This window comes from Vipera ursinii, assembly GCF_947247035.1.
Source record: "Vipera ursinii genome assembly, chromosome: 2".
In the NCBI taxonomy this organism is placed as follows: domain Eukaryota; kingdom Metazoa; phylum Chordata; class Lepidosauria; order Squamata; family Viperidae; genus Vipera; species Vipera ursinii.
The window spans coordinates 80,879,128-81,023,306 of record NC_139513.1 but is presented as its reverse complement, the minus strand read 5'-3'; the positions used below and the strand labels follow the sequence as shown (position 1 = coordinate 81,023,306).

Here is a 144,179-nt window from a genome sequence, read left to right as displayed (position 1 = left end):
CCCCTTTTTTTGAGTCAATGATAGAGGAAATGGTTAAGTGAACTGCAAGATGTAGACTGAAATTGCAAGAACAGAAACTTCACAAACTGCCTAAGTCAAAATGATTAAAACAGGAAGCGGGCACTTGAAATGTTATTTTCAAGAGCAGACACCTGCCTTGTCAATATAAGAATTTAGGCGATGGAGACTTTTTTTTAACTATTTGTGTGGGACAAATGATTAAATAATCAGTCAGCTATCATGACTAGAGGGCTTTCAGATGAGAAGAAACATCATAAATTACATCCATAGCTTGTCCTTGGTGCATTTCAATGTCGTTTCCATTGTTGGGAGTGCAATTTTATTGACCCATACACCAGACAAGCTGACTGCCTATCTCAGGGGGATTTTTACCAGTGTGGGGAAAACATGTCAATGGACGTATTATGTGAAAAGTTATAGGAGAGTATTTTTTTTCCAGATTCTAATTTGAAGCACAGCATTCCTTGGAATTATAGAGAAGTTCTACCATGTACTGTACCAAATACATGGTCCTTGATTTACAACCACAGTGGAGCCCAAAATTTCATTTGCTAAGCAAGACAGTTGTTAAGTGAATTGTTCCTCATTTTATGACCTTTTTGCCACAGTTGTTAAGCAAATCATTGCAGTTGTTGAGTGAATCAGGTTTGCATAATGCGGTCATTATGTAAACCTGGCTTCCCCTGTTGACTTTGCTTGTCGGAAAACGGCTGGGTTACAAATAGTGATCACATGATGCCCGGACAGTGCAACTGTCGTGAATACACGCCAGTTGCCAAATGACCACATTTTGATCACATGACCATGAGGGTGCCACAAAAGTGTGAAAACCAGTCATTTCCCCTCCCCCAGTGCCATTGTAACTTCAAATGGTCAGTAAACGAAAGGTTATGTGTGGTCCTATGATCTCTGTGAAGATGACTTTCCCAACTTTCTGTGCATAGTATCAATGTCTGCAGCCAATTTATGACAAGGGCTGGTGGCCGCAAGAAGTCAACCTTGGCTGATCTTGGGGGAAAAAAACTTGGACAAGATCAGACCGGTGGTATACCTAGAAGTGACCATCACGAAACCTAGGACTGCAGGCGTGACATGGAAGCATATCCTGGAGGAGGCAAAGGCAAATCAATTCCATCAAAATACACCACCACCCTCTTTCCCCCTCCCCCCCCCTCCCTGGGCATGGCTGTCTCTGTGCAATCATCAGAGTCAGGCTTTATCTATTACCATACTGAAGAGCAGATTGTAAAGTTAACCCCTTAGCTAAAGTTCCAGATAATTATGCTGATTACAATTTTGCATCCAGCCAACCTATCCATCTGGTCACACCTAAGCTAGGAATCCCTTCTCATAGAATAGTGTTTTTCAACCTTGGCAGTTCTAAGAGGTGTGGGCCTCAATTCCCACAATTCTTAAACTTGCCAAGGTTGAGCAATCCTGCGATAATAGAAGGTGTATTTCTCTCCCTTCTCTTGGTAACATCCGAAGAGGAATTACATTTTTCTCCTTCAGTCAGACCGTGTTTTTGTTTGCTTTTGCACCTTGGGTACGGGTAGTCCTTGACTTACAATCACAACTGAGCCCAGAATATCGGTTGCTAAGCAAGACGGTTGTTAAGTGAGTTTTTAACGACTTTTCTTGCCCCAGTTGTTATGGGAATCACTGCAGTTCTTACGTTAGTAACACAGTTGTCAAGTGAATCTGGCTTCCCCACTGATTGTGTGGGTCAGAAGGTCACAAAAGGTGATCACATGACCCTGGGACACTGCAACTGTCATAAGTATGAACCAGTCGCCAAGCCCCTGAAATTTGATCACGTGACCACAGGAATTCTGTTAACGGTCGTATGAAAAATAGTTATGTCACTTTTTTCAGTGTCGCTGTACCTTCAAACGGTCATTAAACAGAAGGTTGTACGCTGAGGTCCTGAACAGCATTTCTATGTGCATTTTAATTGTATTTCAACTATTTGCTTTTGTTTGTTCTTATTTTTAACACCACCTTGTTTCGATGGAAAGATGAGCTACAATATACTGCACTTGTTTACTTGCACCCTTGGTATGAGAATGCAAAATAATACTTCTTGATGTGAGGATTTCAAATAGTTAATGCATGTTATAATCCCTGCGAATATGAAAACATATTCCTATTAATTGATTCGCTGAATTGATTTCAGACATGGGCCTCTCTCTACATGCATTATTAAACATTGCAAGCAGTTCCCGTGCTGGGTGGACATCCTCATTCTCCTGATGAAATACGCAGCCTGTTTTTCTGCTTATGCAGATACCGAAGGGAAGTTAGCATAATTAAGCAAAATGCAAATTATAAAACATGTAAATAAACTCAGTATAACTAAAGTTAACTAAACAATTAGGTCTTTGCCACTTTTTTCAGCATGGGGCAAGTGACGGTCAAAAGTACCTTTTGGGGAGAAGGTTCCATAGCTTGCGACTTTACACAAATTCCTCTTCAACATACTGGATGGAGATCTTTGTGGCCGTGGGGACATTTTCCTAAGGGCTTCTCCTGCTGATTTAAGCAACTTGGACAGGTTCACATAGCAAGAGAGCTTCTCCCCAGATGCTCCTGCCTTTAGCCGTTTAAAAGTCAGCACTCAGACTTTAGATTTTATCTGGTGATCAGTTGGCAGCCAGTGTCGGATCTTCCTGTTCAGACATCATTTGATTTCTCTACTTTGCACAAGCTAACTGCTGCATTTTGTTCCAGATGCTTTTCGAGGAGAGTCGCACCTAGGACTTGCAGTAATCAAGATGGGAGATTTATGTCATATTACATTATGGTATTTATTTATTTAAAAACTGCCTCAGGCCCGGGAGAAAGCAAGGCATGGAGAAGTTGCCAGGTCCAGTGATTTCAGGAAGAGTTACATTTAACCTACTAGACATAGAACTACAAGGAGCTGGCATGAGGGTGAAATTATGCTTCTCTCTGTGGTTTCCACCCGCTAATCCATTGAGCCCTGAAAATCAAGGGACACTCCCAAACTGAATGAATTTTTCAGGGAAAGTGCAGCGTTATCCAAAACAGGCTTTGCCTCAGTCCTGGAATGCAGTTTTTATCTCACCTGCCTATAAACTCATCTCCCACAGAATTCACAGGACTCTTTGTCCCACCTGCCTTTAAGGTAAAAAAAAAAATAAATAAAAATTCTATATTAAATATGGGAAGCTAGCATGCTGCAACACAAAATGCCAACCTCCAACAAATCCTGTAGGCATTCTTTATTTTTACTGATTTTTTTAAAAATTTCAAAAGATATTACATATAAAATAAATCACTACAAATTACAATAAAGAAGAAAAACAAAAATTACTGACAAGGCAAGAAGAAGAAAAAAATAAATAATAAAGAAATGTACTCAGCAATCCTGCAGGCATTCTTAAAAAACAGAAATATTATGTGGCGTCAGCTCAGTGCTTATTTATTTATTAGATTTATATAGCTCCCATCTTACATTGTGACTCTTTACTATCCTTGGCCTGAAACATTACTCATCAACCCTGGAAAAAAGAGCAATTATAAAGGGTGGGGGGAATCCTACAGGACAGAGGATAGAAGAGACGACAAGCAATTTATTTTTTTAACTGGATATAACTCCTCTAAAGCTATTTGGGGAATAGGTAACCCCTTAGCAACCACGTTCTAAGAGTGTCTAGAACTAAATATTCCAAATGTACTCACCAATAACAAAAGTTAGGGATTTACATCCTTAAGCCATAAAGTTTGATTATGTGAACTTAGCTATTGTGGTTTGCATTGTGCATTTTGCAGTCACAACGGGGAGGTGACTTTTCCAATAAACTATTGTGGGAAGTAAGCCCCCAGAGAAGGAAATATTAAAAGGACAGAAAAATATATTTCCTCAAAGGATCTTAAAGAGGCAGAAAAGCATGCCCAGTTTTTCTTAATAGCCCCAAATCTCCCTCCCCCAAGCAGAAACCAGCTCTGTAGAAATGCAGATGTAAACCGTTCAGAAAAGTTGAAGCTAGAAGATTAAGAAGACAAAGACACCTAAAACCTACATACCTCACCCAGACTCTAAGACAGAACATAATAGGATTAACCCACAGATGCCAAAGGGACACAGGTCAAAACACCTGACACAGGAAATACGAAGCCTCAAACAGGAACAGGAAACAACTTCAAGAGCCCCAGAGGGTATAAAAACCCACTCCCTACATGTGGTCACTCTCTTTTTTCCAGAGCCATCTTTCTGTCTGGCTCTCCTCTTCAATAAACTGCAACCTTCTTTCTAAAGCAGTCGCCATGTTGTTTATCCCTGGCTTGGACTGAACCATGATGAAGACTTTTCCTTCAACACTATGATGAAACAAGCCATAGGTTGTTTAAGTCTGACCAAGAGCTGTATCAACCCAGCCAGCAAAGACGTGGTATGGCAAGCAGTTGTGGAATGCATGAGCAAATGCAGTGGCTGAATATTCTTGAGTTGTTTAATTGTCTGTTCTGATAACTCTAATAACAAGATTTGGCTGGCCAGCCTAGCCTATGCAAGACAAGCATACATGCACGTAGACACACACACACACACACACACACACACACACACACACACACACACACTTCTCAGAGCTAACAGGGAGCAGGAAATTAAGCATGCTAGATGATTTACACTATCCCTCCTATTGCTACCAACTCAGCAGGAGCAGATCATAGATAACTGGAAGGGAAAGTCATGTTGGAGTGTTACTATTTATTACTATCCTTAATCCTTTGCAAAGGATAATAAAAGCAGTTGTCAGTGCTTGCCTGGTGTGAAACAGTAATATGTTCCATGAACAAATCTTTTGTCACAATCCCCTCCAAACTCTTGCACACACAGTGATATACACACTTGGCCTCTCCTTACGGTGGATTGCTAAATAAGGATATTGCAAATGCAGGCCTGCTAAAAATAGGCAAGAGCGCTGGGGCTCTTTTTGACCTACTGGGCACATTTCTCTTGTGCAGCCAATGGATGCAGTTCTAAGCAGCAAGGAAGTTGAACTCTGGTTAATACTTTGATTCCCAAACAGAGGCACATTTTCTTCTTTCTAATCTTGTTGGTTTTGTAATTGTAAGCTTTACTGTTCTATCTTATAGGAATAATGAGCCATGAGAAACTAGCATTAACTCTTTTGATGCTAGATGTACGGTATTGCAAAGAGTAGCCAAGAGCCTCTTCATTATCAAATGGACTTGAGACTCGATATTAACTTTGTTAGATAGGAGAACTAATTCGGTCTAGTAGCTAAGGCACCAGGCTTGAAACCAGGAGACAGTGAGTTCTAGTCCCACCTTAGACTTGAAAGCCCACTTTATTCTAAGGACAACTCACTTCACAGGGCTGCTGCTGTGGACAAAATAAGAGGAGGAAAGTATATTGTATGTGTTGATGCTTCACCCAAAGGTGCTTTTTCACAAGGCAGCTGGACTTTCTTGTTTTTCTTTGAAGACGTTTCGCTTCTTGGATGAGAAGCGAAACATCTTCAAAGGAAAAAAGCCCAATTTCCTTGTGAAAAAGCACCTTTGGGATAAGTAACTGTGAGCTGGATGACTGAGAAACTCCATAGACATGTTTATGCTTGAATTATTTATAAAAATAATAAAGGAAGGATTTTAAAAAGTCCAAATAAATAAATTGTCAAGTACTTTGTTGTGTGGCTTTTCTTTTATGGGAAAGATTAATCTTAGAGACACTGTGTTCTACGGTAAGATAAATCTGCAAGCTTGCAGTCTATAAAACATCCTCCGAGTACTGTGGGGCCATGTCAGACGGCCCTTTTGGCTTCACAGTCCCAGGGCAAGCTGTAATTCCCATCCCCAGATTTATCAAATCAGTGGTGGCTTCTCCTAAATGGACTGGTTCATCTTGAGGGGTCACAAGGTATATTCTAATCAAAACCAATCATATAATAATAACAACAACAATAATAATAGTTGGAAGGGACCTTGGAGGTCATCTAGACCAACCCCCTGCTCAGCAGGAAACCCTTTCAGACAAATGGCTGTCCAGTCTCCTCTTAAAAGCTTCCAGTGTTGGAGCATTCCACAGCTTCTGGAGGCAGTTTGTTCCACTGATTAATTGTTCTAACTGTCAGGAAATTTCTCCTTAGTTCTAGGTTGCTTCTCTCTTTGGTTAATTTCTATCCATTGTTTCTTGTCTTGCCTTCCGGTACTTTGGAGAATAGCTTGACTCCCTCTTCTTTGTGGCAGCCCCTGAGATATTGGAACACTGCTATCATGTCACCCCTCGCCCTTATCTTCATTAAACTAGATCAGGGGTAGGCAACCTTGGCTCTTTTACGACTTGTGGACTTCAACTCCCAGAATTCCTGAGCCAGCAATGCTGAGGAGAAATGGAGAGCTTTCCATACTGAGACATGCTGGCTCAGGAATTCTGGGAGTTGAAGTCCACAAATCATAACAGAGCCAAGGTTGCCTACCCCTGAGCTGTTGTTGCTGTTAGTTGCAAAGTCATGTCCGACCCATCATGACCCTATGGACAACGTTCCTCCAGGCCTTCCTGTCCTCTACCATCTTCTGAAGTCCATTTAGGGTCATGCCTATTGCTTCAGTGACTCCATCCAGCCACCTCATTCTCTGTCTTCCCCTTCTTCTCTTGCCCTCAACCTTTCCCAGCATGAGGCTCTTCTCCAGTGAGTCCTTCCTTCTCATTAGGTGGCCAAAGTATTTGAGTTTCAACTTCAGGATCTGGCCTTCTAAAGAGCAGTCAGGATTGATCTCCTCTAGGACTGACCGGTTTGATTGCTTTGCAGTTCAAGGGACTCGCAGGAGTCTTCTCCAGCACCATTGTTCAAAGGTGTCAATTCTTTGGCGCTCAGCCTTTCTTACCCCATGGAAAGTACCCCTGAACTACACATTCCCAATTCCAGCAACTGTGCATTATATGTTTCATCCTCCAGTCCCCTAATCATCTTTGCAGTATTCCAAGTGTGGCCTTAACAAGGTACTGTAAAGTGGTATTAACACTTCGTGTGATCTTGATTCTATCCCTGTGTTAATGCAGCCTAGCACTGTGCTCGGGGTTTTTTTTTGGCAGCTGCAGCACACTGCTGACTCATATTTAAGAGATTGTCCACTTAAATATGAGCCAGCAGTGTGCTGCAGCTGCCAAATAAGTTTCTATACCTCTTTCTATTCAAATACATCCCAAAGTGATTTATATATTAAAAAAACATAGCTAACACGTTATTGTTTTAAACTTGGTAGAAAATTTAGAGAGGCTTAGAAACAGGAAAAAGTTCATACAGGCAACAGTAATTTTTCTAAACACTGGAACTTTGGTGAAGTTTGAAGAAAAGCCTCTTACAAGCTATTCCTTCTTTTTCAGAAGCGAGTGACAGATTTTGTAAGATGGTTTTTGCAATAGATGTAAATGTATTTTATTCTTACAAAAGGATTTTGTACCTCTCTTTTATAATGCAAATATGTACAGTTCAAACCCAATGCTCTTAGATGAGAATATACCAGCACACATGGTTTTTGTTCCCCTGCTGTCTATGTTTAACAGCTGGGCTAATTCATTTTTGACTCAGCTAACTGGGGATAAAAAAGTCATCACAATGAAGGCTTGCCAAGCTTATGAGCAACCTGTTTTCCTGTTGATAGTATCTCCTGCTTGCTCCCTTGTTAAGGCCAGTTAACATTTTGATCTCAGGACGTTAAGTAGGAAAAGTGGTTTGCCAGATTCCTCCTTATTGGTAGCAGCTCAGACATTTTCGCATACAATTAGTCAAAGGGACACCACCCTGCTAATAATACTTTGGAGTACCATCTGAGATTACTTTGAGCCATTTTGCATTTTAAAAATCTGTGCTGGTATTCCACAAATAAAGTAAGTAACTCAGACAAAAGGAACTGGAGAGAAATTGAAAAGAAAAACAGAAAAATCTGTTCTTCCCAGTAGGGGTCTAATCCAAAGGAAAGCCTCTGTTGTGTGGGTTTTTCCCTCCAAGCAATTTACTCCTGGATACAAAGTTCTAGCAACATATTCCCCCACCTTTTGACATGGAACAGAAGTGAAAAGATTGTGATAGAATTAAATTCTCTCATACAACCCTGGGCAACCTTCAGTGAGTTGTTTTTAGGTTCTGCATGTAGGCATTTTTAAAACCGCGATGGCAAACCTTTTAGGCTTGGCATGTCAAAAATTCAGAAAATGTCTAACTTGACTCTGCTGATATGTTACTCACACACCTCTGAACAAAAGAGAAACAATTCTCTATCTCCCCTCCCCGCCAGTCTAGACTGCCCCTGAACAGCAGTATTTGATGATAGTGCCTTGGCTTGGTATGAAGCAGAGACTATCCCTCTACTCAAAAGCCCCTCAAATTAGCTACCACTTCACTTCATCATGAGCCCTGATCTTTGCCGATCTCTCACATCATACCAGATTGATCCTGATTCTGAGATACAGCTACCCATGTGCACTGCCACAGGTCATGCTCTTTGGCAGGGGTCCCCAACCCCTGGGCCATGGACCAGTAACGGGCCTTGGCATGCCAGCAACCAGTCGGCACAAACAAGCAAAGCCCCATCCGTGGGATGCAGGCAGCACACGAAACTACGCACTCTCTGGTCCATGGAAAAACCTCTCTCCACGGAACCGGTCTCTGGTGCCCAAAAGGTTGGGGACCTCTGCTCCGGCAAAATAGGTGCAACTGTCATTTGCAGATGCTAATATTCATAGGATATATCTTCAAATGTACATAGTTTTTAAATAAATCCTTATTTTTCCATCTCCATACACATACATACATACATACATACATACATACATACATACATACATACCAGTGGTGGGATTCAAATATGTGAACAACCGGTTGTCTGTGTGGATGCTGCTTCCAGAAGTCCATTCTAGGCCTGGGCAACAAAAAATTAGTTACCGGTTCTGCCAAAGTGGTGCAAACTGGCTGAATCCCACCACTGATACACACACATACACACACACACACACACACGTGTGTGTTTGTGTGTGTGTTTGTGTGTGTGTGTGTAAGTTTTTTCCAGTCAGACTGGTCTGATTGATGCACCTTAGGTTTTTGAACTGCTATATTGCAGTTCTATTATTATGATTTCTTTTGCCTTGCAGCTGCAACCTAGGAGTGTTAAGCAGGGCTCAAGTCGCTACTGCGATCCATTCTGTATTTGAATTTCTTTTTGCTGACAAAGAGTTAAAGAGTTAAATGGGAGACTAGAATAGCTCAAAAGAGCTAAACACATACACATACACACACACACTCCATTAATTACTGAAAAAGGTGTTGTTGAAAAAAATACTCCAAAGCAATGTTTCTCAACCTTAGTGACTCTCAGACATGTGAACTTCAACTCCCAGAATTCTCTAGCTAGCCTGGTTAGCTGGGGAACTCTGGGAGTTGGAAGTCCACACATCTGAAAGCTATTGAGGTTGAGAAACAGTGCTCTGAAGAAAATTTTGGATGGCTGCAGCCATTTTTACCTTGGATTCAGCCTAGAAGGTCCAACATGACTACCAAAGTATGCAAGATGAAACTGAGCCTAGAAATGGGCATAATACCATAATCATGTTTTGCATCTCAACTGTAGCTAGGAGAACTTTTCCATTCTCATTCTTTTGCCAAGAAAGGTTTACAAAACAGTCCTGGAAAGCAGGAGAATATGGGTTCAGCTATCTGCCACTAATACTCTGACACTTGCCTAGGGAATATGGCTTTAGAAATCTGCCCAAACTTGATCTCCTTTTGTCTGAACATGGTCTGAAAGAGCACTAAATCTGTGCTTCCAAGTACTGTACACCTGCAAAATCCTGCTGATCATGGCCTTTGCGCTTCATGTGAAAGTGGTTGGTTGATTGTGGCCTGATGACTGTCTCTCAGCTCCCACAGGTTCTTAAAGGAGTGGCCTCAAGCTGATTTCTGGATAAGGTGCCTTAAGTTGCTGCAAAAAGGATGGGATGCAAATCTAATAAAAATAATATATGAGTAGGAAAGAGTTGTCTATGTCAGGGCTTTTCAACCTTTTCACCCATTGTACCACTTTTAGGATATGGCAACATCCGAGTACCACCAGTCGCCTAGCAAGGTGTCAAAAACTTGATGATCCAAAAAAAAAGGAAAAAAGTGATGAAGTACAGGTAGTCCTTGACTGGGTGGTTGCAGCAGGTTTTGGTCACTTCACATGACCCTGGGACACTGTGACCATCATAAATATGAATCAGTTGCCAGGCATCGGAATGTAAATCACAAGACCTTGGAGATGCTGCAACATTCCAGCTGATCAGTGCTTCTTCTGGGCTCAGAAGCACCAGGATCAGCATCAAGCTCTAGCTGGAGCCTGGCGCTGATCCTGGCGCTTCCGCTGAGCCCTGACAGCTCTGCAGCTCCAGCCATCTCTCGCTCAGGCTTGTGCAGTGCTGCCACCGGTTCAGCTCACTCCCCTCCCCTGCTACCACTTTTCTAGGATGGTCGCGTACCACCTGCTAGGTGCCAATGTACCACAGGTGGTACCCGTACCACTGGTTGAAAAGCCCTGGTCTATGTGGTCATCATTCAGTACTCAAGTAGATTGTCATCAGACATAGTGGAGCCAATCTGGAGGAATAACACAACCCTGCCAGATCCTTTAAGTAGGTTTTGGCTGCAATATTCAGCCTGGAAGATCCAAGATACTAGCCAATTGGGCTCAGTGGTGGCCCAATCTCTTCCTCAGTTTCAATTCTATATGGAAGACAAGAGAGTTGCAGTGTCTGCAGAGGGGATGAGGCAAATGAAAATAGGTCACCTGTGATTACCCTTGCATCAAATGCCATGGATGTTTGTGACAGACACTGCTGTAGTAGGGTGACAGGAATTGCAGTGGAACAAGTTCCAAAGCCATCAGATATGGAATGCTGAGCTTAGGACTTTTACACAGCTTTAAGATGCAGTTCAGGCTGGTATTTCAGAGGAGTTGCTTTTTAACTGGTCCCAAAGGCATCAAATATGGAATACTGAACCTAGGAGTTTTTCACAGCTAAAAGATGCAGTTCAGATTGTTTTTTTCAGATATTTATACCCTCATAAAACTTTATCAATACATGTTTTATTTAAGTTGCATCCAACTCTGGTGAAATGCAAGAGTCCTGAGGAAAAACGCCGAGTCAGTTCTGGAACTGAGTAAAATAATTCCTGGGCACTGTGCAGTTTGCTCTGATTTGCATGTGTCATCCACAGTATTAATTGTCATCTTAACCTTTACACAGTGGCTAGAAAAATCCAGGAAACAATCCAATCAACTGAGCTGATAAAGAAGGGACAGAATTAGGAGGAGACAAAGTACAGCAACTATTCCAAATGGGATGAAAGTCTAATGGCCTAATCCATAGGGATACAAAGGCATGGGAACCTTGTAATGTTTGTTCACCGGATGAATTTTGACTGGATAGGTAGATATCGTGGCTAGTATAATATGACTTAGAGGGTGAACCCTGCTAGTTGTGATTTATTTAATGGCCCATGATGAAATGAACTGTTATTTAGCTCAGTGCCTGTAAATATAGTTTGTGCAGTCTCGTGTACAAACCATACCTTATAAATAATTCTCGTTTACTGATTGCCTCATTCAGTGACCATTTAAAGTTGCAACCGTGCTAAAAAAAGTCGTTGAATTTGTGGTCATCACAACCTCCACACGATCATGTGCTGGTAACAAGTAAAGGCAATGGGGAAGCCAGCAGGAAGTTGCAACTCATAGTCATATGACATCCTCACTTAAGAACATATGGCAAATTGATTAATAACTGCATAGAAATGACACTGTAAATCTGGCACAGTCATGTGGCATTTCACCTAATGACTATGTTGCTTAGCAATAGATTTGCCAGTCCTAATTGTGGATGTTAGGCAAGATCTACCTATAAACAGTTAGAAATTGTCTGGAGTATTATTTTCTTATTCACACAAGCCAAAGTAGGTGGCCTTGTCTATGCAAGACAAGACACTAAGACACTAAGAAAATGATTGAATGGAGAAGATGTTTTCTGTGGGCTTTATTGTCTCTAAAGTGTAAAAGCAGATTCAGTCTGATTCAGGAGTGTTTACAAGGAATCAAATGGTATTGTTGTCTGCTTGTAATCCTTCTCCCATCTTCACCCACTATGATCTCCATCACTTTACTTCCAAATAAAAAAAAACTGTAAAAGTGGGAAATACAGATTTCTCCCCAAGGAGAAATTGCATTGATGCGGCCTCAGCATCCTTCCACAGAAACGTTGATAATTCAGAGACAATTCTCACCTCAGAAAGTAGAATTCCCGAGGATGGGAATATTTGGCTGACTTTCAAGCTAAGTGCAGAAAAAGAACTGGCTCCCTGACATTTGGACGCAATTTCAAAGCTGTTGGCTTGGCTCAAAAGTCACAGCCTTACTCCAGAAGATAATGGCAAACCATTGCTCCAATACTGCAAGAAAACTACACGGGCCTGTTCACAGAGCCGTTAGGGGTACGCTTATTACCCCTAAACTTATACCTTAAATTCTGAATAAATGAGTGATTTTCAGTGGAGACTCCATATTGGCTCTTACGGGGAACATAATGGTGCTATGCAAATGGTGTAGAAATAAAAGATCTGAGATTAGGAGAATATGAGTTCCCAATGGGTCCCCCAGCCCCTTCCCCTTCAATGAAGCATTTTTTTAAAAAAAGTAGAACTCAATTATTTTGTAAACTACCGCATCTGAATTGCCGGAGTGATGCACCTTCCGTACCAGCAGAGGTCAGAGCGCTTCCCTTGCATCGGACCATGAAGAGAACTCGCTTTCCGGTCTCAGTGCTTGCGAAAGAAGTGACGTTTTCTCCGTCTGGAGATCTGGTGGAGAAAGGAGGCGGGTTCAGAGGTATCTCTGATGCAGGGGGAGAGGACGAGAGGCCAGTAAATAACCCCTGCTACTTTGGTGGACTCTTGGGACTCTTGCTTCCTGCAGCTGGGAAGTGAACCTCGAAGAGCTATAGATCTCTCCCTGCGCTTGTGAGCTGTTTTCCTCCTGATTTGAGCCGAGTTGATCTGAGAAATGCAGGCTTTGGCGCTCTGGCTGACCGTAGGCGCTCTCCAGCTGTTGACAGCTGTCCATGGGGGACCCCAACAACAACGCTTTGTCGCGCGGGACATGACCTGGTCCCTGAGCAAGGTACGTGGCAGCAATGGTAAATGGCTTCGCTTCTGCTACTGGCATGAAGGGTGGAAGAAGGCGAGGAATATATTGTGGCTGATCCCTTGAATGCGAAAGTAAAGGGGGCTCTCTGGGGGGAAATGCGTTTTTATTATTTTGACAAGAGGTAACGATGAGTGGCGATTGATCTGCACCCATGCATGAAGCTATATTGCAGTAACGCGCTAACTGGAGCCTTCCTTCAACCTAATCCCCTTGCTAGAAGTGATGGGAATTGTAGGTATTCCCCTCCCCCCCTTCAAAAATGTTAATTTTAATGCACAAAATCTCTCCTTGTATGCTGCTGCTTTTTGTATTTCCTATTTTATCGTAGCTCTCTTCTTCCTATTTGTGTGAAAACTTAAGCCAGGAATGCTTCAATGTTTTTGAGCTGGGGGTGTGGCAGAATGGCATATGTGACTTCTTATAATTCTATACACTCATTTTGGAAACCTGGGGTAATGCTGAAGGATTTAATATCACAAGGGTAGCTGGTAACATGTTGGCTTGTCAATGTAGTTGGAAAACAAATAACAATAGATTTCAAACAGTAAGGCTATTATCCGGAACCCACATCTGATTACTTTTTGTTGTTAGCAGAAATTTAATGTTACATTTTTTGCAGGCAGTCCGAATGACTATGCATGTGATGTTGTAGTTAATTCTTGCCATCAATGGGATGTAAATTTTAGGTATATTAAAGCCCTGCTCATTGCTGCTACTAATATAAATCTTTAGAAATTAATAGAAATATACTTCAAGCATAATTAGTGGAGCTCCCAAGGTCTCATCTTAATGGAAAGAGAAATGATTTCTGTGTAATTGTGTATTTAGAACCAGGCTAAGGAAACAATGTCTGATAGTATACTTGGTCATATGGATTTGAACAGAGCAAACAGCAGTAGGTTAGTAATTATAATATTAGTCACCCCCTATGATAGTATATAGTATTTTGCTCAAGGCTTTGTACTTGAATGCAAATTTGAATAGCGTTTCTCACACCACTGCAACCATTGCAAAATATTTGGAATTGCGTTAAAGTTCAAAATTCACTAATTCACCTGCTTTTTGAGGAGTGAGTGATTGATCGATCGATCAGTGCATGGGCCTAAATGCCTCAAACTAATTCATACATTGGAATCTGATAAGATTGCTTTCAAAATGATCTTTAATGTTACTTATAAAACTTTACACTCTAAATAAGGGGTTCTTCCTGCTCTCTGAGCTTGGTTGTTTTTTTGCAGACATTTCATTACCCAAACTGGGTAACATCATCAGTGCTAGTAAGGGGTGGGGTTTGCTCTCAGTTTATATTCTAGTGGTTTGCCTTGTCAGCGTCAGGGGTCTTGAAACTGCTAGAATATAAACTGGGAGCAAATCCCACTCTTTACTAGCACGGTTGATGTTACCTAGTTTGGGTAAAAAAAAACATCTGGAAGAAAACAACCAAACTCTATGAGTATCCAGGACCCCTCATTTCAACCCTGAATTACAAATATTCTCCTTTATTGGTACATTATAAATAACTTATTACCAGAGTACTGGAGATTATACTTGACCAAATGAAGCAGAGGTTTGGCAACACTTTGCACAAGAAAGGCGTGTTTGTTAGATAAGCTTAATGATTAAACTTCAATCCTAATTCTCAAGGATGCTTCTCTTTTTTTAAAGATCTGTGTAAATTTAGATTTCCCCAAGAGCACTTGTTGAGCAATGGACACGGTGATCTCCATGAAGGTCTGAGGTGTGTCACTACTGTTATGTACCCAGTCTAACGTGAACAGACCTGAAGTACTACTCTGTGATGAAATTGTTATAGATTGTACTGCTTTGCTTCTGTGTTAAAAGTGGTTTTCAACTGAGATGTTACCAGTTGGAGCTACGGAGAGTCATCCTGTCTAACAGGTCTCTTGAAGGGTTTCTCCAAACAATAGAAAACTCCTACACAGGAAGCACTTCTCATTAAGAGTTAAAAGTACTTGCCAATCCTGAAGGGCTGGGTGGGCCAAGCCCTGCATTTCCATAAGGAAGTATAGGAATTGGATGGCTTCTGTAATGTCCAGTGAGTGGGGCCATTGAAGAAAATTCTCCAGCAGGTAATAGAATAACTGCAATCCCAAGAGCACCACAGGATGATATTGCAAAGCAAAAGGCCACAGAAGCATTCTAGCTCTGCTTTGTCCAATCTAGGGCTGTTCGGAAGTGGTGACCATGCTCCTGGAGAATTGCAGTCTCAATACAGGTAGTCCTCCACTTACAACAGTCCATGGAGTGACCGTTCAAAGTTATAACAACACTGAAAAAAGTGACTTAGGACCGTTTTTCACAGCTACGACCTTTGCAGCATCCCCGTGATCATGTGATCGAAATTCAGATGCTTGGCAACTGGTTCATACTTAGGACTGTTGCTGTGTCCCAAGGCCAGCTTTTGTGACCTTCAGAGAAGCAAAGTCAATGGGGAAGCCAAATTCACTTAGCAACCGGGTTACTAACTTATCAGTTGCAGTGATTGACTTAACAACTGTGACAAGAAAGGTCATAAAATGGGGCAGAACTCACTTAACAAATGTTTCACTTAACAAGAGAAATTTTGGGCTTAATTGTGGTTGTAAGTTGAGGATTACCTGTACATCTGGAGGACACTTTGGATGGGAAGGCTGTTCTAGTTCTCCTGCCTGTCCACAAAGTTTTTGCTCTTTTCAAGTTTTGCTGTAGCCTAGCTTGTACTTTGGTACTCAAAGAAAACAATAAGAACAAAAAAAATCTTTTCTGGCTGTTGTCTTTTGAAGGCCACCTGTGCAAATAAGTTTTATGCAGGACCCAAATGGAACTATAAGAAGTTATAGGTCTTTTTTGTACCTCTTCTGGCTGCAAACAGTGAGTTTCCCATGATCTAATGGTCTTCCATACGAAAAATGCACAGAAAACTACATGTTTGGGAGTAGCTGAGTTTAGATTATCTTAGAAAATAGCATTCTGGGTTTAAAAGTGCAGTGGATCATGGGACTCTTCACAGAAAGTCAGGAAAATGCAGATTTATCACTTTAAGTACAGATCTTGTTAAACAAAAGAAAGGAAATCTGCAATTAGGTCAATTGAAAAGGGATAGTTCAACCACTCCCCTTTTTTCTTAATTAAATTATACATTCCAAGTTCTGTAACCATAATTTATCCTGTTAAGGAAAACATAACATAGTTGTCCTTATGCTGGGGTGTTCCAAATGTATTTGGGCTGCGATGCCAATTTAGCCAGTGTTCCCCAACCAGATTGGGGAAGGTCTTCTTGCCAAACTTAATGCACAATTTTAAATCTGGCCTTTCTTTACACATTTAGGTCCAAAACTTTGCATGGGAAAACTGTGGTCCTCCATCGGAACCTGCAGTAATTAAGAGTCTGTCTGTAAGTCCAGATCCAATTACTGTCCCTGGAGATGTGACAGTTAGCGCATCGGGGGCCAACACTATAAGCCTCTGTGCTCCTCTAAAGGTACGTGAAAAGTGATGGAACCAAACCAAACCAAAATTGTTACTTGCATCTCTGATAGTAGTACATTTGATAAAATAAACATTTTTTATTTGGTATCTTTAACTAAACCAGGCCTGATATAAGATTGCACTGTTTTATTTTTGTGGCAGCTCAACGTGGACATGGGTAGGCCCAGTTTTTTCAGCTCCCCCCCCCCTGTTCTTTCTTTCCTAGATAAAGGCATCTTTGAATAATGTTCAAATCCTGATGATTGAATCCATGTAGTTTTCTTGGAACCTAACAGAATGCTGCCTTCTGGAGTTGGTTTTTTTTTCAACTTTCCAGTCCACTCAGCAGCTTTGTCATTCTCAGCTGATGCTCCATCAAAGCATCAACCATGGCAGACTCTGCTTAGCCTCCAAGCTAACTCACAATCATCCTAGTCCTGCCTCTTGCTAGATCCCTTTTCCCCTTCCTAATTGTTGTCAAAGAAAGACATCTCTTCCAGTAGATCAGGAGTGAATAGTCTGTGGACCCAAGGCTCCTTGCCAGTTTTTAGCAGTGTAATTATTGAAAAGTGGGGCTGCACTTTACAGCCGTGTTAAATCAGAAAACGCAGGAAAGCTGTCTGCCCAAAAATAGGCCTGAAACCATTAAAAATCAAACAAAATAACAAAAAATAAGCCCTCACTTAATGTGGAAAATATTAGCCTTGCATTTTGCATAATTTCCCCATTTAGTATTTTCGGTTCCCTGTGACTAAAAAATTGGCCATCCTCCAAATAGAAGAAGGAAAAGGTGTTTGAAGATGTTTTAGAACAGTGTGTCTCAATTTTTTGGCTACTTTAATAGTATGAACTTCAACTTCCCATGCTGGCTGTGCAATTCTGGGAATTGGAGTCCACTTACCCTAAAGGGGTCCAAGGTTGAGAAACGTCATAGCCTGTAATTTCATTATTATTGGAATAGGTGGGGTTTTGGTCCCACGTACGTTGTATTGTGATACTGCTGGTTTCAGTGTATCACGTGTAGTGTTATTGGCTATTTTGGTTTATATGTTTTTACCCTGTGTAAGCTATTTGGGAGTTAGATAGCCTATTTTTAAAAATCAGCAGAAATTGGATTCCAGCTTATCTTCTCCTATTAAGCAACTAGTTGTGCATGCCATGGTCTAGCCTCAGACATATTTCTAAGGGATAATAATAAAATCAGGAGACATAGAATAATTTCATATCCGGAATGATGTCAGCCTTGAAGAGACTATAAAGGGTGCAGATAACACCCACAGAGTAATATAATGAAATTGTCTTGTGTTTATTGATTGTACTGATACAACCTACCTGGTTTTATGCAAAACATTTGAATCTTGAAAAATTATTTATATATATATATATATGAGCCTTTCAAGCCCCAGGCATGAGAACGTGGATTGTGATTTAGCTCAGATGTTGTATATTGATTTCTTCATATTTTTTCATGTGTTCAGGTTTTTTTTCCTGTCTTACTGGTTTCTTGATCTTTCTGTTACTAGTTCTCATAGCTGTGTTCATTCTAGCATCTTTTTTTTTAGATCTAGTGCTGTTTTTCCTGTTTTAGATTTCAGGCACTGAGATAGAAAGGGCTATCTCAGATGAAATAGAATGAAATTCTGTCAAAAGAAGTAGAATTTTGTGTTCTTGGGTCATCTCCAAGTTGGTTTCTGACCCATCTAGAATTGGAGCGCTTCCGTCTTCCTCACCTGGGCTATGGACTTCAGCTGGAATCAACTGATAGGCCCCTGGCTTTTCTGTTGTAGAGTCACAGGATAGTATGGAATCCTTCCAGCTATAATGCTATGGCTTGTTCACTAGCTTGAATTGAGATTGACTCAAAATGGCAAACTGAGGTTTGCTTCTAACTAGTGTTAACCCGGAATTAGGGGACAGTGTAGGAAATATCAATTGTGAATGTGCAGATGGCCTTACTGTCTTTGGGCTCTTGCAAAGTCCTGGATGCAGGGTCATGAAAGGCCAGCAAGGAAAATACCCAATGTCCTAACCCACCCAAGAACATATGATATCTATAGGGAAACACCCAGAAGGGAACATGTTTGTTACTTCTGCTCTCTTATTTACAGTATGCCAGACCTACTGGGTGAAATCTTTATGCTATGCGTGTCAGCTTTGCTGGATGGCTTGCTTATGTAACCAGAAAGAATAAATACAAGGATTTCTTGTGTTTCGGGGCTGCTCTCATTTAGAGGAGCCCGTCTTTTTGTTCAGCTGAATAAAAAACATAAAGCTCGAAGGCAACTTCTGGTTTCCTGTATTTTTTACCAGCAAAACCTCAGAACCTGCATATCACTAGGAAACTGTGACATGATCTGTATGTTTACATGTTCAAGGTTGTTTTCAAACCCAAATCTTCTGGATTTTGCTCCAAGCTTTTTTTTTTAGGAAAGTAGGGGAAAGACATATTGCTCACATGTGACCAGACAGCACGTTTTGCAACTGCTTGGACAAGGGACAAGCATTTTTCTTGAGCTTAGGCCTAGAGGTTCTCTTAATAATTATTTATTTTGTCCAGGGATGCTGTTTGCTCCCTGGCCATGGCAGCTTTGCAAGTACTGCATGCCAAGATCCATTCAGTCCAATTTCCACATCAGTTTGCACCTTAAGAACACAAAACGATGTGAAAATTCTCATTAAAATTCACAAACATTCCTGTATGTCCTGGGCCAAAATAAATTTTTAATCCTATTTTTTTTTTTGAGAGAGAGAGAGAAATACTATATTGCAAAATTTAGAAAAGTGTAACATGGTAGTCTGGAAAGTATTTATTAGGTTATTAAAAATGTGACTCAGGTATAATCAAGGCCTCATCTCTCCTTTCAGAGAGACATTTCCTTCAGGCATGTGCCTCAAGAGCATTTCATTTCAATTGCCAGATATTCAGAAGTTGCTGGAAGCCAGTTTCATGATGTCTTCAGCTACAGCCACACTCAGAATGCTGGAAAAAGATGAGCCTGTTCATACAGCTAACAGCAGGAAAATCTAAAAACATTCAGCCAATGCCCTGCCTTCCATCTATGTTTTCATTTCAGAGTGAGATGGTTTCCCATCTAGTCCAATTAGATATTGTGGCCAGTGTATCTTGCAAACCCCAAAGTCACTGTCCCTTTGCTATATTTTAAACTTCTGGGAAATAGTAGCATCTTAGCGAACCTCGGTGGCAGCTGATCTCTGTGAGGATGGGGAAGTGTAAGGTCATGGCCAGAGTGACTCAATAATACCACACATACACACCCTGTGAGAAGTGAGTCTACACCAGTTCTTCCCAACTTGCATGTTGCAATTTCCCTTCAGCTGTGATTTTGGAGGTGCTGGTAAGGAGCTAGAGATAAATTGTACCCGCTTATGAATAGAGATGATGGCTGATTTGAGAGCAGTGGGGGGAAAAAAACAAACCCCGTGGAAGTGTTCATATTAGGAGGAGAGGGAATCCCTTGCATAGGAAAAGCAGAGTTTCAGCTGTTCTCAGAAGCATCATGGAAAACAGGACAAGCGTCTGAGACCTTTGATACCACACAAGCTGGCCTGCCTTGTGAACACTTGTCCTGTGAATTCTTATCATGCTGTTGGGGGAGAGGAGGCAATCCAGCCAGAGCCCAGAGGCTTAGTTTCAGGATTCTTTATACGCCTGGCCACCTTGGGTATTTAAACTGAGCTTTTGGTGTCTGCTATTTCCTCTGAAGACCAGCACAGGGCAATGGTATTGAACCTTTATTTTTCCTGCTATGGAGTTGTTGTTCAGTCGCTAAGTCGTGTCCAACTGTTTGTGGGCCCGTGTACTACAGCACACCTGCCTCCCCCCTGTCGTGGAGTTTGCCCAAATTCATGTTCATTGAGCCAATGATACTTATCTAATCATCTCATCTTCGGCCATCCCTTTCTCCTTTTGCCTCCAGTCTTTCCTAACATCAGAAATGGGTTTGCAATGAGTCCTCTCTTCTCATTTTGTGGCCAAAATATTTGAGTTTCAGCTTCAATATCTGTCCTTCCAAAGGACAGTCAGGGTTGATTTCCTTTAGGAGCTTTAGAGAATATTCACAGAGGGAGGAAAAAGGGATGGCAACAAATGGCCGGGAAAGACAACGTCAGCTGATACTCTGCAGATGTGTTAGAGCAGGCATGTCAAACTGCTGGGCCCGCGGGCCGGATGCGTCACGCCGAAACCATGTCCACCCCATTGCCTGCAATGGGAAAAAAGTCATAATACATCACGTGACGTCATGTGACGTCGTGAGTTTGACATGCCTGTGTTAGAGGATAGTGTTTCAGCTGTTAGCTAAGCAAGGTGGGCAGTTTGGCATGTTAATATAAAACCTTTGGAAATCACCAGGTTGGAGAAATCTGCTTTCTATACCAAAAAGGATGTAAATGGGAAGAGTATAAGGGAAACTTGCAGCATTTGTATGGCTCTCTACTGCTCACAGGTGGTGGCTTATGATAGCTGAGAATGTAAGAGCAGCCTTGCTGAATCAAATAAAAGTTGCGTTTGACTGGCATTATTTTCTCAGCTGGTCATTAGGTTTATGTCAAGGGTGCCCAAGTGATTGTAGCTTAGCGTTAGAACGCATGCTTTGCTTATTAATACTCCTTACAAAGTGACAGGGCCATCCTCTCTTTTTAACTTCTGTATGTTGGATTACTTCATGGAGAGCATGTCTGTGAACATGCTCCTTTAATCCAGTGCATTTTAAAATTAAGAAATCTTTTGCAAGCGAAGGCTTTCTCCCACACTTTCTCCCAAGTTGAATAGACAAGGAAAATGGCAACATCCAACATTGCATTTCCCAGTTGAGCTTATTGGGAGTGTGGCATCCTTTGTCCAAAAGGTGATAGCGGTAGGAAAAAAAGGAGCTTTTCTGGGGATGAAGTTTACACCTCTTTCAAGGTGTGTCTCCCTGATATTTATCTTCTTCCAGGTAACGTGGGGTCCCGAATTTAGCTGTCGGACCAGATTCAGTCCCTACTCATTTAAAGATGAGTCAGGGTTATTGTTTTATTCCTTCAAAGCAAGTAGCCTAAACAGTGATGCACATTCAAAAAATTGACTGAGCAATCACTGATTTCTCAAGTTGTTTTAACTAGTCTGCTATCAACAACCTATTGGAAAAGAGAAACACCAGGTTGTATTAATGACAGGAAGAAATTTTCAGACGGAATATTAATGTTCACATCTATTTCCAGGCAGATGTCATACTGGAGAAGAAGTTTGGGGATATCTGGATAAAAGTCCCTTGTGTGGATCAGCTTGGGAGCTGCACCTATGATGATACTTGCGCCATGCTGGACAGTCTCATCCCTCCAGGCGAGCCATGTCCACAACCATTGCAAAGTTACGGCATTCCATGTCATTGCCCATTCAAAGCGGTGAGCCTTCTTCCTCCTTTTGTTTCTTAGTCTGGGAAACACAGCAACAAAATCCTTTGGGCATCAGCAGCTCCTTACACTCCTTTCTCTGTAAAGTTGGTGTACCACCAATAGCTGTGTGCCTCCATTAATGCAGCTCTGTCCAGAAATAGATGATAAACTTGCCAAGATTTTCAGCTGTAGTCAAATCTGCTTTATTTACATAACTTCAGCCTTACAATTACAAAATGAATGCATTCAGGTGGCCCATAATGCAGTGCATCTCTGAGAAAGCTTATCAATTAAAAAATAATGATGCATTAAAATAAAGGAGTTAACTTGCCAATAGAACTGGACACCTTTCAAAGGGGAATCTGGATTTTCTGTGAAAGCATGTAGCTTGCTATGGATAGATCACAGCATGCAGTCCTTGCGTACGTTTTCCCAAACTCTTTATTGTGCCCCATTTCAGCCCAATTCTCTTGGCTCTTCGCTATTTTGCCAGTGTTAATTTCCAAGTTCTTTTTCAAATCTGCTTTTAGCAATCTATCTTGTCATAGTAGATAGCCTTTTTCTCAGAGGACCTAGCCAGCATCTCGGGCTATAGAAGATTTGCCTGTGTTGACTATCCACCAGGCTTCTAGGTACCGAATAATAATATAGAAGCAGACAATGGAATGTTCCATACTGGGTCATGTTCAAATGCACAAATGTGTTTAAGCAATTTGCAGTTATCTTTTAATTGATTACACTGAAGAGCTATTTCAGTAGTTCAATCCTGTAAATGCCTCCTCATTTCTGCTCCTGTTTTAAAGGATATGCTTGGTGTGCTTTATTGGTACTCAAAGTGTACTCTGACAGACAGGGAGAGGCAATGTATCAACTTATGGAGACTGACGGGATGGCTTGTCTTTCTTTCAGGATACCTACACCCTTCCTTCCTCTGAATTCTTCATACCCAACATGGATTTGCCTTCTTTCCTCACCAACGGAAACTACAAGATGAGAGTTGTGCTGAGCAACGGGGACCAAGAGATGTCCTGCACCAAGCTGTCCTTCTCCTTGCAATCAGAGAACATACATGCAAAGCTTTGATGGCTACACTGAGTCTTAGTGTCAAGGGCCACGTTTCTTCCAGCTTTTTCTATCCTATTATGACTAACACGAAGAGTTAATTTGCCACATTTGAAGAGGAAGGGTTATAGTTACTGCTTTTGTGATTGCCTTTAATTACTTGGAGGACCAACTGGAGAATCCAAGGAAAGAATGTTCCTTATTAGAAAATGATGCCTGCCTATCTAAAACTTATTAAGGACCAGGTTGTACAAATTATTGGTTGGAAATGAGGATTTGCATACATTAAGCCTATGCTTAGCTGGCAAATACTCTTGCCATGTGCATTGGGCCCAGCATTGGAGTATTCCACTGGAGGATTCCCTATTAAGATTTCCCTACATTACAGAGTCTTAAATGGTAGATAGAGGCCTCTTCAAGGCATGAGTTAGTGGAAGTGTATATAGGTGTACTGATGACAGGATAATCTAAACCAGGTATTAAAAAGACTGGAGCAGTTGCATTTTCTACTTTGTGGATGCTCCTTCAAACTAGCCAGAGCTACCTCTTTTGACATTTTACAGAACCTGTATGGAGTGGCTCTTTCAGTATAGCAGAAATATTTTTTAAATTTTCATTCTGAGATGAGTATTATCCATTAGTTCCGCATAAAGACATGTATCCTTATCCTGCTGTTCATAAACTGAATGTTTTCTGGGGAGGCGAGTCAAAGCAAGCATGTAAAGAAGCATTTTTTTTAAGTGAGCAGTTTCCACTTTTTACATAAGAATGTACTAATTCTTTTTTTTTAAACGAAGTGTTTACAGAGGTATTGCTGGGCAAAGCAGCTCATATCCCTCTAAATGAGCATTTCTCTCCTTGTTTGAAGACTGACTTTTTTGTTCCTAAGGAACCAACTGGCTCCACTTATTAACAAGTGTCTTAGAACCCAACTTTCTGTTATTTTCTAACATACTGTACCTCCCTACGTGCATTAAGCAAAACTTGATTGTCCAATTGGCGCACAAATTAGTGACCCAGGAGGTAATTAGATAACTCAGACGTCAATTAAATAGTGCCATAATTTGAATGTCACGTATAAATATCCTGCTAACAGAAGGTTCAGCCTCCAAACAAGGATCACCAAGCGATTCTCTGGTGCAAGGAAAGTGTATTATTGCTGCCCTAGCAAAGCATGTTAAAATTAGAAACATTTTCTGATCGCAGCGTTTGAGAAGCACTAACCATGAGCCGTCATAAGCCTCTTTATTAATGGAAGGCAGCATTAGGGTGCTGCTCTTTTATCCTGCTTTGTTGCAGGATCTGCTTCTTTTGCACTGGGCTTACTGCGGTTCTTCAGAGCCAAGCTGACATACCATGAAGTAATGAGGGGTTCTTCTTACTAGCCAGCTTGTTAGGGTTCAGAAGCTGTTTTGGAGCCAGAGGGAATGATTTTGATTGTGCTTCCCTGGCTGGCTTTCACATTTCAGGGAGGATTAGAACATGGTTTTCCCATTCTAGCCTAGCACCTTAGGTGCTACAACATACAAGCTCTCAAAATGTCTTCTAGATATTTTGGACTACGACAAGTAAGCTGGACGTGACTCCTGGTAGTCGGTTAGAGATTTCCATGGAATTGATTCCAGCAATAATGGAAAATTAGTGTGGTCCTTGCAACTTTCTGGGGTTCTGATTTGCTTCCCAGTCTAACCTACAGTTCTAAGATTTCCTTAGACATCTCCCATCTGAGCATATTAGATGTGATACAGCTTAGCTTTTTGCAATTGGCGAGAGCCAACTAGGTTCAATGTAGGTAATCCCTGCCTCCTAACCATGCTAGGTAGAGCTTAGGGGGCATCCATGCAAACAATCCAGAAAAGAATCCTTGTGCCTATAAGCTCTAATGTAAGAATTAGCCTTGGCAGCAGTTATTGCTGGATTTAAAAATCACACAATCTTTCTCCCAACTGTAAGGAGTAACCTTGGATGTATTGTTGTTGTTTTTTTTACTTTGTCCTCTGAGCAATAAGAGGCTTAGCTTCTACACCTGCATTTCTGTGCAGAAATGTATGTTTTGATGCTATTGCTTTTAATGGCATTAATAGAAATATGCCTCTCAAGTTTTAGAATTCATTGAATTTTTGGTACTTCTTGTAATCTGATGGCATTCCACACAGTTTAAATGGATAGGCCAGGGGTAGGCAACCTCGGCTCTTTTATGACTCATGGACTTCAACTCCCAGAATTCCTCTAGTCAGCTGACTCAGGAATTCTGGGAATTGAAGTCCATGAGTCATCAAAGAGCCAAGGTTGCCTACCCCTGGGATAGGCTAAAATGACATTACAGTAGTTTTGTATTCTATTCTCTGGCTCCCCAAATCTTAGTTCTTCCATCTACCCAATATGCTTTTTGATCTTACCTCCACTATATACAATATGTTCCTGGTTTACCTTAATTCTAATAAAAGCTATATCATTTGGTATGAACAGGAAAAATTCAGCGCACCTTATACTGGAGTAACTATCCAAATTATACTTGGAAAGGTTCTGTTGCTTAATCTTGAGTAAATTTGAAGATTTGTTTTAATACACGGAATTTCCAAGTAAAAGTGTCATGGAAAATGACAGGGAGTGGCAAAAGTTTCTTGCATACGGCAACGCAGTCATTTCCTTCTCTTGTCCCTACAATTGTCTCTAAATCACATGTATAAAAAGGATTCTAGACATGACAGTATTGCCTTCAAACCATGCAATTATCCTGTATTTCTGTTTTAATTGTCAGCTATGGCATGGCTACATGACTAGCATTATTCAGTAAACTACTGTTAGAACTTTGTACGGCAAAGGCATTGCAAAAAAAAATGACAAGATAATCATTATGATGTATTTCTGAGAGTTACACTCGCAGGGAAGCAGTTTATGTACTTGTTACGCATCTTGTTCAAAAAGTCCCTTTATCTTTTCCCGTACTACTTTTCATTAAAGATGGGTTTTCTTACTTTCTGCAATTATCATACTTAAATCCCAATGTTGATTTACAGAGACATGTGACATGAGCAATACCTTTTCCTCTAAATGGAACAATGGAAATTCAAAATAAAACTTTTTGTCTTATAATAAAGTAGATACGTAATTAATTCAAACCATTCCTACAAAAATGCAATTCTTATGCTCATAAAGTGAAATGGAAATGATCACATACAGTGAAGTGGGAAGAAAGGCCATCTTTATTCCTTTCAATACATTTATAACACATTTTTTGCTTCTTGCTTCTGAGTTTTGTAAATGTGAAGAGCACACCCTTAAGTTATCATGATCAGTAATATGAGAAATAGATCATACAAAATTTCCCTGTAACTGATCTTTGGTAACATTTTGGTCACAAACATAATTTCTCAGCAACATTTCAAAAACAATTTGCCAAAATTGTCTTCTGCAGAGTTCCCCCCTCCCCAGTCTAACCTATATACCCTTTGTTGATTTGTTGGCAATCTTCCATTTAATGACTTACTGGTCCAACTCTTCTAAGCTTTTGAGATCACCTAAAGTTAACCAGGTATTGCAATCAGCTGTGAACCACAGAGATATTTTTCTACACTACTGGGTAATGTTGCTGATCTTTTGCTACTTCAGTTTAAGCAGATGTATTTTTAATAGACCTGTGATAATCAGGCAACAAATTGAAACAATTTGTTCTTGCATGATGATTCATAGCTAGGAAAACTCGATTATCTGGTTTTTTAAAACATTATTCAGTTACTAAAGCTACTAAAACAAAACCAGATTTTGTTTCCAGTTCTATTTATTGAAAATAGAAAATAAATAAACTTGTGGACTTCAACTCCCAGAATTCCTCAACCAGCGTGCCTGGCGGAGGAATTCTGGGAATTGAAATCCACAAGTCATAAAAGGACCCAGTTTGTTGATTTGTGCTTAGATTGTAAGCCGCCCCGAGTCTTCGGAGAAGGGTGGGATATAAATGGGATTAAAATAAAAAATAAATAAAAATAAAAGGGCCAAGTTTGAAGACCCCTGTTTTAGAGAGTCATTGAGGCAAGGCCATTTGGAGGTTTACCTGTGTCCTCAAGGTCACTCAAGTAATGCAAATGTGTGTGGAGCCTTCTAAGGCTGTAGGATGTTTTCTGTCCAGGGTCCCTTCACTGTTGAATATGGTAAAGGTAAAGGTTCCCCCGCACATGCGTGCTAGTTTTTTCTGACTCTAGGGGCCGGTGCTCATCTCCGTTTCAAAGCCGAAGAGCCAGCGCTTGTCCAAGGACGTCTCCGTGGTCATGTGGCTGGCATGACTAGACGCCAAAGGCGCACGGAACGTTGAATATAGGTGCAGTCAATTTTAAGACGTGTGGATTTCAGCTCCCAGAAGCATCTAACCCAGCCTGGCTGGGGAATTTTGGAAGTTAAAGTCCCCATAGCTTAAAATGGCCAAGTTTGAGAAACACTGACTTAAGTCTTAAGAGCCTTATTAACAGATCAGGTGCTTTGACAAAGAGGCTATGCTTCCTGGACCCACTAGATGGCACTCTTTCACAGAAGGGACCTAGACTAGAGCATTCTGATTTTGTTGGATCTATGCACCAAGCAGAACAAAGTGGAGGCAGGCAGTCGCATAACATGTCCCTGTGCCACAACAGGTTTTTCCTGATAATCATAACCAAGAACTTGGACTGCAGCGTAAGCCAATGCAGTTTGGCAAAGACTTTCAATAATTGCCCAGGCCACAGCATTCTGAACCAGTTACAACTGAAGAGTGAGAGCCCATATAGTGTGCCGTACTGATCCAAACAGGAGGTGAACAAGTCCTGTTTCAACAAACCATGGCTGAAATGAGCCAGGTGTATGCATTTGGTATCTGGCGAAAATAATAATGCATTAAATCAATAGGCCACGCAAGAGCTCCTTCCTTTCCTTTGCCTCCTAGGAAAATAATTTTATCAAAAATCCGAAGCTGCCGCTCTTTGGTGGCAGCTAAAAATCAGTGGCTGGAAACCACTTCTATTGTTGTTTTTTTACCATTTACTTTCTCCACGTCGAAATAGCTCAGGGAACTTAACAACACCAAAAATATTCAAGGCCTCAGAACACATTTTAGCAGGAGAGCAGCCTCCGCGAAAAAGGAGACCACAACGTGCGCACACACACACACACTCGGGATGATTTCCTGATTTCTCATAGGAATAACGACAGCAACGTCGGAGAACTATACTAAGAAAGCTCCTTGACGCTTTGCTACCTACCGAGCTCAATGCTGATGCATAATAATAATAATTCTGATGTTAAAGAAACCAATTTGATGTTGAATTTGATAACAGCAGCACGGTTACTAGTGGGACAATATTGGAAGAAGGATAGTTTGCCCACTATAGAAGAATGGGTGTTTAAAGTTTTGAATCTTGCAGAAATGTCTAAGATTTCTGCTTATTTGAAGGATCATTCACAAGAAAAATATATTTCAGTTTGGAGGAGATGGATAGATTATATTCAGAATAAATATGGGACTAAAAAGTTCCATTTAGCTTACGAGTATATTTTAGAGGGATATTGCTATTAATTTTAGTGTTAGTACTTTGTATGTATCTATGTTAAAGGGGAGTTAAAGCACATCATGAATTTGGTTAATTTTATATTATGGATAATCTTTAGTTAGAATATGATTATTATAACTATAACCCTGTATTTAGCTCTGGGAAGTGGGGGGGAAGGGGGGTGGTTTAGGGTGGGTAGGTTTTGGGGATGTATTGTAAAATCTTTTTTTGTAAAACTGTTTAATAAAAAAAACAAAAGAAGAAGAAGAAGAAGAAGAAGAAGAAGAAGAAGAGGAAGAGGAAGAGGAAGAGGAAGAGGAAGAGGAGGAGGAGGAGGAGGAGGAGGAGGAGGAGAAGGAGAAGGAGAAGGAGAAGGAGAAGGAGAAGGAGAAGGAGAAGGAGAAGGAGAAGGAGAAGGAGAAGGAGAAGGAGAAGGAGAAGGAGAAGGAGAAGAAGAAGAAGAAGAAGAAGAAGAAGAAGAAGAAGAAGAAGAAGAAGAAGAAGAAGAAGAAGAAGAAGAAGAAGAAGAAGAAGAAGAAGAAGAAGAAGAAGAAGAAGAAGAAGAAGAAGAAGAAGAAGAAGAAGAAGAAGAAGAAGCAGCAGCCAGGTCTTGCCTGGCAAAAATCCCAGGCAGCTAAACCGCAGCCGGAGGCGGGCCCGGCTTTGGCCACCGCGTCTCCTGCAGGAAGCGCCGCCGCAGAGCGGGAGAAGGAAGAAGAAAAACCCGCGCCCGAGCTTAGCGCAGGAGCAGCAACAGCGCTGCAACGGACGGCCGTCCCTCTAAGGGGCGCAGCAGTCCAAGCCGCAGTCGGCAGCGTGAAGATTTTAAAAAAAACAAAAAAAAAACACGAAACAAAGGCGCGTTTAGTCCTTTTGGGCGGAAGTTGACTTGCCGAGCCGGGCGGAGAACTCCGCCTTCCCGAAAAGCGTCACACACCACCATCTACACGTCGGCCGCGGACCCGGCGTGGTCACGTGAGGGGAGAAAGCAAGTTCAATCCGATGACCTGTCACAGGAAGGGGCCAAAATGGAAAGCCGGTGAAAAGGCAAAGGCAAAGAGATTAATGGTGGAGGTGGGTCTGGCTTTGGCTCGAAAGGAGGCTGGCAGCTGATAGGGCGCGGGCGGGGACAGGTTAGGAGGATCAGGGGGGCATGAGGACTAGAGGCTTGGCTGCGTGCACGGGGAAAACAAGCGAGGCTGCTTTTCTAAGCTGCTTTCATTTCGCTGATGCGGCCGAGCATTCAGTGGCCCCGAGGCAGAGGAGCGCCCGGCTTTCTCCCAGCTGTGCGGCGGTCCGCAAGGCTGGCAGATCCGGGGGATGGGAGGTGGGCAATTGGAGGCTGGGGAGTGGGTCGTCCGGCAGATAGCAGCTGAGAAAATATTTGCGTGTGAAGTAGGTTTATGTGAAATCTGGGGAAATGAATCACGGGAACAGCGTTTGTTAAAAAAGTGAAAACCAAGCAAGTGAAAGGCATTGGGTTGTTTTTTCCCTACTGAATTTGAATAGTTGTTTACAGAAATGATATATATGTAACCGGTTGGAAACTATGGATCTTCTTGTACTAGGAAAGGGGTAAAAATGAGACAACTACATTAGGATGTCTAAATAAATATCGTGCTTTGAACAATGTTTGATGCATGTTGGAATAATTGCCATTGGAATAGTTGTGAATAAAGGAACAAGGAAAAGAAAAAGGCAGCGTATCAGCACTGTACAAATATTTTTATTGGAGCAGGCTGGGTATAGATAATGACTCTATGTGCATGTGTAGGTAGGTACGTTTGTGTGTAAAATATGTTTCTGCAATGAAGTTCTTCCTGTTTAGGGAAGTGATCTGGAGGCAACTTACAAAATGCTTCAAAGCTAGATCTAATAGTTACTTCTATAATCCCCAAATAGAGAGTTTCAGGAATGCTGCATTAGCCAAAGTAGGATGCAGGAACAATGAAGAAGGGTTGTCAAACTAAGAATCTCAAACAGGTCTCTCCAACCTTTTTTTGCCTGAAATGGTATAAGGTTTCCTGCCTGAGCACGGGGTTGGACTAGATGACCTCCAAGGTCCCTTCCAACTTTTTTATTATTATTATTGTTATTGTTATTGTTATTATTATTAACTGAGGTTCTCCAGACCTGAAGAGGTAGTCCTCACTTAACAACTGGAATTTCCATAGTGACATCACAAAGTGTGACATGTGACCACATCGTTTAGCGAGGGGCAGTTCCGGCGTTTCTAGTTAAGCAAATCTTGCACCATTGTTAAGCGTGAGATCACAAGATCAAACCATTTGCAACTTTCTGCCGGCTTCTTCATTAACTTTGTCAGAAGCTGGTAGCGAAGGTCGCAAATGGGGATTGTGTGACCATAGTGTCATAACTGCAAGCATGTCACTGAGTGCCTGGATTGTAACCACATGACTGTGAGAATTGATCCTAAGTACCACTTTCGTTCAGCGATGTTTTCCATTTGTACTATCAGTGAGAACCAGTCCAGGACTTTCCAGAATTTAAACACATCTGGAGAACAGAGGGGAAGGTTGGAGCCTAAGTGTAATATAATATCCTCTCTGTTTGTGAAAATACATCAGCTTGTGATTCACCTCAGCAAGTTGGTCTTCAGTTACAGCTTCCCATAACAGTGACCATCTTTAGGAGGCAATAACCAAATAAAGTAAACCATAGCATCTGTCTTTTGCACTACTATTGCATTATTATCAATAATATAGGAGCAGGAAACTTTCTAGAATTATAATTTCTAAAGCTGTACTGAGTTTTGAATACTCTATCCATGCCGAAGACAGTTTTCTGTAGTTTAGTTGGTGTTTGAATGCTGTGTTTTGGACTGCGGTCAAAAAAGGACAAGAATATAGGTCACCCTTGATCTCTGAAAGATCCTTTTGCTTTGCTAACATTTCTCTTATCTAAGGTTGTAAATGTTCGTCTGGTATTTTTCCAAGTTCTGCTTTCCTTAGCAGGGTTCTTTTTCTTTATTTTTTTTTCGTAGTTTACTGTTTAGGATAGAATTAGCCTTTTTGTGCTTCCTGCTGTTTTCTAGTCTCTAATCTTAAATAAAAAATAAAAAATCTACTTGTGATAAAGTGCCTCTACTGGCTAATTTTCAAAGTAGGGCTCTTGTGCATTTTTACAGAAATTATAGGGTGACATTAAGTCCTGGTGCGTAGGAGTATAACAAAAATCTTGTGTATGTGTTCTTTTAGTTCACTCCTTATGTTTCTAGTGGGCTAGGAGGATTATTTGATTCAATTGTTACTGAATAACTATCCAAACTCAGATTTGTTGGAGAGCTTTCCTGCCCTGCCTGGCAAAACAAATACTTCTGCCATGTACTAGGAATGATCAATGTTGCTTGCTTATTAAATGTTATAAATTGTTTTGGGGCCATTTCCAATCATTTTTAAAAAAATAATTGACATTGAGAAGATAAATTTCATGATATATTTGAAAATAAAAGAAACTCCCTGTGATTCAGCAATGGGGATGGATTCTGTGACAAACCTGGCTCCCCACGTGCCTATTTTTTAAAAATGTATTTATAAGAAAGTGGGTTTTGGTTAGAGTTTCAGATATTGTTGTATAAAGTTACATAAGACAATGCCTGTGGATGTTATATTTAAATTTCTACAGTAGTGCTTTATCTCTACACAGTGACAAGATATCAGTAGGCCAATTCGAATATTTTACAACCGAGCAAAGAAGATCAGAAGGCTTAATCAAAATTTTAGTACAAACAACTCTTTGTCATATAATCTGAAATTGTAAAGGTCAACATTTCAGCCTAAACAATACTTGTTTGCTGTTTGATCTAAAATGCTTCACGCCTATTAAGCAAATGCTAGCTTATAGATGTGTATGGAGATTCTCAATAATCTAGGTCATGGTTATCCCAAAAGTGCTCTTTCAGAAGGCAACTGAACTTTCTTGTTTTTCTTTGAAGATTTCACTTCTCATTCAAGAAGCTTCTTCAGTTCTGACTTGATCATGGGTCGGCAACCCGCGTTTCTTTCAGTCTTCTCCTGAGGCTCCCAGTCCTCCGTCATTTGCAGAGAGAGAGACAGAAAGAGGCACTTGCACTTCCCTTCTCTCTCTCTCTCTCTCTCTCTGTCTCTGTCTCTCTCTCTCTCTCTGTCTCTCTCTCTCTTCTGTGTGTGTGTGTGTGTAAGTAAAAAAGAGAGTGGCCTGTTCTCCGAGAAGCTGACAAGCTTATTGGGTGGGGCTCTAAAACAGACATGTCAAACACAAGGCCCGGGGGCCAGATCCAGCCCGTGAAGTGGTTTCATGCGGCCCGCAAAGCCACCCTGGAAACAGTGAGGGAACGGCCCCCGCTGCCTTGGCCCTGGCCCAGAGACCCTCCTTCTGCCAGAGACCCTCAGATCTGTCCCACTCCTGCCCAGGCCCCCATAGGCACCCTTGATGCAAACGATGTAGAGCTGGCCACGCCCACCCAGTAGGCCATATGCACTTTAGCCATGCCCACCCAGTAGGCCACACCCACCCAGGCCACACCCACCCGGCCCCCTGAAGGCAACCGCAATGCTGATGCGGCCCTCAATAAAATTGAGTTTGACACCCCTGCTCTAAAAGAATGCAAATGACCAGCTGTTTGCAAGGAATATAATAAGTCCTTCCATTCCCCACTATCCAGTCCAGAGCTGAAGAAGCTTCTTGGATGAGAAGCAAAACCTCTTCAAAGAAAAACAAGGAAGTCCAGTTGCCTCCTGAAAAAGCACCATTGGGGCTCGCTCATAGACCCCTGTGCTTCCCGATGGATTAAATGTTGCCTAAATTTCTTCAGCATTCTTGGCCTGTTAGAAGAAAATTCTGATCTGCTCTGGCCTGGGTAAGTGAGCAGAGGATACCTACTTGAAGTGGAGGTTGAATTTATTTGACAGCAAATAATAACACACCGTTCTGCCTTTGAAGATGGCATGCTTTAAAAGCAAGATTTGGAAATATTTATAGGAAAGTCTAGGCCCTATTAGTGCTGTGGAGATGGTTTGCCTGGAAGGCTTGTGCTGAGTCTGGGATGAAGTGCCACCTTTTCACCTGCAGGGTGAGATAATGCTCATATCTTTTATATGTTTTGGTGTCAGTTTTAGGTGACAGGTCTACATCTGGAGAGTCTTAAGCATGTGCAAAAAATTCCATGTCTTGAGGGGATTTCTTTTGGTTTTTATTTGGGTGTCTGATATTAAGTGTGGGACACACTTAATTTCACCCTGGATGTCAATGGGAGGGAAGGCTTAAGAGGTCTTTTTGTATCTCTCAAATGTTCATTGCCAGGTCAGGATTGGTTGGCATCGGTATATGGTCTGGCTCGTAGGGATGCCATGGATATTTTCACCTTTTATTCAAAATAGCCAAATATGCTTAGCACAGGATGTGATGATTGCTCAAATACATAGTTCATTTGAATATTTCTTTTTCAAAACTATCTGAAGATTCCCAAATTAGAATATTTATTTATTCATATCCTGTCATCATCATCATCACTATTATTATTATTATTATTATTATTATTATTATTATTATTATTATTATCCTTATCATTATCATTATTATTATTATTATTATTACCTCAAGGTGGTGAATATATCCAGTGCACCTTCCTCTTCCTATTTTCCTCACAAGAGCAACCTGTGAGGTGAGTTGGGCTGAGAGTGATGGGCCCAAGGTCATGCAGCTGGCTTTCTTGGGTAAGACAGGATTTGAACTCATGTTCAAATGTCTCTTATTTTCTAGTGGGTGCCTTAACTACTAGACCAAACTGGTGCTATCAGTAACCTACAAGTGTCATCGTTAATTCAGATCTTGGTAAATAAGCGAGTTGAATAGCATTGTATTTTAGTTCCTTTGCTATTCAATCTTAGTTAAACATATTTACAAAGACATTTTCAGATTCAAACTTGCAGCCTCTCAAAATAGCAGAAGTAAATGTGTCATTCTTGCTGTTTATAATAATGCAAAATTTAACTCAGTTAGCCTTAAATGAGCCTATAGTAACTTAGCACAGTTTTGTGAGGAAAACCAGCTAGTAATTAGTTTTCAGCAGATTAAAGTGATAGCTTTTGCAAAAGTATCTAAATTTGAGATGGATAATAGAAGGACAGCAGAGCAAATGTGGAATTTTAATATATTCTAGTAATGTTTCAGAATTTTGAGGTCGTAAAAACATACACGGAGTTTGTCATGTTACAAGCTCAAAGAAACTTCAGTGATTCTAAAATTCTTCTGCCTGAAAGGTGGGCAATGCATTCGTGCAGCTTTGCAACAACTTTTTGTTAGACCCTTAGTGTGATTGCTCTGTAATTCATAGATGGATTTTTATCCAAACTACAAGTTATTGCAGTTACCATAGACTAAGTTCATAAGAACATGACTCACAGCAATATCTACCGTAATTGGGGAGGAGGGGGGGGAGACAGATAAGAGGGAGCAAATGACTAAGGCAGCCTTGCACTGAAATGATGTATTTTTTGTACCTGTATCATGCTCTCACATACATGTGTGAAAGAATCTGGAACTTATGATGACGCTACTGAGGAAAGTGATACATCTTGTGGGTGTTTCTGGTGTTACTAGTGTGAATCCAGTGCAATCCAGAGATTAGAGTCTGCTCAGCTGAAGACTGAAACAAGAGCATGGCTGTGAATAATATATTTGGCCTAAATGCCATTATTTCTCTACAGGACTGATTCCTCTTATGCCATCTGCCAATTTTAGTCTTCATGGTCTCAAATAAATTTGGAGAAACTCTCACTGTGAGACCTCTTTGTAGAGTTTCTTCATCTTTTGGAACTTTCCTTAGATAAGAAAATAATCAGAAAAAAAGCTTATAGGCATTGGATATCAAAGCGAAACTATTCTTATCTCAGAGAACAACAGAGAACAAATAGTACATGATTTTGCCAATCAGCAAACATTATCCTTTAGAGCCACATTTAACATCTTATCTTCAGTAGGTAAACAATATGAAAAATATAGAGCTTGTAGCTTGCTGAACTTGTCCATGTGGTTCCTTGCTGTTGCTGTTCATCCATTCGTGCTACATAGTTTCTGCTTTAATGACTGTTTAATAAGGCTAATGTATTATCCTTTTTATTACATGTTCCAGGTTGGTTTAACACATTTCACATTAACTTCCTTTTGTCAGGAAAAAAAACCTTGTGACACAGAATGTTGCAACATTTTGCATAGCAGCCATCAATATCTTCTGACAAAATGAATCCAGATTCTATTGAGTAATGTGCTCATTTTGGCCTCTTTAAGCAAATTTTATGTTGGTATTTAAATATCATTTTATCTTTGTGGGAGTCAGGATGGAGTGATAGGTTGTTTCTCTTTGTTACTGATCTTTGATCAAACTAAATAAAATTGATGTACATCCTCCCTTTTTGTCTTTATTGTTGGGGTCAGGGACAGACACTGGCTGGCCTTTTTACCTGTTCCCAGATTCAAATGTTACAGTGGATCAAGCTTGGCAGTATAAAAGTATTTTCCCTCAGCCATCTTTTAGTAGAGAGATTGTCACTTTGTTTATTGCCCCAAGATATAATAAGATTAAACTATAGAAAGTCTGTGTAGCTACAGATACTGTCTGTTTTTTATTTGGCACCTTCTCTCCAGAGGTTCCTGAAAACTTTGAAAACCTGACTTTGTTCTTAGGGCTGAGACTGATGTATATTATTCCTTCAGTGCCCTGTTTTGTTTCATTGTTTTGCTCTCCATTAGATTATTATAGTCTGAGCTGTCAATGTGATTCAATGTTTTTAGATTTTTTTAATTTTTCCCTAGTTCCGTAGGCTGCCCAGAATCCACTGGAGTTAGGTGGCCAATAAGTTTAAATAAAGAAAATGTTGTTGCATGAAATATTCAGTATTTATTTATACATGAAAACTATCTTTGCTTGAACTATAGGACAGGTAGTCTTTTTTCCCCAAAGCTAGCCCAATTGATCAGTTTTTCCAAATTTGTTTTAGAAGAGAAAATGGCTAATTCTTTAAGACTAATTTCATCACCTCTTTCCCAAAGCAGAGTAGTAGCAAATTCTTAATAGCTCAAAGATTCATTTCTCTCAAATCATTGTTTTTATCAGTCAGTTGGAGTCTCAGTAATTTAATGATGAACTAAGCAAGATTTCTTGAACTGGCGACTGATTATGTCCATGGTTATCATATTAAAATGTTATAGAAAAATAGTATCAATATATCCTTAGAATGCCCTAAAGGCGTCAACTGTGTTTAATTTGATATAGTAATTAAATGTGAATAGATAATACTGTATGTAACTAAAACTGTTAAATAAAATCCATTTTATAAAGCTATTATTTCTTATTTACTTATAATAACATTGTGGTCATACATTAAAAGGAAAAAATAGACCTGAAAGGGCCTTTAAAAGTCAAGTCTCAAAACATCCTATCTTCTTAGCAAGGCCTCTATTTTCCAGGAACAGATCTTCCAAGTGTGTCCAGTTTTTTCTATTAAGATGTCTTGCAATCCAAAAATAGCATTCGGTCATCAACTCAGATGAATTGATGTTAACATATAGCTCTGAAGGAGTGTCCATGTACCTCTTTTGAATCTGCAAATATAGCAAATTCAAGTTTGGATTCAAGATAGCAATAGCACTTAGACTTATATACCGCTTCACAGTGCTTTACAACCCTCTATAAGTGGTTTGCAGAGTCAGCATATTACCTCTAAACAATATGGGTCCTCATTTTACCAACCTCAGAAGGATGGAAAGCTGGGAAGGAAATAGTTTCCCTTCCAATTTATTCTCAAGTTTACCCTATGAACATAAATTGGAAAAATCAATATAAAATTCTGATTAAATAATTGAGTTCATAGCTACCGTAAACCCATGATTTTGAGGAATTGATGTTCATGGAAGAAAAAACACGTTTAGTGTTCCTAATTTTCTTAATTATTATTTTTGAAGAACAGTTTATATATAATGCTGGGTCAGGATTTTTCAAGTCACAGTTGCTGAACAAGGCACAATGACTTGGTTCATAGAACACTCTGTGCTTAATATTATATCTGAATGAGGGCTAGCTTCCTGATAAGGTCATTGTAAGTATATATAAGTACATCATATTTATATAAGTACAATATTAGTGCTCCTATTTTTCTTAATTATTATTTTTGAAGAACAGTTTATATATAATGCTGGGTCAGGATCTTTCATGTCACAGTTGCTGAACAAGGCACAATGACTTGGTTCATAGAGCGCTCTGTGCTTAACATTATATCTGAAGGAGGGCTAGCTTCCTGCTAAGGTCATTGTAAGTATATATAAGTACATCATATTTATATAAGTACAATATGATCTGTTCAGTAATATAGCACGCAAATTGTTCTAAGTAGAATTTTGCAGTTTACAGCTCCCAAAAGACATACCGTATTTTCTGGCGTATAAGACCACCCGGCGTATAAGACGACCCCTGACTTTTAAGAAGATTTTTAAGGTTTTTCGTCTTATACGCCGGAAAATACTTACATGCCAGTTGTCAAGTGTCCGACACAAGCCCGATTCAGCCCCGTCTGATGCAGATGGTGGAAAGCCAGACTTCCGGCGGGCCGGGGAAGAGCATGCCTGCCAGCCTGTTCCAGGAACTTCCGGGGACTTCCGGCGGGCCTGGCGCCCCTCTCGCCCGCAGACCATGCAGGAAAAGCCCCCCACCCATTTGAGAGCACATTTGCAGACGGAGCAGCCACACGTCTGGAGCCAAGCCCCGCCCAGGAGGCGGTCAGCCAGGTGGGCTCGGAAGACGCGCTGGAGAGGCGGGCTTGGGGCGGCCATGCTGAGGCCGGCTGGCGAGGGCCGCTGCGTGGTCTGCGGGCGAGAGGGGCGCCAGGCCTGCCGGAAGTCCCCGGAAGTTCCTGGAATGGGCTGGCAGGCACACTCTTCCCCGGCCCGCCGGAATTCTCCCAAACTTGGAACTGCCTGGCGGCGGGCGGGCGCTCCCTCCCCGATCCGCCGGGGAGCATCTCCCAAAGCGCAGCGTCTGGTGGCTGGGAGTCTGTCGGCCTGGTCGCTGGCGAGCTGGCCCGCGGCTAGGGCCAGGGCCCAGGAACAGGTAGCCGGGTGCGGGTGGGGGGAAGGAAAGCCGGGCGCGGGCTTCTGTGGCTGGTTGCGAGGCCGGATGCGGGCGTCTGCCGGGAGACATAGCAGGTAGCAGGGCGTGCTCTGCTTATGCTCAGATGCCGCTTGGGTGAGGGGGAGGGGCTTCCTGCCGCTCCCGGGGTCTGGCGTTTGCAAGGGGGAGGGGAAGGGGCTTAGAGGCTCTTGGGGGTGGGAAGGGAGAGTAACGATGGAGGGGGGACTGGACTAAGGAGGCTTGAAGTTGCTTTGCAAGAACGGGGATGCTCGACTGATTTATGTTTTTTTCCGGCGTATAAGACGACCCGGCGTATAAGACGACCCCCCAACTTTTGAGAAGATTTTCATGGGTTCAAAAGTCGTCTTATACGCCGGAAAATACGGTAATCACCAAAGATGATATGACTGCCAAGAAAAGTCATAAAGTTAAAAAATTAAATCTAAGACAAAACGTATTTCATTTCTATCACAGCCAATATAATATTACCCAGCCAGTTCCTGCACTTCGAGTATTTGTGCTTATTAGTTCTATTTCTTTGGATAAACCAAACGTTGATCTGAGTAAAATATCTTCCTTTTGTCCAGATTTTCGTGAGAGAAAGCTTTTTAGCAATAAGGAAATATATTTTTATTCATCATTTGTACACCACCCATCTCACTTCAATGACTCTGGGCAGCTCACAGTAAAAAACAAAACAAAAAAACAGATAATACAAAAGCATAAATAAGAACAATGTTAAAAACATTTAAAAGGTGGGGTTAGAATATTAAAAGTTTAAAAGTTAACAAGGTAAAGAAAACAGTCTCATGAGACCAACCATACCAGGGTTGCGTATCACATTTTTGACTCCCAGGCCATTTGGCAGACAGAGGTCTTAACATTCTTTCTGAAGGCCAGAAGAGGGAGGGGGGCTGCCTCACTTCTGGAGGTTGAGGCTCTCTTCCTGGATCCTACCAGTCAAAATTCTTTAAAAAATGGGATCTGCAGTATACCCTTTCTGTCTGGCAGAGTGAGAATTGGACAATATAACTGACATTAAAAGTTGGACGAAAGAAATGAATGCCGAATCAACTAAAAGTCATTGCAATGTGATCAAAATTAGTTTGATCTCACTCTGTCTTTGTATCTGAGTGAGGGTCTATGAAAGGAGATGAGTAAAAAGTTTTGTCATAATTTTGGTTGGAGAATTCATGTGTTGTTTTTTTAATCCCTAAAATCTGACACCCACTGTTTTTCCTCTAGTTCATTCTTCTTCATTGTGGTCTTCAAGGCGACAGCTTCTTATGAGGCCTCTCGTTTGTGGAGTTCCTCAGGGGTCGGTTCTCTCTCCCCTCCTGTTCAACATCTATATGAAGCCGCTGGGCGAGGTCATTCGTGGTTTCGGGGTGGGGTATCATCAGTACGCTGATACCCAACTTTTTTTCTCCACCCCGAACCAACCCAGTGATGCCCTCACCGTGATGTCTCGTTGCCTGGAGGCGGTCCAGGTCTGGATGGGGAGAAACAGGCTTCGTCTCAATCCCGCCAAGACTGAGTGGCTGTGCATACCGGCATCTCGGACTAACCAGTCCATTCCATCGTTAATGATGGGGGGTGAGGTGTTACCCCCCTTTGATAGGGCTCGCAACTTGGGCGTCCTCCTGGATTCACGGCTCAGTTTTGAAGACCATATAGGAGCTGTGACCAGGGGGGCCTTTGCCCAGGTTCACCTGGTGCGCCAGTTGCAGCCCTACCTGGACCGAGATGCCCTGCGCACAGTCACTCATGCGCTTGTGACCTCCCGATTGGACTACTGCAACGCTCTCTACATGGGGCTGCCCTTGAGGACCACTCGGAGGCTTCAGCTGGTGCAGAATGCAGCCGCGCGGGTTGTGATGGGGGTTTCCTGATACTCCCATGTAACACCTCTACTCCGCGAGCTGCATTGGCTTCCGGTTGCCCTCCGGGTGAGATTCAAGGTGCTGGTGATGACCTATAAAGCCCTAATTGATTTGTGCTTTAAATTGTAAGCCACCCTGAGTCTTCGGAGAAGGGCGGGATATCTGAGGCCTGGGTCCGGGCTATTTGAGGGAACACCTGCTGCCGGCATCAAGCTCCCTTCATCCTGTGCGCTCCCACAGGGAGGGTCTTCTCAGGGTACCGCCGGTAAAAGATTGCCGGCGGACAATACCCAAGGGGAGGGCCTTCTCTGTGGGTGCGCCGGCCCTTTGGAACCAGCTACCTGTAGAGCTGAGGACTTCCCCTGACCTTCGCTCATTCCACCGGGACCTGAAGACCTGGCTCTTCGAGCTTTCTGGCCTGGACTGAGAATATTAAGTGGGGTTTTTAATTGTATTTTAATTGTTATTGGGGTTTTTAGTTTCAAGGTTAGTTTAATCATTATAATTGTTTTAATTTATGTAATTTGTTGGATTGTTTTAAAAACCTTGTGAACCGCCCTGAGTCCTACGGGAGAAGGGCGGTATATAAGTTTAATAAAATAAATAAATAAAATAAATAAATAAAATTGCCTACCAGCCCGGCCAGATTGCATAGGAATTCTGGGATTTAATGTCTAATCACACTTCAAAGAGACATCACCTGAACTAGTTGATAGAAAGCTACCCTTACGATTTTACTTGACCTCTTTTCTGAGTACAAAATGGCTGGGGAGAATTGGATAGAAATGCTGCAGTTTGCAAAGTGCAGAAATCTGTGCTGATATTCTTCAAGGTAGTAGTAGTGGGTGAATGAATTTCAGAGAGGCTATTTCTTGCCCGTGAGGAGAAAGTGTGGGTGTTTTGGACTTTGAAAGTGTTACACTTTGACTTCAGTGGTAATTATAATAAAGTGCTGATCCCAAAGCGTTCCTTTGATCTGGAGTTTTCCTTTTAATATGCTCCTGTTGCAACTCTTTGTGTAGGTCAGAAGGTGTGGCACTCTACATATATAATTATCTGCCAGAATTTATTCCATTCATAGGAGCAGGACACCTGTGCTACAGCCATGGTCCATCTAGAGAAATTTTGTGTAATTGAGGCTACAAAACCCCAGGGGGGAAATGTTGAGTTAGTAAATACTACGGTTACTAATACTGCTTTTCCCAATGCAGTCACAATGTCCACCAAGAGGTTGCGTAATGAAGACTACAATGATTACAGTTCAACAGATGTGACTCCCGATGGCAGTTTCCCAGATGGCTTGAACAATATTTCCAGTCCATCAACCTATCAACGATTTGGAGAAACAAATGGAACAACGTAAGTGGTTTTATTCTTCATTAGAATCAGTCTGCATCTAAATGCATAGGCTAAGCGTGCAGGCATCATGCCAGGGCCTATTCAGATTACAGATAAAAAGCTAAAGCAGTGGTCATTCACAGATACATTTACTAAATTTACTGGGGATACAGCATACAGACTTGTACCCTGATTATGAATTATTTCATTATGAATTATGTAACATTTCAGTTTTTTAAAGTCTATTTTCTTCTGGCCTCTGACTACTTCAGATGACTATGACTTGCCAGCTTCCCCATTTTAAAGATTTGTCCATTATAAGTATTTTCTTGCCAAACATTCTGAACATGGAAATCTGCTCTTTGCTCAAGACGACACACAGAAATCCCCATAAAGTAATGACCCATGTTCTCAGCCTGAGGGTTTTTTTTTAAGTCCCTGATTTGGCATCTCTAATCTATATCAGTTAAGTGCAAGAAAAGCTAAGATTTTGTAATCAAAACCAACTTTGCTTCTTGGACAAACTGTGACATTTTTTAACCTTTACATTGATTTAATTTGTATCTGTGACCTTACTAGTGTGATATTATTTGAAAGCTTGTCTTGACATCTTTTCATGTTATCAATTGAATTACTAGTTCTGCTTAAGCTACAGGGCTACCTTGCCCAAAATGTGGACATAGAGTCAATTCTCTGTTAACAATTGATACGGCAGCTGCTTACTTTCTGTAAAATTGGTGTCTGGTTGCTGTCATGTATGTTGCAATTAATATAACATAGTTATATAGGCCATTCCCACACCTCCAAAGACAGTGCAATCTTTCAGCCTCAGTTTTCGTTTCTTTTGCCCTAATCCAGGGATGAAAAATTTCAGAACCACCAGATGTTGCTGAACTTCAACACCTGAGATCCTCGACTTTATATGTGGTTCCTGGGCTTATAGAATTGTAGTTCTGCAACGTTTGGAACATTGGAGGTTCTACATCCCTCAGGTTGAAGAAATAACCATGGGTTCTTTGGAGGACTTAATCTCTCTGTATTGTTTTTTCCCCCCTTCAGATGGTACCAAACCTTAATACATCTCTTGAAAGGAAACATTGGCACTGGCCTGTTAGGACTTCCGTTAGCAATCAAAAATTCTGGTATTGTGGTAAGAATTTTGCATTTGGTTGGTTTCAGTTGCTGGAGTCACATGGCTATTCTAGTCTATGAGAAAAAGACCTGCCTTGCAAGTTTCATTACATTATTTCTTACTTGTTTAAGCAATAAATTTGTGTTGTTGGCAGTTAAATTTTGTTCTGGGGGAAAAAAAACCACGATCTCTTCTGCTCCTCCTCTGAGCTATCATTTCTAAACTAACTGTCACTGTTGCAAAGTCTGGCAATATAATTTTTAGTAGTTGACAGTTCACAAGCTTAATTTTTGGTAGCCCTGGATCCAGAGAAGAATAATCAAGATGTTAAAGGTGGAGGAAAGTATTACTTCCTTCAGTTACTGGTATTTTTTCCTACTACTGCATCAACTAGGTTTATGGAAATGCTGCGGGATTTGCCACATATCAGTTTTAAAAAGTCCTTGTTGTAACCGGGGAAGAAGAGAGGCAATAAGATAATTAATTAAAGAAAGTTTATTATGATGAGTGGCCCCTTACTGCTTATAAAATAGTTACCGCATCCAGGATACATGCTACAACAGAGAAAACATATCATACGTTTGCTTACATTGAAAAAAGAGGACTTCAGACACATACCTCTGTTCCATTTTCTAGCAATTTGAAAAAATCCATGGCAAACATCTAGGCTAGAGTATTTTTAGTGTCTTCCTCATCTTGTTCTATTGATAACCATCTAACATTTGGGAAGTGCATGTTTGTACATCAGATAATATTCACTCAACTCAGCCTGAGTAATATATTTACTTTCTGTTCTGTGAAATAATTACCTAGGTTATTAAGTATGTAGGTTGTAATATTGAAAAACATATCCTCAAGTATGTGGACATCCTGCACCCTAACATTTTATACATTCTCCATAAACTAAAGATGACTCTAATTTGAGCATTAAAGCTCTCTCAGCAATTCAAAGTTCTTCAGACATCTGCCCTCAAGAGTTTTAAACTAAAGTTAAACTAGGTTATATCAAAATAGTTCTAATGTCATGTATGTGGTATATAAAAGAACTGAACTAGCTACAGACACAATTCTAATTATATTACTTTGACATCCTTAGCACGAGTGAATGTAGGTAACTGAAGAGAGCCAAGGAGATGGTTTTGAAGAAGCAGAGTAGAGACAATGATTGCAAAAGTATGCTTTAAGGCCAAGAAAAAGAGAAAACACGAGAAAGAAGCCAGACCTGATATGGAAGAGGACTTATTAGTTCTCTATTAGTTCTCCTCTTGATCCTTAGACTAATGTATAAGAGGAGAGAGTGGAAACCTCAGTCAGCTTTCAAGATATTGTTATTGTGGCCTATATCAATAAAGTTAAGTTCCAGCCAGACTTGTAGAGACTGTTTCCTGACTTATTCCACCTCAAAGGACTAACATTAATCTTACCTTTCTCATGCTATTTCTGTTTCTAGAGCAAATAATAATAATAATAATAATAATAATAATAATAATAATAATAATAATAATAATAATAATAATAATAATAATAATACAACATCGGGATGGCAATAATGCAAGCAAATCTATTATGAAAAGGAGATGACACACTGACTATTCAAAAAAGTGAATGGCTTGTGTCAGCATGGAAATAAAGATTCAAAGTGAATAACAGGATCAAGAGGAAGTAGAGAGAGAGGGAAAACCACATAATTAACTAATACAGAGAGGTCTGCTTGAAAGAGGAAGAATCAAAACCAGTGAAACATCTCCTCAGTAAACCTCTGGAGGAGTGAGTGGATTATCAACATGATAAATAATAGAAAAATGGTTTAAAACAATTGTTTAAGAACCAGAAAATAAATAAAAATAGAAGCGTGTTGCAGTATAACACAACCTTCTGGCACCAGAAAGACTATGTCTATTTATATGCATGTTTGGGGGTTCCACTATTCTTGAACAGATGCATAAAGAGTTATGGTGAATTATGGACCTTTGTAGTTTTATGTATTTGATGGAGTAAATTATAGTTCATTTAAACTGATGCTGTAACCAACCTCTCTTTAAGGAGCTACAAGTTTCTTCATTATCCATTGGCTTTTGGTGCTTCTGTCATATTTATTAAAGATAGGTTTCAGGAAAAAATAAGCACAAAAAAGAGTTTCAAAGGAACTAACAGTATTAATAAGATTAATATAGTGAGTGTGAATAGAAACTATGCTGAAGAAACAGTAGAAAGATGTTTCATATTTATCTAATTTACATTTTCTAGACTGACACACATTTGTTTTTTGATAGTTTATATTAAGCATTTCCCACAAAAGTATGCATTAATAAAAACTTAACACAAGAATGCTCTATGTTGAAAAAGTTGGTTGTAAAGACATTTATACTAGTAAAAGTGTATAAAAATTTGTAGTAAAAGAAATAATATATTTTCATGCATAGATTTTGTGTAACTTCTTTTAAACGGTTAGAAGTTGGAGAGAGGAAATTGAAAACTGAGAGAAATAAACTTAATTAATTCACCAAACCTTTGCAGGGTATAGAAGTGTTAAATTAAACACATATCCACAAACAAATCAATGCATCCTCATACAGAATTCCTACTTTGTGTTAAGCCAAACAGAGATGGGTTTGTTTCTGGCTTAATATGCTACAAACAGCTGTCTAAATGTAGCTTATTCAGGAAGATACATTTAAGACACATTCATGGCCATATGCTAGGGGTCCCCAACCCCCAGTCCAGCAACCGGTTCACACAAACAAGCAAAGCTCCATCCATGGGATGCAGGCAGCACACAAAACCACGCACTGTCCGGTCCATTGAAAAAAACTTTCTCCATGGAACTGGTTCCTGGTACTCAAAAGGTTGGGGACCTCTACCATATGCAATCCAGGTAATAGTAGCATATTAGAAGTTTCCATCTTTCCTTTTTGAAGCATATTGGAGGGTTCTGTTGCTCATTCTGGTATATAAATATTCACCTATAGTGCTGAAGTTTGATATATATAAGTGTGCCTTCAAATCTAGCAGAGTTGAAATATAAAATAGGTTGACCTGGTTCCCTTTTCCTTGTTCTAATCTTAGAAGAATGTTTTCCACTTTAATTGATCATTAAGTAGCTTCTTCCTGAGATTTAGAAATTTTGGCATGGGTGCAAGTAAACAGATTTGGGGTGAGGAGGTGTTTCTTTCCAGCAATTAGCAATCAATGGAAGGTAGCCCAGACCTTATCAGAAAAGAGATGCTTGGATTTTTAGCTTTTGTTGTTTGCATTTTGAAGAATTCACTTATGGCCACAATAATTAGGAAAAAGAGTGGTTTTCTGTTGAATTTTGAGAGCAAAATTTTGGGAGATTCATGGGGCATAAAATAAACTTGTAAGGATTACAAATTAATGTAAGGTTTGTCAATTAAGCCAAAAAATTTATAAACACTGTAATATGTATATGGTAGATGTACCAAAATTCAAAGTTCAGATTATCCACTTCTGGTTTTTTTCCCCCCTCTCCTCTTCTGAATGGTGACTGTTTCAAGACTGGCTGAAAACTGTTCTGTTTTACTAAAAGCCTGCATTTATCTTTTCAGTGGCAAGAGTACGTTTTTAATTCTACTTTTCTTTCACTGTTTAGCTGGGTCCCATCTGCTTGCTTGTGATTGGAATCATCGCAGTACATTGCATGGACATCCTCGTTAAATGCGCTCACCACCTGTGCCAGAAGTAAGAGGGAATTACGACAACTGCTATCCCTAGAAGAAAATGATGGTGGTTACAAAACAGCTGAAATAACAGTGACAAACTAGTTCTTTCGATAAAGAAAGCAAAATATAGATCAGGGAATAAGAATTAGCTTGTGTTGAAGGCACGGAATCACTTAGTCATGTGGGGGAAGATTACACAATCCTTTTTATCTTTCATTAGCTGCTGGAATGGCTTCAGATTGCACACTGGGTTTTCTCAAATGCTACTAAAATGAATAAACAAAAAATGAAGCCTGAGCCACCCATTTAGATAGAAGATGTACAATTCATCTGTTTTCAGAGCTATCTCCATCCCTGGGCAAGCACAGAGGTTCATTGGTAGTTGGCATGCAGAAATAAAGCAGATTTCTATTAACAAAACCTAGTGAAATTTGGTTTAGAAAGCCAAACTGGGTAATTTTACTTATGGAGATGGGCCCTTAGTCCCTGTCTCCCCACTTTTTGGGGTCGGTTCAGGTCTTTAAATGATAATTGAACTGCCCAAGTGTCATGTTTTTTATGGTGCTCATCTTTTCTCCTGAAGCCTCCTATGGCGCTAGAATTACAATGACTCGTTTTGGAGAACCTGTAATTAATTAAAGCTCAGTTGACCTTGATACTGAAACACTACTAGCACTCTATTGGATTACATTGTGTCTAAATTATGAATCACCTACCTGTAGACCTAATGTCACCTCCAACCTTAACATGTGTTGCTCCAGAACCCTGCCCAGGTTTTCCTGGTGATCATTTGAAACCACCAGAGTGCTGGTTTCCCGCTGCTTTCAATAGCTAGAAAGCAGCGGGTCTCGTCGTTATGAGCTCTTCATCAGATTGATCAGCAGGCTTAAGTAAACATGTGCTTCCAGTTTTTCTGTAAGATAGTTGAAAAATAGACAGGATTGCTAATGGCAACAGTATTCTGAGAAGGAAGGAGGAAATCTTAATTGCTTCTTCCTTCTTCCCAGTGACCCATTTCAGGAGTCTTGATTTCCTGTTGCTGCTGGTATTAGCAGAGTCATCAGGGAAAGGGTAGGCTAAACTTCTAGAGCAGGGGTGTCAAACTGCCAGCCCGCGGGCCGGTTGCATCATGCAGAGGCCGGGCCCACCCCAGCTCCGGCAAATGTGAAAAAAGTCGCAATATATCGCAACATGACACGTGACGCAGCGAGTTTGACACCCGTGATCTAGAGCAATGCAACAATGCCCAAAATAGCTGTTTTGTTAGCCAGAGAAGCTACTACCAGATTCCTGAATTTTTGCCCCCATAGATTAATGCATCTCTCTTCCTACAATGTTTTGCCTTTGCTCTGTTTATGTAGTATTGGAGATTCTAATATGTGCAGAAGTTTCTACTTTTCTATGCGGGTGAAAACTGGCTGTACTTGTTTTCCTCTGTGCGTGAGAGATTTTATTGTCACATGGAAAAGAACAATGGTCCAGCAGAAGAAGCAGGCAACATTTTTGAAGTTTCAAGATACTTCTAAAAATTAAACTCCACACAACATGCATGAGAATAGAATTTAAGCCAGAATTGTTTTTGTTAGGAATATTAGGATCTAATTATGAGAAGGAGAATGAATATTTAATATTGCATGTACTGACAGCAGCGAAAATAGCATTTGCCCAATACTGGAAAAATGAAAACTTACCAACTGAAGAGGTTTTAATTAACAAAATGTTAGAATGTTTGGAAATGGATAGACTCACATTAAAGAGAAAGAAGATTCAGTTTATTATAGAACATGGGATAATTTTTACCAATGGTTAGGAAAACGAACTAGTGAGAAATGAATGTGATATGTGATTTTGAATATAAATTAGTAAGAAGAATGACATGTATTGATTAACTGATACTGTTTTTGATTATCGTTTATTACATTCTCTACAGTTATCTATTACTATATTAACTATTGTTAATTGAATATATGTACCCGGATAATAGCCTGTTTGTTAAAGAATGAAAGTGTTATTGGGGGATAACCCCAATGTTGATCCCAACCCTGTCCTAATCCCAATCCCAATCCTGATCCCAACCCCACCCTAATCCCTAACCCGATCCTATTTTATCTCTAACCCTATTCAATAAAATCCTTTAAAAAAATTACAAAAAGAAAATCTGAATTATAGCCACTGCAGTTAAGCGTGCATAAATATATGAATTTTTTCTCTGGGTTTGCTTTTTTTAACCATCATTTTCTTTTGCTTTGTTGCCTTGTTGTGTTTCTTATATTGTTCTTTGTTTTTTTTAATGTTTTAACAATTGTAAACAACCCAGATTCAGGGTTCACAATTATAGAGCTTATAGGGCAGCATATAAATTTAATATATTATTATTATATATTATTTTTTGTTGGTTCTGCACTACACTGTTTCTTCTTTGTCAAGTATCGACTGGTTCATTGCAGTCCCAGTATTGACAATTGGTAGAAAAATTTCTGATTTCACTGAAATTGGAGATTCTACTTATGGCATACAACTTGAGCTTCGTATCTGCTGATTTTCTTGGGTATAGCGGTTGTTGCTTTATTGTTTCCAAGGTATTCAGTTACAGCTGTATCCATGCTGTACATTAGTTGATTTGTTTCTTACAGTGGGCTGGTGCTTAATATTTGATATTGCAATCTTTCAATTCTTGTGCTGTTTGTTTGGAACAAGCTTCAGCACAGACAATTTTGTTCTGTGGTTTTTGTGCTGTTCTAGATGCTCAGTTATTCTTTGTTTCAATTTTTCTTGTTTTTTTTCTCCTTAATTACAGGGCTTTGTTCTTTCTGAGGAGAAGGCAGAGGAGAGGGTGCCTGGTTTGGGAATAAAAATAATTTGATAACTATGCTGGCTTTCTCTACTCCGGCTCCCTCTGGTTTGCCTATATATATATAGTCTGAGCTACTTCTAACAAGGCTTTGATTTCTTTACCCTGAGTAGACCTTTGCAGTTTTTCCAAAGCTTCTCTGAATGTATTATTTTGTATTATAAGTTGACATTGATCTGCTGGCCTGGTTCGGTTACTTTGGTTTCTGGATACTGTTCTTACATTCTTTTCAAATATTCTTTTCTTGGTGGATTTGGTTGTAAGAACAGATAATGTCTGTCTGTATTTGTTTTGGTAGTCTTGCGGATGCTGGCCCTGGTTGCTCAGGCAACAGTCCTGATTATTGTAGCCTATTTGTTACCAAATATCCATCAAGTCCAGCACCTAGCATGGTCCTTGTGACCTTGTTGATGAACAATCTGGTATGATTTGTCTAAATTATGTCTCACTATATTATTTATTGGAGACACACATTTTGTCTGGCTCATCTGATGACACCTGTCCAGTATGGCTGAATCTCTGTCATAGCTCTCATCTTTCTCACAAGCCCCACAACCATGTCATGATAGTGTCTCACTGAGAGAACTTATTATTATGGTTGGTTGCACAATCAGTCAGATTTTTAGACTGGATTTGTTATTTTTATCCACCTGTCGAGTCCTTCCCTCGGACCTGGGATAGGGAAATGTTGATCGATGGTTTTAAAAGTATTGTTGAAAGAAACAAGTTGTTCCAAGTAAAATTGACGTTTGAAATTGACTGATGGGGATTTTGTTAATGTTGATTGTGTTCAAGTAGCGCTCCAGAAGTTTTGGGATTCCATCAAAGATGCCTATTATTACTGGCACTACCTTTGTTTGCTTTTGCCACAGTTATTCTACTTCTATTTCCAGGTCTTTGTATTTTGTGATTATTAAAATATATATTTTATAATGTGCAATGAAATATATAAAAACAAAAATATAACAGAATTTATATTAATATAAATATATAAATATACAATAAATAATTATTAATAAATAAATACATTTTAATAAAATAGTATGATTTGTCAGCCAGATTTTTAGATTGGATTTGGCATCAGGTCCTTCCAAAGGACCTATAGTTATCAAACTGAGCTGCTGTGATAGAATTAGATAAGTATAAGTAGTTTTTGACTGGTAAATATCCATAATTTTAAGCAAACAGCTTTCATAGATCTATATATTCGTAAATCAGTGCTGCTGTGTTCTTAGATTTCCACTATCAAGATAGATTGCAAAAGTTTGTTTTTCCTAACAGATGCCCTTTCAGAAAGCAGATTAATCGTTTACAATTCTAAATATCTCTGTTGTTTTTCTTTTCTGTTTTTTCAAATAGGCATCAAAAACCATTTCTGGATTATGGAGATGCTGTCATGCATGGGCTAGAGGCCGGTCCCTTTTCATGGCTCAGAACTCATTCTATCTGGGGAAGGTACTTATCTTAATTATATCTGTTTTGTATCATCTATGGTGATCAGTTTAAATTGTCCCTTAAAATGGTGGTAAATTTCTTTTGCTATGCTGGCTGTGAATTTTATGAGTTGCATTTGTGGTGCATAGGAAGTACTCAGATCAGGGAAGATTGATTTGGGTCTTTCAAACCAGACAAGACTTCTTTAGGTCAGGTTACTGCCTCTATTAAGGAGGTTGGGATCACACTCTATTAAATATTATACTTTATTAAACTGAACCAACTATTAAATTCCTTGCCAAATATAACTAATTATGAAGGTCCCAGCTGGGTGAATATACAAGGGTGAATATACAGTTGGCCAAACCATGCTGAGCATCTTCTTTACAGAATTGAGATCTTGCAGATTGAAGATAATAGTGTAGCATCAGACATATTCAAGATCTGACTTGAATTCAAGTAGTAATAAAATAATCACATTTCCATTTAAAATGTTTTATGGAATTTAACTACTGAGAAATTCATTACATCACAATTTTGGCAAGGTTTTTGAGAGCAGGTCTTAGCTACTTAGAAACAACTTCTCAACTTCATTGAGAAAAATAATACTATAGTGGTGAAAAATTTACAATTGTAATTCTCAAATAACAGGAGTTTTATTTTATTTGATTTATTCTGTCTCTGGTTGCATAATAAGATATCATTTTGCCAACGTATTTTTGAATTTTCATTAAAACTGAGCACTACATTTTTAATTGGCCTTGTATTTAGCAATATTGCAGAAGATTGAATTGATACATCAGGAAAGTTAAATATTTACAACTGTTAATCTTGCATACTTACAGTATGTCTTGTTTTTTAGGTACCTAGTGAGTTTTTTCTTAATTCTTACTCAGCTGGGTTTCTGTTGTGTATATTTTGTATTCCTTGCTGACAATTTCAGACAGGTAAGAATCAAACTAAAGAAATGTGTTATAATATCCAGAGCAAGTATACTAAAAATTCAGGATCATAAGCGCTGTTCTAACTTTACTTTTTTATGTAGCTGTTTTCATGCTCTTTCATGTAGCTCTTTCATGTATATGGCAAGAGACTCATAGTTGAGTCTCTGGTTATCATAAATATATGTATCCAGCTACAATTAGAAAGACTCTGAATTAAAATATTTCCCAGAAACAAAACAAACCCTTCTATGCTTGGACCAAGATGAAATGAGAGCATGTATGGTGCAGTATTAGATTAGGACTAGGAAGATTTAAGTTCAAGTGTATTGTCTGGTATAAAAGCATATTTTGTGCTAAGTCACCATCTCTCACATCAACCACGTTGTAAAAATTGTTGTTCTGGGGAAAACAGAACAACATTCTGTGTATGCGACTTCTCTTAGAAGAATGGCAAGATATGCATACAACCAATAAATTAGTTTGCAGAATATTTTCACTAAATTTAGAAAAGATGAGATGCAATTTTCTGAAATTTGCCACGTCATTTCTGATGTGCTTCCTGCATGTCTTGAAAAACCCTAAAGAATATGCTGGATTCAACGGTATTAATCTTTGAGGAAAGCAGAATACAAAAGTGTCATTGTTTTACCCCAGGCTGTGTTTTCTTCTGTGGAATCATTGCTTTTTGAATTTGAGAAAAATATTTTCATTGTTTTTTTGTCTGAGTTGCTGATGTTCTGTGAGCCATTTACATGATGAATCATGAGACATAAGTCAACAACTCAATTTCATAGTTGAATATACTATAATTAGTTGTATAACTTGGCAAGCCCTTCTCATCCTGATCTTGCTATCATAAGTTTAATATTTGCTAAATGGTGCCAGTGTCTCAGCAGATTTAATAATAAGCTTGCGCTAAAGCTAAAGCCAAATGCAGTCGTTTTGTTTGTTTAATTTTATGAAGTACTGACTGCTGTGATACATCCTTTTTTTTGTAGAGAGGGCAGTTGGTGTCCTCTTACATGGCTGTTCAGAACCATCTTTTCCTTTTGAACTAATGTCTGGGTATGAAATCATGAGTGGTATCGTGTGAGAAATGGGAATCAAAGCTCAGTTTTTCTCAGCATCCTTGCATCAGTGTGTGTATTGTGGTGTGCTGCTTGATTAACCACACTTTTAAAGTACTTGGAGTGTGCATGCTTTCCCTTATAAATCCTGCTTAATTCGGGCTGGAATTAGAATTTATTTTATTTGTTTATTAAATTCCTATACCACTCAGCACACTTACGTGATCCTGGGTGGTTTAGAGAGATTTTCTCCACCCTCTGAGCTCAGATGTGTTGGACTAACTATAGTAATCCTGTATCCTGTGTAATGAAGTCCTACACGTCTGAGTAGCACCAGATTGCGGCAGTCTCATGTTAACTTACTGCTGAGTAGAGTTTATTATAATCACTTTACAAATTCTGTGGAAGATAGCTGGTTAATAAACAATTTATTTTTATCATTATATTTATTCAGGTTATATCTGCTGCCAATGGTACCACCAATGACTGCAGTGCCAATGAAACTGCTCTGAGGGCTCCAACGATGAGCTCTCAGTTATATATCCTCTCCTTCTTACCATTTGTGATATTGCTCGTCTTCATCCAGAATCTCAAGATTCTTTCCATTTTCTCCATGGTGGCCAATATTTTGATGTTGAGCAGCCTGATAATGTTATACCAATACATTGTCCGGGTATGTATAAAACTGACTCTTTTCAGAATTTACTTAGCACTTGGTGCTGCCATTTTGTTGGTTTTGCAGATCCAAGGGCAGTAAAATTCAGTGGTGAATGGAATACGCTATATATTTAATAAGGATGTCCGTGGTATTATGTGGAATAAATATTTTCAAAGACAGATATAGTGCCTTTGTGCTTTGTCATTTAAATATCAAGCTAGGTTACAAAGGGGAAGGCATTATCACGGTACATGGCAAGTGTTTTAAGTTTTATTTTAGTTGGACGGGTGAAATATAATAATCATGACAAAAACTTTAGAAGAAAAGTTACCTGGAAGAACAATTTGAAAGGACAGAGGAGGGATCGTCAGGTGGACAGAGTGGTACCTACAAATGAGTGAAGGGCTCTGGGTCGGGAAGGGTCGAAGAAAAAAAAATACTTCTGAGAGGTTATGAATGGCAGAATTGAAGGAGCAAATGTCATATTTTGAAGATCACATAGGAGCCGTGACCAGGGGGGCTTTTGCCCAGGTTCGCCTGGTGCGCCAGTTGCGACCCTACCTGGACCGAGATGTCCTACGCACAGTCACTCATGCGCTCGTGACCTCCCGTTTAGACTACTGCAACGCTTTCTACATGGGGCTGCACTTAAGGACCACCCGGAGGCTTCAGCTGGTGCAGAATGCGGCCGCGCGAGTCATGATGGGGGTCTCCCGATACTCCCATGTAACACCACTACTCCGCAAGCTGCATTGGCTTCTGGTTGCCCTTCGGGTGAGATTCAAGGTGCTGGTGATGACCTATAAAGCCCTAAATGGCGAGGGTTCAGGATATTTGAGGGAACACCTGCTGCCAGCATCAAGCTCCCTTCGTCCAGTGTGCTCCCACAGGGAGGGTCTTCTCAGGGTGCCGCCGGTTAAAGATTGCCGGCGGGTGACACCCAGGGGTAGGGCCTTCTCAGTGGGCGCGCCTGCCCTTTGGAACCAGCTGCCCGCAGAGCTTAGGACTGCCCCCGACCTCCGTTCATTCCGCCGGTACCTGAAGACCTGGCTCTTCGAGCTCTCTGGCCCAGGCTGAGAATTTTTAATTTTAATTTTAACTGGGTTTTTATTTTCTCTCAGGGTTTCATTTAATATTTTTTAATTTGTTTTAACTTTTCTATTGATTTTCTTTTAAATATCCTGTAAACCGCCCTGAGTCCTTCGGGAAAGGGCGGTATATAAATCTAAATAAATAAATAAATAAATAAATAAATAAATAAATAAATAAATAAATAAATAAATAAATAAATAAATAAATAAATAAATATGTGAAGAGATAGAGTGGGCCAAGCCCAGCCCATGAAACAATACTATGCTTGTTTTGTGGATAGAATGAAAAATAACTCCACAAAGAGATTTGATTCTCTCACATACAAGTGACACAAGTGAATTATTTCTTACTGGTAGATTTTTGTATCTGAGGGACAGCATTTCATTTAATGAGGGAAGAGTCGAGTAAGAAAAGTTTTGGTAGCTGGTGGAAGACCACCTGAGCATTGTATTCTGTTGTTTTCAGTGATCTATGAGATTCATAGATAGTAATGTTTTTAAACCGAACACCTTTTTAAGGAGAAGTCAGGGAAAGAATAGAAGTAGTTGAGTTTCTATCACTTCTACATATAGCAGAGGAAAACTGTTGCCTGAGAACTTGTACAGTAGCTACTAATCAGTGTAAAGCTACCCTGTAAGAGACATTCTTTCAATTTTGTCATCATTTTGATTTAACTGCCATCTCTGCAGCGGTTTATTTTATTTATTCTTTATTTATATATTACATTTATATGCTGCTCATTTCTCTGGGCAGTTTATAGTACTTTACCTACATTTTTCCTTAGCAGAGTATGTATTTCTAGTTGTTGTTTTTTTAAAAAAATGTTATAACTGCATAATTGCCCAGAGGGTTTTGAAAATTCGGCAGAATACAGGCACAGTGAAGCAAGAAATTATCAAGTTTGGGTTGCAGTTCCACAAGATGGTAGCCAACAAGGCTTTTATGAGCTCTGGGAATGGTAATTCTAGCAAATAAGGAGGATATTAAGGTTGAAAAGACTGGTGTAGAAAATCTGAGTGGGGAGGATTCTGTTGGTTTGATTCCATATAAGAGAGTTTCCTCGATTGCAACTGCTTCCTGTTGGAACTCCTTCTACAGATCATCTGCTTTTCTTCCTTTTAGGACATTCCAAATCCTAGCCATCTGCCTATGGTAGCTGCCTGGAAGACAATGCCTCTCTTTTTTGGTACAGCCATCTTTGCCTTTGAAGGCATTGGAGTGGTAAGTCTTGCCTAGTTTAAAACAAGGGCTATCCAACGTTGGCAACTTTAAGACCTTTGGACTTCAATTCCCAGAATTCCCCAGCCAGCAATTCTGGGAGCTGAAGTCCAAAGGCCTTAAAGTTGCCAGGGTTGGACACTCATGGCTTGGAATCTTGTTTTGCTAGGAACTGAAAAATAACTTAGTTCTAGTAGATTCTCAGGTGGCACTTAGCACATCTGTCTCTTTGCAGCCAGACATGTTTAGTCTTCAAGACTTTGAACCTATGACAAGACCAAAAATCTGTTACCTATTTTTGTCTATATTTGAATGATTTGTATGGCAGCAGTTTGTACCTGACTTGATAATGGCTCACAGCTGTTCTGGGACCAAACACTGTTTAATGTGGAGTTTTCTAACTTAGAGCTCTTATTTAGAACTCTAATTAAAATGCAACATAATGATGTACATGAGTGATCTTATCTTATATAGCTCTAATCTTTTGAACATTTCTAGTTTGATGTACTAGAATAAACATGGAAATGTTTGATCCATTCTGTTCCTTTTTCCTTCTTTCTGGCCTAGTCATGTTTATCTTTTATCTTTAATTTGTAGATCCAATTTTCCATAGCGGTAATTTTTTTTTCTTGAATGATTGTTGCTATTATGAGACATTTTATTTGATTATGTCATGCATTCAAGAAAGGAAAACAAGAGTAGAGCCCTATCAAATGCTTATTAGGCCTCAGCCTATGCACTGACTTCAATTATTTTGTACTCTTTTGTTTTCTTGCTTTGAGGATCATAAGGATAATTTCTGAGGATTCAAAGCAAGACTGAGAACAAATGCTTGTGAGTGCAAACCTGTCAGATGTGACTGAAGTGGTCTGGAATATCTAATGAAGTATTAGGAACTAAGCCAGTTCAATTTTCCTCAAAATAAAAACTCTGAGAGGTCAATCAGGCTGAGAGCCAGCGATTGACTCAAACTTCCCCAATTAGTTTTCACTGAAATTGAAGTCCTGATACTCACAAGATTCATTAAGAAGACCAAATGCTAAGCATGCCCTGGTCTATTGTGAAGAGGTTAGGTTAATTAGAGGAGTAAAATGATATTCACTGAATATTTGGGGCTTTTTTTTCTTCTCCAAGGTGCTCCCTCTAGAAAACAAAATGAAGAACCCTCAGCACTTTCACATTATTCTGTATGTGGGAATGGCAATTGTCACCACGTTCTACCTCAGCTTGGGAACACTAGGATATTTGCGCTTTGGAGCTAACATCCAGGCCAGCATCACTCTCAATCTCCCCAACTGCTGGTGAGTTGAACTGGGAAGCTTTTGTTACCAGGCAGAGAGAAGGTCGAACTACAGGCTACTCCTGAATGAGCAAGAATGGAATTGCAGAGGTGGATGCCGAGAAGTAAAAACAATTTGCAAAGGTGCTTCCTTTGTAGGAAGGCTCTTAGAGTGTAGTCTCAGTCACTTTCTGTCTCATGTCTTCATTCTTTCTCATGGCCACCATCTCTTATATCAATCCATGTTTCTCTGTGTTCCAAATTTTGCATACTTTGAACTCATTCAAGCATGCTTCAAACAGTGCATTTTGTACTAGGAGAAAGACCAATACTGCCTCAGAAACATTTGAGAATGCAGAGCAGCTGTCCCCTGTAATTGAGTTATCTCTTAGGTTATCACATTCTCATTCATGATCCTAGGAACCAAGAACTACTTACATTAGCTGACTAAACATATTGCCTAGTGGTGGGATTCAAATATGTGAACAACCGGTTCTCTGTGTGGATGCTGCTTCCGGAAGTCCATTCTGGGCCTGGGCAACAAAAAATTAGCTACCGGTTCTGCCAAAGTAGTGCGAATCAACTGAATCTCACCACTGATATTGCCACATGTAGGACATCATCACATTGGCTTAGAATACCTCCTTGGAAAATTTGTCACTGATGATAATAAAGTTGTCTAGTCTTAACTCCCATAACTGATTCTCCCATTTCTAATTCTGATGGAAGCCATGAAAAATTCATTCTCCCTTCTTCTACTCCAATCACACCACCAGGTTCTCCCAATTCATAACTTATTTTTGTATGGAGATGATTGAATCATTTTTTCCCATTTTTATCCATTTCTAATAGAAATTCCTAGTTTAATATGTCATCAAAACTGACAGAACATATTTCCATGTCAAAATTTCAGTAAGGAGGTACGAGTTATAGTGCGACAATATATAGAGGGTATGCAAGAAAAACAATGTTGCAGAACTGTACTTGGGATGAAAAAATGTATTTTAGGTCCCAGTTCTTTCTGTTTATTTTTTGTGATCACTAAAGATAAACAATTAATTCCATAGGAGAGAGAGCCTATATTCATGTGTTGATTTTTTTATTTTTTTTAAATAATATGCTATATTATTTTCAAAACTCAAATTTACAATAATTTTGATAATCCAGGAATGGGCAACTATGTCCTTTATTAAACTCAGTCCCATCAACTCTAGCAATATATCTTCCAACAACATTTAGTTAGCACTGCCCTCTAATTTTATAATAGTGATGCAACAGCGGTATTTGTCTCATGATGGCATATAAGGAGTTTGATTTCGGATGACATCAGAAATTTCTCACTATTTGAAAAAAGAAGGCTTTGAAATAAAACTTGTTGCATCGCTGAGTGAGTGCTCAGTTTTAAACAGGAATCCGTGCCTTTAAAAACTCATGAAGTCATAAGTAATTTTGAACAAGTACTTTAGCAGTTGTCATATCAGGGACAGGCAATTTTTCAAGGGATATTCCTTTGACATGTTGCTTTGCTACAAGGCTATTGGACCTGGCCTTGTGGCTTTCTACAATATCCAAAGCCCTGGTTCAGGAACAACACTTTCTTTCCTCAAGAGAGACTGACTTACTTTTAGTTTGTCTCTTTACTCATGAGCCAGATTTCCCTAGTGGTCTCTGGATTAGGGAGCACAAACATTTTCAAATGGTGTAGTCACTGCACTGACTTCAATTTTTTATTTGGTTTTTCACCAGAAAGCTGAGTGGACTTAATGGTTGCCTCTTGCCTCATTTTTGCAGGTTGTACCAGTCTGTCAAGCTGCTCTACTCCCTCGGAATCTTCTTCACTTATGCTCTGCAGTTCTATGTCCCTGCAGAAATAATAATTCCTGTGGCTGCTTCCAAGGTCCCTGAACGCTGGAGATTATGCTGCAAACTGCTGCTGAGAGTATTCCTGGTCTGCATAACATGTGAGTGGTGAGAGTTTTCTTTTCACTTGGCAGGTAGAGATTTAGCCCAAGGGATGCTTTATTGTGGTAAAGATATTGCTAAGAAAATTACTGGGCTCTACAGAAAATAAAAATGGAGACTGAGTTCAGGCAGTGCTTTTGTTTGGTGAGAAAATACACCCCTTACACCAGAGGTGGAGAACCATGGCCCCTTTATGACTTATGGACTTCAGCTCCCAGAATTCCTGTGTCAGCATGGTTGGCGCAGGAATTCTGGGAGTTGAAGTCCACAAGGCATAAAAGGGCCATCATTCCCCACCCCTGCTCTATACCTACATCAAAAGAATAAAAGTGATCTGCAGGATTGATCTGCAGTGTCTTAGTTGCTTTAAAAAAAGGCAGATATGTGAAAAATTCTCTTAGGTTGTTGTGGTGATGTGACTTGCCCAATATGGTGGCCACCTCATGAATAGAGGGTCACCCCACATGACACTCAGGTCATGGTCTCAGAATTCCAAAAGGCATTCATTGCCTCAAAACATCTGAGGACACCTGACTAGTGCAATAGCTTTGTACAGATATTTGGAATAAATAATATTGTTGCTAGATTCGAGAATTCATTCCGAGCTGTTCACAAATCCCACCTCTGAGCTTGAAGAGTGTCCATACTGATGGCGCATTTTGTCATGATTCAGTGCGTCTGTTAACTTCACGTCCCTTTCTGTTTTGCCAGAAGAGTTTATTACAGACTAAAAACCTACTCTGAAATTAAAATGATGTTTACTTCATTTGAAGTTACAGTAAAGAAAGGCTAACTACCTCAGCTGCTTGCTCTTCAGCAGGCATCTTCCCTGACAAAGCTTTTATTTCTTTTATTCCTTTCCTATCCCTCAGGTGCCCTCGCAATACTGATTCCTCGCTTGGACATTGTCATAGCTCTGGTAGGTTCGGTGAGCAGCAGTGCTCTAGCCCTTATTATCCCGCCCCTCTTGGAGATCTTCACCTATTATTCAGAAGGCCTGCATCCACTCATCCTGGCCAAAGACATTCTCATCAGCCTCTTCGGTATTACTGGCTTTGTGGTGGGGACATATGAATCTCTCTATCAACTGATTGTACCAACTGTGTCCAATGCCACCACTGCTTTACCATGATGCTGTAATCTCTTTCACTTTGAGAAGTTATCTGCAGTTCGGATGGATCTTGAGTTTCTTCATAGCAACTGCAGAAACCTGGGGCTCCTCCTTGCTTTCCAAATCTATTTATTTTATAGATTAAATAGATAAGGCTATGGTTTTAAAAGAAGGGGCTGTTATTTATTTATGCTTCTTTTTTTGTATGGGGTTGATTTAGGAGACGTCATTTTTTTTTAAAAAAGGGTGCTCTGTTATAATTATCCTTACCTGGAAGAAATTGAATGTCTTGCAAGCATCTTGGATTTTACTAGATTTCTCGATCAAGAGCAGTGAATGTGGGGAGAATTAAGAATCCTAATATTCCGCACCAGATCATTTTTATGAAGTCTTTTGAGCGTCATGTTACCAATTCATTTTTATTTTCATTGTTCCTGTTTTAAACTACTTCAGGCTACCAATTTAGAAACTATTATGTCTCATTTATAAAATAAATTCCTCCTTTTGGATAGTTGCATGAAAGGCGAAATATACAGGGAGTGCAGAATTATTAGGCAAGTTGTATTTTTGAGGATTAATTTTATTATTGAACAACAACCATGTTCTCAATGAACCCAAAAAACTCATTAATATCAAAGCTGAATATTTTTGGAAGTAGTTTTTAGTTTGTTTTTAGTTATAGCTATTTTAGGGGGATATCTGTGCAGGTGACTATTACTGTGCATAATTATTAGGCAACTTAACAAAAAACAAATATATACCCATTTCAATTATTTATTTTTACCAGTGAAACCAATATAACATCTCAACATTCACAAATATACATTTCTGACATTCAAAAACATAACAAAAACAAATCAGTGACCAATATAGCCACCTTTCTTTGCAAGGACACTCAAAAGCCTGCCATCCATGGATTCTGTCAGTGTTTTGATCTGTTCACCATCAACATTGCGTGCAGCAGCAACCACAGCCTCCCAGACACTGTTCAGAGAGGTGTACTGTTTTCCCTCCTTGTAAATCTCACATTTGATGATGGACCACAGGTTCTCAATGGGGTTCAGATCAGGTGAACAAGGAGGCCATGTCATTAGATTTCCTTCTTTTATACCCTTTCTTGCCAGCCACGCTGTGGAGTACTTGGACGCGTGTGATGGAGCATTGTCCTGCATGAAAATCATGTTTTTCTTGAAGGATGCAGACTTCTTCCTGTACCACTGCTTGAAGAAGGTGTCTTCCAGAAACTGGCAGTAGGACTGGGAGTTGAGCTTGACTCCATCCTCAACCCGAAAAGGCCCCACAAGCTCATCTTTGATGATACCAGCCCAAACCAGTACTCCACCTCCACCTTGCTGGCGTCTGAGTCGGACTGGAGCTCTCTGCCCTTTACCAATCCAGCCACGGGCCCATCCATCTGGCCCATCAAGACTCACTCTCATTTCATCAGTCCATAAAACCTTAGAAAAATCAGTCTTGAGATATTTCTTGGCCCAGTCTTGACGTTTCAGCTTGTGTGTCTTGTTCAGTGGTGGTCGTCTTTCAGCCTTTCTTACCTTGGCCATGTCTCTGAGTATTGCACACCTTGTGCTTTTGGGCACTCCAGTGATGTTGCAGCTCTGAAATATGGCCAAACTGGTGGCAAGTGGCATCTTGGCAGCTGCACGCTTGACTTTTCTCAGTTCATGGGCAGTTATTTTGCGCCTTGGTTTCTCCACACGCTTCTTGCGACCCTGTTGACTATTTTGAATGAAACGCTTGATTGTTCGATGATCACGCTTCAGAAGCTTTGCAATTTTAAGAGTGCTGCATCCCTCTGCAAGATATCTCACTATTTTTGACTTTTCTGAGCCTGTCAAGTCCTTCTTTTGACCCATTTTGCCAAAGGAAAGGAAGTTGCCTAATAATTATGCACACCTGATACAGGGTGTTGATGTCATTAGACCACACCCCTTCTCATTACAGAGATGCACATCACCTAATATGCTTAATTGGTAGTAGGCTTTCGAGCCTATACAGCTTGGAGTAAGACAACATGCATAAAGAGGATGATGTGGTCAAAATACTCATTTGCCTAATAATTCTGCACTCCCTGTAGCTTGAAAATGATAGCTAACACAGTAGAGGGAGGTGCAAATGAAACTCAGTGTGTAATATTAAAAACAGATGTAGTAAATTAATGCTCCTATCTCATGAAGTTTTCTGTCTGTTGGTAATAACACTGAAAACTAAAAATAGTATCAAGCTGCCTAATGTATAATTCTCAGGCAACACCAATTGGACTGCATATAAAAAAGGGAAATAAGGTTTATACTGCTAAATCCAGTACTGTGCCAATCTGACTCTATAGCAGGGTTCATATCAAAATGCTGTGGGGAAAAAGTTACATGTATGAGCTGGATAGGGGATTGAAAAGTGTTTTTAAAGTTTTTTTTATACTTGTGGAAACAATAGGATATTGTAAACCAATTATCTGTTGTAATCTTTTGCTTTGTTGTAGCTTCAAGGTATATTCACTAAGCATACATTTTGAAAAATTAGAAAAGCTATGCCCTGAATGTCATGATTATAATCCAATTTCATGTAAACAATAATTTCACGAGTATATACACTATAAAAACATAAGGTGAGTCAGATGCATAATAATAATAAGTTGGAAGGGACCTTGGAGGTCATCTAGTCCAACCCCCTGCTCAGGCAGGAAACCCTATACCATTTCAGGCAAATGGCTGGCCAGTCTCTTCTTAAATGTTGGAGCATTCACCACTTCTGGAGGCAGGTTGTTCCACTGGTTAGTTGTTCTAACTGTCAGGAAGTTTCTCCTTAGTTCTAGGTTGCTTCTCTCCTTGACTAGTTTCCATCCGTTGCTTCTTGTCTTACCTTCAGGCGCTTTGGAGAATAGCTTGGCTCCCTCTTCTTTGTGGCAGCCCCTGAGATATTGGAACACTGCTATCATGTCACCCCTCACCCACTTCTGAATTATTTTACTTCTTTATTATGGAAACACTTTGAGAACTACTTAACAGTTGTAGCCAATTAGCATATGTACATAGGTTAAATTCATGGGCCCAACTTTCACGGTTTTCTTATTTCACATATAAGAGACCCTGAAAAGCTAGCCAATCAAAATGGATAAATAGATTGATTGAGCAGGCACATGGAGATTCTTATATTAAAAGTGCAATACACATCCTATTTTCTATTATTTGCCTTTGTTCTCAGGAACTCTGTTTTCAGGAACAGTTTTGAAATTGAATAGTTTACACTAAGGTTATTTTCTTTTTTTTTCTTCCTAAGATTTCAGCTGCTTCATGGCATTATTAAGTATTTGATACTACCATTTTTGTTTTCTAAAACAATCATACATGTGGCTTGAATTGTTGTTTCTTCTGCATTTATCTAATTAGCAAAGGGATCTGAATTTGACTGTAGACTTTAAATTATAATTAAAATGCAATTTACCAGGAAGCAATTTGTGCTCCCTGAATTCAGTAGGGCTTATTTCTTTTGGGTTATGACTTAAAAAAAGGAAGATGGGATGGATATCATTGTTTATCTCTTCCAGTAATCATGATTAGGTTGTATCTTTAACTTTTTTCATGAATAGCCACACAGGATGAAGAAGAGAATGAGGAATTATCACTCTTTAGATATGGCACCTAAATCCTTATTTAACACTTTAAATAGATATTGAAATGTAGAATTTATGAATTATTTTGGAAAGGTTTTGTAGTCTGGTTTTAAATATCATTGTAATGAATTACCTACTTTTTATGCATTGCTATATGGTTGGTGCAATAATTAAATATATTGTGAGTTAGCTTCCTATCCCCTTTCTCATTTTTATGAATCTATAGATGTCTCATTAACTCTGGGATATACCTAGGTTTTATATTTCTCTCCCTATATAGTAAAGCATGTGAGAAAATAGACAAATATTCAATATTCTGCTCTTGGCAACATAATGGTGAAATGTAAATTAAAACTGCTTTAAATTTTGCCTGTGAACCTAGGACATTAAGTCATGAGCAGAACCCTGCAGATTAATGGTATTGCAAGTTTTTACCATGATTAACTAGAACCTTTGCCAGGTAGCCAGAGTAGTCAAGATGAAATAAAATTTAAATGTAGAATAGAATAGAATAACAGAGTTGGAAGGGACCTCTAGTTCCTACTTAGACAGGAAACCTTATACCATTTCAGACAAATGGTTGTCCAGTCTCTTCTTAAAAGCTTGTAGTGTTGGAGCATTCACAACTTCTGGCAGCAAGTTGTTCCACTGATTAATTGTTCTGTCAGGAAATTTCTTCTTAGTTCTAGGTTGCTTCTCTCCTTGAGTAGTAATGACACATTTCTAACTTTAAAAAAAAATAAACTGATATTTTGACTTTGTAATTATTTCAAACAGTAGAGTTGAAAAGGTTATGCCTGTGCACTCTTGCAGTTGTAGCATCTTGAACTGTTATAAGTGATTATGTGAACATTTAGCACATCCATTTTACTGAAACAAAAGCAGAATGGATGCAGAAAGTAGAAAAACAAGGGAACTTAATGAAGTCGCAAAGAAACATTATTGCATCTGATACTGGCTTTTTAACTTTGGGATTACCCCACTTTTCAATAGCAAGTGCCATTAAGACCAATTTGGTAGATGTTACATATAACCTCCATAGAAAATGCAGGATTTTAACATTTACTGATTTGTAGATCTTCCATTATTTGAAAAGTTGATCGTCCCATAATATTGCATTGATAGCATTCTGCTAGTCCCTGCGTGTCCAAGTTTGGCTATTAGTTATATTCATCACAGCCACTGTGTGAAATGAATTTGTTCACTTATATCTCAATAGATGCCTTAATATGTCTGTAATTTATGGTTCTATAAAACTTTGTATTCTGATGGAACACTGTGTGAAGCATTCTTCTCTGTGGGAATATTATTTCTTCTTGACTTCTAGAGAATGAACACTTTTTCCAGGCAGGATTTTAATGAAAAAAATCTACATCAGACATTACTGCTAATTATAACCTATATCCTTGGCATTGTGGCTGATGGCCTTGTCTGCCTTCATATGTTAAAATTGCCTGCGTACAATTATCTTTTACGGTTTCTTTTTCTTCCCCTTTAGAATAAACTGTGGCCTATTTGTATTTTCTTGCACAGCACAGAAAGAGGCGGTTTTGAATTACTCTTGCTTCCAGTAGTCCTCACAGAAGGATAAAGCTACAGCATTTATTTGTTCTGTATAATTACATCTTAAGAGTTTTTTGATCTGTTGTCTAGTTGTGTCTGTAATGTAGTCGTCCTCCATCCTAGTCCTCCTCAGATCTCATACTGAGTCGGTAATTATGGGATTTGAAGTAAACATTTCTGATGTCTGTCTCCATAAGTTATCTTCCGTCATCTGGTCTGGTCTGTCTCTGATAATGGATAAAAGGGCATTTCAGTGTCAATCAGGTCTCCTTACTTTAGTTTTATTTATTTGTAAAAGAAGTGACTGCACTTGTGAAACTAGATATGTGCAAAATCCAAACAGAGCTTTGGTATTCCCCAAATGTTTATGACTATCAAAGTTCCCAAAAACGATTTCCAAAGGGGACCACATGGAAGGCATTGAGATCAATGCATACATCTAAGAAATTGGGACACTACATATTTGGAGACTGGATGAAAGCCCCAACTAATGTTTTTTACAGAGCTTTGAGAACAGTTTCCAATTCCTTAAGGTTACTCTAAATTTACCACTTTGGACTTTTGCCTTCAGTTGGATATACTGTTGCTCCTTTTAGGGTAGCTTGGTGACACATATTTTAAATATGGTGCAGAATTAATCAAAAATATTTTGGGTAACCTAAATTTAGGAAATGCATGCAATTATCCTCAAATGTTTCCACAAGGAGTGACTTTGAAAAGAGAAAACGATGTCTGTTTGTGTGTCTATCGAAGCAGTCAATGTTTATTTATTTGTGCCTACATGTGTGTACAGCAAGCCACTATGTACATTGGGTGTACTCTGTAGGAGACACAGGTGATGTTATGTATGATAATGCTGTAACTGAAGGGTATATTTTAGTGGATGTTTCATTCAATAAATTCAGTTTTTTTACTGTATTATAAGATTCCACACTGACTTTGGGTTTTTTTCCCCATATTGCTTATAATTTATAATACTTAAGATAAATAAAGTAATAACAAACATGCACTGGCTATTCCTCAACATGGTATCTGAACTAAAAGCTACACAAAATCAAGGCAGCTGTTCTGATTAACTGTTCACAATTTAAATAAAGCAACAAACCTGTGACAAGACACACACTGACAGAATTGCAATACAAGGTATTCCTGCTTGGCATATAAGAATATTTCAGGCAAATGTGTGCTCCAGTTCTTTAGACACTGAAAACTCAGGATGGTGTAGTGGTTGCCGGAGCAGGACTGGAGAAACCAAAGTTCAAATCCACATTCAGTCCTGGAAGCTCTGTCCAACCTACACTCAGGGTGGTGTTTTGGAATGAAATAGGTCATAAAAGTATGCTTACGTGTAACTGAGCAAGCATAGAAATTTAGGAGATCTGGTGGCACAGTGGTTAAAGTGCAGTATTGCAGACAAATTCTGCCCACAGCCTGGAGTTCGATCCTGACGGGGCTCAAGGTTGATTCAGCCTTCCATTCTTCCGAGGTCAGTAAAATGAAGAACCAGTTTATTGGGGACAATATATACTACTGACATTTGTAAACCACCCAGCAAATGTTGTAAAGCACTATGGAGCTGTATATAAGTCAGTGTTATTGCTCTTTAGGCAAGTAGCTTTCATGCATCCTCTACTCATAATATCCATTAACAGATGTTTTAGTCAAGAATTAAGGATCTGCAAGGAATGAAAAAAAAATCTTGGAACAAAACTCTCAACTCATCCTCTCATCTGACTCCATCAGAATGCTTTGGATGTTCCATAGTTCATCAAAACAAAACAAAATCAAATTTAAAAGAAATGTTTTTAAAACGGTCTCCTGAGGAATGCAGCTGTGCTCGGTTCCCAAGGACCTGACCTTGAGACTCTACTTCAGGGGTGTCAAACTCAATTTCATTGAGGGCCACATCAGAATTGTGGTTGCCCTCGGGGGGCCAGGTGGGTATGGCCAGGATGGGCGTGGCCTACTGGGTGGGCGCAGCTGGAGTGCGTATGGCCTACTGGGTGGGCATGGCCAGCTCTACATCATTGGCATCAAGGGTGCCTATGGGGGCCTGGGCAGGAGTGGGACAGATCTGGGGGTCTCCGGCAAAAGGAGGGTCTCTGGGCCAGGGCCAAGGCAGCGGGGACCGTTCCCTCACTGTTTCCAGGATGGCTTCGCGGGCCACATGAAACCACTTCGCAGGCCGGATGTGGCCCCCGGGCCTTGTGTTTGACATGTCTGCTCTACTTGGAAAGGACTGGTGAACTTTAATTCCCCAGAAGCATATTTTCCCCCACCTTTATCTGGCCTTCAGAGTTCGTGGTAGCCTGGCACCAAAAGAACTTCTGGAAGCCTAGTTGAGGAGTATTGAGGTAGCATCTAATACATATTTTGAAATGCAAAACATTTATTTAGTTTTCACTTTAGGAAGTGAAATATACTGGGGTTATCTCTAAGATAAAATGTTTTTGTTTAGATCAAAACTCTGCTTTGAGTTTGTGTATGCGCGAATGACTTTCAATTAATGTTCATACAGCTATTTTCAGCATCTTTGCTAATCAAGCCTGCTTTGATCCAGTGTCCCGTGTGCTGTAACATTTTCATGCTGAATAATAAATGGAGGAAATATCATCAAGGCAATTAACACCTGGGCAATTCCAATCATTAGATACAAAACTGGATAAGTGGACTGGACTAGAAAAAAAAACCCTAGATGGGAAGAATAAAGAAAAGTGCTAGTAATGGTGTTCAAAGCCCTCCATGGCATGGGGCCGGAGTACCTCAGGGAACATCTGCTGCCGGCATCAAGCTCCCTGCGCCCTGTGCGTTCCCACAGAGAGGGCCTCCTCAGGGTGCCACCGGTCAGAGAATGCCGTCTGGTGGCCCCCAGGGGGAGATCCTTCTCTGTGGGCGCCCCGGAGCTATGGAACCAGTTACCGGTTGAGCTCCGGACGGCGCCCGATCTGCGCTCCTTTCGCCGCGATCTGAAAACATACTTGTTCGAGCAAGCCGGCCTGGCATGAGGGGGATTGGTGGGTTTTTTTTTTTAATCATTTTTATTGGGGTTTTTACTATGTATTAATTGTATTTTAATCGGGCATGCATTTAATTATCTTTTAATTTTTGTACATTTCTGTGTTTTATTCTTGCCCTGTACACCACCCTGAGTCCTCAGGGAGAAGGGCGGTATAGAAATATTAATAAATTTAATTAAATTAAATTAAAAATAATGACAATGAATCATGCCCTTTATCTAGGCAGCAATGTTGATTGACCCTACTTATAAAACAAACTGGGTGTGCAAGTACTTCAGACAGCTGAAGGATAAAAACATCTGGAGCACCATTTAACACCTTCAGTTCCCCATATTTTTTTAAAATGACAAATTAAAAGCACAGAAATGAGGCCTTTCCCAATCTGCTCCTTATATTTTGAATACTCCTTTTCAGAAAGTAGTATTTTTCAGTTTTAATAACTGAAGATTTGTTAAAAGGTTTCACAATCCATAGGTATTGCCACCCTTTTTAATGCAGTGGAAACTGTCAATATGGACAATCAGAACAGCATTGCTCCTGCTTTTTGAGTAAGACCAAGGCAATGTCAGACACAAGTCTGTTTGTGAGTACAATGGAATTTATAATCTTTCCAAGGCATCCGTTTTCCCATCAAGGAGCATGGGAAGCTGTCTTGAACCGTCCCCAGTTGAAAATTCTGGAGATTGAGTCTGGACAACCACCCTGCAAAGTAAGTTGTCTACCCCGAATGATCCCTTAAACCCTAATTAAGATGAACCATGAAGGGTTGACATTGGTAGCTTTAATCCACACATGCTTGGATAATAGTTTTGCTCTGGGAGCTACTTCCCATATTTCATCCCCATTACACCGACTTACACAACTCCTAGAGTACACTGCAATATAGTAGAATATTATATGACAGAAAGCAAGAAACGGATCCAAACAACACCTTCTGTGCGCCTCACCTTTGACCAAAACTCAGAGGGTGTTTCCAGTCCAAGCATTTATTGTACAATTCCACTGCAAAAGTCCAAACAGTGGCATTTTCCATTCGAAATCTTCCCACGGTTTTCTACAAACTTTTTTTTCCCTTATCACGAATAGTAAAAAGAGAAACATGGTTTAGCTGGGTAATGACTTTTGACTGGCAGCACTAGCAGCCTTCCACCTTGAGACTCCAGAAAGAGTGCAGAGAAGAGCAACAAAGATGATTAGGGGTCTGGAGACTAAAACACATGAAGAACCGTTGTAAGGCACTGGGTATGTCTAATCTAACAAAGAGAAGGGGTGATATGATAGCGGTCTTCCAATATTTAAGAGGCTGCCACAAAGAAGAGGGGGTGTGTGTGTGTCAATCTATTCTCCAAAGAACCTGAAGGCAGGATAAGAAGTAACAGATGGAAACTTATCAAGGAGATATCCAACCTAGAACTAAGGAGGAATTTCCTGACAGTGAGAACTTGAAAATACCCAACTCTCAGCTTCATGAATAAAACTGTTTTATTGTCTTAAAACAACAAACAAACAAACTGATCCATACTTGGCATAGGATCAATCATTGTAACTGTAGAAGTTTGCAAAGTATGTAGAACTATGATTTCTAACTGAAAGTTTCATATAGAAACTGGGCTCTTATTTTAGCTTTTGTCATGTTTGTCTATTATTATATAAAAAATATGCAATGTAACTGGCTGCAGTTAGAGAAAATTAAATGAACTTTCTAGGTTCTTCAGAAATATCACAGGTCCTGAGAAACTCTAGCAGCATCCCACTATATACCAGTAGCACAGGACAGAAGTTAGAACTTGACTTCTGACTGGCTTCACAGTTTGGGATCATTTAATATGAAATTGCATTCAGTACACTCAAAAGAGTTGTGTTTATACCAAGGAAGTATAAATTTCCTTAAAGTTACTAGCATGTTTATATTGTATTACACTTTAACTGTGTGTACCATTCATCTCAACAACACAGACATTTCATCATAAAATGTTTTTATATATCATCATAAAGATGTCCATGGAGATTCTCAGACATCCAGGTCATAGTTGTCAAAATTGAAAATAAAGATGCTTTTTCCCCATAAATGAGTAATTGATTGGCTAAACAACTGCATATCTTTCTAAGAAGGTATTGTAGGTTTTCGTATAACTGGTTTCCATGCTATACAGACAAGGACAGAGGAGAATAAGATAAAATAGTCTTTTCCCAGCACCAGTTTGGTCTAAGTGATGAAAGCACCAGGCTAGAAATCAGGAGACAGTGAGTTCAAGTCCTGCCTCAAGCATGAAAGCCGGCTGAGTGACTTTGGTTGAGTCACTCACTCTCAGCCAAACCCACCACAAAGTGTTGTTGCTGTGGGGAAAATTGGAGGAAGAAAGTGTATTAGGTATATTCACCACTCTGAGTTATTTATAAAAAGAAATAATAAAGGCAGGAAAAAATCTATCTATCTATCTATCTATCTATCTATCTATCTATCTATCTATCTATCTATCTATCTATCTATCTATCTATCTATCTATCTATCTACCTATCATCACCTAGATCAGGGCTTTTCAACCAGTGGTACGGGTACCACCTGTGGTACATTGGCACCTGTCAGGTGGTACGCAACCATCCTAGAAAAGTGGTAGAGGGGGAGGGGGATGAGCTGAACCGGTGGCAGCACTGCACAAGCCTGAGCGAGAGATGGCTGGAGCTGCAGGGCTGTCAGGGCTCACCAGAAGCGCCAGGATCAGCTCCAGGCTCCAGCTGGAGCTCAGCACTGATCCTGGCGCTTCTGCTGAGTCCAGAAGAAGCACCGATCAGCTGGAATCTTGCAGCATCTCCAGGGTCTTGTGATTTACATTCAGATGCTTGGCAACTGATTTATATTTATGATGGTCACAGTGTCCCAGGGTCATGTGAAGTGACCAAAACCTGCTGCAACCACCCAGCAGGGGGGGGATAAAAACCAACCCAGCCCACCCTCGCTGCCAATCCTCAACAGAAATGCTCACAACAATGAAAACCTCAGACAGGAGGAAGAGCACCGCTGGGTGGGTAGGCAGGTGTCTTGCTCGGCTGTGGCTTGGGGGCACTTTTTTCAGTGCCATTGTAACTTCAAACAGTCACTAAGCGAACTGTTGTAAGTCGGGGACTACCTGTACTTTATCACTTTTTTCCCTTTTTTTGGTGATCGAGTTTTTGATACCTTGCTAGGCAACTGGTGGTACTCGGATGTTGCCATATCCTAAAAGTGGTACAATGGGTGAAAAGATTGAAAAGCCCTGATCTAGATTGACTCTTTGGGCCAATTGGAAAAATTACTTCACTGATCTGCTTCTTCAACCAGGTTTATTCCCTCCATGTTTTGCAAAGTATCAGAGGGCAAGACAAAAAAAAAGGATGGAAACTATTCAAGGAGGGAAGCAACCTAGAACTAAGGAGAAATTTCCTAACAGTGAGAACAATTAATCAATGGAACAGTTTGCCTTCAGAAGTTGTGGGTGCCCCATCTCAGGAGGCTTTTAAGAAGAGACTGGACAGACACTTGCCTGGAATGGTATAGGGTCTCCTGCTTGAATTAGAAGACCTCCAAGGTCCCAACTCTGTTATTCTGTTATTCATGTCAGCTTTATATTATTTTTGGAATCCAAGTATCAGTAATAGGGGGGGAATAGAAACAGAAAAAGATGATTATGACCTTAAGAAAGAGGATAATGGAAAGGTGCAATTCTAATATTCTTAGAGGCTTCAGTTAGAATGACAATACATCCATAAAGGAACAAGGAAAGTTTATGCTATAAGAAATATGTTCATTCTTTAAGATACCAGAAAAAATAACGAACAAAGCAAGCTGTACACTGTTGACTAGAAATGTTCTATTGGTACCAATTTTGTTAACAAGCACAGCTGCTGATAGCTCTTCAGAAAGAGAGAGAGAGAGAGAGAGAGAGAGTAATCACAACAGAAGAGATTCATACTGATCTCAGAGAAAGGATTAAAACTTTCACCCAGGGCAATTATTCTATAATGATTTTTGCAATGATTGCATTCTTACAGAAATTCTAATAAGCAAAGCACAAGTAGGAGATCCTACAATGCAGGTCTCCTGCCTCTGTTTCACTTTGTGGAATAACTAAATAGGACTTTCTTCAAAGAGCAGGAGCTGATCCATTTGTCATCTCCTTTCCCAGAGCAAGGAAGATGGGCCACAACGGGTCTTGCCTAGTCAGCAATATCTTCTGTGCATGCAACAGAATGATAAATAAGTCATTCAATCTCAGTTTTGTGCTTCTGCAAAGAATACCATAAACATTTGTGTTATGTATTAGTTTGAATTGATAACGGTTGTTATAATCAGTTGTTGTGATGTTTGAAAAAAAGTCTCCAACTGTTTCCGAGCAAACAGCTAGCCTACAATTTAAGCACGAAATTGTGCTTTAAAATGGTCGCCGCCTAGTGGCGGCAGAGTATAAATAAATGACAAGTGGTTGTCAGAGGCACTTCTGTGTTTCCTTCAATAAAAGAGCAGTTGTTTAACCTTCGGTTTGGTCTATGTCTCATCAAACTCAATACACAATAATTTGTACCCTTGCACATTGTGTTTTTTGGACTGCAGCTCCTATCCCCTGTGCCATCAGGGTATTATGGCAGTTGTGATCTGAAACAAGTGGGAAATTTGTTTCCTCAGATTGTAGCGGTGAGTGGAAGGGACAAGAAACTATCTAGGGCCTAGTCAGGCAGGTGTTGCAGGCTGACTGAGGAATTCTGGGAGTTGAGGTCCATGAGTCATAAAAGAGCCGAGGTTGCCTACCCCTGAACTAGGCATATACATCTCTACAGATGAAGATGTGCAACAAACGTATAGCTAATTGTTATGCCTGGAAAGGTCTTATAGCTGGATCAAGATTACTGCTTTATTGATGATATAAGGACTCCTCCCTTGAACAGGAGGTTGGACTAGATAGAAGACCTCCAAGGTCCCTTCCAGCCCTATGATTCATGGTATAATGAGATTAGACTTTTAAGTAAAAGTAAAAATTCCACAATCCACTTTCCCTAAATAGAGAGCTATGAACACTACTGATTATCTCCAATACCACCCATTCTTTTTCTACTACATGTATATCATTTTAAAATTCTTTATTGCTTTTTATTAACAAACATTCACAATAAACTCTCACAGAGAAATTTAACCAAAGATATACAGTGCATTTAAAGTACGGGCCAGCCTTTTTATTAAATAATCTACTCTACTCTTTTTCTCTGATTCTTTTCTAGGTAAACCCATAAATGGATTCTCTCACGTGTTTTCTCTCATATGCAACTTTGCACAATATATGCATATATACCTTATCCATAACATGAATCGTTCAAGGCAGTGGTTTGAGTCAGCCCTTTTTAATTTCTTATTATTTCCTAGACAGGAATATGAAGCTCCTTGATAACAATTTCTAGGAAATTATGAGAATCAGAAAAAAGGTAATGTCCATCAAACACCATCCATTAGTTCCTTTTCTGGATTAGAATGGCATCCTTGTATATTTCTTAACAGAAAAAACAAATTTCTAGATTAAAGGCAATGCAACACACTCATAAACCTGTTATTTCAGTCAGAAGCTTTCCCTTCTCAATGACCAGTGACACAACTCCAGGATAGCCTGTCCTCAAAATCTCAGTTCTGTTCTGGGAGTTTTTAGACCAATGAAAACCTTGGCTCTTAGGAATAAAAGCACTATTAAAAAATTCTGACTGCTATTCAATAATGTTTTGATTCCAATCTCTCTGAAGTTTACAGCAAGAATCTACCTATCAATGTTGCTACCTTTACAGTTGACAACCGATAAGTGCCTTCTGTTGCATTATTACAATAAATGTAACCATTGTTGGAATGAGATACATGAATAAAACAACCTATGTGAGGCAGAGAGAGAATTGCTGTAGTTGTTTTTCAAGGAATCACTGTGAATGAGAAAAACAGTTGCTACCAGCACTCACTGAAAGTGCTTTCATATGCCCTGCTTTGCAATTCCATCTTTCTGTCCAGATATATTCCAACTCTATAAAACAGCAACACGATCCATTTGGTGTTCCACCCAAGTCAAAAAAATGGGGCTAGACCACGGGCAGAACCCATGAACATATCTTTTAGCACAGTCACCCAGGAGGAAAGATGCTGCTGTTAAAACGGAGAGGTTGCACATTGCAGTAAAGTATACTTGAATTAAATGCCCTCTCCTTCAGGCACATTGCGAAGGCAGATGCACTGTATTTTGTTTTTTAAAACATCACTTCTTCACAGCTTCCATAGTCACTCTCCACCATGTCGGAGCCCTCATAGTTAGAAGGCAAGGTTGGCTGAGTTCTGACATTCGGTATGGGCCTGATTTCACAGTCTGCGTAGGAGGGCTGGGCCACACTAAGTCTCACGCTAACCCTCTTGTACCCATTGTCTGGATGGTAAAGTGGCCCTTCATTTTCTACCAACTGAGAAGGGTAATAGCTGATTGCAGTGTATTCATTCTGACACTGGGAAGAAGCTAGTTCAGCAGAACCAGGGGGTAAGAAGTCTTCCAGATTTTGATTGCTGTAGCGAGGTGGAATAGGGGCCCGCTTGTTGCTTTGGTCAAGTGGGAAAGGGAAGCCACCATAAAGGCCAGCTGGATCTGAGTCTACAGGAGGAGGAGGAGGAGGAGGTCGATGGCATGGGGAAGGTGGAAGGGGAGTTTCAATAACTTCATATTGATGATATTCCTGAGTGTCTGTTGACTGGTATCTTGGTGGCCAGTAGGTTGTTTCTCCTGGATACACTGAAATAAAATCAGAAGCTTGTCAGTATCTCTTAATAAACATAAAGTCTGCACTAGCTATTATTTCACTGCATCTTCATATTAACCACATAATTTTTCATAATTTGGAGAATGACGGTCTGCCAAGGGGAAACTTGTTTTCTTAAATATTATATAATTAAGAATCTGAGCTATGTAAAATTTTAAACTTTGCAAAAAGACTACCAAGCATGAATAAAAATAATCTACTCAGAGAGAACATCTCACCAGGAGCTAAAAGAATGTTTAAGGTCTAGCATGCTACTCCAGTTCTAATTTTGGAACAATACAGTACCTGGTTTGAGGGAATTCTTGACAAAAGATTTTTCACTGCATGGATCAAACTCAGTGATAGACTCAGGGACAGGATAAATGAAATACAGTGATGGATATTTTCAGAAGTGAATTACGTGTTCTCAAACCTATCAGATTTTGTCATCAGCATTACTGTTATTTGTTGTCCTTACTTACTGTTTCTAACAAATGCTGTTCCTAACAGCTACTCATGCTCACTGTATCCTGCAATTCTACTATTTCTGCGATACACAAAACATCTTGAAGTAGAGATAGTTCCAGAAACATTCTGACAGAATTTAGCTGCTTTGTGAGTTATGATCACAAAACAAATTGTGTGTGTTTCAAGACCTTTGTTTTGAGGGGGAAACAACACCTTCTGATTTGTTCCAACCTCAGAACAAAACTCAACTATTTCATTTTCAGTGTTCTGATTGTTCTAAACCCAGCATCTGGATTGTTGTTTATGATTTGAGATTCGGTTTCTTTTCTTCAAAACTTTTCTAATCTACTCAGTAGAAGACCATGGTCCAGTCATATTCTTGCTACTGTTTGTGCAGGCTTTGCATGGAGTAATGTGGGAAAGTAGTATTCAAAGAAAGGCATTTGTTTTACCAGACAAAAAGGAGACTGACCACAGCTGCATATCTGCCAGGTTTTTGTATATTACTGCTGGTGGTTATTTATGCATAGTCTACCACATAGTTTGGACCGGATTTGGTTCTTTTGACTATTGGATCCTTTCCAAGGTTTTAGGATGGCTAAATATACCTTTACAATGTATGTCCTGCTCCAAGTAATGTGACTTTTTGTAATTGATGTCTGGAGTAGATGTCCATTTCTACTCTGTCCAGTTGTTATTGTTATTTGCTGTGGGGGATTTAAGGTTGATATGACCAGTGTTTTGCAATTAAGTGTTTGTATGAGATGATGTCAGTATGATGTACTGTGTATCATTTTGTGCATCACTATTTTAACTGACACTTAATATGATAATACCCCATATATGTTTTTCCTCCTTCATATTAAAAGTTGTAACTCAGTACAAATTAAATTTGTTTCTTATGCATCTGAATGTTCTTTAATTAATATATGAATATGATCTTTGTTTCTAATTCTTTAATCCTTATTACTTTGTGCTTTGCCCAAGTTCATATAAAAATGGTCTATGAAATTTCTTTTTTTGTTATGACTGATTGTACTAATCATGTCTTTCTTTAACATGAGCTGTCTTTGATATTACTTTAACTTTGATATTGAAGAATATTGCTGTTAGAAGACATTAGTCATAACTGGTCCATTTAGCTCATTTGAAAAATAGTTGAGAAACTTCAACAACAAACCCTGGCTACATTTATTTACTTAGAGCTTACTTGCATCACTATGTTGTGTTGTTCTTGATGACTGATGTGACCATACTTTGCTAACTAGCTGATACTGTGTAACTACACTCAATGTGTAGGGCAACAATACACTAACTGGAAAGGGAATTAAAGAAATGCATAATTATGTTTTAAATGTGACAAAACTGACACCACCATAACACAATACTGTTATGAAAAAGAACAGCTAGATAACCCCAAACATAGGAATAACCAGTGTGGCTTTAGAGCATGCCCTAATAAGCAGGCATATACATAGGATGAAGGCTACTGCTAAGCTTGTAAGCCGCCCTGAGTCTTCGGAGAAGGGCGGGATATAAATGGAATTAAAATAAAAAATAAGTAAAAAATGGAAAGAACATTACTTGGAAAGATCCAACGAAAACAGAGGAAAGGAGAAAGAAAAACAAACAAAGGTAAAACAAACCCATTTTATCTCCAGTCCAGGAACTCTTCAATGTAGAGTCATGATCAGAGTTAGATAACGGGGTAGCAGCTGGGAGATTGGGAGCCACACTGCACACAATGGCACCCCGTTGTTTCTGCATATTGTTTGAACTGAAGGTGGTGAATTCTGGCACAACAGAAGGCTTGGCTGGGTCTAGAGCACTGAAATGGTTGGGATGACCATTGTTGAGAATATTGAGTTCAATGGGTGAAAGACCTTGTGTGCCAACTCCAACACTTTTTGAGAATTCACTCTTGGAGAGCAGGTCTGGATCTTCTTTGGCCACTGGCTTGTGAGCTTTGACTTTGTGGCAGTAGCGTTTGTGGATGATTATAACAGCCATCACCAGGATGACTATGCCTAACACCCCAGCAGAAATTTTGGCAATCCCTTCAGGCTTCCAAATCTCACTGGATGGACTAGTGGTTGGAATCCCAATTCTTTGGGTGCAGAACGTTCCCTGGAAGTGATCTGTACAGATGCAGTGAGGAGAACCCTCACTATTCACACAACGTCCCGAGTTCTGACACGGATTTTTCAAACATTTCTCAGCGACTTTTTCACACCTGTGATCAAAAGACCGATATCAGCAAGCAAGTACCAATTACTTTAGTTACAAACCTAGAAGCAGGACCTTCAGAGAAAAAAAAGGAGACATAGGCATACTGCCATTTTCTGCACATTTAAGACTACTATGAATTTAATTCATTTGTCCTTTCTTTACAATAGATGAAGTTGAGGAAAGAATTAGGAAGCAGAAATCTACACTGCCCTCTAAATACATATAAGTTTTTAGTTCCTACAAAGTTATCCCAGGTCCATGGGATTTTTCCAAATTTCCTCCTCTTAAAATGGGTGACAGCTTTGATCTCAGAAGAGAAATATCCCAATGTTAAAAATATTGAGGAAACCCTGAAGGATGATTCCTGGGTCTGAATCATGGAGTGGGCAGAAAACTGAAAGGGTGATCGTATCTGCTCAGCTGGCAGAGATCTGTGGAGCACAACACACAGGATTGCTGTGCCAGTGAATATGCATTTAAGTGGAAACCCAAAAGGTTCATAAAATATAAGTAAATTTCCTGACAATTAGAACACTTAATCAGTGGAACAGCTTGCCTCCAGAAGATGTGAATGTTCCAATACTGGAAGTTTTTAAAAAGAGACTGGAAAACCATTTCTCTGAAATGGTGTAGGGGTTCCTGCCTGAGCAGTGGGCTGGATTAGAAGATCTCCAAAGTCCCTTCCAACTCTGTTATTTTATTCTATTCTAGACCATGCAGATATCAAATATATGACTGTTGATTTGTTCAAAACAGCCTGACCTCACCTAAGCCCTCCATAAGATCCTGACAGTGTAAACTTGGAGCAGAGAAGGCAAACATAAAATATAATATAATTAGAACAGCATTTCTAATAAAACACTCATCTATATAAACAGTGCCTTAAAATCTCAAATTAAAATTGGCATGCCATGTAATAGAAACAAAATCACACAATCACAATACAATTAAAGTCATGTCCTGGATGTTCACAACAAAAACTCATGCAACAAAACAATTAATTCTAAGTATTCATCATATCTCCAATCTTGCTTATTTATACAACAGTTAATTTGTCTACATAGCAATTCTTTCGTTCATTCATTCATTCATTCAAGCAGTCTTTCTATTGAAAGAATAAAAAGATAAGCAAATAGATCTTAATCATAACTGCCTATGATTCCGTAATAATTGAGATAATCTAAGGTGACCAATTTTTTTTAAAAAGTTCCAAAATTTTGAATATTCATACATTCCTAAATAGACATGTGTATTGCACTGTGATATTCTATTGTGTGATGAATATGTGCACTGCAGAATAATTAACATAGGCATGATATCCTTGCTGAAGTTCAAAAGGATGAAGTCAGCACTAAGAGAATATTCTTACCTTCCTCCCCAGTATTTTTCAGGGCAATGGCAAATATAGCCACCATTTTTAGAAAGTTCACACGTCCCTCCATGTAAACAAGTATTTCCTTGACAAAGGCCATCAACCACTTCACAGTGATCTCCAGAAAACTGTGTGGAGCAGGTGCAAAAATAACCTAATGAAAATAGGTCAAATAAAAGCAAAAGAAATTTTATTTTTTAAAAGTGGACAGGGCAGCCACATACAAAATCAGAATATAATTCAGGTGATATTATGTTATAATAATTAGGTGTACAGTTCCTCTTCACAAGGAATAACTTTTTAATGCATTGAAATCTCCACTAAGAGGGATATGATGTCTCTGCTTAAATGGTAACTACAATTATATGCACAACAATTGACACTGCAGGTGGCAACATTGATGTGAAAGGTGTTGTAAATTCACAAGTAAACTTCAGCCACATGCTGGTGATTTGAGTACAAATCTGCATGGACTTGAACTTGCACCCCCTCTCTTGGTGAACCTTGTTCTTCATGAAGGGCAGCTGAAGTAAATGAGGTGCTGAGCAAACAGAATTCTGATCCTGGCAAATGTAACAAAAGCGCACAACTGAATTCTAATTCAAGAAAAGGTGTTTCCAAGAGTATCATGGTAGACACCTTCTATTACCAGACATTAGTATCAAAGTCACTTCCATGTGACCAGGATAAAGGAAGAACCGTTGCAGGCGGGGAAATAATTTACACAAAGATTTAGTGCAACTGAATTTCTTCTTCCTTTATTAAACACATCATTTTCACCCATTACCATAATCATTTTTATTTTAAATTCTATTCACTCTGCTGGAAGCTCACTGCATAGTTTTCCTCACCCATGTCCATAGTAATGCTTTATTTCCACCAGAATCACCCTGTTGTAAGGAAGTTTACAACCGTATTTCATTACAGTTAGTGCCTGCCAGTTTCGTTCCTTCATTAAAAGGAAATCCTGCAGATGGACGTTTAAACATATAGTTCAAAGAAAACATGAGAACATTCAGCCTGCTCACTTTGCCTATTCCAGACATGTCAAACACAAGGCCCGGGGGCCAGATCCGGCCCGCAAAGTGGTTTCATGTGGCCCCCGAAGCCATCCTGGAAACAGTGAGGGAACGGTCCCCACTGCCTTGGCCCTGGCCCAGAGACCCTCCTTCTTCCAGAGACCCCCAGATCTGTCCCACTCCTGCCCATAGGCCCCCATAGGCACCCTTGATGCCAATGATGTAGAGCTGGCCATGCCCACCCAGTAGGCCATACGCACTCCAGCTGTGCCCACCCAGTAGGCCACGCCCACCCTGGCCATACCCATCCGGCACCCCGAGGGCAACCACAATGCTGATGTGGCCCTCAATGAAATTGAGTTTGACACCCCTGGCCTATTCCTTCTCTGTCCCACAGAAATTCATGCCTTTTCAGAGCACACAACTTTGGAATACAGTGGTTAAATAGCTCCCATAGGAAGAGAAGTTTCTTTGATCAATGACCTAGTCCTAGAGACATTTCACAAGTCCTTGTAATTTCCCCAAGATTCCCTAAGGTGAGATGCTCCAAACTACACTTACCTCCGTGTTGTACCTCACTGCAGAGTCCATCATTGAGGCAGGGGTTGCTGCTACAGGCACCAGTGTGTGGACAGCACTGCCTGATGCTTGATTCTTCAACCACTCCTCTGGAGCGTTTTTCTTTGGGCAGAACCACCAGATTTCTTCCATCCACAGTAATAGTATTCAGGCAACCCCTAAACCCACCAATGATTCTCTGAGGCTGATGATGCTGAACGAGTCCTCCAATCAACAGATCTCTGGTGGAGTGGGAAACGCTGCAGCTCTCTGGGAGATGGAGAGAGGCATTCACCACGTCATCAACCAGCAAGTGGATGGAACGGCTTTTTACTTCTAGAAAGACTGAATGCCACACTCTGTCACTCACAAAACGGTGAGATGAAAGGTTCGCACTAAAGCCACTCCGACATCTGTATCCAAGATGAGGTACTCCATTAACAAGCTGCGTGGGATATACAAAACATGTTTAAAATAAGTATTTTGTAGGCTGTAAAAGGCTAAGAATCCAAAACATATTTTAGACCTCTCTCTCTCTCTTTTTTTTTGTATTGGCTGAATAAATGGCAGCTTCATTTTGAAATATCTACAGAAACTTCCACATCTAGCTGTTTTACTTGGGTCACTGAGCAATTATCACTCCAAAACAATAATTCTTTGACATTGGACAGTTTGTACACTCCAAGTTATAAGTTTCCAACTAAATTTCAAATAGCTGCTATAATTTCTGATGAATCGAGTCCTTGCTACTCAAAGTTAATTCTTTCTTCCTGCTCCAATCCTTTGAGCGAAGAACAAGAAAGGTATGGGAAGTAACGCAAGATTTTGTCTTCCCTCTGTTAGGAAATGTAAGGACCAGGATGAATTTTTAGTAACATGACTAATAACACTGCAGTAGTCCCTGACCCTAACCCTAATTTTCAAATTTTAGTTTTATTAATGAAAGCTTCTGGGAATAGCAAATATTGACATTTTCTTCTTCGTGACCATGTTCCCAAAGCTTTTTTTTTCTCATTTAGTGTAACTGTCCAGATTGCCCATAACCCAACAAATTGGGAAAAAGCTGCCAGCAAAAAATCATTGTGAATCCAATGGCATTTTCCAAGAAACTGTTTCCTGGCTTGGTGACAATATAAGAGGCAGCCTTTTGCTTTAACTGTTTGGCTTTGAATCACTAAAGCACGGGAGGAATTCAACATTTTGGGAAGATAAGAGATAGTGCACTTCAGAAGGAAAATGAAACTTTTTGTGTTAAACTAATTGGTGAATGTGATTCATGATATGTAATTAAGGGAGATAGATTATGTAGGATATGATGTGTCAAGGGGAGGAGAATTCAGATTCTGGCATCCATCCATGAGTGCTGATGCTCCGTTCTCATTATTATAGACCTTTTTAGAATAAACAATCATGCAGTGTTCTTTCATGTCTCTCATTAATCGGAACCATGACAGGTAGTGGAAGATATTCAAAGATATTAATGTGATTATATTTCAATCTGGTATCCTGTTTGTAAACTCTCAGTGTTAACCTAAACTGTTCATGAAAAGCTAAATTATGATGTAGCATGACTTTCAAAATTGTGTTAAATTCTGTGAAGTACTTTAAATCATAAACTATGAGAGCTAATGATCATCCATTCATCCCTCTATTAATAGAGGAAATTTTTTACTGTCTATTAATAAATGCATATTTTCCTTCAGGTCAATGTATAACATATGTTCCAGATTTCAATTGACTTAGGTTGCAAACTTGGATGAGTATGTTGATGGCTTAAAGGCTCTTGAATAATTAACTTGAAAGCAGAAAGTCTCATATGTAAGAGTTACAGGAAGCTAGTGAGATTTAGTTTTGTTTAGTACAAATGCTTCGACCCTTTTGACTCTATATTGTAGGCCTTAAGTTTTTCATTTTAGTGAGACTGTATGTGCTGTACCCCTTCATGGATTACTGCCTTGTCATGGCAAAGGGGCTTGTGTAATTCAATTAAGCTATGAGCTATACCGTGCAGGGCCACCCAAGATGGACAAGTCATAGTAAAGAATTCTGACAAAATGTGATCCACTGGAGAAGGAAATGGCAACTCCAGTATCTTTGCCATGAAAACCCCATGGACAGTACCAAAAGGCAAAAAGATATGATGCTGGAAGATGAGCCCCTCAGGTCGGAAGGCGTCCAATATGCTACTGGGGAAGAGCAGAGAGCTAGTACTAGTAGTGCCAGAAAGAATGAAGCGACTGGGCCAAAGCTGAAAGGACGCTCAGCTGTGGATGTATCTGGTGGTGCAAGGAAAGTCCGATGCTGTAGAGATTTTTTCCCATAGGAACCTGCAATGTAAGATCCAGGAATCAAGGCAAGCTGGACGTGGTCAAACAAGAGATGACAAGACTGAACATCGACATCTTAGGAATCAGTGAACTAAAATGGACAGGAATGGGTGAATTTAATTCAGATGACCATCAGCTATACTACTGCGGGCAAGAATCCCTCAGAAGAAATGGAGTAGCCTTCATAGTCAATAAAAGAGTAGGAAAAGCAATACTGGGATACAATCCCCCAAATGACAGAATGATCTCAGTTCAAATCCAAGGCAAACCATTCAATATCACAATAGCCCAAGTCTATGCCCCAACCACCAGTGCTGAAGAAGATGAAATTGACCAGTTCTATGAAGCCCTACAACATCTTATAGAACTAACACCAAAAGATGATGTCCTTATCGTCATGGGGGATTGGAATGCTAAAGTAGGAAGCCAAAAGATAACCGGAATAACAGGCAAGTTTGGCTTGGAGTACAAAATGAAGCAGGGCACAGGCTGATAGAATTTTGTCAAGAGAATACGATGGTCATAGCAAACACTCTTTTCCAACAACCCAAGAGATGGCTCTACACATGGACATCACTAGACAGTCAACACAGAAATCAGATTGACTATGTGCTCTGTAGCCAAAGATGGAGAAGCTCTATACAGTCAGTAAAAACAAGGTCAGGAGCTGACTGTGGCTGAGACCATGAGCTTCTCGTTACAAAATTTAGGCTTAAACTGAAGAAAGTAGGGAAAAGCACTAGGCCACTCAGGTATGAATTAAATCATATCCCTGACGAATATACAGTAGAGGTGACAAATAGATTTAAGGAATTAGATCTGATAGACAGAATGCCTGAAGAACTATGGACAGAGGTTTGCAACATTGTACAAGAGGTAGCAACTAAAACCATCCCAAAGAAAAAGAAATGCAAGAAAGCAAAGTGGCTGTCTGAGGAAGCTTTGCAAATAGCTGAGGAAAGGAGGGAAGCGAAAGGCAAGGGAGAAAAAGAAAGATACGCCCAATTGAATGCAGAATTCCAGAGAATAGCTAGAAGAGATAAGAATGTCTTCTTAAATGAACAGTGCAAAGAAATAGAAGAAAACAATAGAATAGGGAGGACCAGAGATCTCTTCAAGAAAATTGGAGAGATGAAGGGGACGTTTCATAGAAAAATGGGCATGATAAAGGACCAAAATGGCAGGGACCTAACAGAGGCAGAAGAGATTAAGAAGAGGTAACAAAATTACACAGAAGAACTATACAAGAACGAGCTTAATGTCTCTGATAACCACGATGAGGTGGTCACTGACCTCGAGCCAGACATCCTAGATTGTGAAGTGAAGTGGGCCTTAAGAAAGCTGAGCAACAACAAAGCTAGTGGAGATGACAGTATTCCCCGCTGAGCTATTCAAAATCTTAAAAGACGATGCAGTAAAAGTGCTACACTCAATTTGCCAGCAAATTTGGAAAACTCAACAGTGGCCACAGGATTGGAAAAGATCAGTTTACATTCCAATTCCAAAGAAAGGCGGTGCCAAAGAATGTTCAAACTATTGTACCATTGCACTCATTTCACATCCTAGTAAAGTTATGCTTAAAATCCTACAAGCTAGACTCCAGCAGTATGTGGATCGAGAACTACCAGAAGTACAGGCAGGATTTCGAAGAGGCAGTGGAACTAGAGATCAAATTGCCAACATACACTGGATCATGGAGAAAGCTAAGGAGTTCCAGAAAAACATCTACTTCTGCTTCATTGACTATGCTAAACCATTTGCTTGTGTGGATCACAACAAACTGTGGCAAGTTCTTAAAGAGATGGGAATACCAGACCATCTTATTTGTCTCTTGAGAAACCTATATGCGGGTCAAGAAGCAACAGTGAGAACTGGACACGGAACCACTGATTGGTTCAAAATTGGGAAAGGAGTCCGGCAAGGCTGTATACTGTCGCCCTGCCTGTTTAACTTATACGCAGAGCATATCATGAGAAAGGCAGGGCTAGATGAATCAAAAGTTGGAATTAAGATTGCCAGGAGAAATATCAACAACCTAAGATATGCAGTTGATACCACTCTAATGGCAGAAAGTGAAGAGGAACTAAAGAGCCTCTTGTGGCTGGTAAAGAAGAAGAGTGCAAAAGTTGGCTTGCAACTTAACATTAAGAAAACCAAGATCATGGCATCTGGCCCTCTCAATTCCTGGCAAATAGATGGGGAAGAAATGGAGGTAGTGACAGATTTTATTTTCCTGGGCTCCAAGATCACTGCAGACGGGGACTGCAGCCAAGAAATTAAAAGACGCTTGCTCCTGGGGAGGAAAGCCATGGCAAATCTAGACAGCACACTAAAAAGCAGAGACATCACCCTTTCAACAAAAGTGCATATAGTCAAGGCTATGGTCTTCCCAGTTGCAATGTATGGCTGTGAAAGTTGGACCATAAGAAAGGCTGAGAGCCAAAGAATCGAGGCCTTTGAACTATGGTGCTGGAGAAGACTCCTGCGAGTACCTTGGACTGCAAGGTGATCAAACCGGTCAGTCCTAGAGGAGATCAACCCTGACTGCTCTTTAGAAGGCCAGATCCTGAAGTTGAACTCAAATACTTTGGCCACCTAATAAGAAGGAAGGACTCACTAGAGAAGAGCCTAATGCTGGGAAAGGTTGAGGGCAAGAGAAGAAGGGGACGACAGAGAATGAGGTGGCTGGATGGAGTCACTGAAGCAGTAGGCGTGAGCCTAAGTGGACTCCAGAAGATGGTAGAGGACAGGAAGGCCTGGAGGAACGTTGTCCATGGGGTCGCGATGGGTCAGACAAGACTTCGCAACTAACAACATGTGCTGTAACTTTATTAAACTTGTACCCAGTCTTTTGTCATGAAGGCGTCTGGCAATGCATAAAGTAAGATTTATCTCATAATCTAAAAACACACCATGCTACTCTGAATCAAAGAAAAGGTAAAAGATAAAATATCCTGTGACAGAGAATGGAACCTCTGATCAGGAGAGAACCTTCTCATCAGAGATCATCTTTCAAAAGACTCTAACGCTAAATTTCCAATAATGCTCAGCTCTGCTCCGGTTCCTTTATCATCATTGTATGGATATCTGATCAAACTAGGAATTGTACTCTAATAAATAATAGTCCCCACACAAACATTTCTGTTGGAATGAGAAAATGTATCAACAATTAGGAGATAGACAAGGCAAACAAACAGCAACACATAAATTATTTTAGCCCAGACTTAGAATACAAACAACCCAGAAATGCTGAGAAAATTAATAAAATATGCAAAGTAACTGCAAATTGTTGTCAGCCTGCCTGAACGGTGTTAATTATATCACTGGTTTCACTCTTTATTTTTACATAAGTGTACTTAAATACCTACAAAGATTCTTATGACTGCCTTTTCCAGTTACACATCATCACAAAATACTCAGTTTATTTAATTATAGGCTCATTACAGCACTCTTTTCACTGAATGCAGGAAGTATGGCTTTCAAATCAGTACTGTACATAATTTCGTATGGATGAAACATACAGGGAAAAGATGCATCCTACTTGAGTAGCTTTCAGACAGAATTTAGAGATGTTGGGCAATAACCCGTCTGTCTTGGCAAACAGAGATTGATTGATTAAAACAGGTATATCCCATATAGTTAATGCAAGATGATTCAAAGCTGCTTGCAATCAATTAAAAAAAAGGACAAAAATATTGCAATAATAGCCAACAATAGTGCTTGCCAGATCTGGATTGCTTGGGTAAAAAACCTGGATTGACCATCAGATGGTAGAATCAAGTTTGTTTTCAGGATCTTTTTGCTATCATCTAATGGATGTCCAAAGTTCAGTAGCCCAGTTCTAGTAGCCTAGTCAATACTAACCATTTAAATTCAAGGGAGCAGAGACTGGCGCAGCAGATCAAATCAACTATATTGACAATTAGTTTGGGAAATTTCAGTCTGACAAATGAACTGCCTGCCAAATTATGAACAGTAGCAACAAAAAGAGTTAACTGTTACTGTTTCACTGAGCTACTGCTCTCCCCAATATTTGTACATTTAACTTCTTTTTCATTTGCATACTTCTTTTAAATTTCATGTAATTATGACAATATACCCTCCACCTCATCATCCCTCAAGTCATAAATAAAAATACTAAAGGGAACCAAGCAGGCATCAAGCCCTGTGGAATCCTACTTAATATCTCCTTTCAGTTTGATTCAGAAGATATAGTTTGTAAGTCTGATTTTGAAGTCAGCTATGCATCTCCTTAATAGTTGTATCCTTCAACCTACACTTAAACAAGCTTGCTAAACAGTGTCATGAAATTGTGGTTGAGATGAAAATGAAGTTGTTGAGATTAAGTTATCTATGCCCACAGGTTTTATGATGTTCCCACAATCGGCTAATAAAATTTCCATCCCAGTAAATGAGATAGACTTAATTAATCAGGAATTCTTTTGTATTAATCAGTTCAAGCTAACTAGCAGGTGTTTACAGATGGGTTACATCATTGTTTACTCAGAATTTTCCCAGATGCAGTTGATAAATTGATTGATGTGCAGTTCCTAAATGGAATTAAAATAAAAAAAATAAACTCATGAATGAACTTTATAACTGGAAATGCCCATGTAAAAGCGTGGGGCAGATGGGGCAAATGGCAACACAACCCTGTAATTTATATGCTTGTGTCCTACGTTGGGGCCAGGTATTAAAAGGGTGGATTTTCATTGTAATGCCTCTACAAAGATGATGTTCTACCATCACTGAGTTTACCTGAGGAGGCCTATGGCCAAAGCTAAAGCACTTTGATGGTGTTGATGTAATGCTTAACAGCAGGCATTTAAAAGTTAAGGAAAGGGAAGGGAAGTGGGAGAAGAAGATATAAAGAAAGCAAAGAATCAGGAAAGCGTAAATCAGAAGTGACTGTTGGACAATACAGGATATTGTTCAAGTTGAAAGAGAGGAAATGAGTAAGGAAAGAACCCCAAATGCTAAAGTTTTGCTGTAAAAATGGTAACAATAAATGCAGGTTGCCTTCCTACTGAGTTTAGATGCAGATATTGTGATCTGAAGGCACTGGAAAAAGAGCAATAATTACACTCCTTTCTCCCTCCTGAAATTACAGGCAACCTACGCCCTTATCCTTTTATCTAGCCCTAAACAGGGATAGGCAACCTTGGCTCTTTTATGACTCATGGACTTCAACTCCCAGAATTCTGGGAGTTGAAGTCCATGAGTCATAAAAGAGCCAAGGTTGCCTACCCCTACTCCTAAAGCTAGAATTATGTTAGACCAGAGGTCTTCAAACTCGGCCCTTTTATGACTTGTGGACTTCAACTCCCAGAATTCCTCAGCCAGGGTTGCTGGATGAGGAATTCTGGGAGTTGAAGTCCACAAGTCATAAAAGGGCCAAGTTTGAAGACCCGTGTTAGACTAAGACATTTTATATCTGTTCTCTGTAACATACCTTATTTTTTATCAGGTATTTCCTGTGTATTTATTTGTCTTATCTCCTGTACCACATTCAGATCAACTTTTGGTTCTCCAATTCAACCCATCCAGTTTTGAAAGCCACAAATTTCTACAGAGGTAATGAGGGCAGCATCTAGGATCAAGGAATGTAGTTTCGCAGGAGAGAAGCTTATCACATTTGGCAGAAACCCCCCATCTGTTGTGACTCAGGGCCAGCCTGTGGGTCCGACAGCCGGGTCCGATGTATCGGAGGACTCAGATGTGGGGGAGGAGGGAAACGAACCGGCTGATGATGATTTGGAGGCTTTGCAGAGTCCTCAGCCGGGAACCTCTTCTCAGCTGTGTGAGCCCGAGAGTGCGGAGGATGATGACCCACAGCTGGCCCTGTTCAAGGACGCCCGACGCAGGAGGCAGACGAGCAGGGACAAACAAAGAAAGGCTATGGGACTCCTCGGGAGGAGGCACAGGGAGACCACGCCCTGAGCTCTCTATAAAAGAAGTGTTTGGGGAGGGGCTGGTTGCTGAAAGCAACTTTTCCGTTTGAGAAGTCAAGCTCTTGTATTTTTGTAACAGTGTAATTAAAACTTGGCAGAAGCCTTTTGGTCTTGGACGCTTTCCAGACTCTTCTTTTGATTAGGGGTGCGAGAAGAGGGCTGGTTCAGAACACCATCCTTTTATTTGGTTAATTGCAATTTGATATATAAGTAAACACTCTTATCAAGGAGGCAAAGAAACAAGTTGCAGGCTTGAAGAGTGGTTTTATGGCAGATCAAGAAAAAGCTGATTTGTACGGTCACGGGACAGAGTATGTGTAAGAAATGACGAATCTTACCTGGAGAACAGCACTGTTGCTTCCATTAGTAGTGAGTAGTATGGCATGGAGCTGGTGGGTTTGTAAGTGGAAGTGCATCTGCCAATCCCGTTTGCCTTGATGGTGATACCATATGTAACTGTGCCCACTGAACCTCAAAGCTGTGCCTGACAACAGAAGCAATGAAAACTACAGTCTGAAAAAAGAACAGCTGCAAACAGTTGTGCTTCACAGCGAATACAATAAATAAAGATCTTTAATTGTTCAAACTTATTTTGTGGTGTTTTACTTATTAAACAAAGTTTTACCGTCCACCACAAGGAACCCTGGTAGCAAACAACCATAAAAACGGCACTACAATTTAGAACATATTAAAACAATGATAGGCTGTGATAAAATCTGTAGTTATTAATCAGACATACTATGCTGGCTCCATCCATATCCTGCTCCCCCCCCCGGTTGCCTGGGTGAAAAGTCAGATTTTCACTATTTGAAGGCAAGCAAAATAAGCTACATTTGTATTTCTCTGGAAGGCTATTCCATAAGGCAGGGATTCCCAATCCCTGGGCCACAGCCCACAAACGATGAGGTTTGGCACATAAATTCTCCTCTGGCTTAGAAAGAGTCTCATATCTCTTAGTAACACTGAATAAATGACAATTTCCATCAAAAATGGCATGCTTTGCTACTCTGCCAGATGTCAGGGAAGGAGCTTTTTTCACATTCACATCCATTCCATTATTTATGGAATCAAGATGTGCAGGATAGAGTTAATTTGAAGGTCATGAGAGAGGACAAGACAGTAAAACTATCTATGATACTACTGGGAGCTCTACAAGGTTAAATCTGCATTTGTAATAAATTAGCTATTTTCTCAGTTTGGGGAAGCAATTCTTTTTTAGTGGAATATTTCCCCCCCATCTGCATAGGCAATGGTCTAGCAGTGTGATCAAAAAATGCAATAAAAATGCCAGAGTTTAGAATAAAAATATTTCAGACACTGTACTGGGAGTAACAAGCAGTGCCAGGGAATACTGCAATGTGTTTTACAAAGTAGGGAAAATGATTGTCATAAACAGCAATATTTTCTCACCGTTGCAAGTGCAGATCTGTTCTAAACTGTGCCGAGGAGTGAGCACACTGAGACGGGCAGTACTATAAGTGAACACTGTGCCTGGTTCAACTTGAAAGGTTTCTTTGCAAGCACGTTCAATGATACAGTTGGCCTCATGGCATGGGACATAGGTCACTTTCTTTACCCGCAGTCCAACTCGCTGGTCCATTTCTTCAGCCGACTGAGAAATCCGGTCAGCGATGAAGCTGGGCTTATAGAATGAATATTGGGGGTCCCCAACTGCCAACAGAAGATCCATCCCATCAGAAGCCTGTGAAGGTTGCAAACTAGCCATGTGGACATTCTGTCGCTTTGTCTCTAAGATACTCCCCAGAAACCGCTGTAGATTGCGCCAGTGGTCACTTATAAATTCTTCTGGGTTAAGATGGTGGAAATGCAGCATCACAGCTTTATCCAGGGCATCCTGGCTGAAGGACCATACATGAATCTGGACTCTGGTTATGGTTGAAAAGGTCCCATCACTCACACTTACATTCAGAGAATAATGGCCATGTTGGAGACCATCGGTTGCAATTATTTTTCCATCTGAAAGTCCCACAGAGAAATGTTTCTGTTCAGGAACTACTGACACAAAGCTATATAATAGAGTATCATGGGGGTCTCGATCGGTGGCATGAATTTTGCCAAGAACTCCGCCTCGGAAGGTTCTTTCATTAGTTGTGATGAAGATCTCAAGAGGAAGTGCTGAAGGAGGGTACTGGCTTTGTTGTATCACATGGATGTTTACAAATGCCGAAGAAGAAAGAGGAGGGCGACCACTATCAACAACCTATTGGACAAAATTGTGAAAACCTTTACTATCGCCAGAACTTACATACTTTCCTTGTATATCTGATTTGCTTATTTAAGTCACAAAGCAAGGAGTCCAAACTATCAAAAGTTCATTTACTCCAGTAGCCATTTCTTCCATCAGCCAACAAAATGTCTTTCATACTATTATTTTCAAGAAACACCTGTTTCAACCCAACAGCTACCATTGTATCTTTAGCATATTAGCAGGAAACTAAGGCAACAAATTGAACTTTTAAACGCTGAAAAGATACTAGTTGCATTTGTGCATGACCACATTGAAATCTAGTGAAAATATCTTTGGGAATTAAGGGACCCGAAACTATATCTGCAAAACTTATGATCTTTCATATTCTATTGCTTTCATTCTCAAATATTATTGGTATCTACGTATATGTTTCAACAACATTCCAGAGGGTCTGAAATGAAATCCAGTTTTGATAGATTCCACTGGCATTATATAAGATTGGGTTTCTTTGAAAATTAATGCCAAAACTGTACTTGAATTCTACTATTTTATTTCTGAAAAGAAGCTGGGATTTTCTTGACACAGAATGTCACTGTACAAGCCAGTGGTATTTGGTGAACAGTAGTCTACAGGCAAGATTTTCCCTGAACAGAGTTTAACAACTTTTTCCCATAATGGTTATTTGGTATACACTTATCTACTTTTCCTGGTCACTTCTTGTAAAAAAAGATGTTAGATGATCAAATCAGACATCTCCTATTAGTTTCAACTTGACATGGGCATATATCTACCTGGACTTGCAGAAGATATTGTTCCTTTGCTCTTCTGTTCAAGATGGATGATGTCACTAACACTCCATCCTGGTTAACCTGGAATGCTCTTCCTTCATTTCCCTCAATAATCTGAAAATTGTATGGTGGTCCATTCTCTGGAGAATCTCTGTCACTCATGATTAGCTCCAAAACACTGGTGCCAACTGGAGAATTCTCCTGGAATGTTAGTTGAAGAAAAGGATATTAGTTAAAAAAGAATTTGTCCCCTTGTTTGGGAGGAAAAGGGACAGAGGACAGAATAATTAAGAAGATGCAAACAGAAGAATGGTCTGTAAATTAATCTAAAAATCTTTATTATGTGCATAATAAACATGTCCCAGCCATTCCTTACTTATTTGAAAGTAAAGGGACTATGGCAGAGGTCTTCAAACTTGGTCCTTTTATGACTTATGGATTTCAACTCCCAGAATTCCTCAGCCAGTGTGCTTGGCTGAGGAATTCTGGGAGTTTAAGTCCAGAAGTCATAAACGGGCCAAGTTTGAAGATCCCTGGATTATGGTAATTTGTCTACTACTGCTATATCTGCTGATCACAGGTGTACAATCTAAATCAATGGTTATATGTAGCAACCTTTAAATGAATGGGATTGCAACTGATTGATTTCTTACTGCTACTAAGTTTCTGCTATCTCTGAATCTTTATCAACTCTATGATTAACCTGCCAGCTTTCAAGATTATCTCTGTAAAAGACTAATTGGGTAAGGTTGGTCTCTGTGAATTGCTACCTTACCTGAACTGCAACACTGTAATTAAGCTGAAAAAACCTAGGTGGATTGTCATTAACATCAGTCACATGAATGAGCACAATGGTGTCACTGGAAAGAGGTGCCTGTCCATTGTCCATGGCTTGGATTTTGAGGGAATAGCTGGATATCTAAAAAACAACAACACATGTTTGGAAGATTTATTACTCCAACAATTATTAACCAGTGTTTCTCAAACTTGGTAACTTTAAGATTTGTGAACTTCAAATCCCAAATTTCTCCATGTTGCCAAGTTTGAGAAACAATGTATTAACCAAATATTGATTAAATAATTATGTACTCTAGTTCTTAATACATATGGTTAGATTCTTTCTGAATCCCCCCACCCCAAATTCTACCAGGCAAATAATGAGAATTTATTACATGACATGTTTTCCTACCCACAACTCATTTATCAAGTCCAGTACTGGATTCTAAATAAAGAATACAGTTTTACTTCTGTTTTCTAAGCAAATGGGAGATGGAGAACAAAGGCACCAAATCAATAAACTCCTGACTGAGTCCATTAAGCAACAAATATCATTCCTTGCCATGTAGTGAATATTAGAGATGTGCAAAGCAATTAAAAGGGTGCTTTGCAATGTGCTGAAACCGCTGGGGTGGCTGTGCACACACACACATGCAGTGGCAGCTGTGAGCAGCTTTTGAGTCAACTATGTGAGACCACTATAAAGATTCTTCGGATCTTTTTCAAAAGTTTGCACAGCCCCACTGAACAGCAGTTCCTTTCATTTTAAAGCAGCATCTGGAATCTTTCTAAGGTAAAAAAAAGACAAGTGGGTATTTCTTGGTTATTACGTCAGGAGAGGGGCATTATGAATTTCATTTGCAACATGCCTTGTAGAGTTATGGCTCAGAGATTTTATTTTCAGTACCAAAGTGAACTTCACTCATGTTACTCACTTCTTCTCTGTCCAAGTGTTTGGTAGTATAGATTTCCCCAGCTTTGGGATTAATCATGAAATGACCTAATGAATTTCCTTCCACAATAGAATATGTGATCTGATTGTTCATCATTCCATCCTTATCATTAGCTAAAACCTGTCAAAAGAATAAAAAAAATGCAGTAATAATAGCAAACATAGACAGTCTTCTTTGTGGGTACAATACCATTGGCTATCCTAGTTCCAGCTTTTTAAAGAAGATATTAATTTTGGGATTGATTAGTAATATAAATCCCATCGATGTTTGTCTTCCAACACTGATGTCCTTCCTTCCTTCCTTCCTTCCTTCCTTCCTTCCTTCCTTCCTTCCTTCCTTCCTTCCTTCCTTCCTTCCTTCCTTCCTTTTCTCTAATTTCAAAAGTGGTTTCTAGTAGCCTGGTCTGACCATAGAAAAGACTGGAGATAGCCAATTTGACTTCAACAATGCCATTCTGTCTTTCTCTCTCCCATATCTCTGTTTATAGGAGTCAATTGTTCTATGCATCCTCCAATTCATAGTTCTTTCAAGACAGCAAAACACAAAATGAGAGCAGCAGAAATGAGGTTGTAGCATAGGTCTGGCTTGGACAACTTATAGTCCTAAAATCATACGCAGGCATAAGAACTACAGAGTGAGGGGAGTGGGAGTACCAGTGACAAAATGTATGTTATGGTGACATGAAGCAAGCTCTGCCTCTTATGCCCTTGCTTGCAGCATTGCAATAAAAGTAACTATGAAAACTAAGATGTTGCATCATAGTGTTATGATGTACGTTTCATCACTTTGGCATGATCTTAGTCTGGAACAGATGCTTGTGCATACAGATCCTGAGGCCTTTTTACAGGTTTCCTTGACCCCCAGTGTCATCGATGGTGCAACAATTGGTTGTGTAGATTCCTGTCATTGTGAGCAAAAATAATGCAAACTACACCACGAGCTATAAAATAGGAATAATTGTAACTTTGAATAGCAGCAAGTCTTCCTGAACATCCCTCAAAAATCCAGGCAGAAAGACATGGAAAACAGACCCCTGTCTATCCCTAAATGTTAAATGTGGCTTGCATCCCACAAAATATTGCCCACCCGGATTATGATTATGTCTCACCATGAGCACTATTTCACCAATGGCTGCATCCTCGCTGATGTCGGCAATATAAAGTTCTTGGCCAAATTCTGGCACGTGATCATTTATGTCTGTGATGTTGATTATAACCATTGTGACGTCACTGAGAGATGTAGAAGTCTTTCTTATACCCTCGATGGTTAAATAATAACTATGGGCAACTTCAAAATCCAGAGTTCCATTAACATATAGGATGCCTACGAACACAGGCAGAATTAAGATTTAAAAAACAAACACACAAAATTAAAACAGCCCAACTCTTGAAAACTGGCTACTTTGGAAATTTTTAACCATTCAAACTAGCAAGAAAAACGTGACGGTCATTGGGTGCCATCTAGTGGTAATAGGATTGCCACATGGGCTGCTTTGTGGGCATATCAACTAGGAACGTTAAAAAGTGAATGCAAGTAATGAACAATGTTTGACATTTCTCTAAATTCTTTCTCTGTCTGAAATCTTGATATGTTCATAATTAAATCAGAAAAGAAATGGACCAGGGATAAAAGAAATCTTGTTATAAGAGAACAATCGGTAGACTGAATTATTTGCTGAAAAAATAACTCACCAGTGGTTGAATGAAGCCTGAATTTCCCAAGATCATTTCCATTTGTGATTTCATATCTAATCTCTGTGTTTGCAACAGCAGCTCTTGTCAAGGTAGATAGATTTAAAACTTCTGTCCCAACAGCCACATTCTCTTTTACCTCAACTAAGTATTCTGTGTTAAGAAATACTGGCAGATATTCTTTTAAATCCACGACTGAGACAGACACAGTAGTAAAGGAAGAGAGGGACTGCGGAACCCCCCTGTCCTTGGCCAACACGGTCAACTCCAAAACTGAATGGGATTCCTTCAGAGGCTTCTCTAGACGGATTACACCAGTTACCTCATCGATTGAAAAGTGGCCATTAGCTGACTCAGCAAGATGATATCTCACCTCACCATTGAGAACTGGAAAATATCAAATGAGAAATGTCATGCAAGAATTCGCTTGATTTGGGAATTATTCTTTTAGAAATGGGATGAACTGAAGGGAAACTGGTACATTTCTTTTTTAAAAATATTTTTTTTATTTATCTCCAAAGTTAAAATACAGAATAAAAAAGAAGACATTAACTACAAAACAGCAACAGCCAAACAAAGAATAAAAAAGTGTGAGGAAGAAATAACAAATAAACCATTAACATTCAACATAAAATGTCTACCCTGATTTACTGTTGAAAAATATTTATCAAATACCTGATACATTCCCCCTCTCCTTACATAACAGGTTTACAACTAGTTATTATTTCCCCATCTTTATTTATTAAAAAAAATACTATGTTACATATAAAGATGTCAGCAAGGTGGAAATCTATTGCCTGTCTATCTAGTTCTTGGCTTTTCAACCAGTGGTACAGGTACCACTTGTGGTACATTGGCACCTGGCAGGTGGTACACGACCACCCTAGAAAAGTGGTAGCGAAGGAGGGGAATGAGCTGAACCGGTGGCAGCACCGCACAAACCTGAGTGAGAGATGGCTGGAGCTGCAGGGCTCAGTGGAAGCGCCCGGACCAGCGCTTCTTCAGGGCTGTCAGGGCTCAGTGGAAGCATCAGGATCAGCGCCAGGCTCCAGCTAGAGCTCGGTGCTGATCCTGGTGCTTCTGCTGAGCCCAAAAGAAGTGTTCACGTTTATGACGGTCACAGTGTCCCAGGGTCATGTGAAGTGACCAAAACCTGCTGCAACCACCCAGCAGATGGGGGGAATAAAAACCAAACACCACCCCACCCCACCCCCACTGCCAATCTTCAACAGAAATGCTCACAACAATGAAAACCTTGGACAGGAGGAAGAGCGCCGCCAGGCGGGCAGGGAGGTGTTTTGCTCGGCTGTGGCTTGGGGGGCACTTTTTTCAGTGCCATTGTAACATCAAACAGTCTCTAAGCAAACTGTTGTAAATTGAGGACTACCTGTACTTCATCACTTTCCCTCCCCCAACTTTTTTTTGGGCCATCAAGTTTTTGACACCTTGCTAGGCGATTGGTGGTACTCGGATGTTGCCATATCCCAAAAGTGGTACAATGGGTGAAAAGGTTGAAAAGCCCTGATCTAGTTGACCCACTGTCTATAAGAGAAAAAGTTAATACTGGTAGGTAACTTCAAAAACAAGAACATGCCATCTCCTTTAAGCATCGAAAACAACTGCACATGAGTTAGGATTTGGGAACAACTTACTTTCATCAGGATCCTTTGCAAAGACAACTGCAATGGGCGTTTTTATTGATGTATTCTCATATATGGCTACAGCACAATGGCTGGGATAGAACAGGGGAGCATTGTCATTTGTATCCTCTACGTGCACAGTAATTTCCATCTGGCAAAAACGCCCTCCTCCATCTGTTGCCTTGGCAACAAGGTGATACTTTGATTTCAGTTCCCGGTCCAATAATGTAGAAGTAGTCAATTCTCCTGGTAAGTATAGTTGGAAGGCAAAGATTTGGTGCAGGGCTTTTAGTACCATTAGTTAGGGGCAAGATTCCTTCTATTCAAAGGTAGATTTTAAAATATTTTAAGAAATAGAACCAGGCGAATAAAAAAAAAGGATGCAAATATAAATGCTTACCAAAGATTAAAACAATATATTTCTTACTCCCCTATTCCTGGATAGCACAGAATTCTTTAGAATCATATTATCTAAAAACTATAATATTCCATGAATTGATATCTAAGGAATCTTCATCTTTCCACTGAAATTGGGTAGCCAATAAATTTAAATAAATTATAATAACTTTTCAGATTTGGGCTACCGTAATCTTTTATAATACTATTTTGCAAAAAAAAAAAATACCCATGCATACTCATTCATACAAATCTTTCTATTTTAAGTCTTATAGGAGCCCTACAAGGTAGTATCCAATGAAACGTGGCTTCTTAATGTAAAATCTTCTCCTTGTATCATAAGAACAAGAAGAAAAACACCAGGCAAGACTATTAAAGTGAGTTTTGGTGCATGAGAAGAGAATAATATTTTACATTAAATACTTTTTCTAGGGAAAATCCCATCAACATTTTACAATATGAGGACATATTTATGCCAATCAAGAGAGAAACACCAGTATTAATATTTCAACTAAATAAGTCTTCAAAATGCACCGAAATGTCTACCTACCTCTGCTTTATAGTAAACAGGAGCAAACTGTATTATTCATTCTAATATGTGGTCAAGGAATGAGTATGAATAGCAAAACTGCAGTTTTAAAAGGATGTAATAATTTTACCTGTATAAGAGTCCAGTCTAAAATCCTCAGCACCAACTCCATGAAGGCTGTAAGTGATCTGACTATTGCTACCAGCATCAACATCTGTAGCCAACACTTTAAGAACAGAAAATCCTGGGGATTCATTCTCTGAAATTTTCCCTTCGTATAGCATCTGGAAAGGAAGAAAATTATTTTACCAAGTTAAAAGGTTAACATTAAGCCACATGCACAGTATACCTGTTTGTTAACCAATAACAATGAAGTGTCACAGATGGGCTCCTTCCTGTCACCCTAATGCTATCCAACATTATGTTATTCCAAGGTAGTAATAATTTCACGTATCCTCCAAAATGAGCAACTAATGGAGGATTCAGTATTGTGCAGATGTGTAATTATTCACATAATTGCTCCATAACTGAGACTTCTCCAGGTCAACTCTGGCACCATATCAATACAGATCCTGTGTGTACGTTAGCATAATTTTGGAATGAGGCCTTTTATATACATATACAATTACCTGCTTGCATTCAGGGCTGTTATCGTTAACATCAAGGACTGAAATCTCCACTTCTGTGGCTGCTTGAAATTTTCCATCAGACACCATGACTTTGAGCACATATTTTTCTGTTTCTTCCCTGTTCAGAGGCTTCTTGGAAAAAACCTTCCATTTTCCATCAACTTCACTGATACCGAATTGCCCCATCACATCTCCTTCTGATAAGATATAGAGAATATATGCTTATGAAAAAAGAAGTGTTTCAGGTTTCAAGATAACAAAAAGATTGCTCACACGTGTTATGTGTAGAACAGGGGTGTCAAACTGCCAGCCCGCAGGCCGGATGCGTCATGCTGAAACCGCATCCACCCCATTGCCAGCAATAGGAAAAAAAGTCGTGATATGTCGTGACACGTCACGTGACGTTGCACGTTTGACACCCCTTGTAGACAAACCAGAAAATTTACTTGCTCTGTGACATATAATTGACATCATATAGAAAACTGAGTTCATTCATAAAATTTAACCAGTAGATTGAACGGACTGATTATGGCATCTGCTGAAGTAGCTATTTCATTATCCTTCACTCTGCGGGGAAAGGGGAGGGGGCAATTTTATAATAGATACTGACTATAGATATATAGGGAACTGAATAAACAATTCTTTAGTATGCTGGACAATGTTTCAATCTACACTGACCATTTTCAAAATGATTTATTTGATATATTACAGTGAAATACAATTCTTTTTAGTTCTATATCTGTGTTGCATAAATTGCAAATTATAAAATACGCCTCTATAGGGTGGCTATATTTATCTAGCAAAGACACATATTAGTTGGTTAATATAGACATATAGTTGGTTAATATAATATAGACACAGTTACAATATATGCATAACTAACTTTTGATTGTTGATCAGAAATTTAATTCAGGACTGGAATTAAAACTGCAGGTTCAAAATAATGTACATTTGACTAATCACAATTCTGTTTTAGAGTCAGATGAATGTCATATAGGTAAATCACAATGCATTTTAGATCAGAATTTTTCTTCATAGCAATTCTTGAACCTGGTATAGAAGGTCTCTATATAATAAGACCTAACAGAAAGTACTCTTTCTAGGAATATTGATATGTAGGTATTTCTCTACACATTTAGTCTCAAAATATCTCTTGATAAGACATATGTTTCACCAAATGGCCATGGTTAACAATGAAAATCATCTTATAGTTGCAACTAAGAGATATCAGCAAAATTAATTTATAGAAAAGGGTGCTTCTCAAAGTTAAGTACATTTATTCAAAGCACCCTCCCCCCATTTTTATTTAATAAAATCTTAACAAATGTAGATACTTACCAGTGATGTAGCACGTGACCTGCCGATTTTCTTCTGAAAGATCTCTATCAATAGTACTAAGAATGGTAATCATCTGCCCAGGCTCAGCATTCTCAACAACTGATCCTTTGTAAATTTCATTGGTGAACTCTGGAGCATTATCATTTTCATCAGTGACAGTGACTTCTACTAGAGTTTGAGAAGAAAGTTGGATTTTCTTTCCATGGTCTGAAGCAACAACAAAAAATTTGTAGCTTTTCTGAACTTCACAGTCTAGCTCTTTAAGGGTCATAATCCAGCCATTTCCACTATCAATGGTGAAGAATTCTCTGATGTAGCTTAATTCTGATCCTAGGCTATAAGTCACTTGCCCATCACTTCCAGTATCCTGGTCATGAGCAGTAATCTGAATCACAGGGGTCCCTGCTGGCATGTTTTCCATAACAAAAGCTCTATATGGATCTGCCTCAAAAATAGGTTTGTTATCATTGACATCTTTTACATGGATGTTAATAGATACTAAAGAGACCAAGTCAGTATTCTTATATGAAGAATGAGCCAGGACATCTACTTGGTACCATTTCATCTTCTCATAGTCCATTGCCTTCTGAACAGTCAAAGTCCCTCTTTGCTTATCCAGAGTGAATATCCCTTCTTCATTATTTTCAGCAGAGGTTCCTTGTACCAGACTGTAGATGATGGGTTCTTCCCCTGTAGCTCGAACTAATCCTATTTCTGATCCTTCTGGGAGATCTTCAGATGCGGAGAACGTATATAATGGCTCAGAAAACCTTGGCAATGACACTTCCTTTGGAACAACTTGAAGATTCACTGGGACAACTGAATGCCAGTGGGGAGGCTTGGCATCTTCAGCTTTGACTCTAAATTTCACTGTTCTGTTTTCTAGTCCCTTGAGACTCTCCTTGACTATGACAACACCCGTGACAGTGTTAATCTCAATCACATCTTCTGCAATGACTTCCTCCACTGTATCAACAGAGTAGGTGACATCAGCATTCACTCCTTCATCGGCATCATAAGCTAAAACCTGAATGACTGGAGATCCCTTGCTCATATTGGACTGGATAGACAAGAGGTATTCAGAAGCTTTGAACTGAGGTGGATTGTCATTTTCATCTGTAAGTATTATTTTGACAGTGCAAAATGCTACCTTTCCTCCTCCGTCCTTGGCCATGATTTTAATATCAACAATTCTTTCTGTAGAATTTTCTCTGTCCAGTTTCTGCAATGTTTCAATGCGCCCCTTATTATCTATTAGAAACTTCTCCTGACCAAGCCTGTTTATGATGATATAATCTATGGTGCCATAAGCACCATCATCTGGGTCAATAGCTGACAGCTCAATCACTTTAGTTCCTATTTTTGCATTTTCAGCTAATATGGCTTCATAAACTTCCTGCTGAAACGCTGGGCTATATTTGTTTACATTAGTTGTGTTGATGTATACTGGCACAGTGGTCTTAAAAACTCCATCCGAAGCAGAAACCCTAAGACTGTAAAAAGATTCCAGATTTGTTTTGCAGTGGTTTAGTGTAGAAATGATACCAGAAGTGCTGTCAATGGTGAAATGCCTTTTCTCATTTCCTGAAAGTATCATGTATTCCAGCCTAGGGGTATCTCCGCTGTCAGGATCAAAAGCCTGTACCTTTACGACAACCTGACCACAGCTAACCATTTTACTCACATTAGCCTGATACTGAAGTTGACTGAATTTTGGTGGGTTGTCATTGATATCCAGCACGTTAATTATCACAAGAACTTCACTGCTGAGTGGGGGTATCCCATGGTCTGTGGCTCTCACTTTAATACGAAATTCATGGTTCGTTTCATAATCTAGAGCTCGAGTTGTTGATATTTCACCAGTGCTGCCATCAATACTAAAGAACTTTGAGGTATCTGAACGATCCTCTAAAATCTGATATGAAATGAGTTTGTTCCACCCTGAATCTTGGTCTGTAACCAAGAGCTGAATCACAGGAGTCTGAGCTGGCACATCTTCTGAAACAGATGCAGTATAAACGGTCTGTGAAAATAAAGGATAATTATCATTCACATCCTCAACATGAACTTCCACAATGGCTTCTGAATAGGAACCTGCTGCTGTTTCTGTAGCTCTGACAGTAAATGTATGTTTCGTATCAGACTCATAATCCAGCTGACTTGTGGCCATAAGCATACCAGTCTTGAAATCAATGTGGAACTGTCTGAGAACGTCTTTTTCCACAATGGTATATATCAAGCGTAAGCCTTCAGGGCTTCGGGCCTGGAGGTGGAGAATGGGTGTGTAGGGTGGACTGCTTTCAGGCACTTTTGCAGCATAGAAAAGACTTTGGAACAGAGGGCTGGATTTGTTCTTCACCATTATGGTAATCTCTTCCTCAGCATACAAGGGAGGCTCACCGGCGTCTCGGGCAATAACATTCAGTGTGTATTTATTTGAAGTTTGCAAATCAAGGGGTTGTTTGAGTGAGATGTCTCCTGAATAGGAGTCAATCCAGAAATGCTGGTTGTCTTCCTCCAAGGAGTAAAAAATGACTCTGTTATTCCCCAGATCCTGATCTGTGGCAGAAACCCTGAAGACAATATCACCTGGCTCAGTGCCAGCCTGTATTACTATATAATAAGGTAGGTTTTCAAACTGGGGTGAGTTATCATTAATATCATCCACTATTATTCTTACAATTGCTTGAGATACCCGTGGTGGATTTCTAATATCTTTTACTTCCACTGCTATTTCATACACATCTTGAATTTCACGATCAAACTTCACGTTCTTGGTCTGTAGCACTCCTGAAGATGGAATCATTCTGAACCACTCTGTGCCATTCAGGATAGAGAAAAAAAGTGGTTCTTTCAGTTGATTCCCAATAACACCAAGAACAATAATAATCTGAGCCTCTGTGGAATTTTCCTTTACCGTGGCCAAATATAACTCTTGATCAAATTTTAAAATACTGTCCTGCGGCTGAGTAAAATGTAGCCTGACCAATGTACTGGCCACGTATAAAGCGTCTCCAGCTCTAACTGTAAGTTCATGATCGTTTCCCACGTTAGTATGATTTAGTACAGAGATAACACCAGTTCTTTTGTGGATGAAGAAATTATTTGCAGGGTTTCCTTCGGCTATACTGTAGATAACTTCCGAGTCTGCATCTTCTGCATTAACTTTTAAAAGTTCCATACCATCATGAATAGGAAGCATCACAGAAAGGTCATAAATACTTTTCTTAAACACTGGAGGACAGTCGTTTATATTTCTGACATAAATGGTGACTTGAACAGGTTTGGAAGCAAATAAAATGGGATTGCCACTATCATGAACATGGATACCAAAGTGAAAAACAGTGTTATGTTCATAATCTATATCAGCACAAGTAGTGAGAGTGCCCACATTTTGGTCTATTTTGAAAAAAGACATGGCCTCCGACTCCAAAATTTCATAAACCAACAAAGCATTAGAATCTTGGTCAGCATCTGTTGCATTTATCACCAGCGGCACATTGTTTTCATCCGTAACTATGCTACCAAATGGAATATTCTCATCGATCCAACCAACCACAGAAGGCTTATCAAAGATAGGCACGTTGTCATTTTGGTCTATGAGATAAACAAACACTGGAACATCCGTAAATGATCCTGCCATGTTGGTGCCCCGAATTTTCAGCTGATAAGAGGAAGTCTGTTCAAAATCTAAGCTCTTCTGGGTAGAGATAAGCCCAGATTGATAATTGATGGAAAAGAAGCCGTCTTTATCTCCAGTTTTTATTTCGTAAGTAACAAATGAAGAACTTATAGCCGAAACAAGGATAATCGGAGAACCAATGATTGCAGATTCACTGATCTCTACAACATATTCTTTTTCTGTAAACTGTGGGGGAGTGGCATCAGAAGGCTTAACATAAATGTTTACAGTAGTTGAATCTTTCAGTTGGGGAAATCCTTGATCTTCTGCTTTTACTGCGAGAGTAAATCTTTCTTGCTTGGACTGATCTAACTTCTGAGAAACTGTAATAATTCCAGATAACTTGTTGATGGTGAAAAAGTTTCCGCTATTCCCTGGAAATAAACAAACAAATCTTAAATGAAAAGGCATAATTGAATTCTACAATATTTATTGTTTTTCATCACACTAGTTTGTTATGCTAAAATGCATCCTTTTTTTAGTCCCTGGAAGAAATAGATTTTTTTTAAAAAGTAGATAAACAAGTCTTGCCCTGCCCCCCTCCTCTTTTTTGGGGGGTCAATTTGGTCTTTTTAAAACTAAAGACGTGGAAAATGGGTATATTACATTTCTCCTGCATGAATGTACCTATTTCCTCTGAAGGCAAAAACAACAAAACAACAATGTAAACTGAATATTCTGGCTCTAACCCTTTGATGATGTCATTGTGCCACACTCCCTAAGGTCTCTCTTAAATAAATTAAAGTGTACCAGCTGATGACTTTGGAGACACTGATGCTATCAGAGACACTTGTCTTTAAGCAGGTCTGTTTACTTGTTATCCTGTTCTCAAAACTGTCCAGCAAACAACTCTGGAAGGCAGAGAAAAAAAAAGGGTGTCATCCTCTGTCAATCTTCCAATCACTCTAAAAGTAAGGTCCTCGTATATATTTCCCTGCTCTCATTCAAATGTTCAGTTTTCCTCCTTTGCCTTCGGACTGTTCCTTTTCGTTTGAGCAAAACACTTTGAAGGTCAGCCGAAGGTCAGCCATTCACTGGATACTTTGCAAAAGAAAGAGCAAAATGAGCCAACCCTTAGCATTAACTCTAATACCTGTTAGACCTCTCTTTTTTATCCCATTGCTACAGGAAAACTGTACTTATTTTGTATCCCAAATATTCCTGGTTTGAAACCTAGCTGGATTTTTTTTGTTTAGATTCTGATTTTCTTTCTGAACTTCTCTGTTTTCTATTTATATTGTCTGTCTGTGTGTCTGTGTGTCTGTGTGTCTGTCTGTCTGTCTGTCTGTTTGTCTGTCTATCTATCTATCTATCTATCTATCTATCTATCTATCTATCTATCTATCTATCTATCTATCTATCTATCTATCTATCTCCTATAGTGCAGTTTTGCCATTTCATTGACTTTCCAGTCATCTGAGGTCAGTTTTCAACCTCAACTTTCAGGTAGCTCAAGTAAATTACGGACTATTTGGGGGCTGGAGTGAAAGTCTTCTTCTCTGAACTGTGTCATATAAGTTCAACTTATGCATAACTTTCTCTTTCTCTTGCACGTGCGTGCACGCGCGCGCGCGCGCGCGCACACACACACACACACACACACACACACACACACAGCATGTATGTCCTGCCCACAGAAAGGAAAATGACTGATGTTTGCTTTCCAGATACAGAAGGAAGAAAGGGACATAGACCCAGGAGAAATGACACCAAAGTGACTCAGTCTGGACATGATTTTCTTACATGTGCTCAGAGTCAAGACAGCATCAGCCCATAATAGGAAGTCCCCAAATATTGACAGAAAATATGCTGTCTCGGTTCACAAGAAAGTTAAACAGTGTTAATGGGTAGAAGAAGAAAAATAACAGAAATTAATCATGGATCAGTTGGATCTAATTTTCCATTCTATTTAATGTTGAGTATATAGTAGATTCAGAAACAATATGTTTAGCTGACATATTATCACAGTAGTTACATAAAGGAAATCTTCATAAGGCAGTGTGTATAGGTGCCTTACCTGCTTCAATGCAATAGTGGACTTCAGCATTAACTCCTTGATCTGGATCCAGGGCCCGGATTTGCACAACCTCTGTGCCAATTGAAGTGACATCCAGAATTTCTGCTTTGTAATGGAGGCTGGTGAACTGTGGAGGGTGACTGTTACAGCCCTCAATATGAATGACAATTCGGGCAAAGTCTCGCTTGATAGGGACATCCTGGTCTCGTACCTGAACAGCCAATGAATCAACCACAGGTATTTTGTTTAAACAATATTACATCACAAAGATTTAAGTTTGCAATATAATTTTGAATGCATTTCTTCTCATTTTAGCCACCTTTCTTTTTTAAAAAAAAAATCATTAGATACAACAAACATACTTTAGAAATCCTGCAGCAATCTGCCCACAGCCCATAAGGTAAGACAGAAGAGGATAGAAATTAAATAAATAAATCATTTATTTTCTGCTACTCACATACCATCACTGTCAAAGTATGTAGTGGCATGGATTGAGCATCAAGGTCTGATACTGTCATGAGTGTGCCACGGCTTGGGTCTATTTGAAAGAGTTTCAGGCTTCTAGGATCTAAGCTGTTATGGAGGGTGTAGATCAACCCTTTCCCATGATCCTGGTCTGTTGCACTAACAAATAAGAGTTCTGTCCCAGCGGGCGTATCTTCTGGAATGCGAGCCTCATAGCGGTACTCCAAAAACTGAGGTGGATGCTGGTTAATGTCAATCACATGGATATAAGCCTAAGAGAAGTGGACAAAAAGCAAGCAGTAGAGAAGGTCAGTAACAGGGCTGTACAAGTGCCTCATTTCCATGATGGTACAAGTGAAGAACTGCTTAAGAAAGCAATCTCTCTGTTACTTATTTTCTCCTTTTATCATTCTGATACTTTTACTATGAATGATTCAACAAGGTGAATAGTCACCATTTCAGAATGAAGGGTCTTGCTGTGGCCAAGTGAGGCCATCTCTCATAGGCCAAATACTCTATAACTCTTTTAAAATTCTTTTACGGGTTTCTTTTAAGATGACTTTGGATACACAATTTGTATGCATGTTCTGTTCTGTGAGCTGAATTAATTCTTAAAACATGTTGCTATTATTCACTTCAAATTTCTTCCTTGGTATCTATTACCTTGAACAAACTGCTTAAAAAGTGTATTTGTAGGGAAGCACCATGCAAACAAAGGCCCAGTGATGACATTTCCATCCTTTCTGATGTTTTCCCTGCTTTTCGTTATTCTCACAGTCCTCATGCTTATTTATGTACACATTCATGTAAACTTATTTGCTGCTGTGGCTTTTGTTGATGAATTAATGCAAAGCAGTTCCATATTCTTAGTGGAAGATGGGAGAATTTGCACAATGCATCTTCTGGTATGTCATCTTTACGGTTTGAGAATCTGCATCAGGAATTGCTAACAATAATATATCTCAGTCAAACATTATCACGACAGCTAAATCTAGCTTCTACTGTACTTGTAAGCACCTGATTGCATAAGAAAATAATAAAATGAGCCTAGGGCAAGTTTCTGATTCTGGTGGTCTGGCAGATATCCCAAGATGCCAGATGCTGGTACTAGGCTTGATTTGATGGCACAATATATATTATAATGATAACAGGATTTCATCCCAAAATGAAATCATCTAGGTTATTACAGCTAGTTAAATGAAATGGAAACTTAGCCAAACCAGGCTGAGGTGGAAATAGTAAAGAGGAAGAAGAATGAAATGATGCCAGGAAGAAGCAGCTGGTGAAGAAACAAAATGAATATAGAGCAGTGACTGGTTTGGCTCCCTCAATATACTTACCCCAAAGCAAGTATCAAATTAAATAATGCTTACTTGTTTTATGAAATGTATAGAGTTGCCCAACTCAACTAGCATTAGGCATTTATGATAAAAACAACCAGTAATGCCCCCTGTCCCCCCAGTGCATTGTAAGATGATTACACCAGAGTAAAAATAATAGAAACTAAAAAGAATAAGGCCTAATTATATAAGAAACAACCAATAGAAATATAATTTCATTCCAGGGTGGGAGGGAAGAGCCAGGTCTTCAAGACAACAAGGTTGGAGCACTGTGAATTTAGAGGATATTATTCTGGAGGCACCATTTCAAAAAAGGCATATTTCCTGTGGCCCATCCTGGAAAAGGACTTCCTTTCTTCAGTAAGACTCAAACCCATGATTTTGCAATAGCAAGTTTGCTACCTATCCAACAATCACTATTAAAGTAAGCAGAGAAAGAAGTTCCTGGGACTGGAATTGTTATGTTAGCCAAGGTATCGAAAGATGACTCTTGATAGCAGAATAAAGTTCTAAGACGTTCAAAATGACAATGAGCTACTACTGAATCCCAGTGGAAAGGCACTCTCGGTATCAATTACCCTCACTTTTCTAGATTATATGTAATGTTCATAGCACTTAATAAAGTAATGATCAGACTAGATCATTGCTTAGAAGAGCAAACAATCAGACCAGATCTTTGCTTAAAAGAGCTACTCTATGCAAGTAAACTTCCATACACTTCAGTCCTCAGCTGCATGAAAAATAACAATACTCAGAGATGGAACCCATGACTATAATATGATAGTTAGTTAAGGCTCTATTGAAGTAGCTTGAAGCACTTATTGGGACATATATTGATTATATATGAGGAAAGAAGTAAAACAAGAAACCAGTTCTATACCTCATCTTCCTCAACAGTCAATAGATCTTGGAAGAGTCTGGAATTAGAAGTGGATCTGAAGTAGATTTTCTATCTATCTATCTATCTATCTATCTATCTATCTATCTATCTATCTATCTATCTATCTATCTATCTATTCATTCATTCAGTTTATATACCGCCCTATTCCCAAAGGACTCAGGGCGGTTTACAAGGCAAAATTTAAAAACAATCCAATATAAAATTAAAATAAATTAAAATAAATTAAATTAAGTCTAACCACAAAAATTAAATCACAATTTAAAAACATTAAACCCCTCAGTCCAGACCAGATAGCTCAAAGAGCCAGGTTTTTAGGTCCCGGAGAAATGAACGAAGGTCGGGGGTAGTCCGGAGTTCCGTTGGCAGTTGATTCCATAGGGCAGGCGCGCCCACAGAGAATGCCCTCCCCCTGTGGATCGCCCGTCGGCAATCCTTGACCGGCGGTACCCTGAGGAGGCCCTCCCTGTGGGAGCGCACAGGACGATGGGTAATTGACGCTGGCAGCAGGTGCTCCCTTAGATAATCCGGGCCCATGCCATTTAGGGCTTTATAGGTCATCACCAGCACCTTGAATCTCACCCGGAGGGCAACTGGAAGCCAATGCAGCTCGCGGAGAAGATGTGTTACATGGGAGTATCGGGAGACTCCCATTACAACTCGCGCGGCTGCATTCTGCACCAGTTGAAGCCTCCGAGTGGTCCTCAGGGGCAGCCCCATGTAGAGAGCATTGCAGTAGTCTAGCCGGGAGGTCACGAGCGCATGGGTGACTGTGCGTAGGGCATCTCGGTCCAGATAGGGCCGTAACTGGCGCACCAGGCGAACCTGGGCAAAAGCTCCCCTGGCCACGGCTCCTATATGATCTTCCAAACTGAGCCGTGAATCCAGGAGGACACCCAAGTTGCGGGCCCTATCAATTCTTTTGGATTTCCAATCATCAATTATAAAAGCAGGAATTTAGGAAAGAATCTCTGGGTAAGGATATCCCTGTTTTGTTTATTTAGCTCACTGAATGATCAATAGTAGTTTGGGCCCTTCTTCCCCCTGTAATGTGATCACATTATAGACAATATTTTCTTTACTGGTTTAATCCACAAGAGCGTGTGACTTGGGTAAATTGAGCATTTTAGAGAAAGTTTGACCCTAAACTTGAGGCGATAATTCAATTGACATTTGAATATCTAGGACTTTTCTAAAACAGATATTGCAGTGTGCACTATCTACAGACCATAATGAAAACATCGTTCATATTACTGAACTGGACTTTGACTTAGACTTTGAGGCACTGACCTGTGTCTTAATGATGCTTGATCCATCTGTGACCTCTATGGTGAGATTGTAGTTTGATCTTTCCTTTGCATCTAGAGTTCTTGCAATAATAATGCTGCCAGTGCTCTTCTCGATGTCAAAATTCATAGCATCATCACCACCTTAGAAGAGAGAGAGAGGACTTAGAAATAAAGAATTATGATGGGGGCTGGATGTCTGAAAAACTTCCTCTCCTGGGGAAGACCAGGAGGAAAATAATCCTTGATGTTGGCAACATTTGTAACAAGCTCAGTCATGGAGTTTGATTAGAAGCATCTAGAGGGAGGAAGCAAAATGGCACATAAAAGGAGGGTGGGGAATCTCTGTGAAAGGCTTCTGTTGTCACCACTGATCTTTATTTACTTTATATTCAGTATTGACTTAAGAAGGTAATGTCTACATGTAATGCAGTGTTATTTAAGGCAAAGGGAGGGGATTGACATCAACCATTGAGAGGCAGGAAAGCAGGGAATATTGGGGCAAATTGGCAGAAGAGAGGATATATTCTGGCTCCACTTCAAGGTGCAATATTTAAACCAGTTCTGCTCTCTTGCTTATGCCCTGTTGAGACTTGTTGAGGACTTTTTCAGTCCATCCCCTTGCTCACTTCCTTTTTATGTAATTCTACAATGGATGATACTGGGCTGTGCATGTGAATGTGCATGTGTTTGTGTGCATGCATGTGTGTATTTGTGTGTGCAAGTATGTGTGTGTGTGTTTGTGTGTGTGTATGTTTGCACACACACTGATGAGGGGTCCTTGGTGGTCTCTGAACTTGGTTGTTTTCTTGCAGATTTTTCATTACTCAAACTAGGCAAAATCTGACAAATTTATTTCTGAATACCCCCAGGTATTAGGCAGCATTTGATTTTCCCATTCTTAATCAAACTGAGACAAGGATCCAAATTCTATGCATTCAAGAGGATATTCAAAACAGTAAAGCTGAAGGACAACTTGAAGAATTACCATCAGCTGCCCTATGGAGGGATTCCTGGAGAGAGAGAGAAGGAAGATGTTATTTCTGCTAAACATCCCCCACAACAGAAATAGGAGAGTATAAGCAGTCTTTCTTGATACATGAACATGGCCTTACTTAAAAAAAAAGGCAGGGGGGGAGGAGGGGAGTGCATAGCCTCTAGGTTTAAAAAATTATACTTTAAATGTAATGTGCTAAGTACTGTATAGAAAATAACAGTGGTTGTGGGAAGAGCTGCCCGCAATTAGTGCAGGTTCGAGTCCCACCAGGCTCAAGGTTGACTCAGCCTTCCATCCTTCTGAGGTAGGTAAAATGAGGACCCAGATTGTTGGGGGCAATAAGTTGAATTTGTAAAAATGCCGCTTGGGGGGGGCGAAAGCCCTAATAAGCAGGCATATACATAGAATGAAGGCTATTGCTAAGCACATTGATTTGTGCTTCTTAGATTGTAAGCCGCCCTGAGTCTTCGGAGAAGGGCGGGATATAAATGGGATTAAAAAAAAGAGAGAAAACGGTCATAATCAATGATGGTCTATTAGACTCCCAAATGTATGTCTCATGTAATTCAAACAACTATGGAAGTGTAATGCATAGGGGAGGGTAGTAATTGTTTCGAATGCTGGGAAAAATATGCCCCTGTGCAAAATGTTTTTGCCTCTTTACCACTGATTTAAGGTGGGGGGGGAAATAAAAAACTCAGGAAAGTGAACATGAAGCAAAATGTTCATTATAGGAAGAAATAACAGGGAGGGCTAAGAAGAAAGCAAGAAAGGCTAAAGGATGGTGCATTGTGAGGTTTGTTAAGAGTAAACTTGCAATTAGTGCAGGTTCGCATCCCACCAGGCTCAAGGTTGACTCAGCCTTCCATCCTTCCGAAGTAAGTAAAATGAGGACCCAGATTGTTGGGGGCAATTAAGCTGACTTTGTAATAATGCCGCTTGGGGTGTGTGTGAAAGCCCTAATAAGCAGGCATATACATAGAATGAAGGCTACTGCTAAGCTTGTAAGCCGCCCTGAGTCTTCGGAGAAGGGCAGGATATAAATGGAATAAAAATAAAATAAATAAATCTAAGCAGACAGGTAACAACATTAACTTGTACAAGTGCTTAAGAAGGCAAGTGAAAGGGGAGAAAGAGTAAAGGGAGACACATAATTTGGAAAATACGGTTAATGTGATGAATTAGCTTTGTGGTCTCCCATAAAGCAATAATAGGAAAGTTCATATTTCCTAGGAAAACCATGCAATACTGAACAGTCTACATTATGAAACTTTTTGTTCCCTCCCACAGGATCCTGACCGAATGGAGAAGAAAAATCAAAGTGCTATTCTGCCAATTTCTGAAATAGATTTTTTAATTTCCCTTTCCTTGTATTTACGTTTACATGCAACACACTCTTTCAGAGACACAAAGGCACATATACTGTAGAAATAAAACTTTGTTTAGATACATAAGCCTTACAGGTTATGTGCTTACTCTAAGAAATAGTCCCTCATAGGGTCATTAAGTTCATTTTATCCGGTAAAAGAATATTGATTCTACAGTTCATACACAGCATGCAAGTAATTCTCTTCTGTATTACAAATTTCAGGCTTTGTGAAATTGTCACAAAGATAAAATTATTATATAACAGGCATGTTCTCTTCCTTGCTGCTTTGAAAAAACTTGTAATATAAAACTATGAAGTATACTCTAAAAGTGGTATGTTTTCAGTTCAGATTGTGCTGAATTTTGGAACAGACTGAAAAGGGATTAAATATAAAGAAGTGGCCCTACTCACACCATATGTTTACCTGGATTACATGGGGGTAGCGGAATAAGCGAATACAGGTAGTCCTCAACTTACAACAATTGAGTCCAAAATTTATGTTGTTAAGTGAGACATTTGTTAAGTGATTTTTGCCCCATTTTATGATATTTCTTAACACAGTTGTTAAATGAATCAATGCAGTTGATAAGTTAGTAACCTGACTGTTAAGTGAATCTGGCTTTCCCATTGACTTTGCTTGTCAGAAGGTTACAAAAAGGGATCACAGCAGCGGTCATGTTAATGCAACCATATACTGTAAACTGAATGAATATTACAGAACATTATAATGTAAAGCTGAGGTATGTGGAAGACCAATGATAGGACTGACTATATGCTATAGAGCAACGGCCTCCAACCTTTTGGGTGTCAGGGACCAGTTCTGTGGAGGGCAGTTTTTCCATGGACTGGGGGGGGCATGGTTTCACATGCTGCCTGGATCACACGTGTGTGCAGATGGGGCTTTGCTTGCTTGCATGGACTGGTTCTTGAGGGCCCCAGACCAGTCCAAGTCCGTGGACTGGGATTTGGGTACCTCTGCTATAGAGAATGCTTTATACTATATACTAAGTATACACATGCTTTAAAATTTCTAATCCTACTCCATGAAACAATTTAATTATAACGTTTCTTATGTTCATTTTATGTTGGGAGGAGAGATAATCCCATGAATGTTGTCTTAGTTTTTACCAGATGCATAGAATTGTTTCCTTGACTGTATTTAATTCTATAATTTGTATTTTATTTCCAGATTCTAAAAAAGCAAAACAAAATACAAAACAGTCTAATTTCTTTAGTGTGGAACTGCTTGAAACTGTGTGTTTTTAAAAGTTCTGCCCCAGTTTAGAAACCTTCTTACAAAACTACTTATTCATCCTTATCTCAAAAGTAAAGTAACCTCATTTTTAGTAAATGAAGTTAAGTAATTCACTTTACTGTTGTATCAAATCCATGGATGAAGTTGGGTGGTGATTAGTGATAAAAAGTGATTATTGTAGCTTTTTAAACAAAAAATTGAACCCTGGTTTTTCCATTTTATTAGCATATGTTGTGTGCTATTTTATGTTCCTGGAAGATCCAATTATCATACCTCCTGGAAACAGACATTCTGGTGAAGGAAAATTATAGGATAAGCCCTTAAGTATCCACTTCACAATTAGAGGCCAAGAAAACACCATATTCCCCCTAAGTGTGGCCCATGGCTACTAAAATATTGCCCATCCCTATACTATACAAATTAATTTTCCACTTTGTTTCAGTATTTCCTGGATTACCTCATGGCATTTACTGAAATTAGATATAGTATACGGCAACCCAGCTTCTAATTTTCATCCACAATGACAAAATAATCCTTCCACAATGGGAACACTGTTGGTCAATTACAGGCTTTCCCAACGTGGCTCCTTCTCATTGTGTTGGGACTGCCTGCTGCCTAAGAATTCTGGGTGGCTGCTGCCTCAACATGCTGGACTAGTAATCATAGATGGCTATCACATAAATTTTGGGTAAAACTCAGGTCATTTTTAGAGTACTGAGTTCTTACATTTTTTTTTAACAATTAATCACTACCTAGTGACAATGAGATCTCTGTTGATAACAAAATTGTGCACCAGAAGATGTAAAGCAAACAATTCCCATTGATCAATACATTCCTGCAAGAAAGAATAATTGCTGTAAGAATATATGTGTTTCTGTTTGTTTACAGAAAAAATAAAGAGCATTGCACATTAGTTGGCCAAAACAATGGAGAAGCAGAACAAGAAGCATGGGAACAAAGAAGTGTTAATAGCAGATTAACTCTCAATAAAGTCTTCCAAAAACATTTTTCTCTCCCCCTCCTCTGCCTCCTTGATAGATTCATTTTTTTATGGTTGTGGGAAATAGGAATGGTTATTACATATTTCCTATGAGCTGCAATATGTGTTTTGACCTGTTTGAAAACACTAGAGGTTTCATTAAGATTGGAACATTGCCAAGCAATGACATTTTGCAAGCTGTGATAGGTACTGTAATACAAAACATACACTACACTTCCACTTCATGGAACTCTTTATCAGCTTGAATGCTGCTTCATATCAGCGCCGAAGCTTTGTTTATAATACTCCTACAATATGAACAGCCTGTGATAGCTCGGGTTCATATGGATATGAAATACCAGGAGAATATGAGCAACATTTTTTTCAGTTCACAATTACTGTGGAGCTCCTTTCTCAACTGCATATGCTCTCACCTGTGATATTAAACCAGATCTGGCTGAGCCCAGCATCAACACTGATCACTCCCACCATGTGGTTCACGGGATCTGTTTCCATGACTGCAAAGTTGAAATGAGGTTCATCAAAAGCTAATGACTCTGAGGTGGGGAGGGGCTTTGGGATCCAGTCAATGTGAAGCCTCACACTGGAGGAAAGTTGTGGGGTGCCACCATCAGTAGCCTTGACCTGCCAAAAGAGAAAAATACAAGTTCATATAGATCAAGGGGTCTGAAAGATAATATGTTCACATTGATGAGCTTCTGCCACGCTTGTGACATATTCCTGCCTAAATTAAACTTTTATACTTTTAGGATGGGATCATACAAAAGAATTAAGCAAACATAATATCTTAGGATTAATATATTTATTGATTTGTATTGCTTATATAACCCAATACATGCAGAATGAACCATATTTTTACAGTCTTTAAACTAATTAATCAAGACACACAGATTTATTTACATCCATCAATATGCCAAGGACTGAGTGATAATGGTTATCAGTAGGATGAATAAATCACTGCCAAAAATGAATAAATAAAAACACTGCCAAAATCTAAAACCCAAGCTACAAGTATTTTCTATTATTACAATGAATAAATCTAATTACGGTAGGTAAAAAAAAATCCTCCTAAATTAAAAAAAAATGAACCATGGTCTGAATGCTCAGCTTAAACCAATATACTGGTCAACACAAAGAAACGTAAGAGTCCTTGATAACAGGTTCCTACTTAGGTGCCTCCAGGATGATTATAAGAACATCTTAAATTTCATTGGCCTCTCTTTTTGTTATTGTGCTTTATGAAATCTTGCTTGCGTTACTACAGGTAATCCCAGCTTAACAATTGCCCCATTTAGCAAGTGTTTGCAGTTATAAAAAAGTAATTTTAAGTGCACAATGTCTTAATAACCATGGTGGAAGTCAGGTTGTAAGCCCACCATGATCACATGATGGCACTGACAACTCTACAACGAACCTGACTGCAACCATTTCCTTCGTTCTAAGTTTCCAAAGATTGGGACAGGGATGGAGGATTTCTACTACTCTAAACACTTTACAGTCCCATGGGAACCATGGTCATTTCTATCAGTTTGATAGGGGCTGGAGCATTTAGTTAGAAAGCCCGCCAAACTCTTCTATTGGGGAACGTAGCTAATTGCATAGCACTAGGGTGGGAAGTTTAACTTTGTAATACTGTTGCTCTCTGAAGGGAACTTCAGACTTGGTTTCACTTTTGACTGTGCCGATACTATGTAACCAATAAACATGTTCTTTGAGGAAATCTCAAGCCTTGGAGTTCTGATTTGTTTGGTCGTGTCTACTGGAACCTTGACAATCTCACTTAATGACCATATAACATAAAAAAGAAGTTGCTGACTCCAACTGTGGTTGTTAAATAAAGTCTACCTGTCTATCATTTTGCACTCAGCATGATAGATGCTCTTACTTAATTCTACATATAATTTATTATGTTTAGGATGTGTTTTCCTTTGCAATGGTCAGTAAAAAGGTTCTACTGTGAATAAAATATCTAGTTCAAAGAATTCAGCTTTAATTAACTGAACAGATGGCATACTATGGGAAAAAAATAATTTGCATGCAAAGATTTTATTAAGTAGTAAAAAACAATACATGCTACTTATCAAAACCCTTTTCCCATTCTTCAGTGTGACCTTGCATTGCCTAACTACACCATGCATCATCAATGCCATTTTAATTCCCTTTTCCAACGTTTCTTTAACCTGGGTTGGAGAAATATGTTACATTTTTAAGGGAGTTAAAAAATAGCCTTCATTGAATTGTTTCAGAATTGATTAATGTCAAATAGTTATTAAAGGTTTTTTTTTCTTTTTAATGCTACCAGAGTCCAGTTTAATTACAGCCACAAGAGGGGAAAAAAGTGTAAATCACAGGGAACAATACTATTTCATATCATTCCCATATTCAGAAAGACGATGATTTGTTTAGTCTCCTTATGCTTCTAACGATACTCACTGTAAGTATGTTGTATTCTTGGGCAGAAAATGCCTTTTGGGAGAACACTATGCCTGTGACTGGGTGGATGCTGAACAGTTCCTCACTGTTTTCTTCTAGGCTGTAAGTGATTTGGCAATTCAGTCCCTCATCACGATCTGCAGCAATCACCCTGTAGACTGGCAAAGGAGTTTCAGATGCTGCTTTTTCTGGCAGCTGAACCATAAACAACTTTTGGGAGAAGCTGGGAGGATTGTCGTTAACATCAAGGACCTGGATTACCACTCTACTGCTAGACTGCAAAACCGGATCCCCATTGTCTGAAACCGAAACCTGCAAGGAAAAGCCAGTAGGGAGTCCCATCAGAACACACTGGAAGGTTAAGAAACTCTTTATAATATAGCTTCTTTCCAGGCAAAAACTCGTTTTCAGATATGATTCATCTAAAGATGACTGAAGTCAGTCTTCAACAGTTTGTTGCATGCTGGACTACACTGACTGGATTGAGAGGTGAGTTATACAGTCAGATATGGAAGGCACTCAGTCAAGAACAAGTGCCTTGAGCCTAAAACAAAGTTGTTGGAAACAGGAGGTGTTATTGTTGCAAAAAGGAAAGACCACCAGCAGAAAAAGAAAAAAAATACAATTACTATGCTTGTGTGTTTAATGCAAAGATACAGCCAACATTTGCAACCCAAAGGTGGAAAAGATTAACTGACCAAGTCATTGGTCTGTCTCATGGAACCCACAGGCACCAATATACTCAAAAACAATTTGCTTGATGGCCCATATAATCTTTATTTCCAAGAAGGCTTCTGCACTATGGACATACAAACAATGCTCTCACAAAATAGAAATGATACAAGGTTGAAGCCCTCTCTTTTGTTTAAAAAAGCTATTTACCTTAATTTCATAATAAATAGCTTTTTTAAAAAAAAACACACACAAATGGTTGCACCCATTACACCAGCCATTTTGTAAGAGTGCCCTTAATACTGTAAGTTCTCAAAGATCTAACTATGCCCACTAGCTCAAAAGATGATTGGCTTCTTCCTTAAGTTAGGCCTGCTGGATCGTTTAAGCAAAAAAGAAGAAAACAGGAATTTACATTAAAAAGTCTGGTATACGTAGCAGAACCTAGGAATAAATTTAGTAAAAATCCTCAGAAGTAAACATTACTGGAATCTGCATTTCTAAACTGAAGCAAAAGTTTGTCTAATTCAGTCCTTTCTTAGGACATGACACGAACAACTATCTTAATCTTAAAGGTATTGTTACTCATTTTATAGGTTTCATTTAATAACCATGTGGTCATTAAATTAAGTAAGTCAACATTTTGTTCATACCATATTTTCTCAAGTAGAAGGAAATTAATGACCATGTTCTATTCTTAATGGCCTAGGGAAGACATCCTTAAAATGGTGCCCTCCAGATGGGTTTAAATCTGATATTTTCAAACATTAATGTTCTGGGTAAAAGCAACATGTGGGGACAGACATCCAGAACATCTGGATGCTTCAGCTTGGCTTTGGCACAAGATTTCCTGCTCTAGTCTTCAGTTAGGAAGTCAAGTCATGAGATATTTCTTAAGCTGGCACTGGATGCAGAAACACAAAAATGCAGAACAAGCAATTATCTTCCTAAGCAATTTGGAAATGATGGAATGAGTCTTCCTCGTTCTCCAATATCTATGCTCTGACTTGTTAGGAAATGTCTTTGAGGATTTTTTTTTTAAAAAAAAACTACTTACAAGTAAATAAAACTAATTGCAACTTCATCATTACTCACCTCTAAGATATGTTCAGCCTTGTATTCACGATCTAGCTGCTGAGAAGTGGTGTAAATCAAACCTATTAGGGGAGAAAAGAGCATTGTGAGATCCAGGAACTGTAGTCCACATGATCCTCACCTGTGGTACTAATGTCAGCCAATCTTCAAAATGAGGTTACCCTGCAGCAAGTCAATGTTGTAAGCGAAAGAACTTTATAGTTAAAAATACTTCCTGCCTTCTAAGCATGGAAGCTTTCCACATGTCCTAATTAACTAAAGTGATTTTAATTCATCCCCTTCCCAAATGTTGAACAAATGTTCACTGTATTATAATGTCCAGATTGTTAAGCCTCCATCATCAGATAAATTATTTAAATGTCAAAGTAAATAGACTGGATTGTGTAGAGGGAAGATACTTTAGGACTGTACATAGAAACCCATAAATATTGGTCCATCTACCTCTGTGATGTTCGTTCTATCTATCTATCTATCTATCTATCTATCATCTATCTATCTATCTATCTATCTATCTATCTATCTATCTATCTATCTATCTATCTATCTATCTATCTATCTATCTGTCTATCTCCCATCACACTAACACACACTGTCACATGACTCGTATTAATTAGCTGTAGCTCCCTGAAATTTTCAACTTTTTTTTTTTAAAAAAATCCAGTCAATCAGGAATTGGATTAGAGGTATATTCCATGCAAAGATGTACTGTGACTTTGTTTTTTTTTACTGAAAATGTGTCTGAAAGTTGAATGCTTTGTTTTTGAATATAATTTATGTCTCCAAAGCTGAGAATTTGGAACACCTGTTATGGCTTATTCTTATATTTCACAGGAATTATAGCAGTCAGTTAGACTACAAACAGTCACATACCAGTTAAATAAATGGGAAACATACTTGGCAACAGATCTCTCTCTCTAGTCTATAATGACCACATCACTTGTTTATTTAATTATCCCATTATTTGTAGTTTGCAACATGCAACAACGAGCAAACATTTCCCTAAAATATGATAGATACTATTACTCACCATCACTCACTTTCATAAAAATAATATATAAAAAGAATGCCAACAATGGTACAGCAAATGCCCACAGTAACATGCATTCAAAGATAATTCCAAACACTTTTTATTGGAAAAACAAGTTTGTTTATGCTATATTTTGAAGATCAAAACATAGACTTAATTCCCGCTCCCCTCATATGCACAAGTTTGAAGTTTATTCTTATCTTCAGGCAAAAGGAGGTCTGGAAAATGTCATGATTGTTGTACAGCTTTTGCAACTGAAATTACAGTAGATGGAAAAAACCCACCACCGTAATCCTTTGAATAATTTTGACTTGGGATAAAGTAATAAATATTAGACAAGATTCAAGGATATTTGAGAAAGCTCTGAATCTTATCAGTTACTGATTAACAAGAACAACAGAAGCCTACTGACTTACTCCCCCTATGAGATTCAGTACCGTGAGATTCAAATGAAGGAAAATATCTAGTTACAGTCCACACAGGGGAAAAAAACTAAATCAGAAAAGAGCAAGCAAAAGAGGATCCAAACAGTTCCTCCTGCTATTGCAATATAGGCAGCCCTCAAGTTACTAAAATTGAGTCCAAAATTGATGTTGCTAAGTGAAACATTTGTTAAGTGAGTTTGCCCCGTTTTACAACTTTTCTTGCCACAGTAGTTAAGTAAATTATTACATTTTTTAAATTTAGTAACAGGGTTGTTAAGTGAATCTAGCTTCTCCATTGACTTCGCTTGTCAGAAGGTCGCAAAGAGTGATCATGTGACCCTGGGACACTGCAACTGTCATAAATACGACAAGCATCTGACTTTTGATCACATGATGGGGTAAGTCACTTTTTTCAGTACTGTTGTAACTTTGAACGGTCGCTAAATGAACTGCTGTAACTTGAGGACTACCTGTACTAAACAATCTCTGTTTCCATTAGCTTCAGTGAGGAAAACACTCTTTAAAAATGATTGTGCAAATTATTACCTTGTTAAAAAGCATAATAAGTACAATAGAAATTCTTGCAAATTATCAAGGAATTGCTAATTGGAGTATGCAAAGAAGACTACACCTATCTCTCTTCTTCTCTCTCCATTAAGAAAACAGAATTCACTGTATGTATGACAGCCTAACAGCCTAGCGCAACCCCACTGTTGGCGATTATTTGGCACTGCAAAAGCAGGATCCTGGCCAAGAGTCTGAACTGCTGTAAAAATGGCCAGTGCATTACATACGACTTGGTGAAAGATATCAGAGATTCGAATATACAATCAGCCCGGGTTCGAATCTCAGATAAAGGGTATGACTAACTGATGAGAACATAAATGAGTTCGAAATGATCATCTTAGCCTCCCAAATTCTTTATTAGCAATTTGAATAATTTGCACAAATAATGAGCTGTCATAAGTTGACTAGTTCCTGTGGATAAGCCCTGAGCCGGGCCAAAACAGGAATGAAAGAGTTAATTAGCAAGGTCCATTCAAAAAGCCTTGACAAATACTTAAACATACATTTGCCTTGCCTTCCAGCTAATATAAGAGAGAAAGAACCCCGTGGCTCAGGAGGTTAAAACACTGCCTGATATACAATCAGCCCGGGTTCGAATCTCAGATAAAGGGTATGACTAACTGATGAGAACATAAATGAGTTCGAAATGATCATCTTAGCCTCCCAAATTCTTTATTAGCAATTTGAATAATTTGCACAAATAATGAGCTGTCATAGTTGTCTATATCCTGTGGATAAGCCCTGAGCCGGGCCAAAACAGGAATGAAAGAGTTAATTAGCAAGGTCCATTCAAAAAAAGCCTTGACAAATACTTAAACATACATTTGCCTTGCCTTCCAGCTAATATAAGAGAGAAAGAACCCCGTGGCTCAGGAGGTTAAAACACTGCCTGATATATAATCAGCCCGGGTTCGAATCTCAGATAAAGGGTATGACTAACTGATGAGAACATAAAAAGTTTGAAATGATCATCTTAGCCTCCCAAATTCTTTATTAGCAATTTGAATAATTTGCACAAATAATGAGCTGTCATAGTTGACTATATCCTGTGGATAAGCCCTGAGCCGGGCCAAAACAGGAATGAAAGAGTTAATTAGCAAGGTCCATTCAAAAAAAGCCTTGACAAATACTTAAACATACATTTGCCTTGCCTTCCAGCTAATATAAGAGAGAAAGAACCCCGTGGCTCAGGAGGTTAAAACACTGCCTGATATATAATCAGCCCGGGTTCGAATCTCAGATAAAGGGTATGACTAACTGATGAGGACATAAAAAGTTCGAAATGATCATCTTAGCCTCCCAAATTCTTATTAGCAATTTGAATAATTTGCACACACACACACACACACACACACACACACACATATATATATATATATATATATATATATATATATATATATATATATATATATGTACACACACACACACACACATACATGACAATGAAGAAGGCTGGCTTGGGGCAAAAGTCTTAAATATGTGAGCTCTAAAGATCTTTGCTAAACATGGTTCTAAATACTGTGTGATGATTCAGTGGAAGAAAGACTCAACAGAGGATATGCTGATGGTCTAAGTATATAGTGTGAAAGTACACAGGTAAAAAGACTTCAGCCTGAAAACAAGAACCTCCATCTCAAGTGTATGTTTTTTCCAATGCATGTATCTGAATGAACCTTTATTGTCAAAGTACAACCATGTATACATTGAGATTGGCTGAGCCTCCCTTCGTGCCCCCACCACCAACTCACAGTGACAACAAACCCTCCATCTTATTACACCATGTGAGCTAATTGCACAACACACTGGCCTCGCAAGTCAATCATGCATAAAGTTTATAAAATTATTTCCCGTTCAAAAGCCTAACAGCCCATGTATGTAAGCTAACAGCAGAATCAGACTTGCTATGCATACAAGACCAAAGAAACATGTCTAATGTGTATCTGTCAAGTCTGCCAACTTTGGTTGTAGTCGCTTAAACAGTCAATAATGTTTTATTTATTATCTAAATTCTTTTATCATTGTCATGGTAGTTCTCTATTGTTCCCCCCCTCATTTCTAAGGTTTACTGTAAGCTGCATAGAGATAAATTCATTAGCAATAATTAATGTTTGGTGTTGATTATTTGAAACATTACACACTAGCAGCTTTCCAAAGCAGTGTGCTTTATTTATTTATTAGGAATAGTCTGCCATCATACTCAGCCAAATTATGACTCCCAGAACTACCAGTCAGCACAACTAAAGCATCCAGATACAAAAGTTATAACTGTAGTTTATCTACCACAAGTGAAAAGTTCCTTCATTAATGTAGATCGAAACTGGGGAAACGTATTATATGAATGGGCTTGACACATGTAATTAAATATAGGGGAGGTGTGAGTCCCAGAAGAACAGGGTGCCCCAGGGGTGGGACGGAGAAGGGCTTGGGAGAATCAGGGGAGGGCCGGGATAGGCCGCATGTAAGTCAGGGAAAGTCTCAGGAGGGTCTGAAAGGGTCAGGACAGGGGATAGCTATATTAGATGGCTGCAGCCATAATAATCAAGTGTCTTGTGGTATACTTATTTTATAGTATGTTTTATTCAAACATGCATACTTTTCTTGGCAAATGCCTCCTAGACGCTTTTTAAAAAAACAAAAGAAAAAACAAGCAGTTTTAGTTTCAGCACTGGCTAGTAAAAAAATATGTTTAAAACAATCTTTATAAGTATTCATAGGAGAAAATCAACACATGGAAGAATACTTTGGGGAAAAGTGTAAAAGCCACCTTTTAATTTGCCTCAATATTTATAGTGCACTACCAGTAGTAGGAAAGAGGCAAGCTGGTTTGGCTGCTTTGTGACTCCAGAATGCCTCAGACACACATATCCACCACTGATTTCCTTACAAGGTCAGTTAAACACTCCATAATGAGATCTTAGAGCAATTGTGGTTAATTGTTAATTACACTAATTCTATAATAGAGCTGTGGTGTTTCTGTTCCTGTCAAGGCGTGCAAAAATGAAATGCATTTGCGTGTTTTCCAGTAGCAAATCTTAGAAAATGCATGAAAAAAGGCCTTAGAATAAAGCTAACTGGAATGAATACAAATTCTCAATTGTCGCTATAATTTCTTGTCAAAAGATAGGAAGTGTAGATATCAAGCTAGCTAGCTAGCTAGACAGACAGATGGAAACTGGAGATGCAAATTGCTAAAGAGAGGAGAGACTATTTCCCCCCTAAAGAGATACATTGTCTTGAAAATTGTCTTGAAGTGACATCTCTTAGGTGCCCTGTGCCTGTGCTATTCAGCAGATTATCACTCTTAACCTTTAGCTCACTGCTAAATTCACAAAAGGACTACAGCAACCATATTTATGCTGATCACCACTGGGCTAATAAACAAGATGGTAATATTACCTATAGTGCATGGGACACCACCACTGAAAAATATTATCAGGAAGATGTGTGTTTTAGTGGGATTTATTCATTTCACTAGATTTAATTTATTGTAAATAATAATAATAATAATGATGATGACGATGACGACGATGATGTTGGAAGGGACCTTGGAGGTCATCTAGTCCAACCTCCTCCTCAGGCAGGAAAGCCTATAGCATTTCAGACAAATGGCTGTCCATTCTCTTCTTAAAATCTTCCAGTGTTGGAGCATTCACAGATTCTGGATTAATGTAAATGTGTTTTTAAAGATGTTGCTTTTTTAACCTTTTTATTACATTTTTAATGAATATTAGTTGCACATTTTCTGTAAAACATATTCTCCATTTGTAATTAAATTTGTGGGGGGGTGTATTAAAACACTTGCACTAGACTAGTGGAAAAACCTTCCTCCTGTTTCTTGTCACTAAAGAAAACCAAAGACGTGCTTGAACAAGTGCAGCCTTGTTCTTGTGAGTCACCAAAAACATTCAATTTCACTCCATTTTTTCCTAGCAAAGGCAGAGTTCGTGACAAAGCCCTTCCGCCCTACCTAGCTTGAGAAGTTTAGAATTGAAGGAAAAAAGTAGTAAAAATACAGGATTTGCCCACCTCACTACATCCATATTATGAATAAAGATGAAGAAGATCTTTCTAACGTTTCCTTTCAAAACAATTTGCGCTGATTATCTTCTGTAATCCCATTATGATTGAGAGGGGGATATCTTCTCTATTCAAAGTCCCTGAAGTCTTAAATTGGAGTGGTGAGTTTAACAGCTAGATTTTCTCCAGCGTGTAAAAACAGATTGTTCATAGTTGGTTGCATGCATATATTCAGATTGTGGATCAAGCAATCTTGGGCGAAAAAAAAGTAAATTCAAACTTGCTTCCAAATCTGAATTTCTGGCATGGTCTAATTATTAAGAGTAGAAAAAAAGTAGTGCTAGCAGGCTCCTAAGGCAGAGGAGACTCTGCCAATATTGTTGGAAAGCTCAGTGAAATAGCAAGAAATAAGTTAACTCACTGAAACACTAAAGAATACTTTGGGGTTTAATAGAAGATAGGTACTGGATTATCAGGGTGATCTGTAGCTTGCTTCAGCTCATGTGCCACAATCAGAAAAACTAGTTCCTCACAGAATCCTGTGTCCAACTTCATAGCACCTGATGCTTTAGCTACAACTACAATCTTTAAACTACTGCAGAATTAGAAAATAGTTATTGCTATATATGACAAGCTGAAATACAAAATGCTTATGTACAGGTGATTAAAGAGTAGGTGGATTAGTGCTACTTGTGATAAATAATTACAGCATTTAGATATTCATCATAACATTTTCTATTATAAATGTTATAATCATGAATTCATGCATGCTGTTAATAGCTGATTTATTCACACAGTATCGTATCTACACATTGTTCAAACATAGGACACAAGGACAGCCCATTACAGTTCACTGGTTGCAGGTTGTGGCTCAGTCTCGCATTCATGAAATGGATTGTGCATTCATGAGGTACATTTTCTATTTAATTCACATAGCTGAAAACTATACCGAAAGATCTCAAAAGCTAGCAAGTATAATTGAGTTAGAGGTAGTAAGACTATCCCTGTTCATTAAAATAATTACAGTTAAGAAAAATGTAAGCATTTTATTTATGGGGGGGGAAAAGCATGATCCGATCCTATATCATCCAATAATTTGCCTCCATTTTTCCAGATAGACCTCAGGTTTCCTCTGCTTTACTGAGTGGCAAGTAATGTAGCAATGCAAACTTGTAGTGGCAAGTAATGAAGTCCAAAACATTTAGAAAAAGTTAGGTTGTCTATACAATAATCTGAAACTACTAGCAAATTCATTTTCCGAGTGTGGAAAATGTATCACCTAATCAATTCAAAGCAGTGCATAAATCTGAAAAAAATAATAATCAAAATACAATAACATTTCAATTAATTAAACATGATTAATAAAAAAGATATGCATTAAAATGGGGGGATTGGAAAATCCACGCCTAGACACACCATCTATTACAGTCACACAGGAAAGTTCTGGTTTTAGCCAAAATGTTTTAATTAAAATCAGAAGAAAAGTTTTAATAAGCTTGGCTAAATCCCAAGAATTACAAAACTATCTTTTGGTAGTTAAAAAACAAAGAGAGCAATTTAACAGTTCAGTTATAATGCTCAATGAATACAAAATACAGAAGGTTGGGAGAGGAGAAGTGAAAAAAGAATGGAATCAAGGTTTTTAGTTCACTAACTGGTATACTCAACATTGCAACACTTTTTGTGTCTCCACATTCTGAAACCAGTCACTTTTTTCCCCCTTCTCTTAAAAAAACTAAATAAAATTTCATTACTACCATGTCAGGACTGAAACTCTGTTCTAAAAGAAATGTTTTGCAAAGTATTATTTACAATTATCATTGTTGACACTTGCTGCAGTCAAACAAGTTATATGGATAGGCAAAAAAGACAATTTACAAACTGTAAAGAGTGAATATAGTTTGGTTAAACAGATGTCTAATAATGAACTATAGTAGATAAAAGTTAAACTATTTTATCAGCCATGGCTGCAAACTTTAGTTGAAAAATAAAATAAACAAGAAGTACCTAAGGAAAGAAGTTGTAGGAAAATACTGTACAAATCCAGGAAGCTGAAAAACAATATAGGAAACAAGAAGCTAACCTAAATACTTAACTTACAAAAAGAAAGGAACTGGAAATTCAGACTGCCTAGAAGATCAAAGCCTCGATTCTTTGCTGTTTGGGATAGAATGACTGTGTCCCTACTTTTATTTATTTTCTTATTTTACAGTGTTTATATGCTAGCTATTTTGCAAGACTCTCACAATATGGAACCTTGATTTTTGAAGTCTAATTTGTTGAACAAAACATGATTTGGTACTTGAACCAAAATGAGTTGGTTCACACATTATGTAAATTAAAACCAAATCAAACTATAAGTTTGTGTGATTTGTGAATGCAGTCACTGTATTTACTTGATACTGAACAAAGGATGCTCCTGAAACTAGAACTGTACAAAATATGTAAAATTTTCAGGAAAAAAAAATTAAACTTACTAAGAACTCATAATAGTAGATAACATTAGTTATCACACATTACATAATTTCTCTCTGATTAGAAACATATCGTATACCAAATATCTGTCCCATATATTTCTTTCAGCAATGGAACACGTAGGAGTGCCTTTTTTATGATCGTCAGGCACTACATACTGGGAGATTGAAGCACCAAAGCCCAAAACCATTAAGGACTTTAAAAAAATCATTACTAAAATCTTGACATCTGAATTGTAACACACAGATAGCCAATGCAATTATTTTAAGTATAATATTATGTGGATTCTGAAGGATAATAGCTGCATCGGACAATAGTCTCATTGCTGCATTCTGTATTAGTTAAGAAATATCTTAGTTAAGTCAAGAAATATCTTTGTTCAGCATCTTTTGGTAGTCTTAATGTGAAGTTAATGAAAACATGAACTGCTCTGCTTAATATGAGTTGTTACTGCTGAGACAGGCAAAGCAGAGTTTCAATCTATTGGATTCAACTTCAGTTTATTGATCCTTAACCAACCTATTACAGCTTCTAAACCCTAATTAAAAACTTGCATCACCTCATTTAACTCAGATGTCAGAGGGAAATAGATTTGCAGATTATCAGCATATTAATAGCATCTATACCAGACTTCACTCAGCATCTTCATAAGAATATTAAACAATAATAATGGCCCTAAAAAGAACAAACATCCTAAAATCACTCTCTGAAAGCAGCCCTGGAGATACAAATAATGCCAGACATAGATAATTAACTCATTAGAACACCACGATCAGAGCTATAATCAGGAAGATTAACAGAACTGAATTCCACAGCATATGATCTGATGTCTCAGGTAGTTCTGGGGCTAAAATCCAGGGCTGAAACCCACTACAATAATTTGGAGAATCCAAATGAATGCATAAAATTGACTGACCTCTCAAACACCTTGATGAAAAATGGATATTTGTAAAAAAATATTTTTAAATAAATACCATAATTTCTTTTGACACAGAGGAAACAAATTCCTGATATAAGTAGGCATTTCCAACATTCTAGATCCACCTCATCAGCCCATTTCTTCCAGATCTTAATAGCTAAAACAGGCAAAGATTGAGGCTATATGTAGTAGCTGCAAGTGCATTTTGGGAAAAGAAAAATAGACCTGACTATGCTCTGGACGATCCTCCAGATACTATTACAAGTGTAGTATCATGTTTCAAATAGACACAAACAACTTTCTCTTTTATATGTTCATTTCAATGGATGACCAATATTTTTAGAATGACAGCCAGCATTCTATAGTACAAAATCCCATTTGTGATAAAAGCAATTCCATGAAACAGGACCATGACTTCTTTCTTTGCACCGACATTGCATGTAAGAAGTACATCTTAAGACTCCTTCTTAACACCCCCTCTTTCCTACAGTTCCAATATGGACTCTTTGTGATGGATATATTCTCTATATATTGGTGGAGGGGGAAAACAAGCAATGTTGTCACTATTGGGGGAAAAGGCTGGCACAGAAGTATACCCGCTTTGTTAATGAATGTTCTTCCCTTGTAAATGGGAAAATCTGAAATAAAAGGAATCTAGGAATTCACTGTTCTGATGATCACTTGTACAATTCTACAAGTTTCACAGTTTATTCACAGGATTGTAATCAGTGATGGCTCATTTGAAATATATTAGTTCTAGATATATCCTATCTATCACGTTAGATAGTTCCAGGAAACCAATTAAATCCCAGAATCAGATATAAATTTAAGATGATTCGACTGAAATTGCACTCTTATGGAGACTGCAAGATGTTAAACACCACTGAATTTATTTATTTATTTATTTGAAATTCACAAGTCCCATGGGTTTCAATATAACTAATTTCCTAGCAAATGTTCATAGAATTACAGATTCTAATACAGGAGACCCATTTTGAGAGGCAGTTTATTTTAAACCCCACTAGGATTTTAATTATCTTGGGGGAATCTGTAATTTAAGTTGGAGCTGACATAAATATAATGGTTGCAAAAAGTAAAGAATGATTTAAGTTGGTATATCTTCTGCTAATACTAATAAGAAACAAGAACATGAAAACACAGTCCATGAGTAGAGAAATTGAAAAGCAAGTGGAATTTGGTAACATTAATAACTTCTTGGCTAGGGAAGAAGTTACTGTATGAGCTCAAGTCTTAAAAGACCATTTCAACTTAATCTGAAACTTCAATTAACCTGTGGCATTTTCCTCTTCTTGAAATAGTATGTCCCTGTTTTAAGAAGGACATATTTTACATGAAGGCATTTATAAATAAAGTGGAAGATCCTCAGTAACCACAGAAATTACTTCCATTATTGAGTTAGGAAAATGCTGTATTAACATTTATCTTAACATTAATATGCTAGACACAAATAGATAAATTTAAGAGAGACCAACATATGGGTAACATAAAAATTTAACCAAGATTAATTAATTAATTAATGGACTCCAGAAGATGGTAGAGGACAGGAAGGCCTGGAGGAATGTTGTCCATGGGGTCGCGATGGGTCAGCCATGACTTTGCAACTAACAACAATTACCATTTCTCAATATTCTACAGTTATATGAGATAACAACCTCCTCATCTTAATGGAGGTTGTAGTAAACACTAATGATTTTGTTTTCATGTTAATTCATCTTCTTTCTGCAATGATAAATCTAAACTAAAAACAGTATAATTTTTCCCCAACCAATATGAACATAAATTTGAATATGAAAATAGTGATCAAGAGAAAGTAAAGTACACAGCTTATACACTAGATATGTCTTTTTTTTAATAAAACTGATGTAGCACCTTACCAGTAAGTGGATTAATAGCAAAAAATCCTTGATGGTTTCCATTTATGATGTGGAAAGTCAGTTTTCCCTGTGAATCAGTATCTGGATCAATAGCTTCAACTTGAAGGATGGAAGTATTGGCTGGTGAATTCTCCAAGACAGAGGAATAAAAGACAGGTCTGGACATCTGAGGCGGATTGTCATTGATGTCACTGATTTCAATGTAAATTTCAACCACAGAAGACAGGGGGACTGATCCTTGATCAACAGCAAGTACTGTCAACCAATAATGAGAACACAATTCTCTGTCAAGTGGTTCCACGGTAAAAATAAGACCTGAGAGAAACAGAGTATTATATGGTTTCCAGTGGCAGGGAAAAAAACCACAATACAGTATTGTTTTTTCAGAATTAAAGCAGAGTTTCTCTTCTGGAATTCATGAAAAGCAACTTAAAACTATGGAAATGTACTGTTCTTCTTTACAATAACTGTATTTTCACAGTTTGTGGACGTAAATCTATCCTAACCAATATAATGCAAGCTATATAACTCATCCAATTTTATCATTAAACAAACAAGAAGAACATGTTCTATAAAATCAAGTCTGCCTGAAAATCTAATGTGTTCTTTTGTGAAATTAATATAATGCAATATAGCCTTCCATTAACTTTAGTTTCTACATTACAAAGAAGCAGGCATTCCAGAAATGTATAAAGGTAAAGGTAAAGGTTTCCCCCGCACATGTGTGCTAGTCATTTCCAACTCTAGGGGCCGGTGCTCATCTCTGTTTCAAAGCTGAAGAGCCAGCGCTTGTCCGAGGACGTCTCCGTGGTCATGTGGCCGGCATGACTAGACGCCAAAGGCACATGGAACGCTGTTACCTTCCCACCGTAGTGGTCCCTATTTTTCTACTTGCATTTTTTACGTGCTTTCGAACTGCTAGGTTGGCAGAAGCTGGGACGAGTAACAGGCGCTCACTCTGTTACGCGGCACTCAGGATTTGACCTGCCAAACTGCCGACCTTCTGATTGACAAGCTCAGTGTCCTAACCCACTGAGCCACCGCGTCCCTTCCAGTAATGTATGCCCCCTGCTAAATTATTGTTTGTTGCAGACAGACAATATTTATTGTATACTAGAAGGCTTATGATGGTTGTTACCAGGGAAAATAATGATAAATCAAAATCTTAGATCAAATAAGAAGTTATCATTAGACCACTCCTCTTCTATTCTGCCCCTACAATGCCCCATTATTACCTGTATCATTTTCAATGTTGAAGAGAGCCATGCTGGAACCCTCTCTGATGAAATACTGGATTTGTCCATCTTTTCCTCTATCACCATCTTGAGCTAGTACTTTCATCACAGGTGTCCCTTCTGGGCTGTTTTCTTCCACTGACCCTTCATACACAAAGGAATCAAAGGAAGGAGGGTGCAGATTTTCATTAATGTCCAAAACATTTATCTCAATGTAGCAGAGAGAAGAGAGAGAATAGGGTTTCCCAGCATCACTGATCTTCACAGAGAGATTATAAAAGTCCAATTTTTCATAGTCTAATTCTTTTTCCAATGTTAAAGCCCCTGTAAATTCATTCAGATGAAACATATTTTCATTATTATCACTGAGCAGACTGTATGTCAGCTCTCCTTCAGAAGTAATATCTGGATCAAAGGCTTCCAGGAAGAGTAGGATGGCCCCCAAAGGGAAGTCCTCAGGAACATTCATCTTGTTCAAGACTGGGATACAGTAAGGAGAATTGTCATTTACATCTTCCAAAGAAATAACTAGATCAGCAATTGCAAAGAGTTGATGGCCCTTTTGTGGCTGGTCGATGGCTTCAACTTTTAATATATACTGAGGCTCCCTTTCTCTATCAAGGGTAGCAGTCACTACTACTTCTCCAGTAACACTGTTGATAGCAAATTTATCACTGTGTGCAAGAAAGGAATATTTCACTCTGCCGTTGTCATTTGTATCAGCATCATTAGCTGTCAACACAGCAACTGTTGTACCCATTCTTACGTCCTCTGGTATAGTTATTAAATATGTGCCTTGCAAAAATGTAGGTGCATTATCATTTGCATCCAGAACATTCACAGCTAATAACTTCCATGTTGACTTCTGAGGAGTGCCAAGGTCATATACTGTAATGTTAAGCACATAAAAACTTGTTCTTTCATGGTCCAAAGGAGAAAGTATCAGCAACAAACCTGTTTCTGTGTCAATATCAAAACAGCTCTCCTCATTTCCCGAAGAGATGACAAAGACCACCTTTCCATTAAAGCCAGCATCACTGTCTATTGCTGTCAACTGAGCAATGGTAGAGTTAACTGGGGTTGTCTCCAGTATATCAATAGACCGTGGAAAGGTGTCGTCAAACTGTGGTGTATGATGGTTTATTAGATATGTATTCAAGGAGGAATCTTCATCCTGGTGGTCTGGACTTGGGGAGTCAGCAAAATGGATTATGGTCTTAGCCAGTTCCTTGAGCACCCCAGTTTCCTCACATTGAAAAGAGGGAGGAGTTTCTTGGTTGACCACAGTAATATTTATATATGCTGGGAATGCAGAATTATTTCCATCAGAGGCACTAATTTTGAGAACATAAGAGATTGGTAGGAGTGACTGGTAGTGGAGATCCTTGAAATGTGCTCTAAGAGAAATAACGCCAGACATAGGATTCAATTCAAAAAACTGTCCTTCATTGCCAGACTTGATTTCATATTTTATGGGATTTAGTTCATCTCTATCAATGGCTGAAACTGTGAACACAGAGTGCCCAATAGGTAAATCCCATGGAATGCTTCCATTGCAATTAATCTTCTCAAATACTGGTGCATTATCGTTTAGGTTATTCAGAATGAGGGAAACATAAACTTCAGTCTGATGACGGAAAGGAGATCCTGAATCTGATGCCCAGATACGCAAATAATACCTCCTCTGCATTAACTCATAATCCATTAATTTGGTAGTAGATATGACACCTGTAAATGGGTCAATGACAAATGGCACAGTTCTCTGATTGGCTATGTTGTATGTAACAAAGCCATTCTCCCCACTATCACTATCTGTAGCCTTTAGTGAAAGGACAATTGAGCCAGGAGGGAGATTTTCATCAAAACTTTTGAGGTATGAAGATTGGGTGAAGCTAGGAGCATGATTGTTGCAATCAACAATGTCAACAATAACAGTGGTAGAAAGGTGTATATAACTGGCTGTAACTTCAAATTCAAAATGAGACTGTTCATGGAAATCTATTTGTTTTGCTGTAGTTATCAGACCAGTTTGTGGGTTGATTTTAAAGTTAATGCTATCAGAACTTAGTTTCAGCATATATTTTACATTTTGGAGAACTGGAGTAATTTGAACCATGGCAACGTGACTTCCAGGGGGAGCAAATTCACTAAGTTTGACTTGATAAAAATCTTTTTCAAATTTGGCAGAGGTATATTTTGAAGGTTGTATTTGAAGAAATACAGTCTGGGAAAAAAGAGGTGGCTTGTTCTTGTCTTTAGCTTGCAAGCTGAGATTGAAACCAAGTGGACTGTTGTTCCAATTGATCTCTTTGTCTGACACTATCATGAAGTCATTACTTCCCATGTATGATCTTATGGCTCTGAAATGTCCTCTGGGGTCTCCATCCACAATATCAACAGAATCTACCCCAGCTCCTGAGCCATCAGTTTTTACCCTTAAAGTAGCATAGAGGAGATCTTCAGCAGAATCAACTGGCTTCACTGAAGCAATAACAGGAGGTTTCCTGGAGGATGGTTCCACCAGGATGGTAAGACTGGCCGTGTTTCCAAAACCATTTCTTTCAGAGATCTTCCTCATTCTGTCCACAGCCAAGACCTTTAGCTGGTGCCTCCCTCTGTGGGTAGCATTTAGTCTCACTGCAGTCATGATTATTCCACTGGTGGGATGAATGGCAAACAATTGTGACCTTGTACTTAGTGTATAATAGAATTCTGCATTCTGGCCAATATCAGCATCTGTGGCACTGACCAGACCAATTGCAGTTTTTGGAGGTGTGTCTTCTTCAACTGTCACTTTATAAGAAGGGGGTGAGAAGAGGGGCTTTAGGTCATTTCTGTCAAGAATTTGGACCAGCACTTTGGCCCATGCCTCGTAGGCAAATGTTTTCTCTGTGGCTTGGATTATTAAAAGGTACTTGTCTTTGAACTCCCTGTTCAACCGGTCAGTGTTACCGCTTCTGGTTCTAATTCTCAAAAAACAGAAATCTCCAACAATATATTCCTCAGCTTTAAAGAGACCACTCGTGTCCCCAGAAGCTATTTTGTATTTGATATCCCATGCTGGGTCTGTGATGTATATGCCCATTTTGACATAGCTTTCCATGTAAGTTTTAGGGGCTGAATTTTCATAGATCGAAGTGTTATAAAGAGGATAGGTAAAGTGTAAGAGGGATCCATTGCCTTTCTCCGAATTCCCCTCACAAGCCAGAAAGGATGCTAAACAAAGGGCAAAGTTCACAAAAAGCTTCCTTGTATCCATTGCAGATCCTAAATGGAGGAAAATGAAAACAAGAATGTGAATGGCATGATATAAAAACGTAATATGACACCTAAGCTACATGTTTACTATTTACTATCAAGTTTTTTTTGTCATTTTTTTAAATAACTTAGATTTAATATTTCATAAATTTTTTCAAGATCAAAAAACAGAAATAGTTCTATTTTCTATTTTAACTGTACCATTTCAATTTCTAAGCTCATTCTACATGTTTAGGAATGCTGAATTGTGAACTTGTAATATACAAGAAACCGATTTCCATTTCTTTTCTTCTGAAACAAAACTTTTATAGTTTAAAAGCTTACTAGATTCTTTTTTCTTGATCCAATTGTTTAGGTTAGCAGTAATTAGTCTACAATTTGAGAGAATCCCATAATGACATGCTTGTTAGATAGCAACGAAATATATGTTATGACTGTACAGCAGCTGCACGATTCCAAGAAAAGATGAAGCTGCTTTTAGACTATATTCTCCAACTCATTTTGAGCTGCACATAATATGGTAGTATTCAGGAAGTTGTCACAGTTTTCCTTACTGAATTATAGAAATGTTTTTCACATGACTAAATCACATGTCTTAGTAAGTGGTTAAATATAATTGGCATAATTCATGCATCATGTTAATCCATAAACCAAATAAATCTCATTAAGGCTTAATGTGCTACATAAATTATATGTCTGTATGTGTAATATCGAAAGTTATACAGCAATTGAAAGTAACAATTTCTTTCTAGAAAAAGCAAACATTTTAATAGTTAATCCAATATTAATTGTTTCACTGTATAATTGGGAAAGCATTCTCTGACCCCTACAGGCACACTAATCAGTAACACGAGAAAAATATGTTATGTTGAAATACCATTTCATTTGGCAAACACTGTGTAGCTGTCAGTTTCTAACCATTTCACCGCTGTACGTTATACTTACTCTATATTAGCCTTCCTTAAATGGTCTCCAAATGTATTGGACTCCCATAATTGGCCTTACTTGCAAAGAATTATGAGAACTACAGTCCAATATTATTAGGAGATTAGGTTGGAGGAGACTGATCATCTAGAGACTAGACAAAGAGCAAAATAGCACATAGAGAAGCAAGATCAATCATATATTACTTTATATGTAAGTCTGAAGTGGCAATTACTGAATGAAATTTTCAAATACCCAAATAATGCTGGGAAATTCCTCCTGCAGTTTTCAAGATTAGTTCTTACCTCTGACTAGCTTTAGAAATTCTTCTCTGAAGTTCAACTAATTCTCCGTTCTTGGTTTTGCAAGCTACGTGGGGCTTGATAACTAGAAACTGACCATCTTTCCTAACCTTTCCCTTTCCTCACCTTCTTTATTCCAGGGAGCAGCAGAAACCTCTTCTAATAGCATGAAACTGCTCCAGAGAGTAGAAGGATTGTGACAGTGTAGAAGTATTCTAACATGCATATAGTCAAACTAAAGATTTCATTGCACAAAAAACATCAATAACATAAACATTTTGCCCAGGTTCGCCTGGTGCGCCAGTTGCGGCCCTATCTGGACCGGGAGGCCTTATGTACGGTTACTCATGCGCTCGTGACCTCTCGCCTAGACTACTGTAATGCTCTCTACATGGGACTTCCCTTGAAGACTACTCGGAGGCTCCAACTGGTACAGAATGCGGCCGCGAGAGTTGTCTTGGGAGTTTCCCGGTACTCCCATGTTACACCTTTGCTCCGTGAGCTACATTGGTTACCGGTTGTCTTCCGGGTAAGGTTCGTTTTGGTTATGATCTTTAAGTCCCTACATGGCATGGGTCCGCGATACCTCGAGGACCACCTGCTGCCGGCGTCGACTCCCCTCCGCCCTGTGCGCGCCCACAGAGAGGGCCTCCTCAGGGTGCCTCCTGTCAGGGAGTGTCGACTGGTGGCCCCCAGGGGGAGGGCCTTCTCTGTGGGTGCCCCGGCTTTGTGGAACCAACTGCCGGTGGAGCTCCGGACGACATCAGACCTCCGATCCTTCCGTCGCGGGTTGAAGACCCATTTATTTGAACTAGCGGGTCTAGCCTGATGGGGGTACATGGGTTTTTATTGGCTTGTTTTATTCTTGTTTTAACTTGGGCACTGATTTAATTGTTTTTAATGTTTGTAATGTTTATATTGTTATTATATTTATGCCCTGTAAACCGCCCTGAGTCCCTTTGGGAGAAGGGCGGTATATAAATCTCAATAAATTAAATTAAATTAATTAAATAAACTGGAACATCCCAAGACTATTATTATGCTCTTGCACGGAAGAAATTAGTAAAGTTTACAGCTGCAGCAAAAAGGGTTGAATAAGGAAAGTTATTTTCTCTCTTCCTTATAGTACTGCTATGGCTTCAGATCTGCAGCATGCAAATTGTGCAGGGCTAATTAATTATCTAAAGCAGGACTGTAAAGCAGTCAGCAATGTCTTCTTCTACTAAGAGGTTTGGACCTTGTGTCAAACAGGCTTCCTTCTTTGTGGCCAGGAGGAACTGTCACCTATATAGTTTCTGCTCAGAGGTTCGTATAGAATAAAATGCACATTAAAAGAGGACATGTATGAGTTTGGGAGAGAAAAACAGGGTTCAGGAAAAATGGAATCTATCATACAGAAGTTATGTTGAAGAGGTTTAGCGTTCTTTGTTTAAATGAACTCGCCCTGATACAACTGTGCTGGAAGAATACACAGTTCAAAGAGTGAACTGTGCATAATCATTCTTGGCCATCTCTAAATATTGATGCATTCATTTCTCAGACATATATTTCCCTGCATGTCCTTGTCCTCCCACAATGTAGACGCAGGGGTATTGGAGTCATTATCTGATAAACTGGTGAGAATTTCACAGAATATTATCTTGACTGGAGAAGCAAGAGAAGAAAACCGTTTACATTTCTGTGTACGGTATTCTTTTTGTACGTTTGCTAAAGGTATGCTTCTTAATCTGCATCCCAGTCACCTTTGGAGCTTTGTACTTCACCATACTAATAAAATTGACCCTGTTGTGAGTCACCTGAAAAACTGGAAGACAAGTTCTCCACCTGCATCCTTTTCATTATTTTCTCTAATGCTCTGTAACAAAATCATAAACATGTTTCTACATGTGGGTCTCTGTAACAGTAGCCTTAAGGTAGAACAAGAAAAGGCCTATCTACAACCTCATGCAAAAGGAAAAAAATACTGTCCAGAAATCTGGCTTTACCATACACATTGCTTCGTTCTCTGAAAAAGTCACTTGAAAATAACAGATTAAATAAATGGATACACAGGAAATCACACAGATTATTTCTCCAGAAGACCAAGGAATTAAAAGATCAGTTATTCTTACATTTATAATTCCCACATTTTCCATTGAGAATCCAATTATTGTATACAGTAAAGCACAGCAGAAAAATCCCCCCACATCGGTTTCTATCAGTTCACATTTAATTTGATGAAAAAGTATTTGATTCTTGAGACTGCTTTCAAAGAGAATTTGGGGGAAATACACATGGGTGGAGGATGGGTGAACTATGATGTCCTTGCATTAATTTTGCCACAAGATGGTCAAGAAGTAAATATCTAACTTTGTACAGTTTTTCCTCCAGAAGTTTGCAAACTGCCCTGTCTTCCCACTTTAGCTAAACTTGAGGGAAGCTACTGTGACACAGTTCCTCCCTAGGCAACCACAGGGGTTCACAGAGATGAAAATCATGTAATAAACAACAAAACTGGGACTTATCTTCAAAACAAAGATTCAAATTGAAATTAACCGAATTGAATGTAAAAGGGCTGCTAACAGAGGAAGCAAATTAAACCTTCTGAATTGAACATTCAGCCAAAATTCATTGAGCATGCCATAAATCTCACTTGGAAAAAAATATTAGGACTTTCTGTGGTCTGCTGGTCGTACTGTAGAAGCATACATAGTTCACTATGATGAAAAATTGGACTTTGGGAGAATCACTGGAAATTTTATGTTCCTGTGACTGAATAGATTTTTTAAAAAAAAACATCAAAGAGTTAACAGTAGACAATGGACTTGGCTGTAAGCGATCTAGGGATCAGAGAGATTTAATTCGTTTAGTGCAGATCTTTTTCCCCCCTTTTTGTGGTTTGGTATAATTAAGTGCAGTCCCTGATAAAGTGCTTTTTTGAATATAGAAATACATACCAGATATATTTAATGCTACCCTCTTTCGATTAGTAAGAAATCCCTCTCCCCTTTTAATAAAATTGATTAGAATGAACAGAAGGCTACAAGAATGTCACTTCATTAGTTTTGGCATACTGGCATTCAAAAAAAATGACACAATGTCCATTGCTTTGTCTTTCTAACAGAATATGTGGTAACACCTCTAAATGTATCGTGCAGTGTTTGGGATATTCAGTGGGACAAAAAAGTATTTAGTCAGCCACCAATTGTGCAAGTTCTCCCACTTAAAAAGATGAGAGAGGCCTGTAATTTTCATCATAGGTATACCTCAACTATGAGAGACAAAATGGGAGAAAAGAATCCAGGAAATCACATTGTAGGATTTCTAATGAATTAATTCGTACATTCCTCGGTAAAATAAGTATTTGGTCACCTACAAACAAGCAAGATTTCTGGCTCTCACAGACATGTAACTTCTTCTTTAAGAGGCTCCTCTGTCCTCCACTCGTTACCTGTATGAATGGCACCTGGTTGAACTTATTATCAGTATAAAAGACACCAGTCCACAACCTCAAACAGTCACACTCCAAACTCCACTATGGCCAAGACCAAAGAGCTGTCGAAGGACACCAGAAACAAAATTGTAGACCTGCACCATGCTGGGAAGACTGAATTTGCAATAGGCAAGCAGCTTGGTGTGAAGAAATCAACTGTGGGAGCAATTATTAGAAAATGGAAGACATACAAGACCACTGATAATCTCCCTCGTTCTGGGGCTCCACGCAAGATCTCACCCTGTGGGGTCAAAATGATCACAAGAACGGTGAGTAAAAATCCCAGAACCACACGGGGGGGACCTAGTGAATGACCTGCAGAGAGCTGGGACCAAAGTAACAAAGGCTACCATCAGTAACACACTACGCCGCCAGGGACTCAAATCCTGCAGTGCCAGACGTGTCCCCCTGCTTAAGCCAGTACATGTCCGGGCCCGTCTGAAGTTTGCTAGAGAGCATTTGGATGATCCAGAACAGGATTTGGAGAATGTCATATGGTCAGATGAAACCAAAGTAGAACTTTTTGGTAAAAACTCAACTCGTCGTGTTTGGAGGAGAAAGAATGCTGAGTTGCATCCAAAGAACACCATACCTACTGTGAAGCATGGGGGTGGAAACATCATGCTTTGGGGCTGTTTTTCTGCAAAGGGACCAGGACGACTGATCCGTGTAAAGGAAAGAATGAATGGGGCCATGTATCGTGAGATTTTGAGTGAAAACCTCCTTCCATCAGCAAGGGCATTGAAGATGAAACATGGCTGGGTCTTTCAGCATGACAATGATCCCAAACACACCACCCGGGCAACGAAGGAGTGGCTTCGTAAGAAGCATTTCAAGGTCCTGGAGTGGCCTAGCCAGTCTCCAGATCTCAACCCCATAGAAAACCTTTGGAGGGAGTTGAAAGTCCGTGTTGCTCAGCGACAGCCCCAAAACATCACTGCTCTAGAGGAGATCTGCATGGAGGAATGGGCCAAAATACCAGCAACAGTGTGTGCAAACCTTGTGAAGATTTACAGAAAACGTTTGACCTCTGTCATTGCCAACAAAGGGTATATAACAAAGTATTGAGATGAACTTTTGTTATTGACCAAATATTTATTTTCCACCATAATTTGCAAATAAATTCGTTAGAAATCCTACAATGTGATCTCCTGGATTCTTTCCCCCCATTTTGTCTCTCATAGTTGAGGTATACCTATGATGAAAATTACAGGCCTCTCTCATCTTTTTAAGTGGGAGAACTTGCACAATTGGTGGCTGACTAAATACTTTTTTGTCCCACTGTTTGTCTCTACTTTCTCCATCTTCTCCAATGCTTTTAAAAATCACTTCATCCCAAGTGACTGACTTTATAAAGACATCTTGTGTACATGTTGACCATTTCAAATGTTTCCCATTTTCTTTACTTGGACAATACAACATGTACCAATTTCAATTTTACATCTGTCTCATAGACAACTTTATATCTTGTTACAGTATTTCTATATTGAAATGAAATAAATTTTAGGGTGTTGATTAGCCCACTTTATTTTCTAGGAATTTTATTTACATTGAATAGCAGGAAAATAGTTTTGCTGTTACCTTGTTGGCATTTTGTTACATGTTTGTTTATGTGAATATTGCCATCTGCAATTAAAATAATGTGACAGTCATCTTTAAGTTATCTTTGCTTTCCATATATTTCAATAATAGCTCAGTTGAAAAAAGATAATAAAACCCATCTTTTCCTATATAACAGGAGTATTCAAATTTGGAAATGTTAAGACTTGTGGGCTTCAACTCCCACAATTCTTCAGCCAACCATGCTGGCTGGGGAATTCTGGGAATAGAAATCCATACATTTTAAAGTTGCCATGTTTGGAGACTTCTGCTACAAATCTCAGCTGATAGATGGCTAAGTGTTGGGGTTGTGACAAAGAATGAAGTAGATAAACTGAGTCATGGAAGCAGTCAAGCTTTTGTAAAGAAAGAAACTGAACACCACTAGGGGCAACCAGATATGAGCTGAAAATATCTGAATGACCACTGGATGGCAGCAAAGAGTTACATAAAACTATTAGCTGTTTGCTGGCACCTAGTGGTTCCAGATTTTTGCACACCACAATTGATGGTTCCCCCACAGAAGGTGATCAGGTTACATTACATATTCTCCCCAACAGACGAACCTACTACATTAAAATAGTATGATATACATACAAAGTATGATATACATAAATATATGTCATAATAATATTATCAGCATTCAAAACATGATGCGCAGCAAATAAATATAGTATATAGTGTGGATCTATCCTTTTAGTTATTGTTCCTGAAAATATTGGAAAGTATAGGATTTGAACCACAGAGTGAATTTACATGGTTAATAAGCTATAGTAGTAGTGGTGGTAGTAGTAGCAGTAGCAGCAGCAGCAGCTATCTTCAACAATTCTAATCTGTAAACCATGGTTTACGAACTACAGCGGCTGGACTCTCACACCACAGTAAGCTTAGCAAATTGTATTGTGACTTACTATGATGTGTAAATACAGCCAATGTATGAGGTGCTAATAAAGCTATCAAGCAGAAAAGGATGGCTAAACTGTAGCACTGGTTTTTTTATATTTTTCTTCTGTCCTTCTCAATCCACAATCAGCCATAACAATGGAGGCTATAACCTCCATGGAGATAAGAGATGGCTCACACTCCAATTATGTGCGTTTTGATATTATTCTGTAAACAATCAATTTACCTAAGGGAAGTATAACTCCATAGAGTAAACACACATGAGGCTTTGTACTGCCATGAGCCCCAGGGCAATAAAGAAAGATAAATGAATACATTATTAGGAGATTAGATAGCAGATGGCTGTCTACAGAAATGTCACTTTGTCTCTGCTTGCCTAAAGAAGCTGCAGATGGGACTTTGGAAAACCTTCAGTATTTTGGGGTCTTCTGAGATGATTTCTATATTGCAGATGGGCCATGCAATTCCTGCCTAGCACACTTTAGATGTAATTACGGCTTCTTTCAGAAGGTATCCAGAACACTACATAAATGCATACAGTTTTTGGTTCTGTAAGTGTTCACTTGCAAGTTATATTAATGAGAAATGAATACATGGCAATCAGAAACTGCCTCTATTGAGGCTTTCTCCTCCTTCCAATTGCTATAATATCGTGACGTGAAGAAAACAAAGATGATAAGATTCAATTTGCAAGTTCTTCTAACTATGAACTAATTGGTGTTATGTTTGTGTCTGAAGCAAGCCTTAACTGAAGCAAGGAAATTCAAAGAAATTTCTTAAAGAAACAGATAAAACTGCTGCATAGCATTCATGTGTGTTTGGAAATTAGTCTATGTTTTGTAAAGCATAATAGTAAAGCTATAGAAGAGCAATACTGGTGCGTATCTCTGCCTCTCTTTGTGTTCCTCCAATTGCTACTATTAGAGATCTAGCATGCCTAAGTCCAAACTTGGCTTAATAAACCAGGATGATAAGCTAGGATATAACAAGGAAGTCCATCTTATTATATATAAAGATCTCTGTGGCATACATAACCATGACACTATTCCTCTTCTAGGTATGAACACTATGCAAAGTCAAACTATGGGCAATGAATTAAATTTTTAGTCTTTCTAGCTTTTTCTAGCTCCCTATCAGCTACAGAAGAATGACTTTTGGTGTAGTGATTAAGGTATCAGGATAAGATCCAGGAGATCATGAGTTCTAGTCCTGCCTTAGGCATGAAGCGAGCTGGTAACCTCGGACCAATAATGTCTATCAGCCTAGCAAGTGTGAGAAATGTACATGTTGTAATTTTCCATTTCTGTTAAAGGAATAGGTATATAGAGGCACTTACCTAAGATACATTTAGGAAAGGAGATATAATAAGATGAAGGAATAGAGAGGAGATATATATATATATATATATATATATATATATATATATATATATATATGTGTGTGTGTGTGTGTGTGTGTGTGTGTGTGTGTGTGTGTGTGTGTGTGTGTGTGTAAATTACTAACAAAGAATTAAAGGGAAACTTTAATTTCTTTGTTAGTAATTTACACAAATATATGAATTGTCCGGTGTGACTACTGCCTGTTCGATAGCCTTCAAGATAGGCTGAAAACAGGAAATAAAGATTTGCCCCATGTTTGGGGCCTAGCAAGGTAATCTAAATAGTTAACATTTGACCATATATATATATATATATATATATATATATATATATATATATATATATATATATATATATATATATATATATATATATATATATATATATATATATACATGTGTGTGTGTGTGTGTGTGTATGTGTATGTATGTATTTTGACTTAAAGGATACTTTTAGAATAGTGCACACTATTGTAGAATAACATATAGCTTATGAATTCATTTTATATAACGCTTATTTTTTATAAAAACTGCTTAGAGTTAGTATTTTAAAGTATAACTAAGAACCAAAGTGCAGCCATGTTTAACCAAAGTATGAACTCTGTTACACACATAGCTTCTAGATACAAAGCAGGCATTCTTATAGAAAAACAAGCGAAGACATAAATCTTTTATAATTGCAATTATCCAGGTTGGGTAACAGTTCACCTTGCAGATAAGGCTATACCCCGAGTTAACAGGATGTTACAAATCATGTCACAGAAAAGGGAGTGAAGATAAGATAGGAACAAAAGGGTATTTGATCTAATAATTGGAGGGTCTAGTAATTGTAATGGTTGCTAGGCGGTTGGAAAGCATGTGACTGGGTGGACCTATAAACTGGGCTCACTTTGGAAGGATGTGGCGTGATGTACGGGACAGGGTATAAAAACCTATGCAAAAA

At 39.1% G+C, this 144,179-nt stretch overlaps 3 protein-coding genes across 5 annotated transcripts; 2 read left to right on the top strand and 1 right to left on the bottom strand.

Moving 5' to 3' along the window:
- The first annotated feature begins 12,841 nt into the window (after positions 1 to 12,841).
- Positions 12,842 to 26,269, top strand: GM2A (ganglioside GM2 activator). The gene is made up of 4 exons (XM_083355725.1): positions 12,842 to 13,215; positions 16,571 to 16,723; positions 21,934 to 22,116; positions 23,017 to 26,269. Exons 1-4 carry the CDS (start codon positions 13,099 to 13,101, stop codon positions 23,188 to 23,190), a joined length of 627 nt encoding a protein of 208 aa, XP_083211851.1. The 5' UTR covers positions 12,842 to 13,098; the 3' UTR covers positions 23,191 to 26,269.
- Positions 26,270 to 29,073: 2,804 nt separating this feature from the next.
- LOC310635425 (proton-coupled amino acid transporter 1-like) lies at positions 29,074 to 60,987 on the top strand (the record flags this gene model as incomplete). 3 transcript variants are annotated; one of them, XM_083354354.1, is made up of 11 exons in its annotated part: positions 29,074 to 29,762; positions 41,906 to 42,053; positions 43,092 to 43,182; positions 46,775 to 46,863; positions 51,055 to 51,150; positions 51,992 to 52,076; positions 53,595 to 53,813; positions 56,013 to 56,111; positions 57,243 to 57,409; positions 59,179 to 59,348; positions 60,222 to 60,987. In XM_083354354.1, the coding sequence occupies 10 exons, from the start codon at positions 41,911 to 41,913 to the stop codon at positions 60,479 to 60,481; spliced, it is 1,419 nt and encodes a 472-aa protein (XP_083210480.1). In that variant the 3' UTR covers positions 60,482 to 60,987. The 3 variants fall into 3 exon arrangements, with proteins under 3 accessions (XP_083210480.1, XP_083210479.1, XP_083210478.1); XM_083354353.1 differs by lacking the exon at positions 29,074 to 29,762 and adding an exon at positions 34,308 to 34,402; XM_083354352.1 differs by lacking the exon at positions 29,074 to 29,762 and having other exon boundaries at positions 41,800 to 42,053.
- Positions 60,988 to 74,917: 13,930 nt separating this feature from the next.
- On the bottom strand, positions 74,918 to 134,659 carry FAT2 (FAT atypical cadherin 2; the record flags this gene model as incomplete). The annotated part of the gene is made up of 23 exons (XM_083354340.1): positions 74,918 to 75,447; positions 77,569 to 78,155; positions 79,521 to 79,677; positions 81,104 to 81,545; positions 89,717 to 89,862; positions 90,789 to 91,599; positions 92,379 to 92,576; positions 93,151 to 93,294; positions 94,088 to 94,225; positions 95,214 to 95,428; positions 95,797 to 96,183; positions 97,449 to 97,682; positions 98,492 to 98,645; positions 98,991 to 99,187; positions 100,329 to 104,384; positions 106,028 to 106,238; positions 106,489 to 106,764; positions 110,021 to 110,160; positions 115,051 to 115,261; positions 117,071 to 117,382; positions 118,838 to 118,899; positions 130,166 to 130,480; positions 131,401 to 134,659. The coding sequence occupies 23 exons, from the start codon at positions 134,657 to 134,659 to the stop codon at positions 74,918 to 74,920; spliced, it is 13,182 nt and encodes a 4,393-aa protein (XP_083210466.1).
- Positions 134,660 to 144,179: the final 9,520 nt, after the last annotated feature.

What these genes read in the sequence shown, in the direction of transcription:
- GM2A (XM_083355725.1), top strand. Translation starts at nt 13,099, where the DNA reads ATGCAGGCTTTGGCGCTCTGGCTGACCGTAGGCGCTCTCCAGCTGTTG. An exon ending in TGACCTGGTCCCTGAGCAAG is followed by an intron (nt 13,216 to 16,570) that starts GTACGTGGCAGC and finishes TTACACATTTAG; the next exon opens with GTCCAAAACTTTGCATGGGA. An exon ending in GCCTCTGTGCTCCTCTAAAG is followed by an intron (nt 16,724 to 21,933) that starts GTACGTGAAAAG and finishes ATCTATTTCCAG; the next exon opens with GCAGATGTCATACTGGAGAA.